This window comes from Varroa jacobsoni, unplaced genomic scaffold (genome assembly GCF_002532875.2).
Source record: "Varroa jacobsoni isolate VJ856 unplaced genomic scaffold, vjacob_1.0 scaffold_1200, whole genome shotgun sequence".
Taxonomy (NCBI): domain Eukaryota; kingdom Metazoa; phylum Arthropoda; class Arachnida; order Mesostigmata; family Varroidae; genus Varroa; species Varroa jacobsoni.
The window spans coordinates 229,879-374,057 of record NW_019214102.1 but is presented as its reverse complement, the minus strand read 5'-3'; the positions used below and the strand labels follow the sequence as shown (position 1 = coordinate 374,057).

At 42.0% G+C, this 144,179-nt stretch overlaps 8 protein-coding genes and 5 long non-coding RNA genes across 22 annotated transcripts in view; 9 read left to right on the top strand and 4 right to left on the bottom strand.

Moving 5' to 3' along the window:
* The first annotated feature begins 8,314 nt into the window (after window positions 1-8,314).
* On the top strand, window positions 8,315-11,163 carry LOC147752517 (uncharacterized). The gene is made up of 3 exons (XR_015313871.1): window positions 8,315-8,482; window positions 8,887-9,074; window positions 9,544-11,163. It is a non-coding gene; the product is annotated as an uncharacterized LOC147752517 (long non-coding RNA).
* Window positions 11,164-11,633: 470 nt separating this feature from the next.
* Window positions 11,634-13,828, top strand: LOC111267572 (uncharacterized). The gene is made up of 2 exons (XR_002684714.2): window positions 11,634-12,412; window positions 13,003-13,828. It is a non-coding gene; the product is annotated as an uncharacterized LOC111267572 (long non-coding RNA).
* A 17,912-nt stretch (window positions 13,829-31,740) lies between these two features.
* Window positions 31,741-47,780, top strand: LOC111267564 (aldehyde dehydrogenase, dimeric NADP-preferring). 4 transcript variants are annotated; one of them, XM_022845842.2, is made up of 3 exons: window positions 31,741-32,013; window positions 38,467-38,605; window positions 39,595-47,780. In XM_022845842.2, the coding sequence occupies exons 2-3, from the start codon at window positions 38,488-38,490 to the stop codon at window positions 41,022-41,024; spliced, it is 1,548 nt and encodes a 515-aa protein (XP_022701577.1). In that variant the 5' UTR covers window positions 31,741-32,013; window positions 38,467-38,487; the 3' UTR covers window positions 41,025-47,780. The 4 variants fall into 4 exon arrangements, with proteins under 4 accessions (XP_022701577.1, XP_022701578.1, XP_022701579.1 ...); XM_022845843.2 differs by having other exon boundaries at window positions 38,438-38,605; XM_022845844.2 differs by lacking the exon at window positions 31,741-32,013 and adding an exon at window positions 33,311-33,358.
* Window positions 33,638-36,781, top strand: LOC111267563 (nardilysin). Its single transcript, XM_022845841.2, has one exon. It carries the CDS (start codon window positions 33,638-33,640, stop codon window positions 36,779-36,781), a length of 3,144 nt encoding a protein of 1,047 aa, XP_022701576.1.
* Window positions 47,781-49,361: 1,581 nt separating the features above from the next.
* Window positions 49,362-52,803, bottom strand: LOC111267558 (tetraspanin-33). The gene is made up of 5 exons (XM_022845838.2): window positions 52,169-52,803; window positions 50,800-50,903; window positions 50,445-50,618; window positions 50,168-50,313; window positions 49,362-49,670 (listed from the first exon to the last, which is right to left on the bottom strand). Exons 1-5 carry the CDS (start codon window positions 52,457-52,459, stop codon window positions 49,426-49,428), a joined length of 960 nt encoding a protein of 319 aa, XP_022701573.1. The 5' UTR covers window positions 52,460-52,803; the 3' UTR covers window positions 49,362-49,425.
* A 15-nt stretch (window positions 52,804-52,818) lies between these two features.
* Window positions 52,819-65,982, top strand: JMJD4 (jumonji domain containing 4). 4 transcript variants are annotated; one of them, XR_015313863.1, is made up of 4 exons: window positions 52,819-58,029; window positions 59,618-62,959; window positions 63,381-63,585; window positions 63,758-65,982. XR_015313863.1 is itself a non-coding variant. In XM_022845836.2 (2 exons), exon 1 carries the CDS (start codon window positions 56,900-56,902, stop codon window positions 58,025-58,027), a length of 1,128 nt encoding a protein of 375 aa, XP_022701571.1. In that variant the 5' UTR covers window positions 52,819-56,899; the 3' UTR covers window positions 58,028-58,029; window positions 65,211-65,982. The 4 variants fall into 4 exon arrangements, 1 of the variants encoding a protein (XP_022701571.1); XR_015313864.1 differs by lacking the exon at window positions 59,618-62,959 and having other exon boundaries at window positions 65,211-65,982; XR_015313862.1 differs by lacking the exon at window positions 59,618-62,959.
* Window positions 65,983-66,084: 102 nt separating this feature from the next.
* LOC111267560 (uncharacterized) lies at window positions 66,085-71,115 on the bottom strand. 3 transcript variants are annotated; one of them, XR_015313868.1, is made up of 5 exons: window positions 71,024-71,115; window positions 70,406-70,587; window positions 69,963-70,129; window positions 67,137-67,300; window positions 66,085-66,730 (listed from the first exon to the last, which is right to left on the bottom strand). It is a non-coding gene; the product is annotated as an uncharacterized LOC111267560 (long non-coding RNA). The 3 variants fall into 3 exon arrangements; XR_015313866.1 differs by having other exon boundaries at window positions 66,085-67,300; XR_002684709.1 differs by lacking the exons at window positions 70,406-70,587; window positions 71,024-71,115 and adding an exon at window positions 70,220-70,399 and having other exon boundaries at window positions 66,085-67,300.
* Window positions 67,789-69,352, top strand: LOC111267559 (cysteine dioxygenase type 1). The gene has a single exon (XM_022845840.2). The coding sequence runs from the start codon at window positions 67,958-67,960 to the stop codon at window positions 68,522-68,524; it is 567 nt and encodes a 188-aa protein (XP_022701575.1). The 5' UTR covers window positions 67,789-67,957; the 3' UTR covers window positions 68,525-69,352.
* An 841-nt stretch (window positions 71,116-71,956) lies between the features above and the next one.
* LOC111267561 (uncharacterized) lies at window positions 71,957-74,088 on the top strand. The gene is made up of 2 exons (XR_002684710.2): window positions 71,957-72,043; window positions 72,493-74,088. It is a non-coding gene; the product is annotated as an uncharacterized LOC111267561 (long non-coding RNA).
* Window positions 74,089-78,356: 4,268 nt separating this feature from the next.
* On the bottom strand, window positions 78,357-80,052 carry LOC111267557 (uncharacterized). The gene is made up of 2 exons (XM_022845837.2): window positions 79,654-80,052; window positions 78,357-79,250 (listed from the first exon to the last, which is right to left on the bottom strand). The coding sequence occupies exons 1-2, from the start codon at window positions 79,929-79,931 to the stop codon at window positions 78,539-78,541; spliced, it is 990 nt and encodes a 329-aa protein (XP_022701572.1). The 5' UTR covers window positions 79,932-80,052; the 3' UTR covers window positions 78,357-78,538.
* Window positions 80,053-80,121: 69 nt separating this feature from the next.
* Window positions 80,122-95,348, bottom strand: LOC111267554 (apolipophorins). The gene is made up of 10 exons (XM_022845830.2): window positions 95,257-95,348; window positions 94,472-94,710; window positions 93,511-93,807; window positions 88,246-89,329; window positions 87,658-87,941; window positions 85,136-87,491; window positions 83,352-84,997; window positions 82,486-83,130; window positions 81,621-82,274; window positions 80,122-81,437 (listed from the first exon to the last, which is right to left on the bottom strand). Exons 1-10 carry the CDS (start codon window positions 95,324-95,326, stop codon window positions 80,412-80,414), a joined length of 8,301 nt encoding a protein of 2,766 aa, XP_022701565.1. The 5' UTR covers window positions 95,327-95,348; the 3' UTR covers window positions 80,122-80,411.
* Window positions 95,349-97,610: 2,262 nt separating this feature from the next.
* On the top strand, window positions 97,611-102,146 carry LOC111267562 (uncharacterized). The gene is made up of 2 exons (XR_002684711.2): window positions 97,611-98,535; window positions 100,549-102,146. It is a non-coding gene; the product is annotated as an uncharacterized LOC111267562 (long non-coding RNA).
* A 28,532-nt stretch (window positions 102,147-130,678) lies between these two features.
* LOC111267555 (uncharacterized) overlaps window positions 130,679-144,179 on the top strand; it is a 76,454-nt gene continuing 62,953 nt past the window's right edge. For both annotated transcript variants that reach the window (XR_002684705.2, XM_022845831.2), the window contains exon 1: window positions 130,679-131,148. Coding sequence is in view for 1 of the 2 variants with exons in the window: in XM_022845831.2 (XP_022701566.1) it covers window positions 131,082-131,148 (67 nt within the window). In the remaining variant the exon portion in view is untranslated. The remainder of the gene's footprint in view (window positions 131,149-144,179) is intronic.

Below are 144,179 nucleotides of genomic sequence, written 5' to 3'. Positions count from 1 at the left end.
CAGTAACAGTACCAATGCTACAGTAGTAGCAGTGGCGGGAGGGCCTTTACAGTTTCTCTCTGAATTCGTTGGTTTCCTTTGTTGCACATACATTTGCTACCCTATGGGTCATATGAATTTCCCCGGCGGCGGATTTCGAAAGGAGAGTTCCGTAGTTGAAGGGAAATGAGCTGCCGGCGAGCTTCGACAGGAGCCAGAGAGCTTCAAATGCAAGTATGGTTCTTTGCAATTCTGTGCTTCGTAAGTGTTGTTGTGCTAGCAGTCTTGTTAGCTCAGGGGGACATGACGATAAATGCTAAGCGATACATGTTGTGGAGCTTTTGGTCAATAACAAACATTGCTCACGCAGCCGTGACATCGCAGAATGCCAAGGGATACAGCAGGCGAGATGGAAGTAGGGGGAATCGTTGATGGCTCCGCTGGGGAGGTGTGTGGTAATATGGGTTATAGAGAGGCATGGCTTGGCAAACGGAGAGGGGGTAACAGGCAGCACCTAGTATTACTTGCACTCGCGAATCTACCTGAGAACGCAGTTGTCTCTTCCAGCGTTCTTAAACATAAGACAGACACAGGGTCTCATGCACTGCCCTACGTCGTGTGTGAAATGAGCATTTTCAAGTATTGCTTCGTTGGTAGAGCGTTCAGTACTAGTTATTTGGGTAGCCAACAGCGCACCAAAAGCCCCCTTATCCAGCCTATCTCTCCTTACCCAGTCGCCTATATTTAGCGAGAATGAAATCCGCAATAGCTTACTGTACAATGAAATAAACTGAGCTTATGAAAACACAAAAACATGACTGTCTATCCATGCTTTTGTACGTGCATTAGTGTATGTAAAATGCAGCATTAAAAGCTTAACGATTTATCCGTCATCATCGTAAGTAAAATTTAGCTTAGGTAGCGACGAGAGCTGTAAATAAGGGTACAACTGATAAAACTACCCTATTTTTTTTTTGCTATAAACAACCTATTTAGAAGAGACGTTGCTGGTGTCATGATTGTACACTGTCGATTGCATATTTGGGACTCGCCTGAACAATGTACACATTGTATAGCTTATCGAAAATGCCCAGGCAGAAAGTGGATTTATAATTGTAGCTAATTTAAGTATAATTACGTGGTTATATTTTAGAGCTATCGAGCTGAGAAGTGGGCAAATGCTTTACATGTTTTCTATGTTCCTCTTGAACACATATGTGCGTCGATCTTCAAATGGTGAGAATAGGACGCGACAGAAGACTGGAAAAACCGTATCTTCATCGTCATTAAATAGCTCCCATTGACGTTATACTTTTTACGGAGTATCGGTGGTACTTAGAGAAGTATGGCGCATTACGATGCCACATTATGTTGTGTCGTTAATGGCTATGTAGTACCGCATCTCTTTGCGTAAATTTACGTAAAGAAAACGTAAGGATCAAGGACCTCGAATTAGTTTATTTTTCTATAATGCGATGTTTGATCGATACGCCACTTAAGTCGCGTCCTAATAGATAGTCTAACGTCGACCTTTGACCTGGCTAGATGTTCGTCGTTGCAGGCTGAGTTGACTGCCTTTAGCTAAACAAAATTAATAATGGTGAGCTATTCTTGTGGTAGTCAAACACTTAATGGAAATTGTACATTCTGCCTGACCAGCTGATATCCTCAGGTTCTCAAAATGAGTATTCGAGTTTTTAGTCGCTACACGGTAGCAATGTTAGAGGGTGAGCCAAAATATCTGAAGATTTGCTACACTAGAAAAGTCAAACCGAAGCTATAGGCCTGTTCATTTATGGGTAATTTTTTAATCGAGAAGGCCTACAAAATCACTTGAAAAAAAGTTCCAAACAATCAGGAACAACGACGTGATTCTACCTAGTTTTCATGATCACTCATCACGAAGATTCAGCATTGTCATCAAACGTTTCAGTTAGCGACAACCATCTATTGCAATGAGGGGCGAAAGATAAGCGGAACCTGAATAAGCTGTTTCTGCTAATATGGGCAGCGCATTTATACGCGCTACGGGTTTCTGAGGGCGGGCGAATGAAAATTACAAATTATCTGCAGTGGATTGCTCTTTGAACACCCAAACTAGCCGTCTGCGTCCGGTATTACTGTAGAAGCACATAGCATAGGCCAACAATAAATTCAGCTGGCTAAGGCTCGAGCGTCGACTCCACTGCAGCAGCGGTTCGATCGAAGTAAACAGGCCTTCTGTTGAAGTTGCAATGATGTCGTCCATCTTCCCATGTGTGTGCCCCTTCGGACTTTGCTAGTGGGTGGTCATAGCGCACGACGTAGTGTTTTGCCTCATGACTGTAGTTATTGTATACTACTCCCTTGTGCCAGCAGCATAGCTTTCGCTGATTGCTAACCTGAACAATAGCTAAACCGGCAGGCTAGAGCCCAGCAAGGTTCAGGCGTTCGCTGACGTCTACGGGGCATTCGAGGGACGATAGTAGAATAAGGCTAGTGTATGGCTAAGGAGTAGGTGCTTCGGCAAGTTGCAGCGTTTGCCGCATTTGGGGGTAGAACTGTCAGAGGTTGTCATAGTGGCAACCAGCGAATAGCAGGGAACAGTGGAGTTGCAACAGGGGTAGAAACGCAAGTGGCGCAAATAGGCGCCCGCCCTTTACGCGAGGGTTCTCTGTTGCTCTCTCTCTCTCTCTTTTAAAAACCTCTTTCTCTCCTCCAGTCCAGACCCTTTTGGGGGTGTCAGAAGTAGTGGCTGCGTCTGCTGGGGTTGTGCGTCTTCTTGGTCCTTTCCTTCTCCCCATCCCCGGCCGTCAGAGCCGCTTCCACCACCCCTTAAAACAGATGGAACTAACGTTGAGGGGGAAAACTCATTCTACTATTCATCTCATTATGCATCAGCACTCTTTCGAGAGAGACCTTCAGCACAGGACGCGACTGCGTTTGTCTTCACCCGCCTTGTCCCCTTTCCGTTTTATCCTACAGATTCCAACCACTCTGCTGTCTCGATATGCATCGAGGTGCGGTGCGAGAAATAGCCTTGATCTGCTTGCCAGGGTGGCTGGGTGCTCGGTTGTCCACCAACCACTGGGCGCACATCATCCCGCATCTGCTGTTTCACAGGGCACTCCTTCCCCCTACAATCTTTCAAGCAGCGCAAGTAGGTCGAATTTTGCCAGCTAGTTACCCAGAGAGACAGATTACTTCAATTTTGCCGATGATCCCCATCATCATTTAACGACAGCAAGCAAGGAAGGAAGGGCGCTGTGTCCGTGGGCGGGGTCTATAATAAAAACAGATATTTCAGCGAAATTTATCATATGTGCTAGAAGTGCACCGTCATTTATGACCAATCAATGACGGTCATGTTTATTCATTATAACCACCATTCACCACCATTACGGCTTCGATTCGGCTCTTGCGGCGCTTCAGGCCCGTCACAAACGCGACTCTGCAAATGTCTTTGTGCTAAAGGCAGGAGTGCGCGAGCCGACATTGTTATGTCGAGACTCTTTGGATCCTCGCTCAATAACGCCTTATACAATAATAATAATAATAATAATAATAATAAATAATGTTCCGTAATAGATTGAAACTTGCGCTGTTCGACAGGCAGAATTGCTCATTGCATAAGATGCCTACATTCTTAGGTAGCCTCTCTACATCAACTGGTTGCTATGAGTCAGTGCACCGTTTTTCCAGAAGACGCGTGGTCCTTTTAGACATGCTAGTTATCCGTAGCCGCACGATCATTTTTAGGACATGCAGATAAACTTTCCTCGTGATGTGTTTGTGTTTCCGGTAGAATGATAGCTTATTAATCGTACATGAAACTCAGAAGGTGTTTTTGAGTCAAAGGTTTGCTTCTAACCACAATAGGCGTATGCCCTAAATCGTCGACATCAACCATTTGTGCGCTTTATTTACGTCAAGGATAAAATACGTCTTCAGAGAAAAACTGAAAAAAAAATCGAACACGACCCGCTGCTTTAATCCTGGGAGACTGAACAACATCAGCAGACAAATCCCTCAGCGTTATTATCATCCTCAGAGATCATCGTTCTGACCCTGACGACATCTTATATGCCACAGAAGTGTTTGTGAACAATGGATGGCATCGTACGCTAATTTACATCAAATCTTTGCACAATTTCTCGCCATTGAAAACATCGAATCGAGACAAAGAAATACTTGTAGACGACAGATATGAGTTTTGAGTCCGCACTGAGTTTCCCTTGTGTTAGATTTTTTGTTATCCTATGCTGAAACCCACTTCCTCTGCATGCATATACCCATCTGATTTGATCTGCGATGACCTAGGAAGTTCATAACCTCGATAGAGGTTCATCCAGCACAAAGAAATTGTATAAATGCTTATATTTGCTCAAATTCCCTTGTGACAAGTTTTGCTGTTTTATTATAGGGACGTTATTTGTGTTTTTTGATATTAGGAATAACAGGTGAACGCATATCCGTTATGATAGCTAGTACTTAAGTATAAACTTATTTAGGTGCCGTACCATATAAGTTGTAAAGTTGATCCCGTACAGTGTCGCTAAGATGCGGCGATATTGACCATAGGCTGTAAAATAAATTAAAAATGATGGATATGCGAAAGAAAATGTATATTACGTAATGTCGGAATAGAAGCAGACGATGAAGGAACCTTGAGGCTATTGTGCTTAGTGAGATTTACGTTTTTTTTTTGAGAAGTTTTGTATTTGTTTAAAAGAAAGTTTTGCATAAAATTATTTTTCAACATAGTATCGTTAACTGAACGACTGTAGTAAGGGTAGTGCTCGGCTAATTTCGTCACGGCGGTAGAGATCAAAATACAAAAATTATACTGTGACTGCATTAAGAGAAGCGAACAGAAGAGAAGTACAGATTGATAATATCATGCGTGGCTCTTATTTCATGTTAGATTTTTTTTAACCTTTCACTTTATTTGCACTGACAATGTTACGCATCTTTTCCTCTTTGAAACGTATATAACTGAAAGATGATAAAAATAGCAACAAAGACCAGCCAAAGTTCCCGTCGCTTATATTGTGGGACGAATATATGCTGTTCTTCGCAGATCGATGGTTTCTAATGTTAAATGGTCAACATAAAAAAGGAACAACTAATTAAACCGATAGCAATGATGAGCTATGTCAAGAGCAGCAAACAACAGCGAGACTTTTCTCAATGGGGAGCGACCAGTGCTTAATTTCGAGATCGATCGATCGATCGATCGATTAGGAAATGGACGCAAAGTATTTTCGTGTTACCCTTGTTAGGATTGACGTCCGTCACTGGCCGTTCGCATCACTGGGTCTAGCCGTACGGTCACAGAGTGTAGCAAATCAGACGCCAATGTCCCTTGAAATACGACTATGTGAAGAGCACCTTTCACGCATCGTTTCTTGTTTAACTGATGGTTATACGCCGACGAGAAAGGTCAAAGATAGCGTGATCGCGAAAATGCCAAACAAATCATTTCGGGTCCCGGTGTTAAGGGCCGCCCTCTTTCCGACACCTCGCAGATATGAATGGTCGCGCTGTGACCACGGTCAGTAGCACATGCTGGGAAGCGATTTCCTTGTCGTGGCAAGATGCTTCTTCAGGCGGTCTCGGCGACAGCGCCCATATGGATATGGCTTCAGCCTACCTCGCCGATGCTTTACAATACCTCGCCATGCAGCTTGCAGCCAATTCCTTTTGGTGGCAATGACTATATCCGTAGGGCATATAAGGCCGCTTTGTAAACATATATGTACATACATACATACATACATATGTGTATAAGCACATTCAGTTTATAAGAAAAAGACCCCCTACGGATGGAGGTAGCAGGTTGGCATTCGTGCGCTTGTCTTCAACCAGAGATATCTCGGACAAACTACAGCCTGTAAATGCGCGTGGAGATTGTGCCGAGTTGTCGAGTAGACTCCATCATGGAGCACACATGATGGGTCCAAGGACTGGTACGACAAGGGCTGGGGACGTTTGTTTTGAGAATAACGAAGAATCTTCCACATATAAGCCTAAAGATGTTTCGAAACCCCCAGTGCCGCTACCACCATCGTCATGGCCATAAGCTCCTCTACCGTCGTCGGTTCTCGCTTGAGCCCGAGATCATCCAAGGACGCTAAGCGCATCGCCGCCGATTCATTACCTTCATCAACAGCCGCCTGGCACGTTAGATGAGGTTGATACGCGACAATGGAAGCAAGCGCGTGAACATAAACTATCCATGCGTGCAGCTGTTGGGTCGTGTATCTATCAGGAGGATGCTATGCGTGTTCTAACCTGATTGTCGTTATTGCTCATTCATGGACTAGAACTAGTCCAATAGAACAAGAGCAAATGAAAAGATTTTCTTGAAAAAAAGAATAAATCTCGTGAATTCTACTGTTAGAGACAAAACGACTGGTACGAATGCATTGCATTCGTATTGGGAGCAAGGTCGAGCTGTATGCACCAGCATATGCCCCTGGCCCACAGGTCATCAAGTTCTCTCTTTACTCCTAGATCGTCCAGCAACGACAAACAATTTCAGTGGACAGCCTGCTCGTACCCTGGCCATGCATGATACGATTATACGGGTAGCAATTGTCTCTGGAATGGATGTATGAACTGTTGTAATTTAATGTAAGCAAGTCTGAAATATTATAAACCCTTCCAGTTGCTCTAAACCTATATGATGTATTACAGGTCTTTAATTGAACATTGCTTCTTTTTTGCAACGATAATTACCTAATTTTCTTTTTCTGAATTATTTATTTAGCTAAGTAGCACACAAAAATCAAACCCAACGGATAATAACAATATGCACTTATCGAAACACATTAAATATAGTGAAAAATACAATTTATCTAGTGATGTTCTAGCTGAATCGATATCCTGCCTGTTTCGTAACATTTGTCTAGCGGTTTCTCCAATCGGAATAATCTAGACCTTTAACTTTTCATTGCTGGAAATGAGCTATTTGCCTGTTTACAACCCGTTGTTCATACGTGTGACGTAAATCTTCATATAGTAATATCTGTAAGTTACTTCTTATTAGTGCTAGTGGCGTATTTACTCCTGCGTTCAATGACTGATCACAAACCATCTTTGCAATGTTCTATGACACCCAACATGAAACTACCTCCACGAGGAAGCTGCGTGTTTCTCTTGCCTAAGCGAATTTCAACCTAATAGCTATCTCACATGTCATTTCCTGTGTTCGAATACCGATCCCGTACAATATGATTTACACAGCGGCAACGCTCACATCGGCATCTACTAGTAGGTTGAAGTGCAAAACTTCAACTAAAGACCGAGTTAGCAGATTGTTCCCCAATGCTGCCGTACCTATCACAAAACATATGCATCCTTACCCCTATTTCCCAATTTCCTCTCACACAAAAGCTAGAAATAAATCAATATGCGATAATATATTAAGTCTGTACAGCAAAGTTGGGCATCGCTCATTCTTATTCCAAACGACGGATTCACTTATGAGTGCAATAGACCTCATCTTATTGTCTCCTGTGGGTACTTCTAACTATTCTCGATGCGTTCACAATATTTTTTCTACGTTTTTTTTTCTCCACTCTAACCACGACCTGCCCCTAATCAGTAGTAGAGTTAAAATCCGGTTTAATTTGCCACCTCACCTAGTCTGGTCCCGCCTTTTCGTTTGTCTCAGGTGACGCGCTCCTGCTAGCCTTCGAAACAAGGAAAGAAAGACAGCAGGGAACCTAAAAACTCAAAAGCGGAAGTTGGACCGGTTTTTCATAGGCGTTGACGCCGTCGAATACTTTTCGAGAACCTAATAACCTTCGCCTCAGAATCGTACCGGAAATAGCTCGTTGGATGTAACTTCGCACGCTGTCTGGCGCTAATACCTTCTGTCCGTCTTCTTCATGTCCTGCAATTTTTTGACAGAAGGTAGAAAGTCAACAGATGTGTTTTGTTAGCTTGGCAGCACTAAATCAGCGCGACGATTATTTCGCTAGCGTCAAGGAAGATACGAAATGCCGTTATAAAGTTCTAAGTTTTTAAGTATCTTTCACAAAGGTAATTTTTTTGTTGTTTTCAATCAATGTAGGCACCATAATGGCCTAAGGTCTTTAGCATTTTTCCACGGTGAATCTTGCGATGAGAGGTCGAGCATTGTACTCGTGCAGTAGGAGTGGTTTAGATCCTCTAATCTCGGTTGCGTACGATAATAATCTCCTCTATCTGTTTGATAGTAGACTGTACCCATAATTAACGAACTAGAACCCATAAAACTGTTACGGATAGCATCTTAGCTATTAGACCACCATAAAGATAACAGAGGCTTTTTCAGCTGTTCCTTTACAATGATGTTTTACCAGTTCAGTTGTATCCACACGCTAATATGACCATCCGTGACTGTCGCAGATGACGAGTTCATTATCAGAAATCACAACTTGTCAAATTGAGAATAGGGCACTGTTGCAGCGTGACAACAAAGAAAAGCAAGCGTTTCTATGCCGATGTTTTTGATCCTCGTTGATCAAATAATGCGGTACCTATTTATTCAATTTTTTTACCTTATTAATTTCCCCAAAATGAACAATCTATTCGTATATACGCCAAACTTGAGTACTGACACCCGTGCACCTTAAAATGGGCTGACTTTTATTCCCAATTCCAACTTTTCGTCACTGTCGCAAGAGGCCCTCGACGAAATTCGTTCGAGTTCAAAATGTTTTCGGAGAACACTATATTGTCCAATGGCTCGCAGTGTCTGTAGCCCTAGAATCTTAACTGAATACAAGGTTTATGTGATGCATCGTAGCCACGGCTGTAGGTTCAAGACGGCATTCATATTGGTAAACCACTCCAACTTTTTTTTATTTTGAATCCCGAGTGCCGACATCCAAGCGAACAGTCCTAAACTTTCGCTTTTTTTTTGGAGCGGCTTTTAAGGAGCACGAGCGCATCCTGAGTGTGAAGAAGAAGTGTTCCGAAGCAGCGTGATCTTCAAATATAAAGTGGGCGTCAAAGGCAGTTAGACGCGTTCGACAGACACTTGCCTCTTACCACAGCTCTTACGTGTTCATGAATAATAGACTCTTCATCTGACGTATAGAGGACGACGGGTAAAAGGGACAAGTGTAATTTTTTGACCTTTCTTTTTTATAAGTGTTTATATAAGTAATTTTTTAGCACTAGACATATTCTAATTGAATACCCTCTCTCTTGAATTTCACACAGAACGACTCAATTCGAAGGTAAAAATATAATTTACAAGTGATTGGATTGGTAGTGCATTTAGCTTTGCTCTTTCGACAGATATCATAGATGAACGCGTAACAGCTTTGAACATGTCCGAAACCATCGAAGTATACGCAAACTTTACCAGAAGCAGTAGCAAATCATCCAAACAATATGTGTTGATAAATCAAAACCTTATCCAATTTTATTCATTCTAGCACATCCATTCAAAGAAACACAGAACCTGTTAATAAGAAAGGCGGAACAGGTCGATTCGTTAATTGTCGAAATCTAAAGGACCACTGTCGATACCATATGGCAAGAGAGTGTCAACAACAAATCTAGACCTTATTTTCATCTGTCGTGCAGGACAAAACCCACCCACGAAGCGGTGATGGATTCAGCTGTTCTAGATCGCCGACAATAAGACGCTGCCGTCGGCGTTCATCTCTATATCGTTCTGCAATGTATATATTATATCTGTAATGAATACTGCGCATCATAATGGATGTTACGCCGTCCCGCCAGCTTTCCATCATTACGCGCTCCCAGATCAGGGTGAGTTGTACCTAATTGTTCCGGTGTCTCGAGCTGAGCACGACCCTTTTAATAAATATTTTTTAATTAGTTGACATTTTAACAGCGCGATGTCTCAGTACTTCATCAATCGATATCACGCAGAGACGACGAAACGATTTATTAAAAATAAATGAAAGTTTTCTTGTTCAGGTAAATAAAGGCTTAGTTGGCCTTTATTCGAGATTCTTCGATCCTATCGAATTAAGAGGCAACGCTTTATTTCGGTTTTCCGCCTTCACTATGCATGTGATTTAGCCATAAATGCCTGCCGAACCTTATATATCCTAAACCTTTTTCTCTAACCTCCTCTTTTTACTGAGATAGAAGGATTTTTCGTATTAAAAAATTATGTCATTCCTTCAATACTTTGCTGCCGATTACTTTCAATTGCGTCCGGTACTTAAGCTGTTGTGAGATTGTTTCCGACGGCTGGCTTTCAGCACGAAAACGTGTTGATATCCAGATTTGAGCCTAGACCAGTTAGGTGTCTACGTGCCTACGGAAAGTTTAGTAGGTGAGCACGTTACCACTGCCTATCAAGGGAACGCGTGTAGCTCCTCTAAATTAATGCGAGCCAACTTTAGTGCAACGCTTGAAGCCGCATCGTGAGCTGATGTACGTCGGCCGAAAAATCCGCCCAAATTCCCGTGCGGACTTCTTGATTAATTAAATCCTTTGAACTGTCTCAATTCAATGCCAAAAAATCAACCCCACCTCAATGCACCCGAATTTCACGCGGGTGTTGGCCGTACGAAGTTTTAGCTATATCCGATCACTTATTCCACATAGCCCACATTGGCTCGATAGTATGACAACAGACATCTTACATGCCAAACTTGGATCTCTTTAGCTTGGTTTTTACTCAGCAAACGTTTTTTGTACGTGTGATTCTGATCGCTTTCCGTTAGCTCTTGCTCCCTCTTGGACTCCCTGGTGCCCGCGTCCAGAAACAGCCATACGAAAAAACAGCCCTGTCCATCGTGCGTTCGAGCGGGTCACTGCAGTTGATGTTGGCACTGGATCCAGGCCTCGTCTTGGCTTGGAATTATCTCATTATGTCCCTAAGAGTATTCGGGTTAGGTGGCAAATTTTGCCAAGAGTGCTGCGGGGCACTGGGGTGGACAGGCGGTAACCGAGCAGAACACTAAGATTAGAGAAATGTTTAGGACACGGGGACGCCACTAAAAACACACCCGCATACGCCGCGATAGCTACCGCTGTCCTCTCGCTTTTTCGTCTCCTTCGTTCGATGTTGCCCCTGTCACACTGTTCCGAGAAAGCTATTGCCACAGCGAGAACTGATTCTGCTCCGACTAAAAACCCCAAAAAGCACGCGATCTACATATACCTTACAGCGTACAGACGCACGTGTTCTGTTTGAGGCCCGCGATGTGAGGTTATACAGGCAGATCGTAGGCCTATAGCCTAGTAGTAGGTAGCCCTTAGACTGCAATACTGTCGGGCAGGCCTCGGCGCATACGAGTGGCGGACGTAGCGGCTCCAGCCATGTAATGTAGCCAGCGTCTACGATTTGTAGGCTGTTGTTGTTGTTGTTGCTGTGTACGGTTGGAAGACTGGCACGGACTAGTGGTGCAGCCTTACATTTTCAGCACCGCACAGTGCGTTGTGGCGCTGTAAGGGGTCATTGTGTCGCTCGTTCCCACTGCCTGCAGCTCTTCGAGGTCCTTTGGTTTCCTCCTTTAATTTAGTGTGGTGGGCCCTTGTCTCGTACCACGAGGCCGCTCAAGGCGCCCCATCCGCCGCCATCACATCACACTGAGATGTCCCGTTTCATGGCGCTAACGAAGCGGAGGCTCCGCCCAGGGGGCGTGGTCTGCCCGCAATGGCCTCCCCCACTCATCGCCGTCACTGGTGTTTAGAGACGGGGACAAGAAGGGTGTAAAAAAGGAACGCTTTTTGCGCCGCCAGCAAAATCGCTCATTCCTATCGGAGATACTCGTCGGGCTGTGGCGCGTTGGACGTCTTCACTGTTCGTGTCCCTAAGCGCGGGCTGTTGGAGTTTCTACGGCGAGGCCTTGCAGGGCCTCATTGCAAACTGGTGCTGGCTGACTCAATGGCTTGTTGCCTGACTGCTGACGGGAAAATGCGAGTGAACTTTTTACTCTGCCGCCCTTTGCGTCACGGACGCTACATGAACAAGTTGCTGCTCAGTTGGTTCAATATCTTGGTCATTCTTTCCCTCTCTCGAAGTCTTCAGACCACGGCGGCGTACGTCCCTGCCGGCGTGTACGTACACACGCTTAGAAGCAGGCCTGTGTTCAACGATGATAGCCGCCAGGACCATTGCGACTGTGGCGGATCGCACAGCGCAGCGGGCGAACAATCGTGATGATGCTGCAGGCAGCAAACTAACTGAGTATTCTAAGCCTTTACGTGAGTAGTCCGTCCGAACGAACGAGCGAGCGTTTACTGAAGACTAGGGCAACGACTAAGCTTTGAAAGCGCTGCTAAATGAACGATTTATCGTCAGTTATGCATGTATTGACTATGTACGATATACTCGATTTAGGCAGGGGGGAGACAGCGGGGCAAACTGGAGACAGTGAAAAAGTCTACTATCTGGATTTAATGCAGGCGATTGTTACAAAACCTAAGGGTACAAGTACGTAACTGTGGAAGCAGCTTTGCTCGAAGAAAGGTATATGTGGACTCGACTCGGACTGGATTCAAACCCGGTTCTAATCGATATTTTAGCGCACATTAACCACGCATCCCCCGTAATGGCGAAGATCGTTCACATGATATACCTATCAATGGAAGTTGTCTAAAGCATTTTGTCGAAAATCAACGGCATACGGCTTAGGGCTATTTTATATAGTTGAAATAGTCTATTGAAAAATCACGTTTTTTCAGTATGTTATGTTTCTCTATATGACATGAGTGCCGTTACGTATTGTGGATTAACTTCTGCACTAAAACTTTATCGTGATGTATGTTCTAGCAGCTTAAGGTTAGATGTGGTACTTTTGTCAATTGGCAAACGGTATGGTTAATATTAGCGAACGGTAACGTTATATACGGCTAGAAATCAACTTAAGAGAAATCAATAAGACCTTTAATTCAAACCTTCTAGGTAAATGCAGAGAGGTTATAATAGTTTGTTCGTAGCCGTACTGTTTAATATACAATAAGCTCATAACTTGATTGAGCCCTTAAACAAAGTTGGTTCTTGGAAACCATGAACATACGCATTTTCGTTAATGACAAATTTTTCGTTGCTGTCTCTAGAAAATTTTCAGCATCGCGGTGGTCGAAGTACTATGTCTTCTGCTATCGGATATAACCGGGTGGGAAGAAGAACCAAGAGTGAATATCCGATGATGACACTACCCTGACATGCTAAGGAAGATCAATTTAGGAAGTTCAATTATACAGCTCCACGGAAAAAACTAAGACTCGACGACAGAAAAGACGAAATCGTCTCTGGCGAGAATGAGACCAGGGATGTACAAACTAACGGTTATTCTTTCAACGCTGAATAATTTTTAAATTTTCCGCATCTTGAAATATTCAATTTTAGACCATTGAATGAAAATGTGTGCAGCGTTTTCAACTATATTTGAGCTAAGGTAGACATTATTGCGACACTCGGAAGATATATTCAAATATATAGTTTGCATTGCCCAAAAGGTCTGTCCGTACTTTGTGAAAGTAACGGCCAAGTTGTTTTTTTTTTTTAATTTATTTATTTTTTTTTTTAGCGTCAATTTTGTCTCTTTTAATTGAGCATTTTTGCTAATATTTCGAAGTTCTTTCGATATTTTCTAATTTACTATTTACTGATTTAGGTGGCCCTCAAAAGTGTTTATTATATATATTATATTTAGGACTAAAGGACTCGGAATACGTCCATGTTACAGCACGAAAAAATGCCGTTAATACAATGTAAAGAAAGAACCCTAAAAGATATGTCCGGCACAGATATGACGTGCTAATTCACGTAAATAGTCTGGAAAATCTCATCTGTTTTTCCATAAGTCAAAACAGCATAACCAATACAGATCAGTATACATTTATAATAATAAAGATAAATACAGCGCACCCTACAAGATAAGAGCATTTCTCTTCGATAACTAAATTGCGTCCAATAGCCTGAATTTAAGGGGAAAGTTGTTTTTTATTAAATATTAAAGAAAAACTTATTTTCGACAACGTCAAGCGGGGCGAAAGGTGGCGTTAAAGACACAAGAGTTGGACACGAAACCTAAAAAAGAGCAATACAAATAGACCACCACATTTACTAAAGAGATATGAACTCAATCCCACGACAATTTACAACTGAACTTGAGTTGAAATGTTGGCCTCTTCGAGACACAACCTCATCAATTCTAATTATATCAAAGTAACTTGAAATCATACACTTATATTACCTGTCGCAGAAATTGTTAGCAGTTATTGCTACACGTTAGTTCCGTACTCACGTTGTAAATCGTAAAACCTCTCGAACACAAAACTTACCTAATATACTACATCTCCAACGTCATCTGAAGTACTAACTTTGAATACACAATGTTCACTACGAGCAATGACTTGTTTATATAAGATAAGGGATGCTCCTTCATCCATTTCATTCAGTCTCTGTTCTAATCGTCCGTCAGAATCGCCGAGTCATTACTAAACGGCGATTATATATAGAGTACGCTATTGGTATCTAGTTCTTCTTTTGAGGAACTAAGTCTATTTAGATAGTCAGTCTGACTAGACGTTGTTTATTCTTCAGTTTAAAATATGATTATGGACTTTTCATTGTAAGATGTGAGGTCTTCCAGCACCAAGCTTTCGAACGGAGAAGACTGGCGCACACTGTCGATACAATATGAGCGAGTGCATGAAATGTATGATCTAAAACTGGGGTGCGAATTTTCAAGACAAGAGACCTTAAAATTCAGGCGACTTATGTTTGTGAAAAAAACTGGTCAGATCCACCCGTATGCCGAGGGACATATGAAACAGTTGGGCTGCATATGCCTCATGAGTTCAACTGTTGCTATTCGGAATAACGTGTGTGTTTATTATTGTTTTTATATTTACTGTGAGATCAACATCTAAAGAAAAGTAGATCCACTCCTAATCTACTAATCGGTGTATTCCCGAGCTGAAAAAGAAGCCCTGAATTCAAAGGAATAAAATTTTTCAAGCAAAAATGGTTTTCTTAGCGTTAATGATAAGTTCAAGCAGCGGCTGCGCGCATGCCAAAGCAAGTTCGTTAGCTTTGACCGAGATGGCCTATTCCATCTACCATATAAAAGTGCGTCAAATCATATAAAAGTCTTGATCTCTTTTTGGTACTGTCATCATGGTTAATCATTGACACAGACCTTGGGCCCCCAGAATGAAACGAGACATAACTGTTCCCGATTTCGAACTTAGGCAACGTCATGTGTGCCTAACCCTAGTAGACGTCTACGTTACCACAACATCATCGTCCGAACTCCTTTTTCAGACTATCACTCGTTGTGTTGCCCGCTTGACCTATTCAAAAACGATTTAGTGCAGTATCCTGAAAATATCTTTGCTTGCAAAAGCAGCTTCAAGAAGACGCTAGATAGCAAACCATTAAAAAAGTGCTCTTAGTAAAAAATTGCAATTCATTAAAAATGCTGGTACACAATGAAAATCTTAGTGTGTAGTTCGCGTAACACAGTTGATAAGGCAGTACGTTCCCATGTGTTTTTCTTGTTGAAGCAGTGAATACTATGCCGGATTTGGGTCTCCTAATGACAACTGGATCGCTTCAACGTACCTGTCAGGCCATCATTCGGATCACCTTGAATCATCGTTCTACTGTTTATGCGAACGGTTGCCGAAGTTCTCGTTACTGTTTGTCGGAAACAAACAATATGTCTCAGTATGCCAAACGAAGATAACTCATTACTTATTGAATAATAGTTAGAAAAGTGCCATTAGAAATGCAAATTTTCGACATTTTCTAATGTTCCAATACTTATCAGCAACAGGTGGAGGCTAAGGCTCATCTACGACCTAGATAGGCGCACTTGCTTAACAATGCTTGGCAAACAATGGCGTGGGTACCTATTTCCACAAACGCTTCTAAAATCCAGAGGCAGTTGGAAACCAGCGTCGTCGACCAGGAACGGTCACCCACAGAGATTCTAGATAGAAATTCACACGGCCTAAAGGTAATATCGCTTTTAGTCAAACAGTATACCCTGATGTCCATGTTGAAACAGATTCAGCTCGCCTAAATACTCTCTCTAATGTTCTAAACACGTTTAGAAAGCCAGAAACAGTAGTTTCGTTTCCCTCCAAGTATTTGGGGAAAACGTAGACTATGTAGTTTAGTTTCTGTAAGAGAAAGCGTGTCCGCTACGATTTCTACAGGCCGTTAAATTGATCACTCAAGTGTTGCACGTCTGCACGCTTAAACGGTACATCAACTTATCCAAAAAACCTACTACATATACGTTATTGCGACTCTCCTTAGATGAATTTCGAGGGCAAATCCAAACGTGGTTGCAAAGAAAAACCAAATGGCCTGTTATTTTCATAAGTTCATAAAGAGAAATTTTCTGCTTTCCTATTAGAAGCATGTCCAAGAAGTAGAGACGTAAGGTAAAAGCTTTTCCTCTTGCAAGACAACTTGTAGCAAATTACAATCGTTCAAACTGTCGAAACAATAATTATCAAGCAAAGATTTTGCTCACAAGTTTCATGGGACGTCAGCCTCAACTAGAACGCTAATATAGATCAAAGTAACAACTGTTTTTCTATAAAAAAATCTGCCTAACTTAAATTATTTTCAGACAGATTCTGTAAGATACAGTATACGCATTAGTTTCTTCTAGTCTTTCAACACATTTAGTGAATTCCAAGGGTCGAACAGGACCATAATCGAAGTCTTTGTCAAAAGTCACAGCCTCACCAACGAGCTACGTCAGACAAATCCATTAGACCTCATTCAATTCTTGTAAATATACCACTTCATCAGTTCATCATGATAAGGTCATCTGTCGATTTAACGTTTTGCTTGGGCCCGACCTTACCTAGAGCAAATTTAACATCTACTTGTCGCTGGATGCCGCGTTTGTCGCATTTATAACGATTTGTCTGTACCAGGTCCTGTTTTAAGGCAAAACGACGTTGTGTCTTTCCGTTTGTATCTTTTAAATATAGATCGATCGATCGACCGACGTATTACCTTGACGTATATATAGCCTTACGAGTTTGGCTTGAAATTAATTCTCTCCACAGCGTAGTAAGTTGCGTAACTTTGAAAGGCTTACGACGTAATCAGTGGCACGTAACGTTCGGTCTGGCAAATAACTGATATCGTGTTACCGAGGTAACTGCAACAAGTTACGCTTGCTTGCGGTTTCCAATTTCTAAGTAAACTAAATATATAGAAACGTTAAATTTTCCAGCTAAAATTAATTTGGCTTGATGTTTCTATACGCAAACATTTCCTACTTCAATGCTCTAAGATGTTTTCGTATAATTTTTTTACCGCTTATGTTACTATTGATCATTGCATCTAAGTTGAAAGTGAGAACAGACGCGTGCTTGACTTCTCTGTCGATGTATGAATCATCAATGGTGTTGTATTCACTCTCTTATATATATTATATATATATATATATATTAGCTATATTCTCATAGATGAACTGTTATTTGTTATTAATATTATTGGGCACAAGGGCATTTTTCTAAGGTTCTGGATCGTGAGAAAACGACTGCAGAGGCACGAATTTTTTATTCCAGCAAAATTTCCTGACCTTTCTTACTTACGCTTCTTTCAAAGTGGTCGTCTCTTTTCCAACACTACCACTACTTCAGATATTACTATTCTTTTCAATATGCTTACTCGCCACCGAATTTCCACCGAATATTTCTCAAGTTTTCTGCCAAACGATACAGACTTACTGGGACAGACTATTGCTTTTCTTTAGCAAAAAAATGTCTTTCCCCCATGTGTTCAGTATTGGCAAGAAAGCCGTAACTAACAGATGTACTATGCCCTCATATTTGTGATCCAGTATTTTGTGTACCTATATCGTCTTGTGTATGTTATTGGCGCGCCTGGAACCAGTGGTCCTTTATCTTACTAAGTCAGGGGGGGGGGGGCAAGGGCGAGAAAAGCCACTATATATATGTTATATGGCTTTGACACGAGTGTCCTTATTCGAACACGCGACTCAGGCCTTGTGAAGCTAATTTCGCTACTGCCTCAGCCATTACTGGAACTTACGTCAGTTAGAGCGCTCGAAGTGGGCCGAAAATTTTACCAGTTTTTCTCCTACCGCTATGTGTTATACCTAAATCTCGCTCAAAATTTCAGTATAGCACTCCTCCACAAACGGAGCCGAGACTACGATGTCGTATCGCCTTATGTTAACGTATCACTCACATCTTGTCCCAGAATAACACAAAATTATACTACCTAAAAGTGGACTTCTAAGCAGGTATAGGAAGCCAAAAAGAAATAGAAGACCTATACTATAGGTATAGGCCATTCATTGGGAAATATACTGTACAAAGTACTATAATATTACAAAAGTATCGTTCATAGTTCATTTGTGACCAACTTGTCGGAAACATTTTGGAATGATATTACAAGTTCAGGGATATACAGGGCGAACGGCGACCAGTTTTGTGAACTATCTGTGTTTACTGGGTACGAAGAAAATACGCTTTATAAAACATACGTAAAATTTGGTGCGGATGATTTTGAGTTAGATTTTACCAAATTTCATGTTTGTCATGTCAAATTACCGCATGTCAGGTAAGACATGCGCTATGCGTCAATGTTCACAGTCGTTTTAAAGGTTCCTTTATTTGCACAATTTTTGGATACGACTATCAGATGAGGATCAAAAAGTTTACGGTATGGCGATTAACGTCTCCCGTTTGCTTTCCGCAAACGTTAATTCCGCCAAAAATTGCAAATAATACGTTTTTTACAAATTAGGCTTCCTAGAAGTTATGGCAAACCTAATTTATCCTCTATAATTTGGATTGTTGATGAACATGTCAATCCTTATGCCTCTAGTAAACACATGGAGCATTCAGGACAATTTATTTCAATTCGATGTAGTTCTGACCTAGCCCCGTATGCACGCAACGACATAAAGCGTTCTTAACGAAAAAAAAAACAATTTCGAGTGGGAACTTTAAGGTGTTCTCAGGCTTAAGGCAAAAAAAAACTTTTGGTCTTAATTACAACTTGCGTAGACTCGAGAGAATAGATGTTTTTTTGAATTAGAACGAAATTAGAATATCAATTTGGGGGCCTCAAGATGAATTTTTATAACGCATCACAAAGTTTAACAATCATGCCATTTGTCTGGATTGATCTGGACAAGATGCAAGAGATTTGGAGCTTTGCTAAGCAGGAAAAACTAAATTAGCAAACCATAAGATTTATGTAACGAGCGTTATAAGCAAGGTTAGTACAGCTTAAGCTTCACAACAACTACATTTGGCAAATTTGGCAGAGAGACTGGGAGAGGCTTTCTCCTCCTTTTGGGGCCTGGATATCTGGCATCTATGATCGATGTAAGCCTCGGCGCTGTGCTGATCATGAGGCAAGAGTGTATTTGTTGAATCAATTACATAGGTCGGAGAGGGGCAAAATGGTGTCGTTCGAGACAACGATGCCATGAGAAAGAAAAAACCTACTGGTACATTCATCAAAGATTTATCTATCATATTGCTGAAATGGGCTCAGTATGACCTATTGATTTTTAAGACAATACCAGAAAATACCTATGTCGTTATCTGACAATCGATAAGGCGTACTAACGATGTGAGCAGCCTTTTCAAGGTCCGCTTGACGCATTGAAGCCTGTACAACCATCATGACTATGCATTACCTTAGGCGACATATTCAGGTTGAATTATGACCTATGATCACAATCATTTATAGTGTAATGTATACGTTAACAGAGTTCTATTGCCGGAATGATGACTATGCCAATGAAGTTAACAGTCTTGTTCAAAAGTGACCACGTCGTTGATCTGGTACAATGAAAGCAACTACAATCTATATTGGCACACATAAAAATATGTACGCGTTCCTACTGAGCGCGAGTTCCTACTATTATGAAACCGCTAAGTTTTTCTCAATTTCTCTGTAACGTTAGCGCCGACAACATACACGTTCAGCATGCAGAGGCCCTAATAGTCCCACCTCGCTCTGCTTTATATGTCACTCTGTTTAGCTGTGTGATATAATTCAACGCAATGATTTACCAAAGAAAAATTACTTTTAAATCGTATTCATTAAACGTGTAAGTGATATGTTCTGTTTCTACACGCCGGAACCTGTCAGAGTGGCAAATCGCTATGCTGGAGACGCAGGGTGACGCTGTCTTGGGTTCCGTGTACATCAGAATCGGGCCCAATTACCGTTCATATATACGTATGCACGTCCACTAGTAAAGCAACAAAAAGTCTTGTGCAATAAAAGCAAAGAATACACATTGTCAAGCGTCTAATCTAAGTTAGTGTTTCTCTCCAAATCATTCTCAAGCAGTAACAAAATTTATCAAGATGAATTGAAATCTACAAGTAATCTGCAGACCGATGGTAAACGAAAGCCCTTTCTCCAAGACCGTTCTATTTCCGAAACGAGTGCTTTAAACTAGCGTAGAGTGCGATGGGGAATGATTCCCAGCCCACTTTTACCTGCGTCGCTGACGAGCTGTTTCCTTCACCCTGCACCCGCTTAGCTAAATTCCATCATGTTAAAAAAGCACCGAAAATATACCTGTTTGGCTAAAGAAGACAAGTCTATCGCTTGGGAAGGTATTTGTCTGTTTGCCGTCAGGCTGGCAATCGGCCCCCAGAACGCTTTTCTGCCATTTCACTCGAGTTAGACAAAGGCTAGCTACCTGCTGTAAAGGAGTTCATAAGATGTTTGTTTATGACTCCACAGGCTATGTGATGTTCTACGTTCTTAGTTTCCCTTTTAAAGCGAATCGCAGACGTCATCTATGGTTAGAGGCGACAAAGCCCCCATAGACGACTACATAGTGACTATAGAAAGCTATTATTGTATTTAAGTCGCTTGTTCTAGGGTGAATAGCGGCTGTGCCTGATTACTATTGCGTTTCATTACCGTGTTTAGGCACCAAGTAGTGTTTCCAGTCCCAAATCGATCCCCTCAACGAGACTCCTTATTAGGTATATTCGTATGTACAAATACGGGATGAGTAAAGATCGCTTAAGGAATATTGTACAGGTATAAAATGAAGACCTTCCAACTATCAAGGAATTTTTGCTCCATCCTGTATATATAAGTATTTTGTTTCTTAGACAAGTGAGCATATATTGCAAAAAGCACAGATACAACGCGCACGGAAGACGGTTTGTTGCATACGAATCACAATCCTCATTAGCTAACATTCTCTTTTTGCTATCTGATATTCTACGCATGTAAAAATGTCTATAGAATCCAGCCCTACTGAAGTACGTTTTTGTACAATCCAATAGGGATTCATAGTTGCTTGCGTTTACTTTTTTACGCTTGAGGTTTAAAGTTCTGTTTCTCACCAATCCGTTGCTTGACTCTGACCTACCCTCTACAAAGGCGCACATCAGCTGCACCCGGAAGCACTTAGTAAAGGTGGCGCTACCGTCGACTGATCTGAAAGTACATCAGAGCTCGCGCACCCCTCACTCTTTTCAAGGCGCCGCCCATCACAAAGGGCGGTCTTTTGAGCTGGTTGCTGACTAGAATTTTGCGAGTCGCTCGCAATGGACATTGCTTTTTAATCGCGGATTGACAAAAGCTGTGTCACCCTAATGCACCGATGCCGGAATTACCAATAGACACCATGCCACAAAGGCTATGCAAGCTCATATGGCAATGTATAGGGTGTTTTTTTCTTTTAGTAATCAAGGCTAATTTAATAATTTCTATGTAATTTATTTCAGCAAGGCAGAGGTCTTTGTATTTGATATATATAACCAAGTGTGAAATAGGTAACATCATTGTATATAAGCGTGGTATTTTTGGTGATCCAGAGAGTTACAAAAAATCTCTGTCTAAATCAACTTAATATAGATCGTAGTGCTGCTGTTTCTAGTTACGTCATTAGTGACAATTTTTTTTGGTCACGCTATCTATTATTAGTTGCGTGATTACTAAACAGTACAAATCTACATACATTTGACTGGCGTCACATGCAAACTTTATGTGATGGAACTACGGTATTGGCTTCTATATAAGCCGTTCTATACGCACGCTGAGAAGATAAATAGATACCGGTGATTATTTAGCGAAGGATTAAAAAATATATACCTTCTGAGACATGTATTCAAAGATTATCTATTTCTTGCTCAAGTTAGCGAACACGTTAGACCGTTAACGCTACCTCTACCATTTATTACAGTTATATATATGCATTAAAAAGCTATAAATAGTCGATGGGCTGATGTTTTCGATCGATTCCATTACGAGATAAGATGCTTTAACACTAATTTCATGCTTTTAAATATATAACACTATATATTTTGTCTGTTTTTTTAGTGAGTAAGTATGAACGTGTTTGGGCAAAGCTCTCACCAGTAAGTATAATAAAAACCAAATCAACTGAATTTTTATCACTCTAATAATTTATATGGTTTGCAATATCGATTGCATTTCGCCCCCCATTACGACGCATACAGCTCCGTCTGTTGTACTTCTATTAGCAGATGTACAAACGATCGTTCTTAATAGTCGGAAATACGGTTTAATAGGACATGCAGGCCGAATTTAATGAGAAAATCCTTCAAATAATTACGGCAATGGCAGGCTTACTAGCAATAGCAGGTCGATATATCGTATCCAGGCTTAGAAAATGACAATTCGGATCCCGCTATAAAATTTTCCAGGAGCTGTTATACGAGAAGATCATGAGGTGTTAAACGTCATATTTCAAGATATAGGCCATGACACTCAAAATATGGATGCTAATATCAGATGATATGTTTATTTTTATTGGTTTATCCTTGAATCCTTCAATGAAATATCCTGGAAGTCTATGACGCTTATGTTTCTTTCATGTATTATCATTTTTGGAAAACTTATGGCAAGACTAAAATTGGCCAGTTCTAGTCTTAGGCACGATGCTCTGGTCTTCTTGTACATTCGTAACTTGTGTACAGTTATTGCTTCAAGGTTCTTCATTTTATTTTGGGTGACAGTTCTCAATATCCTCGTGTAACTTCAGCCAGTCTTTTTTAAATTTGTCCTATAATATAATATACTAATGAACAGTTTGGTTCGGTCGGGTAAAAACCAGTTTATCTTTTATTGCGATAATTCACGCGATGCTTTTTCACTATAGGTATAATATGGAAAAGTTAATAAGGCGAGAATTGCTGTTGGACACATGATATAAACAACAACTTTATCTCTTTTATTATATGAAATAAGTAAAAGTAAGTTTAGAGTTTTTCAAAGAGTGAACTTGTCGCTAAGAATAGAAACTTTTTCAGTTGGTATACAAGGAAGGCAGAATTAGCGTCGTTCATTAGCAGTTATTCGTGCGCAAAGCCAAAACTTATCATGAAGTGTTTGTTTATAACTATCGCGTCACACGTTTATATATATCACGCCTGAACGTAAATTACTGGTGAAATTCTGCATCTTGCTAATCTTTATTTATTTATTTGTTTGTTGTACTTTAAAAAAAATATTTGCCCTTGACCCCTGCACTATCGGACGATACAGGCGCTTTGGACAAGAATAAATTTTTAACCCATGTCCAGTTCTACTTACCTGATAGAATTTTATGCTTTCAGTGTATAGTAATGAGTCAAGCAGTCTACTCCACCCAGCCTGAGTACCTAATTCCATCGATATAGTAGTAGAACGAGACGTAGGTTCACTTTTATTAAATGTAGGAGCTGTTTCCCGACCTCATTTGTGCCTCCGAAGAACCTCTGAGAATAATTGATTACCAACAAGCTAGCTAATTGGGTTGAATAGCTTAATAATTGTTGCAAAAAAAGGCTCAAAGACGGAACTTTTATAATTATCATTGTTATTATACATGAGAATGGTGTTATTTTGTTTTACTTTATTTTGTCGCGTCACATGTGGCTGTTAGAAGCAAAGCACCTTTGTCTAACAAAAAACACTACAAACGCATATTATAGAGTCGGTAGACATTAGTGGAGTAAACCGCTCAGGCACTTTTTTGGGGCACGGCTGAAATGCGCTTCAGCGCGCTCATACCCACTGGGTCTTCCTTTAGCTTAGCGTTGAGCTCTCGACAGAGCAGCGATGCGCATCGTTGGCGCCCGGAATACGCAACCCTCTCTGAAGTTTGCTGAACCGCATGTCAATTTGTGTGTTTAAACCTGTGTCGAGTTCGAAACGTTTTTATTGTTCCTAGAATTCGAAGAACACTCACGAACGTAGTGCCACTCGGCCATTGTCGTTTTTCGTAACAGGGACGGTACAGATTGTAAGAATAAGATCGCTGAAGTGGATGTCGGATTTGCTAAAAACAATGTTGTAATATATGAGTCGCATCTATTTAATATCAATGGGTTAACTATCACTAATAAACATATATTCGAGTGTTTTTATGTCCATTATAATAACTATACTTAGCTCTATGTAAGGTCGTTTCTGAGCATTCATATTGCTCACTTCGTCCAATCGTATTAGGATATATATACCCTCTAACTTTTTCATTTTATTGTAAAGCAAAAAACTATTTCAAGTTTCAATCCCGGGCTCAGAGCAATGACCGCTTGATACGCTGTCTACAAAACCTCTGACCATAATTGCGACATAATCTAGCATATGATCATATAAATCTTACGGCTCTTCCATCGAAGACAAAGTTCCATTCTGTCATTTAGAGCATTTCAATATAGTTAATCCGCACTCTCATCTTCCCCTCTATAGTCGCTTAGATACAGACACTGATGAAAGCAACAACTGATGAAAGTAAAAGGTCTATTTGTATACTAACGAACGCCCACATTTGATATTGATGCTACTAAATACCTCGTCTATAGAGTCGAATGATAGCGTTCAAGACCGCGCGTGCGTGCATAGCGCGTACGCTGTATAAATGGTGCCCGCATGTACACCGCCAGTGTAAACAAACCCCGTGCCTCGCTTGAGACGTAACATTTTCATAGAAAACCCACAAATCCGTTGATTACAGTCCACAAATTAGTATATTTATGCCTGCCGTTACAACGGGTGTTTAAACCCGTTGTCCACTAGTTCCCGGTTTAGATTACCTGTCGTACGTACGTGTACATACGACAGGTACGATTAAATACGAAAAATTATTATTATCGTTGGTTATTTTCGAGAGCTTTTGATGAAATCCAGCCGAACCACACTGTGTGACCGTGCGATTTCCTTATAAATTCTAGATATAAGACCCTCTGTTCCTGTCAGGTCTTTGGAACAGCCATGCAAACAAATTCAGCATGCTTTCGTACCTAATATCAATTATCTATAATAATTTTTTTCCACATTTTCAATTTCGACCACATTATGTCCATAGTAATAATAATAAAAGCCTTACTGCTTGTGCCCTAATATTGGTACAGTTTAAGGATCTAGATCTACTCTCAAAGGCTTCCAACCAGCCAAAGAGCTGCTAGACTAAAAGACAACGATGTTACATCTCCAGTATTGTTAGAGCGTATACGTACAGAAGCGTTCGGTAGACAACCCATATGGCAGACGTAGCAACTGCTCCCATTAAACTCTATTAACTATTATAAAACTAATTACATTTCCACACTCAAGTCTTGTTCCCCACGGCTCCGTTTCCCACAGTGGCTCCCCCCGCGCTTTACATGAATTGGAGCATAAAATACAGCCTACACTTCATACATGAGGTAATACATATATCCACTATAGATAGACTCGGACTATGGCTTGAGTGTCCCGTCCGAAATCCGAACTTGAGTGGCCTGATGAAAAAGTCGATTACTATCCCGCACTTACCGTTGTCAGGCTGGCTTTGATCGATACCTAAAGTGCTCATTTAAAAATTTCAGTTGACAACAAAGTGACGCCTAACGTGCATTACACGATGGATCCTTCTCATCCACCAGCTTAACCGGTATCGAACCCTTGACTCATCAAGCATTAATAGCTCGTAGCAGCTAGAACTCCTCATACCTAAGCTCTGCTCAAATACTTCAGAGACAGCCTGCCTATGTTGCTCCTACCGTCCTTTAATGGACTAGCAGGTCGCCCAACGCGGAAGTGGACCCTGAATTGAGCAAAATTAAAATACCATTTGTAAAAATCTCAGTCGAGCGTAATTCGGTCCGAAGTCAGGCCGAAGCCTATTCGTAGCAATAAACCAATAGACGATAAACACCTATCGATCAATTTTGATTGTCTCAGCTGAACGCGTCGAGAACTTCGAGGGAGATAAGCGAGTGAGTGCCAATAGTCTAAATTAGATATCGAACACGGCTGGATGAACTAAACGCACATGTGTAGCAGATACAAGGAAACCTTTTGTAGGCGAAAATTTCTTTAGCGTAGCCATTGTTAAGCTCGTTGAGTACACGAGCTTGGCAAGTATCTGCGGTACACGAGCTTCGACCGAGTTACCCTTGCTATAGCCTCACAACCACGAGTAACAGATCTTCAGTCATTTCAATGGTGAGCGATCCGAACTATCAATAATTTAACTGTACCTCAAAAAGAACAAGCTCAATGTACAACATGAATCAGTTTGGGTCGTATCCGTAAAACTGTCCTGATCGCCTAACTCGGCAAAGGTATCCCACATAGTCCAATATATGTAGAGACCCATCGCAACGAGGCGATTATTGGCTGCATTAGCCGACAACAGTCACTGGTTGGCGCGAATTTATTCAAGCGTTGAGGTATCCAAGGTTCGATTCCTGACAGAAAATTTAGTGGTGCAAGTGAACTTCCGGTAGTCCCGCCGCCAAAACGTAGGAAAACACATGATAATTTTGAGCTCGGGCAATAAACAGGACTAAGAAATAGTGGTTCAATAACCCACCTGCTATCTTTGTGTGTCCGTTCGTTAAAAGAATCATATCGCTAACTGGTGTGGCTGGCCCTTCAAATGCACCTCTTGTCTTTCACAGAGTCAGAGGCAGGCCTTCCTACCCGTGGCCTTAGTTTACTTCTCTTTCGCAGAAACACTCAGCGATGTAGGCCTAAATCTGGACGACCTAAATACAATGCACGCACTCAGCCGTTTCCGTCGTGCGCCTTTCGCGTATAAATTGTGATGGCTCAAAAGTTGGCGATGCCTTTCGCTTTCGTTAGCTTTTACGATGCCGATGTCGGTATTGGAAAGGCCGTGGCTAGTCATTCGCACTAGCCTAGCTGATAAAGTGTGCTCCCTTGCCCAGTCCCGTTCTAGCCAGTTACACGGTATTGTTTTATTTTTGCCTACTGCTCACCGTCGCTCACTAAAGGCTCACGTATAAACTTGGAGCTCGACATGCTTTCTAAACCAGTCGCTGTCGACAGCTAATAGACTAGGAAATTGCCCACTCACAACTTTCCATTGAGATCTGCTTTTAAAAGCAGAAAAGTGCGAAACCTTGTTATTTTATCGAGTTTTAGCCCCACGGGCAACCCCAATTCGAAGCAAAATTTCACTTGGCGATCCCGAGCCCACAACTCGCGCAATAATGATCGAGCTTGCACGCGCTTCAACGATGGAGATATATCGCGTATTTTCTATACAGGGCATAATCACTATATATGTACACTATTTAAATATACATTTCGTGCACCCTTGTATGAGTAAGCGCTGGTCGCTTTCACTGCCTGGTTCGCTGAAACTGACTTTATATCTGGTCCGTCTTCAATAGACGTTTCTGATACTTCGTAGGTAAGTGGCCATCTCATGCCGATCATCTCTGCGTTATTATTCGCTGGTCTATTTAGCTGAGAGCCATCAAGCTTAAAAACGAATGATTGATTAAGACAGCCTCAAGCATGCCAGCTAGGTAGCTTCTAGTACCCGTGTTGGATTTTATATACAATGTGTTTGATTTGTGCGATTTCTTTAAGCTAGACGACCATTATATCTGCTTATATATCCCTATTTGGCCTTCTATTCGCCCTATCGTAGTGCGATCCTTACTTCATTATGATCCCAGCAGAGCGTGTTTCCCGCTCAAGCTTTTAGCTCAACACGGATTCCCGAAGGCCCTGCAGAAATCCTGTATTCAAATAGGCATCCAACTTCGACTCGAAAGCGGAGAATTCTAGGAGATAACAGATCTTTCACTGTTTAGAAACTCACACAAAAGAACACAAACGCAGGGAGTTTAGTTTTCATGTTGTTCAGTCCCAGCCTCCCGCTGAAGGGGTTTAGGGAGGTGTTAGTGAGCTGAAAGGCTTGTCCTTCTCAACTATAGGTTAACAACAACAGCAGCAACAACAAACAGAATTATGCCGCAGAACATTGCGAACTCGGCGGGGGAGTTAAGGCCCCTAGCGAATCCCTTCTACCATGAATAGCAACGAAAAACGAAGGCTCGGTAAATTATTTACGAAGATAAACAAATTGGACAGTGTGTCTATGTGGACGTGAAGGTTTGTAAGTGCGGTCCTTCCGACGATGAAAGGGAATCACTGACATGGCCATTGTAGATCGTTTCTTTGATGATAAACACAGCCCGCGTACCAACTTGGTTCTGTTCGCGCAGCCGCTGCTTACCTCTCTCGATTGAGTCGGTACGGATTGGGTTTTTCTGAAGAAAAGTATACTCTTGTTAAATCTGATCATGAATGCGGACTGTGTATCGCGTTTATCGGAACGGTTTTTTCCATTGCACAACTAGCTTTTTTCTTAACTTTACGGTACGTACGCTTTGTTTCGAAAGTGGTTCATCCAAAATCTTCGAGCCGAATAGATTCATTTTCTTATACTACTGGTACTACTACGATATGAAATAAAAGGAACATAAAGGAGTCACAAGTGTGTTTTCATTCGGATCACTTCTGGAGTTGTAGACGACATTCGCTCATAGAAAAATGCCTTTTCTAACATAATTACGTCTACAATAGCAAGGAACGCTTTCTAAAGAAAAACAACTTAATTTCGTTATAAAAACAGCTTGACCCGCACGTATTTTCATCCTTGTATATTACGGCTTTTTGTGGTTGCCCGTATCATCAGTGGTTGCTGGATCGGTTTGGAAAATGGGCTCGAGCGCGGAGGATGCTGATGACTGGTGAGTTGGGTATGTACCAGCTCAATGACCCCGGCTTGCGAGAAGAAAAAGTACTCTTGGCTGTTGTGTTCGACAAATAACCGTCCTTCCATTGACGCTCCCGACGCTCCATATCGCCAGTGCTATATACGAATGAGACAAACCAGTTGGCCACCATAGAAAGCGCAGCGCGGCTTATATCCTAGAAGGGGGGAATCGAGAAACAACAAGCATACAGACAAACAACAACGCACACGATTTACCTCGTCGGGGCGGCCTTTCTGCCAATACGCACTATGACGACCTTCTACAGCACATAAGGATGAATTGGATTTTTCAATTTTAGAACGAGAAAATTCATCATGGCACTGCCGCGCGCGTTTTACCATCACCTACGACTAGACTACGAACATCGTCCGCTAGATTATTTGCTCTTGGAAAACCGGTTTTGAGAGAAACTCCATTCGAGCAGGTCGTTTCAAGTCGAAAGCGTCTCCAACCACCATTGTAAGATCTCGTCGTAAGAGCGAATCGGGTTGTTTTCTATGCGTTTAGTTTCTAAAAATTTAGTTGTTTTCTAAACAACTAAATTTTTCATATTTTGTGTTTATCACAATGGGTAGACAGATCTCAACTGAGTCGTGACGTATAAGTCGAAGTTAGGGTAAACACTATTCGTATGAACTTCGTACGCCGGCGAAGTGTCACTTCTATTGTTATAATTGGTGTCCACTTGTAATTTATCTCGTTAATATGTTTTTTTTGGCATTTTGTCTTGTTATGTATTCAGGGTATGGAAAGTAATCTGACAACTGGAGCTTCAGCATCGATTTACGTATTTCTAGTGGTGCAGTGTTTGACACTGCATGATGCTCTACGAAGTAAAGCTCGGCTGAAGCCTCAGTTGGCTACCAAGCCGACTGTGTCTCAAATGGGACACACGGTTTCTCATAGCAGGACTAGTCATTTACCCCTTCCATGTAACCTCGCGAGTCGACCCCTTATATCCCGTGCCTTCGTCAATAAAACCGGTTTCTTCAAAAATCGCCCCACAAACAGGCGAGAGATCGCGGTGCTTCACCATAGAGCCAAATACAGGGCATCGGACCACTATTAGAACCTTTCGTGTTTTAACACAGTACGGCTACATGTTATGTTTCGAATATGATCTACGTCTAGTTATCATTCATTCTGTCGAGTGGACGGGTTTCACCATTGCGATTATAGTTAGGGTTTCCATAGGAGGCGACTTGCAAAGCGTGAGTATAATTGAAAGCTGAGTAAATTGGGGTTAAATAGAAATATTGAGACATGAAAATAGATTAGAGAAAGCACTGAGTAAAAATGTCTCACTATGCCCCCCTTCACATGACCCGCACTTAAGCAGGACTGAATAAATGATACATTACAAGAGTCAACGCTTCAACTTAGGCAATGCTATTCATGCGATCTTTATTGGGAGTAAAAAATAATTGTTTGAATGGCCCATCGAAAAATCAACTATAGCAGCTTGCTTCATAATAGAAACGAAAATTTTTTAAACAAAAACGTTAGCCTATTGAATAGTGTACAGGGAAAAGCATTATATGTAGATGTATAATCTGTGTGAAAAACAAGTATACATCTGACTCTTCCTCTGAGTTGTTTTGAGGATTTCGTGTAAAAAAAAAATGAAAGTACTTCAGCGAAGTATTTTACAGTAAAGTGTCATTCACAGAGGTCATATTTATTTAATGTAATTACTATACGCCGCAATTATATATCTAATTTGGCGTCGAAACAATCAGTTAGTAATTTTCGAAAAAAAAAAATGTTGTTAATCGGGAAATTAATATTTAATAGTAATCACGCGTCAAACGATATTAACAGGTCATAACAGGAGAAAAAACGACATGCAGAAAAATCCCCCCAGCAGAATTAGGCTGCATGCAAGCCAAAGGTCCCAAGCATGCGGAAGTTCAGCATGGTCAAAAAGAGGCGCTTTAGACAACCCGAATGTCAATCGATATTTTCCTATCTAAAAGGTCAACCAAGTTGGTATTAAAAACCAGGTGTATCTAAAACGGTTTCTAGAGCCCCTTTGGTGAAGCTTGAGCTCTTTAAATTGGAAACCTACGAACGACTTTCTGGTTTCCTTCGTAGAAGTTTTCCAGAGAAAACTAAGAGTAACGTAGACCGTTAGCCTCGGTCAAAAAAGCAAGTTTTTCATTTTATTGGCTCGACTAACGCGGACAGACTGGATAATTAGTTTATCTTCGCTTAGGTACGGGAAAATTGCGTGCAGTTTTTTTTTTGTCACGATGAGCTTTGCTCTAGAAGAAACTAGCTATTTTACACCTGAAATAGTTCGTTAAGGCCTTTGAATTCGAATGCCATCCCTTGTATGTATACAGGGTGGGCTAAAAGTATATTGACAGTTAAATTCAACTGTGCAACACATTTGTAACAGAGCCATTACAAGGCCTACCTATAAGACCATGTTTTGATGTCATAAGGTTAATATAAAATGCACTAGGTACAACAAAGACCACTGTGGCTCAAATGGTTTTGTTCAGTAATATCAGTAATATGCAATACTTCGACGTTATTCATGTAACTTATAGATATTCTCATAAAAAAAGCTGAAGAGGAATAGCTGAAAGTATCCACTCGGCAAAAGTCTCTCGTGTAATTGGCCCACCGACCAGTAGATGGCGCCACAGCATCATCAAATCCCGACGCCAGTCGACATGCGTCATATGGCTCTAACCTGCCGCCTCAATGTATTGCTTAACGTCAGCCGCGTAAGACGCTGGATCATTCAACGGTGTCGCGCCTGTGCTGCGGAAGAGCGCAGGAACGAACTGAGCAGAAGCTCCGAATAGTTGCTTCGTTAGCGACGGCGAAGTAACCGACTGCAGAACATGGCAGCAGGCGGCGGTGGGCAGTAGTCATTGAAAGACGATTTGCGTCTAGTGAAGCAGTGTCATGTGATTTTATCGGCAGAGTCCCTGGCAAAAGATCAGTTCTACGGCAAAAAGTCGAAGGACCAGCCAAGCGCGTGGGCTGTTACCGACAACTGCAGAACGGACGACGGAAATACAGAACTGAGTAAGTTAACATGCGAGAGAGGTGATACGATTTCTTGACCCGTATTGCATTCCGAGTGCGTTTGTATAATAGATAAAGACGTATGTTGCAAATGTGGGTGCATATATGATTAGGTTGCGGGATATGCGCGTTGTCCGGTGCACGGAAAACCTAAAGCTTTAGCTTGTCTATTCTTGAAAAGTGCAAATATTTAGTAATTATATATTGGACCTCCTTTGAATCAAAATATTATCTCTATTAATCGAGTTATTTTTATTGCAATTCATTTAGCAGCTGTAGCTCAGGAATATTTGGTTCTCAGAAGAAAAATGGAAGGTTTTAAGATGCGACACACTCGAGATGTACATTTAAGAAATAGAAAAATGTATAGTTACTATGAGAATCTCGTCCACCCTAACAGAGGGCACGCAACTGATTGTATACAACGAGTGCTATCTGGCATATTCTCTATGGCCAATCAAACAGTTATGGGTTAGTCTAGCTATACGGGTTCTTATCTACGTAACCGTTTAGTAACCGTTGCTCCTAAATAAAAGCGCGTGACGCTGTCTGTCCGAGCAGGTCAATACTGAGCGTGAAATTTTGTTGGCTAAACCTATTCTTCGACTTCCAACCTCGAGTACCAGCTGTCGTCTCATTGCGACTACCCCCCGTACATACGACTATCTGATATTTACTATTACGATCAGACATCGTCTTCGAAATTGGTTCCTTTTTAATCCAAACTGATCACCGACATATGTGTCTGGTGTTAGCTTTGGTAAAGCGAGACATAAAGACCTGCTTTACTGATAGGAGCCAGCTACTACTGCTATTAAAACACTAGTGCGGAATCGGGGGTAGAAGGCAATAAACCCTGCCCAGTTGGTTTGGCTTACCGGGTCGATGTTGTACATTTTCCCATTGCCAACAATAAGAAAGGAAACGAGGTTAACGGCTCCGTCAAAATCGTATTTACAATTGTATCACGATCTAACTCCATAACTTACGCTTGCGGATGCAATTATTTTTTTTTAGCCTTTTATAGAATTCGCACTAAATCTACAGATGAAGCTTCAGTTGAAAGACCTTTGGCAAAGGTCAGGTGCTTGGTCTACTTAAATCGTTGAGGTCTTTTATTTCTATATGTTATGCAGCCAATGAGCGACGATCAGCGTAGCACCATAACACCCTCTCATAATTCAGCAGCTCCTTGCACCTTAAGTGGAATGTAACATATACAGAAACTTCAGACAGGCAAAAATCAAATGGAACTCGAAATTAGTATCCATGCACTATTCATTATTGTTGTGCCAGCCTAACAACGAGGCCCATCTCTCACTGTCAAATTGCAGCGGCGGAATAGGTAGGCCGGATCAGCAAAATGGTTTTAAGTTAAATCGCAAAACTTTTGATTTTGACTCCGATAAAATCACGGTACTGAGGTGACGTCTAATCAACGTTAATGCATCTAGCAAAATCGTTTCCTGTTCAAGTCGATTGCTCGCAGGAGCCTTCCATCAGTAACCCTATTGTACACGTTATTTCGATACACATGGTAACACAGGAGTTTGTATTAAAGCTAGTCAGAGAACTTAACGCATAACATCATAAGTGCCCGATTATCTTAAAGAAACATTGCAACATGGAGGATTCGAAGCTCAGTACAAAGCCGAATTTGAAAAGGATGACTGCGAAGGCCACAATTATAAAAAGCGAAAGCGACAGGCGGTCCTATCGTATCATAGAATTAAAAAATGGACTAAGAGTGACACTGATTTCCACTGCGAGAGGAGTTGTCGATGAAGGAAAGAGAAAAAGTGTTAGAGCGACGACAGTTAACGAAGGAGTTAAGTCCCAAACGAATCTGACGTATCTTGACCCAGTTACGTATTACCACGAACCGGGTACCTTCGCGGCTGCCTGTCTGGCCGTCAAATGTGGAACCTTTGATGATTTACCAGATATGGAGGGCACTGCACATTTCGTCGATCATATGATACTTCTAGGCTCGGCAAAATACCCAAAAGAAGACGAGTATTTGCGATTCATATTTAACCATGGAGGCTCGGCAAATGCGTTTGCGGCACGCGAAACAACTTTATTCCAACTGGAAATTATAGAGTCGGCGTTGCCTGAGGGGCTGGACAGGTTAGCAAATCTTTTTATTGAGCCGAAATTTAATAAAGAAGCAATCGAGCGGGAAATAAACGCTTTGGAGAGCGAATTTCAGCTTCGGAAGTCTTCGGACGCTTTCCGATTAGTAGAGCTGTTGTCTCATCTCGTTGGAAAGGATCACCCGATGGGCCTATTTCGATGGGGAAATACTCATACGTTAGTGACAAAGCCTTGCGAAAGGAATGTTGACGTAAGTAATGCACTACGGTCGTTTTTTAAGCGGCATTACCTGCCGGACAGAATGTCGCTGTGTGTTCAGTCGATAAGAACGCTTGACCAATTAGAGAAACTTGTCGAGGAACGTTTTAGTAAGATTCCGAGATCAAGTTCGTCAGATTTTTCTAAAAGTGGGCCTGCAAGAATTCCTGTAGTTCGTCGAGCTCCGTTTAGCCAAAACCCGAATTTTTATAAACTGCATAAAGTTATACCCCTTCAGAAGGAACTTTGTGTCTCATTCTTTTGGGTCTTACCTCCACAGAAAAAGTTTTACAAAGAGAAAGCAATAGAATATTTGACCTATATTATAGGTCACGAATGCAAGGATGGTTTATACGACAACCTAAAAAAAGAGGGCTGGGCGCTTAAACTGTCGGCGGGTGTGGAAAGGGACGGTTTCAAAGATTGTAGCTTCTGCACAATTTTCTCGGTTGAAATTTTATTAACACCAGACGGAGCGCAAAACGTGCAAGGGGTGACACAATACGTTCATCAGTTCTTGCATTTAGTTCGGAAGACTTGTCCTCAGAAACAGCTGTGGGACGAGCTAAGTGCCATGGGGCAGGCTCATTTCCGCTTTTTGTCTTCAGTTGAGCCTCTGGAATATGTGCAAGATATTAGCTTAGCGATGCATAACTTTACGGAACAGCATTACCTTTGTGGGTCTTATCTTTTTCTCAACTACGATCCCGAACATATACAATCTCTCTCAGAGCTGTTGACACCCGAGAAATGCAGCATCATGCTCGTGCACCATGCATTTGGAGATGAGGCAAGCTCCTTCCAGCGGGAGCCCTGGATGGGAGTGCGCTACAACGTTGAAAATTACCCTAGTGACTGGATTCGTCTATGGGTAGATAACCCAGAATTTCAAAAAAGATTTTGCTTTCCTGGTAAGAATCCTCTACTTGTGACGAATTTCGCTATTGTCGAGAGCGACCCTTCTGGTAGAACTATTCCACAGGAACTTGAAACAACAGCCAGAGGCCGACTATGGTACCTTAGAGGCAACCAATACTTTCTGCCTAAGTGTTTTGTTTACGTGAATTTTAAATGTAAGCCAGCTGCATCGCTTGAGAACCTTGTGGGTGCCGAGGTACTCACGCAGTTGCTTTCATATCGATTGACTGAGATAAGTAGTTATACTGAACTGGCTGCTTTGGACGTTCATTTAAGTTTAGAACTTACTTTTAAAGGGTTTAGTCAAGCGTTGTTACAGTTAGTCCGGATTGTGATGGATCAGTTTGCTGAACTTGACTGTTCGGATGAGGTGTTTGAAACAATCAGATTTGGCCTAGCTAAAGATTGTTACAATTCGGTTCTGCAGCATAAATGCTATGCAGAAAGCATCATGGCGACAATTTTGCAGTACGGATTTTGTCCGTTGGCCGACAAATACAAGGTCTTAAAAGCTATAACGAGACAGGAGGCGATGCGACAAGTGCGTGAAATTTGCAATGCTGATATCGAGGCTTACATGCACGGAAACATTACGCCGGCGGAAGCACGTGAACTATTTTCATATATTGAGTCAAAGCTAAAACCACATCAGTGTGAGTTCTTACTTGCGGGGTCTGGCAACAACCCAAACAAAGAGTACAGCTTGAAGAGATTTGCGAATATCACTCAGGAGATCCTTGTACGCGTGTTGGGCGTTAATACCGAGGAGAAATGCTCCCGAATAATGAACTATTATGTAGGAGGCACGCGCGCAGCGCCTACGGACGAGCTTATATTGCAACTATTGATTATTATGATAAAGGCAGACTGCATCCTCATTTTACGGACGTCTTGGCAATTGGGCTACGATCCGGCCTGCGACGCTAAGTGCCACAATGGAATGCTGGGATTTGTTTTATCTATATCGCCCATGGCAGACAAATTTACGCTAAGTTATATTGATCAAAAGCTTGACGAATTCATTGGTTTGATGGTTTTCAAGTTCGAGCGACTTGATCGAGGCGAGTTTGAGATGGCAAAAGACGTCCTGGTGAAGCTCAGACTGTCTCAATGTGATTCGTTAGCGGAGGGCGAAGAGCAGAAATATTGGAGCCAAATTCAAACCCAGCAGTATGTATTCGATGCGGAACAGCAGCAGCGTGAGGCTCGCGCAATTCGAGAGATTCCTTACGATTTGTTTCGGTGTTGGGCCACCAGGTTTCTCTCGTGTATAAGTACGCAGCGTCCAAAAGTGTCAGTGCAGGTTGTTGGTTACGGAAAGGCCGCTCTTGAGGAATGCGTGGGCGGAGAGCAGATATGGAAGGAATACAATGAAAAACCGAACAAAGATGTACCTAACATGGATGATGATATTCCAGAGGTGCGAGTACTCATGCCGAAGGACGCTGGCAACAAAAGATACGTACCGGACCTTAATAAACTCTTCCACCGGTAATGCCCACGCACTACTCATTTGTAGAAAGGTTGATTAGTTCATTACACCTGTTGTGTAGTATAGGGTAGGTCGAACGTTTGTTCCATTTCCCCTTTGTTATCCGGTGTAAAACAGTAAACAAGCGGAGACCAATGGTCTGTCGAGCAAGACGAAACAGCTTTTCGATGACGGAGTTTGGAACAGCATTCTTCTTTGACAACTCACTATCAAAATGGGAAGTTGATTACATAGGCTATTAATGATTACTATTAATGACAAAAGGACAGTATCGAGGCAACTGATGAAAATCAATTCAAAAGGACCAACTCGCTCGCAGGCCAAATCAAAACAGAAGAGGTACGAAGGTGACGAACAAATCGGGATCGCTGTAACGGGCCAACGACACGTCATGCTTAACGATTCATCCTGCCGAGTTGTTCAAGCGGTCCTTAACTAGACATTTGATTCATATTATTTAGGCACAAATCAGACTCATTAGGTTCGATTGAGGCGAAAACAAGAACACTTATAAAAATTTCGGGAGGTATTGAGATGGCTGGCACACCAGTTTTCGGCCCATAATGTAAATGTGTTTTCATATATACATAGGGGCTTAGAACATATTTTGACTTTGGTCTTAGTGAAACTACAGCTTGTGCAAAGTGGATCATATGCCTCGTGCAGGCACACAATCTCGATCTACGGTTAAAGGTTGACCTAGATGTCTCAATAATACACGCATATTGCTCACGAGCTTCAAACGCTTGACAATTCTATGAATGTAGATCCTTCACTCCCTTAAGAGAAATTCATAGGAATGAAAAGTGCGTTCTGCGAGAATGAACAAAAACATATATATTTAATGTGTTTTTGTTCATTCTCGCAGAACGGAAATTTTAAAAGCATCGTTGAACACGAGAGATTACTTGATTCCTGTTCTATAGTTAGAACATTCACTTAGTTCTTATAGAAAGAAGTCGACTCAAAAGTTGTGACTGAGATCATCAATCACCCATGAACCCATCCATGCCTGTGTGAAACCCTACATTTGAACGGAACTAGAATGCAAAGATTTTGTCCGCATTATTTAGAAGGATTTTGAAGACTACAGTAGTATACGATTAAAGTACGTCTATGCGTTAAAATAGGAAGTCCTCCCCCCAAAAATTTGTATATGGGGATCGAGGGCTGCAGTTACCATAAATCCACATGGGTAGTGGCTTTGCTAAACAATTTTTCAGTGTTACAGGCAGTCACAGGACCATGGACATGCTTTTCACCCCCTAAATAATAAATTCCGTCGCTATTTTGCCTTATAGTCTACTGTCCAGTGGGTATCACTCAAAACTGATGTCTTACACTCGTGCCTGTCTTTGAATCACAAAATAATCAATGAATTGCCTGATTTTTCGAGGATTACGCTATCTTATGTAAATACACACGGGGACTTTTCGAACAATGTATAAATTGCTCAACTAACAACTCACAGTTCATTATTAATTTTAGTTGTTTTAGAACTCATCGATATATATACATATATATATACATACGTAACAAATGTGGCCCACCATAAAGCGTCGATATACTCGTTCAGTAAATGTATAAGCTGCTCGTTATATATCATTAGCGTATCATCAAACCAGAAATAACTATGTCTATTATTGAATTTCGTTTTAGTTTTTTTTGCTAAAAATTGTACACTTCAGAGCGACGATTAGGGGCCGAATATGACGGAGAAGCAAGAGGTAAAGCCCTTTTTCCGAATCAGCCAGGACGGTGCCAAGGAAGCAACAGTTAGCCAATATAGCGCCCACATCAAACGGCTACGGAGTACTTTTGCTGCTGGTGGGTATTTTAATAAAAAGAAAAATTGAAAAACTAGAGGACTTAAATTGGGTGTGCGTCGCAAATGTATTAAATCCCCGTTAAATAGGAATGCACCAAAATTAATAATTATTATTACTTTTCAACTGGAACCAAGTGTGTGGTTTTCAACACTTCGTCACTTTCCACATAGGAGTAAATAGCCCTGACAAAATATCCGCAGGGGACATTTTTTTTATTACCTTTTTCGAGGCATGAGCGATATTGAGCAACTCTACACTGGATTTTTAAGACACTTCCTTCTTAATGAAACAATATTATGGTCTGTTTATATATAGCGCGTAGTGAATACACACGGTTCAGAGACGTAATCGCACGGAACAGAGATACTAACACGTTTTTCCTGTAGCTCTAATGGAGCGTGTTACTGTCACAAATGATCGTCAGCTTCCTTGCCCACTGATGAAACCACCTACAACAGCTTCGCTGGCTTAGGGCTTGGAAGAGCTTGATTTACAACGACGTGAAAATTTTCCTCACAATGACAAGTTATAGCTCGATTTTGTCAGTATATAATATGCTTGGAATAAAAAATTGCTTGGAAAGATACCCGATCCATCTCATAGATATAAATTCTAAAGCAACGTCAAAAGCAAACCCAATGACGATTAAAAAATCATATATTGCAAAACTACTTCAAATACCTGGCGTATTCACTAGATATAATTATTATAGGATACATTATTTGCTTTAAATTACTTCAGAGTGCTATATCTGTTTACTCGCAAGATCCGGCGTAAAGAAGTTCTAAACATGTATTAATTATTGCAGCTATATCGTATTTGTTTATCGTTAATGTTAGTATCGCGCTCTGTGCATACGAATATATTAGCGACAGGCATTTCCAAAGATCCATTCAAAACAGAATTCTCTAATCGAGATCTGAGTTGTGTATTTGTTTTTAAGCTATAAACAATCACTTGTTCATGTTTTAACGCTGTATCTTTTAGGTCGCACAAGACCGTTGGCCTGGCGAATTCGACAGCTAGAAGCGCTGAAATCCTTTTTAACTGACAATTACGAAGCACTAATTACCGCGTTATATTGTGACCTTCGCAAAGGCCGTTTGGAGGCGATAATCTTCGAGGTAGATTTCGTTCTAAATGACATCAATGGAGCGCTCATGAACATCGGCATATGGGCACAGCCCGAACCCATCCCCAGGACGCTTATGACCTTAATAGACACAAGTACTCTTCACAGTGAGCCACTTGGATTGGTTCTGTTGTTAGGTGCGTGGAACTACCCTGTTCAAATTACCCTGAGCCCTCTGGTAGGTGCAATCGCTGCAGGTAACTGTGTCGTTATCAAGCCTTCGGAGCAAAGTCCGGCAACGGCTGCCCTTTTGGAACGTCTAAAAAGCTATCTTGATAACGAGGCCTTTCTAATCGTAAACGGCGGAGTTGAAGAAGCCACCGAGTTGCTGAAAGAGCGTTACGACATAATTTTCTACACAGGCTCGGTTAACGTTGGTAAAATCATCTATGCTGCCGCCCAGAAGTATCTGACACCTGTCGTACTCGAGTTGGGTGGTAAAAGCCCGGTGTACATCCACCCCGATGTCGACTTGGGCATAACAACAAGACGAGTACTGTGGGGAAAATTTGTGAATGCAGGCCAAACCTGCGTCGCTCCTGATTATGTCATATGCCATGAACAGATCTACGATCAATTCATTTCAACAGCGAAACGAATAATTCGGGAGTTCTTCGGTGATGACCCGAAGTCATCACCTGATTTTGGTCGTATCGTAACAACCGGCCACGCTGAGCGCCTTGTTCGTTTGATGCGGGGGGCGGATATCGTCGTTGGAGGAATTGCCGACCCTGACAATCGTTATGTGGCGCCGACAATCGTCAAAAACGTTCAAGGTTCGGATCCGCTGATGCAAGAGGAAATCTTTGGACCGATCCTTCCGGTTATGAAGGTCAAAGGACTCGATGACGCTATTCAATTTATTAACTCTCGTGATAAGCCTCTTACGGCATATTTGTTTGCAAGAGACCAGCGAGTCATTTCACTCTTCACCAGCGAAACCTCTTCCGGATCGTTGTGTATCAACGACGTTCTTGTTCATCTATCGAATGAGGGCTTGCCGTTCGGGGGAGTCGGTACCTCGGGCATGGGCCGATACCATGGCAAGTACACCTTTGACTGTTTCTCCAATAAGAAAGCTGTCATGCAGAGAGATTTCTCCTATATTGGTGAGATTGTCGGAAAAAAGCGTTACCCACCGTACACGGAGAAAAACCTTCAACTTTTTAAAATAATTCTGAAACGGCGCGGGCGTCTCCTTGGGCCATTTAGACCCTTTGTCCTGCCATTGTTTTGGGCGACAATCGGTATTCTTTTTTATCGCTATTTGTTGAGGTTTCTCTGATCAGACAGTAACATTAGTATGGTGCAAAATATTACCATGCTACGCTGATATTGTTCGTGCGGCTGTGCTATATCATTCGATTCACCGCAAATAAAAATCAACCTAGGTTATAAAGATATTATAACATGGCAGTATTCACAGAAAAAGACAAAACTGCTAATTTCTTCTATGTCCGAATGTCGTCACAACAGATGACTACCTCGTCTGCTCTGTAGTCCATGTCACAATGATTAAATAATTAGTACAAGTTAAGTTATAAATAGTACTACTTCTTAGCGAAGGAATAATGTACAGGCATGTATCTATAATATCGGTCATTGACAAGGTAACTTGCCAATACAACTCAATGCTTTTCACCTCCTCTGTGCAATATATAGTATACCCCTTATTAACCCAAATCAGGAAAATTCCAGGTACATATGTGGACAGGCATCTTAATAATAACCTATAAGAATTTACGAAGCGAGTATTGTTGTCATAAGGACGCTTACTTGTCAAATAAATATTGGTTTCATAACGTAAAGGCAATAATAAAGTTGTTATGAAGGCCAGTGATAAGCCCCTACATGCACGCTCCTTCTCTGTGTAGAGCGTCTATTGAGTTCAAGCAATTTTGTTCTAAGAAACCCGTTAACGCGCTACATAATGACATCTTTTAAATAGTTAAGCGTTTCAATACTGGATCCTCTACCCCTCTATAGCATTGTGATAACTACTGGTCTAATATCGTTTAGTAAACAAATCACCACTTTGAAGTACAATATCTCGTAGAGGTTTCGGCGAAAATTTTGTCGCCTGAAAACAGAATCAAATCTAGAGTACTGGCGCCGTTATTGATGGAACATTTCGAAAAAAACTTCAGTTATTTTGATAGTATGATGACTTGCTACCGTATTCACGCTGAAAGCAGGTTGGAACAAAGTGTAAGTACAAAGGTAGCATCAGATTCAATTCAGGTACTCGAACACCTCTAAGCAGATGACAAACAAGCTAAAGCCGTACGAAATATACAACATCTTAAGTACACGTCCATAGGAGCAATTTTAAGAACCGAGTCCTTACTGCCTCAGGCAAATAGTTTGAACCGAAGGGCAAACTTCACCTAGCACAACATCGGTGCTAGTGAAAAGGGTGCCTTCACGTTCTATGTAACCTGCTACTTTCTGTTACAGTCCTCAGCGGCTTTTCGTCATCTTTATTCTCTAATTTTTCACCGGTGCCGTCATGGTAGACGAGGGCTTCACTTGCTTTCTTGAAGAAGGACGTTCATTTTACAGAAGTTAACTAGGGCACCCACCCTAGTTCCCCAATTTGAATGTACTTACCCTTCATCTGCATAACCTGGCCTCTTTCCATTGTTACCCATTTTTCTTAGCGAGAAGGAGGCAGGTCCAAGAGCCAGTCGAGCGCTCCGACACCCCGCGTTTCGAAGCCTCGTCGCCTCGTCACCCGTCGGGTTTCTAAGGCCTGACCCAGCGGCTGCTACGGACAGCACATGTTGATTTATCTATTTATTCGCGTTCTTTCTCCTAGGCCCACTACCCCGTTACTACTTAGGACGAATCTACCATATATCCTACTAATAACGCTCGTACCGGTTTGCTATCGTAGTCGTGCTTATTTTACTCCTACACCAACAGCAGTAGTAGAAAGAGCATACTGCGTAAGAGCCCGAGTTAGAGTCCCCTTGAGCCGTTCGTGGCCCACGCCGCGAGGACAAAGGCGGTGTTCACAGCTCCAATTACGCTGCTTCGCTGATTGGACGAAAAGTAACATTTAAAGGGGGTAACCTTTCGGAACCCCCGCTCTCTCTCGCAGTAGGCTGTCACGAGATGCTGAGAAGGCGGGAATCGCATGTATGAGAAGTAGGCCTACAGTAAGTTTGAGGATCTTTTGGCGAGATGCATTTAACAGAAAGAGAAACTGGGAAAAAGCTGCAATAGAAAATGACTTGATACAGAGGCAAATGGCAAACATTTCATATCGCTGCAGTTAGCTTAGTGCCTATACTTCTAATGGTTGTTATCGCTCTTGATGCTACGAATGTTCGGATGAATGGCCAAAACTTTAAAAGTCGAAAACAAGTTTTATATATATAATACTTACATTAAGTGGGTTGTACATAGTACATAGAAAACATGGTATATGTAGTAATAAAGCATGACAATAAAAAAAAATAAGCAAAGTCCTACAGGAAAAATATGTATATACTTTTTTTATTATTACTATATAGACTATTCTTTGTTGTTTATGTGGTACATATAATATACCTAACAACAAATCTAAATACTTTTGCAGTTGTTCCTAGTCGACGAGTTAATGAATTAAAAAAAAAGTAGAAAAAATTCTGTTTTTTTTTTGTTGAGAGACGAGAGGAATTCAGTATTTAATATTTAAATTATTATTTATTTTTTTTTTTATTTCGAACGTTCATTGGAAAGTATCGCTTTCAAATACGTGTCACTTTTACCTAGGTGCGAAGATCATTAGCCACTTTCCTCATATAGAGACAGAATAACCTTTTGCGGAATTACCTTTCAGGCACTCAAATTGTAGTACGGCAACACTGATTCATATCATGCAAAGCCGGCGGCTTGCGCAAGAATGTGTTATACTGCTGATATAAAATATGCCTAAAGTACATGTACCTGGAAGTAGTGGCCTATATTTATACAAGCTTCTGACTAATCATAGGTTGTGTCGGCTCCAAAAGGGAATGTCATCAACTATTTAAAGTGGCAATCAGCAAAAGCTATAACGGTAAACGTCATTGCCTGCCAGAGCCCCTTATCCCGCAATATCTTGGCTAGCTACATTTCTCGATGAATATTTCAAAAGGACGTAATAGAATTCGTTGTAGAATTGTGCGTGGAGAAGCGGTTCGCCCGCATGAGATGTTTTCACTGTGCGACGGCGTCGTCGTCCGACGAGGTCTAGGCAGACCCTCGGTGGCCCCGCAGTCAGAATTTTACGGAATGTTGTATTTTATTGCCCCCTTAACGCGACCGTAGCCGGTAGCGGGTTAGCTGGATAGCTAGCTGTAAGACCATGCATCTCTCGGACCGGGGACTAGCGTACCGTGGTTTTGTTGCGATGCGGCGCGGTTCTCTCTACAACCTGACGGTGTGTAGTGCTTGGTTAAAAGCCCTTCAAACGGTTGCAGGAGCTGTAAGGGGGAAGGCAAAGGGGAAACAGAGAAAAAGAGGCCGTTTTATAGCTTCCGCTCGTGCAAACACCCACAGCCCAACAACCGCGAGCTTCACCGGCTCCCTTGAGCGCGGTTTTTCTTCCTCCCCAGAAACGAGCCCCACAAAAACCCATCGCATATACGAAAACCTTTACTCGTGCGGACTCAGTGGCTATCTTGGGCTACCGCCAGCACGCCTATGATCCACTGACCAACCACCCGGGCTTTAAGGTCCCCACTTTTCTAACAGCAGCCTATTCCACCAAGCCCTTTGGCGCTCATCCTTTGTAGGCGAATACAAAAATGTTGCAGCGAAAATTACTGCTTAGGCGAGCTGTCTCAGTCCGTCTTGGACGTCACCCCCCAAGAGGGCCCTTCTTCGCTGGTCGAGAGGATATTTGAAGCACGCGAGGCGAAAGGGAAGACCTAAACTCGAGGGCTGCTGGGACTGCGAAATGCGAAAGCTTGACGAATAGAACAACGGCATGGATAGATCAGTGCGAGCAGTATATAACAAAGGGATGGTTTGCGATAAGTTACATGCTTGCAGTCGTGGTTTTCCTGCTTGACGCGAATTTGAGGAAACAGCATCACTATGTGTGTGCAGCGAACAACTGCACGTACTCAGTATCTTGTGCTGAATTAGACGACGACGTAAGATACCGAATTTGTGTCATTGATAGCACATGTTGAAAATGGTCTACGGCGCAACTGAGATAGTAATGTCTTCTATTTATTATACAGGATACTCATTGTACTGAACGTATACGAGCCTTTATCTATCGCTTTTACTACCTAAATCGTTGATGTCACATACCAATCAACTTATGATTCGGATATATATATTAAGAGCTGTTCCGCCACACGGTACCTTTTTGTGCAGGCTCTTTTCATCTTGCCGCAGTTCTTCCCATACTGTACACATTCGTATGTAACTCATTTTCAGAAAGCGAAAAATTAGATAAACACAGCGCCTTAGAAAATCATAGAAGAGTATAATCAGCAACAGTGCCTTCTTGGGGCGTCCTACGAGACGACGTATGTTCGAGCCCGTAGTGAGAACATTCCAACGCAATGATAGCGGGCAGCTGCTTATTCTGGTAGAATAGCTGTTAAAATGAGTGCGTCGTAGATTTATGAGATCTCGAAGATTCGTTGGTAAATCCGTGTAGCAAATGCCATCTAGCACTCGCCGTAAAAACGCTTAATTTAATCCTGGCAAGGCTCTTCACGAAACTCTAATGTAAACCGCTACTTTTCCAAAAATTGTTATTGCACTCAGGCTTTCATTATCAGTGAAAACCACCAGATGCTTTGAAAAATGCTTTGCTAATACACTTGGTTTGACCGCGTTGGATCTATCAGAGTCTGGGCCTAGAGCTGGAAGCTTTCTAACCGCACCAATGAGACGGTAAGTTCTTTTAAACTTATCGTCTCACTATAAAATCTTCCAGTCTTAATAAATTTCTAGATTCGCTGCAAATGCATCACCAAAAACGTCTTAGCGGTGCTCGAATCGTACAAAACCCTTGTAACTATCGTATAAAGTCGTGTATCATCGCGATTGATAACTAACTAATTGACTTATGCTAGAAGAAACAAACTTGACACAAACGAAGGCACATAACCATAACAACGAACCTAGACGGCTGCGTGTGCACCTTACAATTAAGGAAATCAATATTTCACGCGGCTACAATGATTATTAACCAGTATTCATTATATTCTTGTAAATAAAACACCCTTGTTTAGCTCATCTTGACAACTGTAAATCAACTCTTCTATGATGGATATTACAGGCCCATACACTAGAAACATTTGCATGGCATTCAGTCGTCTGCTGAGATTCCTCCCGGTTGTTTATAGCAGTTCTGTCGGTAAAATTCCCATCAGTTCGCGCTGTGCTCCGCCCGTCCTCCAAAAAACTTTTGTTATCACGGTGTTGTACCCCACACTTCGTAGGGAATGTACCTGAGGCATGTGTGTACGAGCCCCTACGGGCCGGGCTGATGAACGCGACCACCGTACAACCCGTCCACTGAATTTTTCAGAACTGTTATGATGGGGGTTCCATACCTTCATTAGTGCTCTGGCCTGCTTGCTCTCTATCACAGGCTGAAGTAATGCGCGCGAACTCTTCATTCATCTGAGCTGAACACACTAAATGCTTATGGCTCGAATAGACCCAAATTCTTTTGCCGTTTGCGTCCATACAAATACAGAAATCATTCCGAGTACCGTCGCTGTCTAATTTTTTCTTTCGCAACGTGACCAACTCTAGTTCTAGATACTATCTGCCAGATGCTGTGTGCTTTTAGTCTATTGCTAGCCAATACTGCCGTTTATATGAAGATATTGTTAAAACGCCTTTCTCTTGTCGCTGTAACGGTATCCGAACCCCGAGGACGCTCTTTTTATAATAGCTAATTTCAAAACGAATCGTCACTAAAATAGTCAAACAGGACATATAGAGTCAAATAGTCGAGAGGAAAGATCCACTGTGGAATGATTGTCTAAGGTCGGGATCTGCATTTGTTGCCCATGAGCACCGATTCAATGCTTAGCACAAAAGCACAACCTCTTTTGACCACTTTCAATGCATATGTCAGGAACTACAGTGTGTCGAACTAGCGTCGGCCCTACGATACGGTGACGGGAGGTCGGTGCCTGTAAAAGGTAAGACGGCCTTATGTCGAACAGCGTTTTTCAGCTAAAAAACGAAATTAACCTGTCGTCACTGGGAATTCTGAGTGTTGACTTGTCAAATTATTTCGAGCCCGCCATCCGTTCCTGTTCCAATATTTACGAACGCTACCTCAAAATCTCTTTGTAGATGCCCTTGCACTATTCTCTCCGCTTGTTTCGTGCTGTACCCCCCACCCCGCCCAATGCGCCTTCGGGAGATTTCAGTTAATTCTTGCCGACCTGGTTAGTTTAGTGGTGGTCGGCGAGTCCACGAAACTATGCCATTATTTGGTGGACGGCAAGCTGTGTGAGTGCATGTGACTATGTCAGTCTGTGTACACGGCGGAGTGCACTGCTCTGTCTGCTCTATAGACTTGACCACTCTCACGATGGAAGACACCGCTCACTGTCACAGGGGTGGCGACCGACGGGGGTGCACTTGCCGCGTACAGAGGGGAAAAACGAATGCGAAGTCGGTTCATCGGTGTCTCGCTAGTGTCCACGGATCCAATCCGACCAATGCGGACGTTGAAAGGCCAAACTGCTCCAGAAGCAGAGTTCACATCGGGATTGCCCTATGAGGTTTGTGGCATAGGGAGACACGAAGAAGGCGAAGTTGTGTACACAATGGACCTAGGTGCTTCGAATCAAATAGCGCAAGCACAAATCCAGCGCGTCCCGCTGCGTAAACTCCCCGGCGGTTCAGTTGAACTAGATGGACCGGGCAGGTAGATCGTTACCCCCCACCATGACTGAATGTGCACACCCCACAACTACTACCGAGTTTCGGTGTATATATCAGAGAGCGCCAAGGGTATCTATTTTAACTCTAAAAACGGACCGATATTCTATTAAAAGAGTAAACATTCAATTCGTTAATCATTGACTGGTTTGAAGCTTCAATTTACTGCACTATTTGTTTATAGGCAAATCCTCTAAAATAGCATGGTCTTACGCTTTTAGCCATGGAAACGCTTACTCCTGAAAAACTTACATGCTCTGTTGGAATTTAATCGCGATGCGTCTATTATTTGCGTTTGTGGTATTTATTATATTAATTTGGGTAAGATTTCTAAAAAAGATACCGATGAACACATATGCCCAGTAAGCTTTTACGAGACGAGACAATATAGAAGCAACCTATTCAGCCCTGAGAACGTTGTTCTCCCCTACTTGTACCAGTATCACGTCGCATGGCATCTTCAATCAGCAGCTGCCGTACCTGGACGAGGTTATCTTGTCTATTTGGCTTCATCTATGGTGGAGATCTTATGGGTTTTGCCGTAACGCAGGAGTGATGTTCAGGATGCCTTTTCACGAGCTTCTACGTGATTCGTACGGCTTCATCGTCCATGTCAGTTGTCCAATAAGTCTACGTTTCTTGTTGGACTTTTGCTGTCAAGCGGCTGGAGGAATGACGTGTTCAGAATTTTAGCGGGAGCTTTTCCGAACAGGCAGCGAATGAAGGAAAAGCTTCCGCTGATCTAATTCCGAAATCTGATAGCTATAATTGATTCTTGTATTGTTATTCCAGATGTGTCATCGTAGCCGCACCGTTTATGCCTTCAGAAAATCTCCTCTGTCAAAAAGCACCTAGTTTTGCTAACAATACACCGGTACTGCAATATGTCGATTTGACTGTGTTGGGTTCTCAATCGAGATGCTTTCCCATGCAAGTTTCATGTGAAATGTTGCACGTTCAGTGCTTACGGACTAGCTGACTCCTTAGTTTACGTAGCAATGTGCAGGTAACTTAGTTATTACTTAGATATTAAAGTTACCTGTATTTACTTTTTCACTAAGCTCTGGTCTGGTATGGTTAGGTGCGCCTGAATACGGGTCACTTTTCCTATGCGAGAAGTATCTTTCTAGAATTGGACTGCTGACGCGCACGTAAACGGAACAAGACTTGAAACTGTCAAATAGAAATAAGTTCTTTCCCACAGTACCTAACCTATATATATAGGTTAGGCACTGTGGGAGAAGACAAAAATTCGAGCAACAGTTAGAACCCAATACAAATTCAGTTCTAGAAGAGGGATTCTAGCTGCCAAACTAAGAAATGCCTCTATTAGTTGGTCGAGTTAGAAAGGCGCTACACATTAGCTTTTTTTTAATTTTATCATCCTGTCTGTGTAAAAGGAGTTCCCTTGGTATCCACCTCGCGTATTTAGTTCACCAGCGGCCTGCATAAACGAGTGTTCTACACGGTATAAAGTAAATTTTACTCATCGAAAATTAAATAATGCAACAGCCGGTGGAAGGGCAACTGCAGCTGAGAGCCCTCGATTTAATAGAAAATGATCGAACTTTTTGCGAGTAACTTTCAAATGATGAAGGTGACGGATTCTAGACGCTAGATGCTGCAGCCGAGTACGTCGTGATATGTTTACTACATTCTAATATATTCTAAGTAAAACATTTATGATTACGTCACACTGACGTTGTAGTTAAAATATCATAAGTCGTTTCGTGAATACGTTTTTTTAATGAAGTTTATGTATACGTTTCCAATACTGTGGTGAACGTTTATGACATATATCTGATTAGAATCCCTACCCAAGTGTGGGTCAGCCTGAGGGTTCTTGAACAAGCCCGAGCCGTTGCGGTTAACAGGGCAAAAAACAGCAAAAGAAAAGCGAATATCTTGAGCCACCTTTTCTGTTCAAGCTCGATAAGATACGAGACCTGTTTTAAGCATGGCGCAGGAAAGATTGCCTTGAACACCTCTTCTGCAGTCCGATTCAGGACCATTTCATAGCAGAGGGGTAGATCTAGAGTGGAGAAAGCGGATTGCTATGCGTTAGTCCATAGAAAAGTGACGAATACGGTCCTGAAATAGTTCATCTTTCTGTTAAATGGCCAAAGGGCGATGGGTATATGTATGATGTACCTTTCTATCAAAACGGCCAAGCGGTGCGGGCAATAGCAGGGTTGGGAAGACTATTGCTTATGATGGAAAATACTGTGATTTGACAATCTCTAATTAGCGACGGTTCAACATGTCCATGTTTAAAGTAATTTAAAAAACAGGAAATACTTGACCGTTTTCGGTCAACACACTAAAGAACAGGCACAACAGTAGTAATAGCGACAACCAAAGTAGGACCCCCAGTTACAGCCTGTGGCACGTCTCTTCTATAGCCTTCCCTAAGTTCCGTTACTACACGAAGAGGTATTCTGCTAATAAATTAATTATCGAATAAAGTCGTTAAAAATGACTTCTATTTACGATATTCAAGGTTTAAGACATATTCAAAGCTGATCACACCAAGCAGTCTACAGCACGACTCAGGTATGCGGCAGCGATATATAGACGGATTGTCTTCATTACAGCGGAAAACACTGTTTTTATCCCAATCGCGCCAGCTAAAGACGCCGCAGCAATTATGTTCCTGTTGAAGACGGTCCACGAACCTGTAAATCAGACGCACAATTGACGTTTTCCCGTTTAAAGGTTTTCATTTACTAGAAAAAAAAAAGCTATCCCACCTAACACAGCATTGATGATCGGCAAACATTGGTTTCCTAATCAGTTCGATACGTACTTCTTAAACGAGTCGCTTTCGGTATAGAAACTTATGCCGAATGACGTGGCCAGCTGAAGTATGTCCGCATGAAACGCGAAGACCGACACTGCGGTGATTAACAGAAGGACGCACATGAGAAGGGCCACGACGGCCACACAGTGGCCATAGACGTGCAATGCAAATTCAATTTCTCTGTAACGCGTATATAGACTTGAGTTGTTTCAATCACTTCTAACCGAGCCGTTCGTGGACCACGTACATCTTAACTAAATTATCCCCAGCCGTGACGCTGCCGTAAAATAGGAAAGTTTTTATTCGTATAAGTGTGATGTATGAGGAATATATTGTTTAATGGATAAAAGCTCGCATTTACCTGAACGCTGCTATAAAGCCGAGGGTAGACACAATATGCATGCTGGTCGCACACACATACATTGGAATATGAAGCGCAGCTACTGTCTGAGTTGCTCTGTCTGCCTGTTACCAGACAAACATCATTCACGAACACTTACTTGGAAAATACTTAAATCAGGCTTCGTTACAGGTCCAAATATTGGCCTAGTCGAGAGACATTACTAATCAAGGCGACGTATATCTATTTCAATTAAAGCGTAGGGACTACGTTTTGCTTATTAAGCTGTGGCGTCATCTACGGCAGAGCATGAATCCCTATTGGCCTCGAGGCAGCGACTGAATAACATCCTGTCCTATATGCATGTAAATTCAAAGAGATGTATTGCGAATATGGTCACATATAGTCAAGTGCCTGGTTTTACACGGTCTAGCACTATAAATTAGGACCAAAGCTTTTCCAGCTACTAACTTTAAAGTAGGCCAAGTCTTGGCTGCTTATCTTGTCGAACTCACAGGTGATTTTTTTTTATCACTGCGCCTAACTCGTGCGCAATGATGCCAGAAAACGCTAAAAAATTAGCAAGCATATTACTGACTTATATGTACCTGTGTAAAATTATATATTTCTTTATTTACATTATTGTTCTCACATAAATATACTATACTTCCAGTAAACTAAGGTGGACGGATGCAACTTGGCTGCATTATTTCCGCCAGCTATCAACTCTTCTATCGTCAAGCTTTTAGCGCATCGCTTAGTTGAAAATCCACAGTGCTTAAGGCCGTACGCCATTCGTCATACGCTTTATTCAGATATAAGTTCTCTAACTAACTAACTAACTAACATGTGAGGCTTCAGCTCAACGAGTAGAGGGAAATACGTATAAGAATCACTCACAAACATAAACAATGGTAACAGAAATAGGGGGATTTACCCCCTAGATTTAGTGGTGAATATCTGTTGTTACTGTGTGCTTAATTATTTTCCACGCGAATGCAAAAGAAGCATTGTAATAATTTTTCATGGCTTCGTTTAAAACTCAATATGAATAAACCTCACGTCGACAAACAACTGAAGACCTATCAAATCTTCATAATCTTCGAATTAATTTGTGTCTGCTCGTTCCCTACATCAGTTTGTAAGCTACGTTGCGTTAAATCTGCTTTCACACATGTCCTAAATTGAAAATCATTGCATATTCTTCAAGTGAAACATTGTCAATCTATTTATTAAAGCTAAATTATTAAAAACTAATATTCTCCACACTCGGTTGATTGCAAGCGAAACGGTGAGTCATTTTGATTTAATCGTTCTTTGCAAGATACAGAGAGATTCGTAATTACGATTAACAACAACATTTTGACGATGAAACGAAATAAACACCTACCTGAAGGTTACTATCGTACAAGCCTTGAAAAAATGTTATACGCAGCGCGGTGTAAAAGACGAACCAGGACACACCGGCCCAGAGGGCGTTACCTAAAAGCAAAATCTCCCGATTCGGATGCATTCTACCAATGATCTCGGTAACAGACCATTTTAGAGAGGCCAGCGCCCAGTTACGTAGGTCGGGACAAGTTTCCCTCTCGGGTGGCTTCTCCAAAGTGTATCCAGAGGTATAATAAAAGGCTGTCGACCAGGTTCGTCTAAGCAGGTCACTGATTCTTGCCTGCGTCATATTATCACTGCATTTACTACTGCAAAACTACTGCGGTGGTAACTGAAGTTAAAATATTGAAAAGTGGCTTGGCTTTTCAATATTCACAAACATGATTATCGACCACGTGAGATTTTCGTTTTCGCTGATCACTTAAAGAAAATAATATGCTAAGAGACGAATTTCGTATCCTGGCGGTCAACTATAGCTATGATATCGTAAGGCTAAGCGCGCGCACTTCACGAAACTCTCCGAACCTTTTTCCTAGAGGTGTCAAGAGTGAGGACTTCCTGGCCGACCCTCGGTCGCCCTAGAGAAAACTTTTTGTATGATAGACATAACTTTTACGAATGATCGATACAGCCAATGAGAACTTACCGTCCTCTTACGAAAGGTGTCCCTGTCCACAGAAGCACTTCATATCGAATTTATTGCAGCTTGTTTCCGGGTCTATTGTAAGTTGTGGAGCTATTTTGTTTGGAGCTCTAAATTATTCCCTCTTCGTTTAAAGGCTTCTCATGCGAAGAGATGCTTGCCGAACGCAATGAATTATCCACTTGGCTCTGCTATTTAAGCCTTGCGGGGCACGTTATGTAGCCCGCGGGGGCTTTGCTCCTCTACACCACAATACATTAAAGGCAGCAACTACGTTCCGCTTACATTTTCTACTTTTTTTCTGTCTATTTTTACTCCATGAAACCGATCCAACAAGCTTTAACACTACGACGAAAAACGTATATGTAGCACGAACGGCCTGTTGAAATAGGCCTGCTTAATCATTACGGCGAAGTCGCTTCTCGTGTTTGTATGGTAAAAACTATAATCTACGGCCTTTTGCATTGTATGGCAACGTTAAATTGGTGTTTAGAATCAGCAATATTACGCCCCTGGGAGCCGAATAAGCCTATCTCATACTATAATTTTGACTGTCATTATTATGGTACCTATAAAAACAACTATGTTTAGTATATTATAATAGGAATTTTGCTTTCTGTGTTCATCACTATACTCAATTTGCAGAGGTGCATCAACGAGGCGGCTTATTCAGTGGAATATGGGACCTTCCCCGGGAAAACGCTTTTGTCAGTCCGAGACCGAATACAAATATCATCAATAGGGTTTAGTGTCTCATGAGATATGCTAACACGGTTGACGGTTGTTTTGTCAATAGATCATTGTGATACATTTATTAATTAGTTAGAAACCGTTAAGTAAAAGTATTGCTATACATTCACCGGCAGTGCCTTTGCCGTATGGATGCCTGCCTTAAGCAAAATGGTTTCTTCACAAAGCAATAATAAGTTCCTATTGCTCAGGCTCAGCTAGGATATAAAAAGAATATCTACGAATTTTTGCAACAGCTAACAAATCCTGTCCTCAGCCATCCTGGCCCAACGACTCCAACTCTTCTATTCCGTTACTTTAATAATCTAAAGAGAAGAAACCATTGGTTAGCATTATGTATTCGGCTATTTAATATATTATTAGGTCGTATTTAGGGCTTGTTTAGGCAGGATTTCGCTTGTCGTATACTACAGTACCAAAACAATAGAGTTTATATATATACATATCATCATTAAGACTTGTAGCCTATTGCGCTATTAACAGTGACAAATTGGAGTAGACTGTAATGCTTTGCCACGTGGCGTACTGTTACTATAGTAGTCTCATCATAGTAGCAAGGCCACAGATGTGACTTATTTGGACAACAGCACGTCATTCCATAGAGATAATGACGAAAGTAGGCTAACTAAAATCGTTGACACTCTGTCGCGTTGGCCAGGTATGGGATTTAAATAGATGGCCTAGAGCCGTTCGCGTTCTCGCCAGCTCTCCACGCACGAGGCGATTCCCTTGTTGTCCGGTATCATTGTCATTTATCAGTATGAGCGATCGTCGTCATTCTGCGGCGCCTACTCTATTACTCGACCGATTTTTTTTTCGGCTCCGTAGACCGCATCCGCTGATGCGCGTGCGCACCTCAAAATTTTCCGTAACCGTCGGGTCAAAAAATAGTAGTTTTCGTCGTACCTCCGTTTACGTTAAAATGCTTCACCACAGACCTTGAAGTTGCATTTTGTTCATCCTCGAATCTTGACTATTGTTTTAGCAACTTGGCTTTACCCTAATGTTTTGTTGTCACCCATTGTAGAATCAATACGCCAGTATATTTGGACAACACCTCATTTTGACAAAGCAATAGCGATGGAAACACACATATATTTTTTCATCACTAGATTGCCGTATAACAAATAACATATATAAGTTAACTAGTGGCATATTAGCAATCTATAATGTATATGCCTTACACGATGGGAGACCACACGCCATGCGAACTTAGCGCATAAATACCTATTTCTACAAATCTCGAAGGTTACGAAGGCGGCCCAGATGAAGATCTTGGCGAAAGCAAGTTCAGATAGCGTATATACACGGGAATAAAATCAAGCAAGAACATGTAGAGCCGACTGGCAACTTTTGATAGTCGGTCACAGGGTGGTGTGTTGTGGATATCGATCAAACCGACAAAAGCAAATCGAGTTCGCTGAGTAAAAACCGTTTTTTCTTGTAAATACGTATTTTCAATACGTTATACGTCTCCCGACGGATTTACTTAGACAATCATCAATATATATTAGTCTACTTAAGCGAAAATGGAAATCTGGGTGATTAACCATAGAGCGAAACGATACTCGTAAGTAAACTAATTTATCTCCGATTTCTCTACAAACACAACAGTAAATAACATGAAGGGCTTCATTCGGAACCCCTAAAATGAGCTGGTTAGTGCTTGGCGAAATTTGTTGACATTATAAATTTATGGTTAATATATTTGTGCCCAAAACCTATATTTTTTAAGCACATCTTATTTGACTTAACGTTATGACTTTACCATCGATAATGTTAAAGACTACCAAGAAGCATGCGAGATTATCTTGATTGGCAAGATGGACAATCGCATTTGGATCGACTGGGTCATGAACGTTGTCAAGATCGCATCCTTATATTTGGTGAAACCGACTTTTATCCACACATCTATCTGACATGTACATTATGTACAAACTCCCCCTGGGTAAGACATAAGGCCAATAAAACACCAGATACAACCCAACGGTGCGAGGGCATCCTTGGCGTAACAAGCAAAGTGACTCAAACATTCGTAATCGTGAGCTGGTTCATGTTCTTTCCGACGAAGGAACGGTGCCAGTAGACATGATCACTTCACGTAAGGCAAACTTGTCCGAGCTGCAAGGCGCACGACGAGCCTTCAGAGGACAAAAGCATTAAAATACGTTCGTCTTTGAGAAGGAGACTAAATAAATATTTCGAGCTTTTATTTCTAGCACCATTATTGCGCATTGCTTTTACGAAACATAGTGTGTCTATGCTTGCCTTCGAACCCAGACCACCACGTTCTCTTGAATCTAGTAAAAAAATATTTATTTAGACATATTCCAATAAAATACAACGAGACACCGATTTCAGGTACTCACTGCGAATTAAGAGGCAACTACATGTAACGCTGGAGAATCATGTGAGTTCCATTTGAAGATGTTTGTAGCATGCATATACATACGAGCTACTATTTCGCGGGTAACTTTTTCAATAAAAAGAAATTAATCTTAAATCAAGGAAAAGCTGAGAACTTTGCTTGAGTGCTCATAATCAGACTCTTCAAAAAATATGGATTTATATTGAACAACACATTTTTGGCCTCCTTCTTACTTCACACACGTATATTAGAAGCAAGACAATGATTACAAATACATATGAGACAAACATGCATACAAATATCATTCGTCTTAATAACACCATTAACAAACTAACACGCTATTATCCTCAGCAGCTAAAGGACATCGTGTTGCTTTTATGTCAATTGTTTACTGTGTATTGAAAAAATTAACCGTTTTTTCCATACAAAATAAAAATAAATATGTACAAAGCGTGCTTCCAAGTGGGAGAAGTGTTTCTGCTTTGAAGAACTTGTGAGCTTGATCAGGTATACAAACATATACTTTAATACGTCCATAGGTTCCCATTTACTTAGTTTAATTTTGGTTTACCCCCCTAAGCAGCTCTTTACGCATAGCTGCAGAAATCGTACTACACTGTAACTACTTTATGGAGTACAGGCAAATTAAATCCGGTACTTATTTACACGTTTATTCCAATTTCGCTTAGATCGTATCATTTCATTGTATATTTATCGGTATTCACAGATTAGATGAGTTCTAATTGCGTTGAACATCTCAGAATTATAACCGCGAGAACGATTCCTGACCAATGGCAGACACAGGAATGCGTCCTTAGCCAAAACAAAATCAGCTGGTTGAATCTCGCCGGCTTTCGTTGGTTGTACTGTTGTTCCATGTTATTGCTTTATATTTTACTTTCGGATATTGTCACTTTCGTAGAATCAAGTAGAGTCCTGTACTTTCTTTAAAATGCTCTTCCAGAGTCATGTGTGATACTAAAGACGTTTGCAGGACTCTTGTTCGAGCCGTACTTGTGTATAAGGCAGAGGAGCTTTCAAACGCGCATTTCTGCCAGCTCATGAAACTGAATCAAGCGTGTCTCATATCCAACCTGACAGACCGATGGAAATCTCAGGAATGGCTTGTCCCGGACACCGGCGAAGTAAACGTACCTGTTCTTGAGGAGCTTTTTGGTGACTGCATTGTGCCTGTCGCGGATTGCCAGCGCAGTGAGTATGGCTCACAACTAAAACGAGACATGACTATGAAAGAATACATGCAATATTGGAGGTCGTATCAACGGCCGCGAATCACTGAAGATGCTTGGGGATCGATCGAGCGAGACAATTGCTTGTATCTTAAGGATTGGCACATGCAACGAGACGTTCCACATTATTTGGCCTATGAGATACCTGAATATTTTGCTTCTGATTGGCTGAACGAGTACTGGCGTGAAAAGCGTGAGGGCCACGATGATTACCGGTTTGTGTATATCGGACCTCAAGGCTCATGGACACCACTTCATTGTGACGTGTTCGGCTCGTACTCGTGGTCTGGTAATGTTTGCGGTCAAAAACTCTGGTTATTACTTCCTCCCGGTGAGGAGCAATACTACTGCGATTGCACAGGCAAATTAGCTTGTGATTTGACTGAAATTGATCATCAACACTTCCCAAAAGCGCGAGAACATCAGTCAGAGTTTGGGGGACCGATTCGGATTAGGCAAAATCCGGGCGACGTTATCTTTGTGCCATCCGGATGGCACCATCAAGTGCTCAATGTCACGGATACGATATCCATCAATCATAACTGGTTCAACGCGCACAATTTGCATTTTATATTCGACAGGCTTTGCGCGGCGGAAGCGGAGGTAATGAACGAGTTAAGCTTCTTGCAGGGTGATGAAGATTTCGAGGCCCAAGTGGAGATCGTGTTGAGGGCTCATCATGGCATGAATAGACAGGACTTTAGGGAAATCCTAACATTTATCGCTGAAAAAAGAACGCAACAAGGACTAAACACCGCATCACCGGATTCCATTTTAGATCTGGAGTACAGTAGAGAATATCTGAAGGATGAGCCGCTGACAAAGAGTACCAGATCAACTACGTAATGGTAAGTTGAGGCGCGTCCAGGTATGTACAACATTACAAAAGCGTACATTTCACGGGATGCGTTAAAATTAGAAGGCCTTTGTGTGCCTGCATGTTGTTTTCAGCAAGATATTTAAAAATGTATTCGTTCCCATTGTTGCTTGGAACTATTTGTCTTTGAAAATGGGGTCGAAATCGAATTCTGTAAATGAAGTGGCCTTAATCGAGGCTTTAAGTGTAATTGTTTCTAGATACATGTCACTAATACAAGGGTGTTTTTCGAATTCAAACGATCTCTGGTTTCGCAAAGATGAGCGTACTTAATATACTCTAGGCCGCGTTAGTTCAATGGTGCACTTTAGGCTGCAAGGTAGTTACAGGTCTGCCTCGAGTATAACTAAATAACATTTGAATCATGGGCATGGAGACAACGATTGTAAAGTAGCAGTTTGAGGTCGGAGACGCCCGCTTACTAGAAACCACACGGGCAACCCAAGTATCACCTCGACCAATATTATAACTAAGTAAAGTGGCACTCTAAACCTTCTAACGAAACGCTTTGATATGATATCTAGTTTGAACTCGCCTTAACCGGAACGTGTCCAGCCTTCTTACGCAACTGGTGACTGGAGCTGAACGTATCCTCGATCACAGAAAGCCAGCTCCGTTTCTTATAAAATAATCGGCTACTGCCAGTCCCCTGAGGTTCTTTGAACGGACGCGTTATTCTTGTTGACAGCATGGTTCTAACCATCGCTCCACTGACGAATATCTAAACATTAGGAATAGCGACTCATGTCTTATCTTGGAAAATCACAAAACGATACGTTATCAGTTCAAAGGTTCGATCGGCATATTCCACGCAAACGAGGCTGAGTTTGTTCTCCATTACGGAGAAGGAGGAGCTGAAAACAAACGCTGGCTGGAGGCTATCTTAGCGACAGTAATCCGACAGCATGTATATTTTGGATTCAGTCGAAACATAGGGAGCTCTGCATCTTGTGACAACGTAGAAAGCGTTGTAAGATAAAGATAAGCCGACGGCTAACAACTACGATACACAAATAAAATACATATAAAAAAGTAAATTAAAGCAAACAAATCTTATTTTAAAAACGCTTCTTCGAAGGTATTTCCTGAACAATGGGTACGATAAGTCGCTATGTGGGACCATTTTTGAAAAAAAAAAATTGATCTCATCGAGCTAATTATTTTTCCCTTTGACAATACATCTGTTATAAGATTGGATTGAACAAAGGGTTTGGGCCTTCCGAGTACGGGACTCTTGAGGCTGACAGCGCGATCATTTAGTCTCAGTCGTAGAGGTCCACAGATTTATTCGGTACCCGAATCATAATCCTTCTATAATTAAGCTTGTTTCCTTTTTCCGGTTTAGATATTGAGCAACAGCCGGTCGTGGTGCAGTAAAAAAAACTAAACATTTCTGTTCTTTGTAAATATGCGATTCTAATGTATATTAACAATTTAATTTACACAATAAAATTTAAATAGAAAAAACAATATCAAAACTGTAACTCCGCTAAGTTCGATATCTCGTAATGGAAACCGTTTTGTTCGAATATAATGGTGAACCACTTTACCATTTGCAGCCTTACCCACAGTGACCCTTAAATGTCTACCTAAGGCTTCGCAGGATCAAGAGTACCCGAATGGTGAATAACAGCTCAACTGTTTATTTTTATTCTCGTTAATAAAACATTCGACTTTTAGACCTGAAATATCTCCTGGGAAACGCGAAGTGTCTTGGTCATCACGAGCCCTCATTGTTCTCCATCCACCCAATATTTCTTGCCTGTTTCTGTGACAGCTGCTGTCTGTACTATCTAATTTCGTTGGCCTACTTTTGTTGTCATGGCTCAGCTGTGGCCTCATAAATAGACATAGTGTATTCACAACAGCGCCAAAGGATATTCACTGCAACTATGGTAAATGCGCTATGATAGTCTCATATGCTTCACAAACATCATTGGGCAATGTATCGAAGCAACCGTTCAAGAAGAGTTTCAAATGCTCACACACATATATACACAGGCAGTAAATTGTTTCTTGAAGAACTATACAAGCTCGATTGTGTGTCAGTTCATTTTGTTCCATCGGTGGTATTAAATGCTGCTTGCAAATCATTTTGTTTTTAGCGATGTGTTATAAACTGACTGCTTTAAGTACCCCTTAATAATTGATTATTTTATATAGGAAGTAGCGTTTTCAGTTCCGACAAGCAAGCCACCGCTAAATGGTTACACTCCACGCTTTCGCACTGTATACCTAAGCTACGAAAGCATTTTTACTAATTGGTATCATTCTTCATCATAATTAGTTATAGACTATTTGCTAATTACATCTAGTATTTATGTTCTAAAAACGATGACAATGATAATAAATCAGCTTTTGTAGAAACAGACTCGCTTTCGTAGCAACCGCGTCGCATTAAACTAGTGTTTTCGGTTGTTAAATGAAGAGCTCGTGGTTCGAGTATTCGGGGTAGTCGCCCGTTCCTTAGCTGCAACCCCATAAACATTTGGCTTATCGAGGTTGATGAAAAAAATGCTAAATAACAAGTACATTAGGAACTAGATGACAAACATAATATGTTACACAAAAAAATCAGATACAACCGTTGCAGGAAATACCTTGCCGAACGCTTAAAAACAACTGAAAAAGGATCTTCCCTTTCTTTTAGGGCACTAAACCGATTTCATTGGCATAAAATATAGTCATTAGTTAACTTAATTACCAAACTTCTCTATATCATACAGGAAGCCTTGTTAACGAAGTGCATGACGAAGTACCATAGAAAGCCCTTCACTGGGTAATTGACGCCCTACAGATTTTGATTCTGTGCACCTTTTGTTAAAGGTGGCAGGTGGTGACGTATCCGTATATTCACAACTGAGCAGGAAGCTTTCAGCGAGAAGGTTTTATCGGTAAAAAAAGATAGAGATTGGTCAGCGCTAGATACCAATACAATGATTCCAGACCCGATCCTTTGTTTAAAAAAAAAAAACAATATGATCGTGATATTCATTTCCAAACGCACTTGACAGCTGTTTTTTTATAAGGACCAATCTGTGAGTTGTCGTCTCATCCCAAAGGAGATTTGTTGGTATTGATTCGAGAGGTAGCTGCAATTAACTTATCCGCCTCACCTTTTACTTGTATCTGCTATTATACAAGACAAAACAAAGTTACTGTTGAACTTGATGATAAAATATCCGACACGTTTCTATAGTAATCAATTAGCCTGTTTGAATCAAGGAAGTCATCGACGACTTATGAACTTGAGCACTAACACCGAACCAAGTATGGTTTGTTGTCTTCGAAAACGAGCATTTCCAAGCTTCATTTAAACTTCAACCCATTGATGCACGTCGTTGAAGCTATCCCTATGCATTGTCTTGACTAGAGGATAACAAATGCGTTTCAGTTTACTTCAATGAATGTACGTGCACACCGGTGATGAAAATATATCACCAAAACAACTAATTTATCTAACATCGACTGAAAACAAACGAAAAATTGCCCATGCATCATGCGAGCTTCTGCCGAAACGTCATCGCACTAAAGCTGACGTTGCCCTAAATTTATTCTTTTCCTCTTATTGTTTTAGAATAGTCGTATTATTATAATTAACATTTAATATGGCTCAACACAAAAAAGTACGAGTTTCTGATTCGTTGATGGCAAGTTTCCTTATACGTGTACTAATAGAGCTGCTTGAATATCGTTGCTGACCTTTTATTGATTGAATCCCGTAGTCGAAAGGATAAATTGAACACAATGAAGATTGGAAAAGAAGAATGGCTTGTCAGGATGAACAAATCCCTTTCCTTGTTTCTCCTTTCGCTCGTAGTAGCAAGCGTTAACCAAAGGGTGATGTATAGCTTTCACTTAATATTGAATCCGTTGATCGTAATTAAAGCGCAGCAAGCAAGTCGATGCGCAGGACGTGGTCGGTTTCTCGCGACGCGTCTTCTAGCATGCAATGGAAGCATGCCTTAGCAGAGTTGTCCTTTTGTCAACGAACGTGTCCCTTTTACTAGCCCGCCCCCAGTCTAGTGGTTCTTACCCGTCTGGACAAATAGGTTTGATAATAAATTCATTCAGTATGCATATAGGCCCGTTGAATCTGGAACGAAACGTATCCACTTCCATAGAAACACTCTTAGTTTTATAATATAAATAACACTAGATGTAAAAGTGATAATGAAATACATACCCATGATAGTGGCATATTCACATACTCACATAAAGACTCAATTAAAAATAGAAAACATATATATTAAATATGAGTGAGCAATAGACATGCAGAAACACCCTGCTATGGCCAAATTATGTTGGAAATTACCCTCGGCTGTTCAAGTTGCCAGAAAGTTTTCTTTGAATTAATTTCTACTCTACTCTACTATGAAGATATTTTAATTTTTAATTCCTAAATGCTGTCTGTCTAAAATAATGTGGGAAAGATGAGAAATCAATTACGTATGGGTCTCAAATTAAAAATGCGTGGCTAACGAATATATATTGTGGAGAAAACACTAAGAGTGGTCGACAGTCCGTATTATAAAAAGCCTAATCCATCCACTCTTCACGTGTATGCATGAAAACTAAGATTCTCTTAAAACGCATTTCGTGTAAAAATTTTCTAGGCCAAGTGGATATCTTAATTCGCACGATGCCCTATACCTTAAACGTGGTTATCCCTGTCAGCTGTGTCATGTACCAATTTATAGTAATCGATATGTTTTGTGCTTGACCTCCGTCAGCTGCCAGGGGCTGGCTAATCAGATTGAACATCTCTCCTCCTTTTTGCGGTGGTTTTGCTTAGAACCACTGCTTTACCCTTCGTCCAGTATTTTCATGTTACGTCTTTGGTGGCCTCTTCTTCTTTCGTCGGGGGAGCACCGTCTATCCGGTAGACGTCACGGGCCTATGTGAGTTCGATAAAATACGCGAGTTGGTCTGAATGAGTACTTCTTTCGCTCATCGTTCAGGAGAAGGGTCTAAGAACCTTCTCAGCGACAAAAGCTAGGCCTTTTGTATGTTAGCGATGTGTTAAGTGGAAAAAGGTGAATCCCATGATTACCGGATGTTGTGATATTGGAAAGAAAACTGTTATGCTGGTACCAAACAAAAACTGTGTTATACTCGAGCGTCTTCAAGATATAGCATTTTAAGGTATACTAAAAGGGCTGTAGCTGAGATGTGATGGACTCTAGAGAGCGCTTCCTATTAAATGGTTGCGATAATTGAGTGCAGGTCGATTTCTGAATGTATCTGACGAGTGAGTCAACGGATGCTGTTCGTACTCAACAATTCAAATATCTTTAACCTTTTTTTGGACCTACTGTACAGGACTGCAATAGGAAACAGAGCGCTTGTGGGCATTTTCTGGCTGGTGAGAGACCATGGGGCTTTAGAAAAGCGAGCTTTGTCTGCCGTCTCAAATATGGAAGCTGGAAGAAACGTCCAAAAACAGAGAATATCATTTTCGTGCAACAATGAAAGTGATAGTACCTGAATGAATACTAATACCGATCACTTTCTCACGAGTTGTGAGGTAAAATTTTATATTTATCTACTATAAAAAAAATTGTAGGCTTACTGAGCTTTAGAATTTAGCTTTATACCGTTTGCATAAATCTTATGAAAACTGGCAAAATTGTCTTCTGATTTCTATTAAGAGCAGGGAATATTATATGATTGATAACAAAAGTTCCCTGTTTCTACAGGAAGCTGTGATGGTCATAATCGCCTATGACCTAACGTCACCTAACGTCAGCCGAATCCGTTGTGGTTTCAACTATTAGTGATAAAGCTACCACTGTCACAATCACTAATTGTTGCAGTTTTTTTTCCTAGTAGATTGTTTTATGAAACCTTTTCTCGCCCATGATAGTCGTTAGGCCTTGTCCTGTAGTCTACAAGCAACGCAGATATTTTCTCTGTGACCGATAATAGAGTATATACGCGTATGACATGATGCCCGAACGAAACTACAATCTTCTCTCGAATATCAGCAAAAGACAACTGTTCAAACTGGAAATAAATGCATTGGTTTTTGCATGATTTGACGTTTTATATCAAGCAGATAAAAAAGCACGTTATCTAGTTGATTAGAGAAATTTGTTTATAAAAAAATATTGTAGCTTACTTGAATTCAGGTGGCAAACAGGTCGTAACATGTTGAAACACTGGGATCCTACAGGGGCTGTTTCGCGATAATTACCAGATATCGTACCCGAACGTGCGTTGAGAGATAAGATAGCGTTAATTTTAGTACGGCTTGATATATCCGGTTTGAAGTGAAGATGCTTTTTTGCTCAGCATATGGATGCTGTTTTTTTTTCATGTCTTTTATTACATGCCGTATGATAGAATAACTCAGCAAAAACATATGCCGTTTTTCTACATATATATACATAGGTATATATATGTCAGACACTTCTGTTCTTCTCTATTCTTACAATCACAATAATTACATAACAGACAACATATTGAATTTTAAATGTCTTTATAATGTCCCTTTGTAATAATAGCTTGCATTATAAACAATACTGTTACCAATAATTCGCCGCTTGAACCGTACACATGACAACGAATAGGCAATATTGCCACATGTTTTTTAAGTTCTCAGAATTATCATTTTAAGTATAAAATTAAAGACTTGTTCTCACTAAGAGTATTATCAAACTGGATCCTGCTGGACTTATTTAAGGTTTTTCCAACATACCTAAGAAACATCATATAAACAACCATACAAACATCTATAAGGCTTAATAACAATTATATCATATAATTACAATATTTTTCTTAATTTTTTATTTTAGTCATTTCGTACCTACCTGGTCATTATCTATGGTGATAACTTTTGTCTACGCTAAGACTACTACCGTTGTTGTATGCGTGTTAGTTAAAGGCTGGCACAAAAAAGCACTCACCCAGATTACGCAGTTTTTTGCTGTCAAGAATTTACCATAGAAACTTCCTATTTATCTCTCCTTGATCTTCACTCTAACCCGAGTTGGATAATGCTTATTCCGGCGATATCTGCGTAATTTACTATAATTCATGAGCGATAGCCAACAACGATGAGGTTTCGAGTGTGCGAAGCTTGAACTTTTGAGGAAAAGGTTTATGGAGCAAATAAATATAATTTAATTTTCATTGTCGAATTTTTCGCAGTCCTTTTCAGAATCGCAGGATTCTTCAGTCTTCTGAGGATCATTTTGATTCCTTCTGTGTATGTTGTGATGTCGATATTGTCAATGAGCGACATCTCAGGCTGCCTGTCAATGTAACTGATTGAATATATCGAATTCGACACAAACGGATAGGATCCTTCTGCAAAGTTACATTGGCTGAAACTGGACTGGTTTCTTAAAAATGTGTTGTTTGCTGCTGGTCGCTTTTGACATCACTCGGGCAGCTTGGCTGGTGCTTGGTAAGTGTTAAATGAAAATCTACCTAGACGTCGGCTTTGCGCAATCGCTTGGCCATACGACTTTTGCATTTTTGCTATAAAGAAAAGTCAACGACGGTACAACTAAACGAGGGCAGGTAGCCAGACCGACAAGACACGCAGTCAATCCTAGGTAAGGCTTGCATCGGAAGGAAACAAAGAAAAACCCGACCGTTTATGTAGTCATAGATAAAAAGAAAAGGTTTAACGGCAATCAGCTATATGGAGATAATTTCTGGCGGCATCAGTAACATCGATTCGATAACCGTCACTTCGTCAGATTTCATTGAAATAAGCATATGCGTCTTGATACGAGATAACTATACGTGCATGTCAGGATAAACAGGATTCTAAGTTCTGGTATAAGAACGCTAATTTATAATACTGAAAGTATTTTAGGCGTTTGTCTCATTTAACTCGGTTATTGAGAAGCTTTTGTTAACAAGATGATGGATTTCAAGATACAAGATTAAAATAAAGCACATAATTTTTTTAGTTATTGGCTTATTTTATGCTAAATGTGTTGCAGTGGTTATGTATATAACTTCTTCATAATAACGTCTTCACAACAACAAGCTACATTGAGTTCCATGTGTATATGATTATTCATTTACTCAAGTTTATTTTATCAGACATGAATCAATCTCTAACGTGCCGAACAAATATAGCATTTGTGAGATTCGGCTATGCTACGGCCTGTAAACGAGCAGAATATATGCTGTTAAGGTATATTTGAATTTACACGGTATATGCCCTGACGCAAACTTACTTCCGACGAAAGTTAGATGGGCAGTTATACTGATTCTCCAAATTTAAAGCGTATAGAACTTAAATTTTCAGCTCAAAATTGTTTTCAAACCGAATTCAATACTTGCCGATCAGAGCGATCTTTTAACACTTACGCACAATCGGGCCTGAGGGGTGAAAGCTAAAACCTGCATTATGCTGGTTAGAATAGTTCTTTCAAGTAATGAAGAAAACATGCCTAATTTAGAAAAAATTTAAGAAACTCCCTTAATTATTTAAAAAACAATGGAAAAATTGAAATTTAATCATTTGGTGAGGTCGCATAGATCGAAATACAATTAGTTACATAAAAACAACTAGAGAAAAGGCGTCCTTTCCGGTTGGTTAGCCTTTTTGTCCAATTCTAAAGGGATAAAGTACATTATGATCACCCTCCACTTCGATATTTCGCTCAGTCCCAAAACATTACTGATAGGATTTGCCGAAGCAGCTGAGACTGAAAATTAAATAACCATTGTTAAAGCCACGGTAATGGGGGGATTTTCTTTATCTGTTTAGACTTATGTAATTGGGAACTCTCTTGGTAATCTATCTACACAAGCTAAGTAAGCGAGAATCTTTTATACGGACTATGAGAGAAAGTGCTAGCAAGCCAATGACTATGATATTTGACAGTCCAGTGGTATAGTCTAAATGGCTAAGTACTGAATGCGCTATCAGTGAAATGGTGACCTAACAGAAACCTATTTCCATTCCAAGTACGGAACGGTAGCCCGACCAAATTAAGTCTATCTGCATTGGTCTACGGGTATTACAATAGACGTGTGCAAAAGTCAAAACACGTTCTCTAACACTCGGCGACTCATTTAAGTTAGTTATCTAGTACAGGATATCGTACTCACCATGGTTGCTTGAGTCTCACTTGGTATGCTATGTCCAATGTACATTGTTTGCTAACTGAAGACCTGCGACGCATGGTCATAACTCAGTCAGCCAAGATACAGTGCTTAGAGCTGTGTCAGGAGCGGACGATCCAGTGCCCCTGTCGGGTACATACAGATGGGAACTACAATCGAAACAGCAGGGGCCAGTGAGTCGCCGTTAGACACATCATATCTCAATAAAAAAATGACTAATTCTTCAATTCGAAGCGAGTCATGTACCGCTGTAAAAATCGTTGAAAGTAAATGTCTGGCATTATATATATATATAGAAAATCACTTTCTCTTGCAGCCCACATCAAATGGGGATACATCTTTTTAGAGTTTTGTAAACGCAGTTTATGAGCAGGTTATAATCTTCATTAGCACGAGCAGGTGTTGGACACTTTGAAAAATGCCACTATTCATCAGAAGATGAATCATTGGTCTCGACATCCAAGCGATCATACTAAGCGTCTTCCGCGATTAATTTTTGGGTTCGTTATTTTCTAAGAGAAAAAACTCGGCGATATAGAAACAGTGAGGAAAGCCGACGACCCTCTCTGGCACTCTTGCCTTATTGTCGCGCAATCTCCTTTCCCTTTGACCCCAGTTTGAATAAAAAGCTAGATGCGCAGACTGTGAGCCAACATAGAACACTTTAATTTTTGTGAACGCGAAAAAGCAGGCCGCTAGTAATCGGACCCAATAGTTAATCCCACAAAAGCAAGTTAGTTATACTTCAACTGTTCAAGGTTTTCTTCGCCGTTGTTGTTAAGGTAGATTTCATATTCATTCGGACCATGAAGAACCTAACGCTGCAAAAGCTCATCGTGGAGCTCTATAAAGTGTTTGAAAGCGATTCAGTCAATATTGAGCAAGTAAAGCAGCTGATGTCCAGTTACCAGGGTGACCCGGCCGAGTGGAGCAAATATGCCAAATACGAACCTGGCAAGTACACCCGCAATCTCGTCAATGAGGGTAACGGCAAATTCAACCTAATGATCCTTTGCTGGAGCGGTTCGGTAAAGAGCTCCATTCACGACCATGCCGATGCTCACTGTTTTATGCGTTTGTTGGCGGGTGACCTCACGGAGGTGCGCTACGACTGGCCTCACGGTAAAGCAATGCAACTTCGTGATGAATCCACGATGTTGCCCGGCGACGTGTGCTACATCAACAACGAGATAGGTCTGCACCGCGTCGAGAACCGCGCTCCGGAAATCGCTGTTTCCTTACATCTTTATAGCCCTCCGTTTAGCACGTGCTATATGTTCGACGAAAACACCGGTAAGAAGGTAATTTCGAAGGTCACCTTCTGGAGCCGTTACGGAGAGCGCACGCCTATCATTCAGACTCGTGAGCCCTAGAAGTTTCCTTTGAGCTCAATTATCTCTTATCCGAGCGATGTCATTAGCAGTAACGGATAACCGGACAGCGTTTACTTATACATATATAACATATATATATATATATATAATATAACAAGTATATATACAAATCTGCACTAACAAGCATCAGTCCCACCCAGTATGAAAGTTTTAAGCATTTGCTTGTGGAACTACAAAAAGATGTCCGGCCATTTACTGCCGATCTGCTTGCCCTCCTGCTTGCTCGTACAACGCGGGATCTTTCATCGCAAGCGTCTAAGGTGCTATGCAGTGCACCCCAACGTCTCTGCAGTAGCAGCAAGATGTTCCTGCTAATCAACCTCGTCACTGGAGGCCTATAAGGTTCACTGTAAATGTATCATATCTCACATTGACCTTTACAAAAGCTTTCGTGTATGTCCGAGGCCGGAATGGTACCGGTTCATAAATACAGTCAAATGTCATCTGTATGAACGCTCCTCGAGGTAGTGTCCCGCTGAAACTGAATACTTAAATGCCATCTATCCTGACGAAAGACAGTAGTCCCGTAAATCGACATAAAGCGCTTTGTATTATTTAAGCATAGGTTTGCATTGAATTCTCCAGTGTATATGTATATATATATATATATATATACATACATATACACAGATTTGAATCCATTCTCTCTGAGGATGCGCTAAAGGCCAGAGAAAGCCGTAGATTTCAGTTCTATTTACGGAACATACCCTTGATTTCTACTTGGCGAATGGTTCTATTTTCAAACTAGGTAATTGTAAATAAAGCGAAGTAACGACAATAATAATAAACACTATGACTATGACTCTAGACGCGTATGTTCATTTAGGCTGATTAACTTATAGGCTGAAGTTTGTCAGACACGTTCTGGCACTAGTAGTCAAACAAAAGGGAACTAGCGACGGACTGCGTATAAAGCATTCATGAAGCTATAGAAGTTACGAATATTTAACTCGTGTCGCACTGCACAACACGATTCTGCTTCACTGATGCCTATCGAACATATAATTATACTTCACGACTTGTTTGCCCCTTTTGGTCATTCAGAGTGATGCACTGTGTGCTAATTGGCTTTATTATGCAGTTCAATGCGACAGCCAAAGCGAGTAATATATAAAATGCCCAATACGAAATGAGTAATAAGTGTTTATTATTGAATTAACCTTTGATGATGCTATTTAGTATGTCTTAAATACAGGACTATATTCAGCTTCTTTGAATGGATAAATTTGTTTTGTCACCAAAGGCAAATAAAAAAAATTGTGCTTTGCATAAGCAACTAGTGCTATCAAACACGGGGATACATGTTTATTGCCTTTAGATAGACAGAAAACATCGGTAAAGCGGCGCAGCAACTACGGAGCCGTGAACGGCTTTAGAACGAGATATTCAGGCGTTGGATCGGTTATTTGTCACTCACAGGCAATATCCTTATAGCGCGTCTCTGTGACAGCGTAATGAGCAGCATGTTTGTCTGCCAAACTTAAAACCGCGTGGTGTTCTGGATTCAAGTTCTCGGAATCGAAGTAAACACACTTGGCTTCGTGGAGAGAGCTAGCCGTCTGAACTAACGCCTCGAGTAGCGCGCTTAAAACACAAACAAAGCATTAAACCATTACTTAGTCGGTCAAAATGAACACGAGCATCACATAACTTTACAATCTATCAGTCACATACATCGACGATTTATCGAACTTCTCACAACAGTCGTGTCCTTCTTCTCTTAGGCTGATCGCCCGATTCACTGTCAGAACTTTCTCAATAGACTCTTCTATATAATTCCTACACGTCTCGTGAGTATGTGCAAGCTACAGACAGAACGTCCACATCTAACGAATCTCGGCAGGATTGAACAATAGTCACCTTACGCCACTTTTGATTATCCTTGCCATCTGTTCGTTTGGCCCTCGTCTTGTTTGATCTAGGTGAATCAGCCGACAACTTCCCAGCAAAAATGATACCAGATTGGAATCTCACTTTCCAATTTCGTGTTGTTCCCCTGCGATCCAGAGATGATAGCAAATGACCACGGTGACATTACCCCACTGTGTATGTTGAGATTGGGGAAAAGTTGGTGACGGAAAAACCTTTAGCAAATAGGCGGCTACTGAAGCAACAAGCATCTAATCAGTGGCTAGCTAGGAAGAAAGCGTCACTTGATACGAAGAAGCTCTTTATTGACTTTTTTTCATATCTGACGTGCGGAGACGCATCCTGTTGTTTCAGGCCACGATGCGTTATGTACGGGCATATAATATTAGAGTATATTTTCTATTACCAAATATGCTTGCCATATATATATACATGTATAATGATTATTGTTAATCGATGGGAATCGTTTGAGCTATTTCGGGGCTATCGTTCAGTCCTTATACGAAGACACCCTAAAAAAATGAACCGGTTAAACATTTTGGTGAGGAAACCCGCGCTACTACCCGTTGGATGTTTCTTAATTTGATCAGAGAATCAAATGCCTTTTACCGATTACTAAAACAGTTCAGTAGAATACGACCAGGTCGTAAACAGTTACCCATACAATCACAGTCAAATTATTCATCGTTGCCAAGTACTTTTATGCAATGCGTCGGCATATCACTAAAACGTCGTCTTTCTACAAGCTCGTCAGCCCTAGTTGTTATGAAGGTTGTGTGTACCTAATCTTTTATGTCCCACTTAACGTTGAGTGGCGAGACAGTCGTGAGACACTTGCTTGTTGATAACACGTAAGTCATCGTTAGAGCGGTGATGTTATCTATTGGAAACCGGTGACGCCGGCAACAGTGATACCGCCAGAATAAATATACTCGAGGAGACCTAGATGTTCCGCCATGGTAAACATAACACAGGTGTCACGCTAGACTTCACGGTTCCGCAAAGATTTCCTCGATTTCGGGTAACCCTCCACCGTTTTTACTATAGCAAAACGAACAAGTGCGCAAAGCGCGATACGTGCACTCGAAGCCACAGCCTACAGGGAAAAATGAACAAAGGTCAGCACTGAAATACTGATCGACATGCGTCCATTTATTTGACTGTATCTGATTTCTCACGGAACTAAACAAAAAGGCATTTGTGGCTATTTATGTTGTTGAAAACTTTTAGAATCTATATAGGTACACAAGCCAGTATTGGCTCTGTTGCCGCTAACATCGACTGACACAGTTATCGGCGTATTTACTAAGTGATGCTGATACATTTAATGCCTTATCGCACCGCAGTACTGATACGGAGAACATGAGATACATAACCGTTTCTGAAGACATTGTGTAAATACTCTGTCTGGTGATACAACTTTGATTAAACAACTTATATGAACTTATAAACAGTTGTTTATTGTAGATTTTGCAAGGTGCTAAGGAAGCTAGCAGCGTGCAATGTTCACTATGTTCTTATTGGCATAGTGGGGGGTACCCGATCATTCCTGAGGATGCTTAGGTACAGTGAGTCATTCTGCAACTTCGGTCAGGCGATTTCAGGTGATATAGCGAAGCGGCTAAACAGGTGAGAAGTTTACACTTCTATCTATTTCGCAGAACAACAAAGATACGCATTGATTCCCAGTATTCTTTGTCATGGACAAAACATTTTAAACAGAAAAAACTTTACTTGCTCTCGTTTCGGCCTACTGAACATGTGATAGAGAATCGGTCTGGATAGTTCATATGTACTAAAAAGAACTCCTAGCCAAGCTCTTTTATTGTTAGCCTCGTGTTGATATCAAAATAATTCCGTCATGGACGGGAAAAGAAGAGGTATATTGATAGGGCTAATGATATTCTAATGGAAAATTCACCAAAAAAATATACTACTTGTGGTAGATAGTGTTTTATAGCTAGTGCTTTCTGGACCATAAATATCTGCAAGAATTAATAACAGCCCTGAAGTCGTATTATTCAAATCATGTCTAAATCGAAAGCAGCGACCGGCACTAGTGTTAAGCGTTTTTTCAGACGGTCGGCTCCCAGGACGAAAGGAAGTGCGTCTACGTCTAGATACGTAGGGATACGATAGATCTACGTATCCCTAAAATTTGCACGCGAACGCGTTAATTGCTAGGTTATTACAGAGGTACGCGTTTGAACTAATGGTATCCCTTTGACATCACAGAATATTATAACGCTTTCATTGAACCTCTATAGTAGCACTTACAAGAGCATTACTCTAAGCCATTCGAGATTATAAAACAAAGCAAAATTGACTTCGAACTCTTAAGCATACAATTCTTAGTATTTACGGCCTATTCAAGGACCAAGCTTTGATTAATGTCTTCGAATGGTCGCCTTTGAGTCGGATTTTTAACTGCATAAAATATATAATATTTTTTTTGGATATAATAAGAGGCAATATTTAGTTATCCTTAGAGATAAAACTGTTTCCACTTACTGCGGCCTAAAGAAGGTAGCAGAAATAGCGTGAAATTATTAATCATGATCTCGGCGAATTTCGGCGAAAAAATTCAAAAACTATTATCTGAAATTGAAATTTTAACGTGGAGAACAAATGTACCTAAATAAGGAGCATAAGGAGAAGAATGAACTTATATTTTACAACAGATAAAGAGTAGCTAAAAACAGAGAAAAAAAAATATCATTCTCAGATCCCATAATGGAGCTCGAAACTCTATTGTTCACGTCGAGATATCGTAATTACAGCTTTTTAATTGGTAAAAACACCACAAGTATTTGCAACTAAAAATGAAAAAAAAATTATCTTTTGAGTTTAATTTGATCGAAAATTGATAGAAAAACTTTTTTCAATGGCAAATATTTTCCATTACAACGTATTGTTTTAAACTTGAACTGACCATGAAACGTTGCTTTTGTTCAATTCCAGATCCGAGACAAATATTTTTACAGATATTAATTACTTGTTTAAAACCTTCGATAATTATGTGCGTGCCTATCTCCGAACTGCTGTAAATGAGAAAGAAGCGAAGATATCAATCGGTTTATGCCCAAAAAGTATAGTAACGTAGGGTCGAGGAAAACCAACTAATGAATATGTTGACAGTTGGCTATGGTGGCTAATACCCAAGGTCATACTAGAGCGCCCTTGCACGTTTCGCGTTTTTTTTTCGACTGCCGCAAAGGTGGGTCGATTTTTATCTCATGCTTTTGCCTAGATGCGAACCACGTTTTTTTTTTTTAATTACCGACTGAGCGGAGTAACTCGTATTGAAGAAAAGCTTGGCTAAGCAGCAAGTTGTACAAAGGTGCTCCTTAGGTGCATAAATAAAAAGGCATTTAGGACGCATAGCTGTTTTGTCAGGTCTAAAAAAAGAAGACATTATATGGCTTACAAGTTCACTTACACTTTATCACAAACTCGTAAAGGAAGTATAATTATAAAGTAATATACGTCGCATTATAAAATGTTAATTAAAAAAAATTAATTATTATGCGTATGGGCCTGAGTCCAAAGGCTACACTGAATTATGATTAAGTAGGACTAAAATATTTTAATCGATCAAGAGTAACACTAAAACTGCTTAAATTCAACTATATGCCTCAACCAATAAACATAAATATATTATTGCATTTGAGCAATTTTGAGTGTTTTCTCAAGAAATTTTAGCTTTAATAGAGCGTAGTTCAAGGTAGTATTTAAGATCTAGTTCAACTGTGTGATGGGGATTGCAGAACAACATTCGTTTACTGTGAAATTAACAACTTAACCACTAGCAAGTCGGTAGGCAGGTGATAATCCAGGTGAAATTTAAAATTGTAATGTAAATGGTGCGATTACAGGAACATATAGGGAAAATTAATTTACAATAAAAACTAAGCTGAATGTTGGTTTATACAGGGACACATTTTCCGACAGAGAGTTAGGCAGGAAACAGAATCCAAGATAGAAGACTGAGGGTAGAATCTCATGAAAAGATTGGTGCATCTTTAAGTCCTTTGCTTCACCTCCCAAACACGATATTATATAGAAATAAATATAAATAAGCATTTCACCACATTTGGATGGTCCGGAAGGTTCTCAACCTTCGCCTCATCTCACTCTGCTACAATTACTCGAACTGTTCGCTCATTAACATGATTATGCTTTTTGTCAAATCTTGGCGCAATACACCTATTTAAAAAAAGCACTTTTTATCTGCGTTGTCTCGGGAAAACTCGTTCTCTAAATGTATTTCGATTGTTCGTGGATTTCTGGATTTCTTCGTGGAAGATTCCGACTATCATAGTTTAATACAGACCCTTCACCAAAAAAAAAAAAACTAAAGTAACTCGAAAAAAAAAGCAAATAATAAAAACTAGATTTTTGTCTCTACAGGTTGGAAATAAAAAAAAGACAATCCATGAAACTGTATGGAATTGTCAGCTAAGACAAATCTACCTGGTCCTACCAATGATAGGTCCGGCACGTAAATTTATTTCGTAAAGCAATAATGCTATTCTAAGAACTCACTTTGAGAACATCCTTATATACATGTCGACCACAATATTAATATTCCTACCATATATTGATCTTTACGATTTTCTTCGTTTTGCATTGATGTATCTTCAATATCAGCAGATATTTGTAGAGCAGCATCAGCTGCGTTTCCCACAAGTAATTCGGTTCTAGCACAAGCGCGTTAAGTTTACAAGGAAACACAAAATGGTCATAATTTTCCACATATATGTCGCTTTCGCCGTAGCATTTTTGTCCAGCTCTATATACATATTTTACTCGAATTAAGCTCAGAAGAAGCCACGTTGTTTGTAATGACGACAGAACTAATATAGGACATAATTATAGTCTCCTTAACAAATGACCCAACAATTACAACTATTGTCGGCTGTATTGAGTTTACTTTTTCGCATAGCTTAACTTAAGTATCCAAGTCATATGGCGTACTTGCAAATTATTTAGATTCGTGAAAAGTTCCATTTATTATACGTTAGTGCTATAGTTCGTTATTAAGAATTATGTATTACATTGTATCACGCCTTCGAAGTATTTGATTGGAGAGAATTACGCGTTTATACAGATGCAATACAGCAGACAATGAATTCAACAACCTTTGTTCAGCGATCAGTTGTTGTTAGTAAGCCATGCCATCACCATCACTCTTTATCTACTTGAAGCATGTACTTCAACGCGAACAGCACACCTCTATTGATAATCATGCTCTTTATAATAGACTCGTGACATTTCGAGCAGATATCTATCGACTAAGCGTACTCTAATCAGCCGAAATAATTTATACTTATTTTTCTGCACACTATATTCAGAGAGTTTGCTCAACTACTATAGCGGATTCCTCAACTGTGTATCTATTTGTCTACCTAGCGAGTGGTAATATAAACGACACTGTATTCGCAGATACATTGTTAAGAGGTATCATCTGCGTGACGCTATAAAGCTACCGCAGAGATACTTAGGGCTTTAAAAGCAATCGAGGAAATCTTATATGCGTTTATAGCACTGTGTCCTCCCTCCTAGGACTCATCTGATGCTTCTCTGGTCTCAGAAAAACAGTGGTTATCGGCTTGGTGCTTTTTGGTCTAACAGAATGGCCTGCAGTTTCCTGTGGCTAACTAGCTCGACAGGACCTGTGCGGAAACGAATCATACACTCGGATCGACTTGCACTGTTAAACTGGCTGGCAATTTCGGTGCACCGAAGATAGGAAATCGGAATAGTTGTATTGCCCGTACTTAGATAAAGACGACGAAATATATAAAAAGAAAAGTTAATAAGCTAGACAATAGCAACCGAGTTGAAATAGCTAATTCGAGAAGATAAAAGATAATGCTGAGTATACACTTGGTATCGATATTTGCAATGATGGCTGTAGAAGTCAGATAAATTTTGCTAGAAACCTTGTCAATCCAGATATTCGCGCAGATTACTGTCTAGTGTAGGCGTATGCAACCCTCTTGATAAGCAGACAAACTTTTGTGTCTGATTATGGCGTGACTAATTACAAGACTGTACAATCTGGGTGTTAGCCCTTACGTACTACTGATGAGTTGACGAAATTTAAATCCTTTACATTTAAATCCTGCAACGTCAGGATGTCGAAAAGATGCAATTCAGATGTCCTTGGGGTCGCTAATCGGTGCGCTAACACATGTTATATATATATATATATAAGCAAATGATGTGAAATTACATGGAGTCGCGAATAAGTCAAAGAAGGGGACCTATTTATCTCAGTTCTCTATAATTTGACAAGGTCTTTAGATCTTAAACCCTAAATTAAACTCTAAATATAAACCGTAGTACTACTATTTTATTCATAGTTACGTCGAATATGATTACCTTGTACAACCACTTCGTAAGTCGAAAAGGAAACGATATTATGAAGCCAGAGGTTACTAGAATCCTATTTAGGTTAAATGGGAATAAATAAGCAACATTGTCGCAAGAGCACCTCGGTGACAAGTAAGCTAAATACAACCTTATTGACTTGAAGCATCGATATGGAAAAAATAAGTATATAAATATGTAATGTGGATACGTCCACTATCATTTAAATGATCTTGATTTCGATTGACACACAGGATTTACGAAAAAAAAAAACTTACACAACCGACCGCTATTATTGAACAGATAACTCAGATGATATACTTTGTCCTTCTGCCGCGATGGAGATAACTTTTATCGCAGGTGCGTTAGAGAGAATTCTATCTTAGTAATCTGGGCTAAATGAAACCACATCACCGCTAAGTAACAGAACGTCATTCTCTAATTCAGTTAGACTAGCAGAACCTTAAACATTCTCAATAGGTTCACTTGTTATCTCAGTACTCAAGACGCTAATAGAGGCGATGGCTCGACTGAGTCGAAATAAACCGGCGCTTTATTATCTGGCCCGATTTTCAGGATGGTTTACCAGTCGACGATGGCACTTATTTCTTGGGTAAATTTCATCTTTCCTTATTCGAGGGGGGGTTCTTCAAAAGGTTTGTTGTGATCATCGAGCTTTTTAACTTCGCTACATACCATAGAAAACAATAATAATTTCAAATGGAAGAAAAAAATCATACTGGTATTTGTTTTCTTCCAGCGTGTACCTATTGTAAAACAGTTCGAGGAAAGCCAAGTTGTTCATTTCGCAGTATAGTAATAAGCATTCTGACAGGGTTGTATCAATTTGAAACGGTATTTCCGAAGAGGATTCAAATAGTTTAGACAAATAACGGTCAGCTTTAGAGATCAACTTCAAATGAAACTAATCTAGACCGTACACAATATATTGAATAGAGTTCGCCCCGAATTCATCACAAGAGCATATATATATATATGTACGTGTACGTGCGTGTGAATACATGAAGTGGTTCGTGCACATCAGTCGTTACGCGCAGTACTAATATATCATGCCTTACCTAGTATTGCATTAGGAAATAAATAATCCGCGGCACAAAAAATATACCATGGTTTATCGTTCATTTTGTACCAGTCTTCTTCTAACGTCTCGCCATAGCTGTAGCTTGAGCGGGCGATGGGGCTCTTCTAGTGCAGCGTTTTTCTCACGCCGATTTTTCTATAAATGATGCTAGGGGACGTCATGAAAGCATATTAACATAACTTCCTCTTTAGCTAAGATAAAAAGATTTTTTACTTGGCATATTGTGCTGCCATCGATGACACGCATACTCCACAAGGTGTGCCCTTTTTTAGGGCAAAGTGATAGACTGTTATCCAAAAGTAATTTTTAATTTATTGCTAACTTAGGTTAGCAGTGTAGAAATAGTGCATAGATGCCATGTCTAAGGAGTTGCTTTGTCGTCCGTGTTTTGATCCAGCTGCCTCTGTCGGCTTCACTGGCGAAACGGCAAAGTTGTTGACTCCTTCTGAATGAAGTAGAATCACCTCAGAGAAAATATGACTGCTTTCTTTTTATTTCAAATTTAGCAGCGAACATGTCTATATTCATTTTATAAGCAAATCTATTTCTTATTTCAGTATTATATAATCTAATCGACAGAATCTGACCATAATATTGGATTGGTCACAATAGTGGTGGGATCCGCTGGCAGGCGACAACTTGAACTACTAATCAATATCCTCGTAGTCGTTATCCAGCGCACTACCGGTTCCCCTATATGGCTTGCATGGTCTACATGTGGTCATTGTGCTCCAATTTTCGACGGGAATGCATTCACACTTCAGACAGCGTTCCTCAAACGTCACGTCCTGGGCTATACGTCGGGAAAGAACGGTTCGCCATGCTCGAACTGTACTTCGACGCGGCGTTAGAAAATAACTTCCCCGAGATTCTTGGGCCAACGATGCGCATCGATCCTTTGGAGGACGCAACTGACTTCGAAGTTCTGGATTACCCTCGGACTCTCTCCGGTATGCATCTCTCGAGCTGAAAACAGTTGAACTATCTATGCCCAATATATCGAGGTGTTTTCGGGCGCTACCGCGCACCCGAATGTCGGTTTTGGAAATTAGGTGCAGAATGATTCCATTATCGAGCAGAGCTGCCCGTAAGTCCACAGAATCTGGAGCGGTCTCGTCAACGATTTCGCATGGGGCGCAGGTTAGCGCCGTAATAATTTTCGTTGCCGTTGGCCTGAATCTATACCCAATAATCGCTTGGCGGATGGCAAGGTAGATATCAGCTTCGTTCGTAGTACTAAAATTCATGCCTTGGAAGGCTAGTGGCAAATCTTTCGCAGGGAAAAATGTTTGACCATTTGCGGTTTGTGTGAAAGGCTCATCGATGTTTGTTGAGCGGCCGAACGACACGACGCCATACCTGTAATATGTTAGTTAATGTTTCAAGGTCACAACATTTGGAACGGGGGAACAAGCCCGAATATAAATGTAAAATATACAGGGTGAGATAAAAGTCTCTTGATTATTTGAAAAAAAAGTAATTTGACAGTTAAAGAGTCTTTTTGAAATATATGCTCTCATAAGTCCACTCTTTATTGCAACGATGTGCATATCTCCTGCGACTTTGACAGATGTAATATGGGGATTCTTCAGTTGTCAAGTGACCTTTACCCCCCCCCCCCTGTATAAACATACAACCCACAACTTTTTCTTGGTAAAGAGCTACTTCAGACAACCCACTACACATAGACTGTGATATTCATGCACCTCCAATATCGCCTAGCAGTCTCTACCTAATAGCGAGTAATGTTTGCAATATGTACCTATTCTGTCTGATGTCCCTATTGGCGAGTTCCCTTTCGAGGCTTTTGACGAGGGCGGGGACGTGGCCGGCAACGTAGGAATTGCACCGATTCTCCTGGACCACGAACACAATATCAGCGGAATCGCCAGTCTCAAGGTCCACAATTGAACTGCTCCCTACCTCGAACTCTCCATGTTCACCGGCAGCTACCGGGAGCTCGCACGTGACTGCAAGCGGTCCCGCATCACTTCGGGAGGTTACTATACAACGTGGTACCCGTTCTTTTTTGATAGCCATATAGGATATACCAAACTAGAAATAATATATTTCTCATTCCCTCAATTAAATTGTTTATCTCAATCCAGCATTAACCTAGCTGGATTGAAGCGAGTTAGACAAATATTCCACGGCTTCGGTAAATTCGACTTTGTAGTCTAAGCAATTACCACTAAATTGCGCTACTCCGGAAAACAACACACAAATTAAGTACAAAAACGAAATTTTTATTGACATGTTTGTTTGACTTCGGTCATGCCTGCTGCTTTTTCTTCTTCCTCTTCTATTGACACTTAAGAAATATAAACACATGTTGGAGAGATGCTGCCTCTGAGTACTGCAATAGTACCGTCTGCATTCAATATTTACTAGTTACTTAGCTTGTTGTTGCCGTGTAAGCCCCGTTGGTTTCGCTGCAGCGTTGGCTTGGCCGGTTTTTGTCAGCGTCAAACCTACAGCGTGTTGCATTGGGCAGTGAGAGATGAAACTTGAAACTGGTGTTTACTTACGACACTCGTTGGGCAGACGGGTGCCCAGGTAGCCGGGAAGATCCCCGTATCGCTCGACGTCGAGCAGGTATGCGTGCGCCACTCGGCAGACGGCCTCAACCTTGTGGGTGGCCGCATACGCAACTCTCATGCAGAGATCGTAATACTGGTCAGCACTGCGTAGTAGGAAGCCGAACGACATAGGCGAGTAGTCGCTCTTGAACATATTGTCACAAAGCTCGGTAGACTCAACGTCTTCGGAGCGCTCACGGAACAGCAGCGTCTTTGAACCACAACCCTGGGCTGTCTCCCAGCTCCTCAGGAAGTGTTGCTCATTTTCGATCTGGTCGCCAGATGGCGACGTGAAATCGTCCTCTGGTTCACGGTTGTAGTTACCAAGAAGGCCGGCCGTTTTGCCGAAGTACCAGACGCGGAGGTCAAGTGTGGCGGTCTTACGTGACAGGAATACAGTGAACCGGAGCGTGCGGGCATCCTTGATGACAATTTTGTCGAAGATTCGCGACACGAAGATATCACCAAATCGGTAAAATGGCAGGTCTATGGGTTGGCCGTTAACGGTTACTGTCTGTTGGGCAGTGTTGACCTCGAAGAACTGCTTGTCGATCTGGACAACGTATGCAAGTTCATTTCCGGTTTTCATAACGACACTGAAGTTGCCATCGACGAAGTCACGCGCCAGCAAATACGAGCATTCACCAGCTGCCGAATAGTGTTTGCCGTCAAATGTAATAAAGTGCTTGCCATCGATGACAGTTGCGTGGCCGTCGTAGATTCGGGTCAGTGAGTTCGTGATCATGTCGACAGCGGACTCTTTCTTCTCATCACGGGCAGGCCTAACACCGTATGCCCAGTACTGGAGAATCTGGCTGGCATCTACAGGCACGTCAACGTCAGCCACGAAGCGCCCAGCCTTGCGGTCGAATTCGATAATCGGCGCGTGCGTCTTCCAGCTCTCTACACGAGGCTGGATAATGTACGTGCTAATGGCCTCACGGGGTAGCATGTGACCAACAGAGCTCTGGAAATATGTAGATTAAAACAAATACACTTCAGGTGAGACCTTATTACCAAAATGATCTTAGAAACAGCAACTTTTTTTGTGTTTCCATAACGAAGCATATGATTTCAAAATGGAGCTGATATTGGAATTTGAAGTGCGGAATTCAGGGATATTATATGATAGTTACAAACGTGTACCTACAGAATCGTACAGCTCTGCCCAGGTATCAGCGATTTGTTTGATGTCCGGAAGCTCGAGGAAAGTATCCCTAGCTTTGACGAACAGATGGTAGACTTGATTCAGTGCGGAGTTGACAGCGTTGCAAGCTCCCTCGTACACACTTCGGGCAGCCCGAACGACAGCGGTCTGCTCAGCCCAGTCCATAAACATTTCGACGCGGTTGGCAAGGTACATCACGAAATTCACTTTCTCGTCCTCGACCGATCGTCGGCTCCTCTTTGGAAAGACTTGCTCTAGTTTCTGACCAACGATCTCATCCAGCTTCGGGCAGCACTTCCTAAGCACAGTTCGTAGTTTCTCTATGATTTCAAGAATCTTCTCACGGTTAGCCTCGAGATGCTGCTTTAGTCTCTGGCCAACGGTCGTATTGTTGATGAGGTGGCTTAGACAGTTCTGAATATCAACGAAGATATGCGTCACCTTGTTAATAAGGTACTGGCCCATGTCCTCGAAAATTTTTCTCAGTTTGAAACAAAAAGCATCTTTACGCATCTTAAACTCTTCTTTCATATCCTCAAGCGCATAGCTGTGTGCGCGCGACGCGGCCATGTCCTTTGCTTGTTGGGCAACTTGTTGAATATACTCCGGTGGGAAGAAGACTCGGCTGTGGAAGGCCTACATAAAGCAAAGATCCGATTTGTTTAAGACTACTGTTGACAAGAGCGTGCAGGTGACACAGCAGTTATCTACCCACTTATGAGTTATCTAAAAATCTTAAAAGACGACATTATTGATAATCTTTTTCAATAAGCAATAATTAGGTAAATTATTTAGGATTACAGGTGATCCTATTTCAAAGCTCAAATAAGCTTATGAAGTTACTTACAGTTTCACTGGTTCTGGTGTGCTCAATGCCAAGGTCGGTTGTCTTTTTGCCCTCAGGGAAGCTGCTGAGCATGATCTTGTAACGTCCCTTCTCTCTGCGGCCTCCGTCAATTTCAATCTCACGCTTTTCGGTGCCAGCAGCGTCAAAAATAATGCCCCTCATGTACGCCTTTTGAAGATTGTACGAAATCTTGCCCTTGGTCTCCACGCCGTTCTTGAGGTGAACAATCTCAGCTTCCTTGTCCCCGTCGTCATTAAGGATTTTAGCTTGGCCTGTAATTTTAAAGTTTTCCTGATATGGCGATTGGAAGTCGATGTAACCCTTAAGGTCCTCACCAAGGTAGGCCTTCATATGGCCAACGCGCTCTTCTTTCTTTGCGGTGATATAGCGCCAGTAGTAACCAGCAAATACAGGTTTTTGCAGATCCTGGCTTCTATATAGCGTTATGTGCAGGTCGAAATCATCCTTATCCTGTTTGTAGATATGGAGGTGAAGCGATCGGTTGCGTGGAGTCTCATCATTGAGCCGACGCTCATAGTGAAGGAAGATAGTCTCCTCGGGAGCATACCACTGAAATTCGCTCTCGACACGAATAATCGAGTTGGGATCTTCGTTTTGAAGAACCTTAGACTTCAGCTCAATCGGCTACAAAACAATGGCAAAAATGTTAAACCTTAGCAAAATACGAGGACACCCACCAAAGCTCAGCGAAGACAAGTCAAGTAAGCTTCTGCTAAGTTTAGTATAGGGCTCTATTGCACGTCTGTATATACATATATATTGTTCTTTTTTTTTGATAAAGTACTCATCGAAATATATTATGTTATACAAAACGCAATTCATTTAGCCAATACCCAAATACACACCGTTCGCATTTTGGGGTGGCTGAGCTTAGCATTGCTAGTATAGCCACCTTTGTCATTGTACTCCCGGCGGTAGTGAAGATCGAATTTCTCGTCATTCTTGGCATCGAAGGCAGCGGTGTACCTGATATCAATCAGTTTGTCGGTCTGCTCCCTACGTCGGGTGGCGAGAAGTTCGCGTTCAATCACGAATCCTCGGAGAGATTGCTCGCTAATGGCAGGCGTAGAGTGATCACAGTTATACTCGACGCCAAGCTTACACTGGTTGATAGCTCCGACTAGGCGCAGCTTAGCCTTGTGAGTGTGGTGTGGGATAATGGTCTTGAAATCAACCTCAAACGTTACATCGGGTTTCCGGTGGATTTTGATGTTCAACTCGTTATTGCGGAAGAGGTCAATGTCGAGGTTACGCTTAACCGTGATCCCGACACAGTTGGCATCGAGTGGAGTACGACACACGTTGACGGAAGTGATCTTAAATCCGTCGACCTGCTGAGTCTCTGCATCAGCCTTTAATTCGTGATCGTTTCTTTTGATGTTAAGCTTGTAAGTGAGATGATTATCGCCTGCCAACGTGTTCCTCTCGAAGTCTAGTTCTAACTCCCCGCGCGGCCCGCTCGATTTCGCCAAGAACGTAATCTTGTCACCAGTGTCAGCGTATTCGGAGTGGGATGTCATATAATCCGCGCTGCCGTCCTTAGTGATGCTCATGTCGCTAACAAACTTCTTCTCATCTCCAGTACGCTTTAGAGTGACGATGTACGATGGGGTCCATTTTGAACTGAACTTCAAAGTTCCGCTGCGCTCATAATAGCTTGTGCCGGCGATCTTAAGGTCCAGTTCGAGAACCTTGTCACTTTCGGTTTCGATGGTCAATTCAACGTCAACATTGTTGAAATCGGTCAAATCATACTTCAGGTGCGCCTTGCCCTCTTTCAGCTCGTCGTTGTCGGTCTTAATCAAAATCTGGAGGTCTGCGAGGCGCGGTTTAGGTCGGGTTCCAGTGATTGCGAGGTTATAGTTACGGCCGCTTCCTGCGAGGAAGTTTACGGCAATATCAACCTTGCCGTCAATAATTGTTCCCTTAACGATCAGTTCTTGGGAGGCAAAATTCTCATAGGGAAGTTTAAGAGTAACTTTCAGATCAATAATGCCCTTACTGTAGTCAGTTTTGCGGTCTGCGACCAACTGGTACAGTTTACCATCGCGGTCCAACTCGATCGTGAGGACATTGCTCGCAAGGTCGCGCGTGACCTGCAGCTTGCGGTTAATGACGCCAGTGACTATAAGGTAAAAATTGCGCTGAGCCTCAGTGAATTCATGCCCGATTTTGCCGTCAATAACCGCCTTGCCTCCACGAGAGAATATAAGATAGCCTTCACCTTTAGGTTGAGTGTGAACGTGACCAATGACTAGCTGATGAGTCTCAATCTTGGGGCCACTAAGCTGGAACTCGGCACGATTAGGCCCTTTGATGAAGCCCTTCGCATACACGCCGTTATAGCTGAAGTTGATAAAGTAAGCAATATCAATCTTAAGGTCAGTTTTGACTCCGTCTTCACGGTCGGTGTTGAGAACAATACTCAGCTTTTTGTCGGGATTAGCCACAGCGTCCCACAGCAAGGTAACACTTAGCTTATGCGTCTTCTCTGAAAAGAAAGTTATATAAAGTACGGAACAATAGCGCATATTATTATTATTTAATCGATTGGTAATTTACGCTTATATGTAGAACTAATTGATTTCAAAATGGAGTAAGCATGCCGTACAAATGTGTTTCTACTTACTTCCAGGGGAATCCTTGTGGACTACCAGGCTGATGGGGCGGGTGTAGACAATTTTGGACATGATGTCGAGCTTAGCATCGACAGCTTTGCCTTTTACGACACGATTGTAGTTGATTTTAATCTTCTGTCCGATGAAGTTGAATGCCAATGACTGATCTTCTTGCTTAACTTCGAAAACAATGTACTCTTTGCCATCGATCATAGTTTCGGTCTGTAAGGTTAGATCTCGGGCAATTCGGATCAAGTGGCGGTGTTGGATAGGCTTCATTCCGGGAGCACGAAGCTGCAACGAAAGCTCGTGGTTTCCGTTGGACATGATCTCGGTGGTGTAATTAAGCGTGAGCTTTTTACCTTCGTTGCCCCACTCGATATCAGTACCACCTTTGTACTTGCCCTTGGCGATTTCCTCCGAATTGTCGTTGAAAACTAGACGCGTCTGAGGAGCAACTAGAGATACGCGGATGTTTGTCTTTGGTGTTTGGCGGTCGAAGAGGAAGTCGAACTTCACTAAGGTCTCACCGTGCGACATCACGAACAGTTCTGAGGTGATGCGAGGGTTTTGCTGTAGGTCGAATTTGTTATTGTACTTTGCTTCCCAATTAAAACCGAATGCCGGAGAGTAGGCTTGAGCGAAAAGCTGTACCGTGCTAGTGAGCCCGAATCCAAAGTCACCTTTTTTCTTGACGTCGAAGTTGAGTTTCAGCGTCTTACTCTCATCGCGGAACTGATCGCCCCACCAGACCTGCATCTTGTGTCTGCGACTTTCTCTACCGCGGAGCACATCAAACGTGGCCTTATTGTTGTAATCAGGATGGCAGGTGGAGGTCCAGGTGGAGACACCATTATAGTGGTATCCGCGCTCAGTATCAGCCCCCTTGATCTTCAGTTCGTATGAGGCTTTCTCCGTTCTCTTGCCCTCAAGAGTGTACTCAAGGTTGAATGCGCCATGAATATGATCTCCATTGTTGACGAAAATCATTTTTGTAGACGCATCTACACCCTTCACCGCCAGACTACCTTCTGCTATATATCCAGGATTGGTTTTTCCAATTTCGGCTTTAATGCGAAGTGGCTTATCGAGGGGATAGTTGCTTGTGATCTCTATGGAGTTAGAGACTTGAGCAAAATCTAGAGTTGCCGGTTCGCTAAGATATGGGCACTTCGCCACTAAGTGGAGACCTCCAGGATCTTTGAAGGAGGCCACGAGTGAGTACACATCGATTTTATTAGTCTGCTTGTCCTTAACAGTTGCGACAAAGCGAGGATTTCCAACCCCGTTCATTCCAGGATAAGCGGCTTCGATGCGGACATGTCTTTTAGGGCACTGAGCGATCATCTGTAAGCCAGTTTCATCAGCTGGCATCTTTTGGATGAGAAACTCGCGCTTACGGTCAACGGCAGACCCAGGAGTGTCGAAAGTGACCGAGAACTTATCTGAGGTCTTGATTATCTTGAACTCTATGCCCTCCATCATCTTGTCAGTCTTCTCAATGGTGACAGCCAAATCGAATGGTTTGACAAATCCGCGTCGTGCGATATACCAAGGCTTGGGAACCTTTCCAGCCATGCAAACCTTCATTCCAATGACCTCGGGTAGCTGAATGGTGCAGCCATTAAGCGTGCGAGTTGTACCAGGCTCAACGAGGCTTTCATAATCGCCATGAATTACGAAGACTTCAGAGCGTGCATTTAAAAGTTCAATTTTATCACGAGGAGTGTTAAAGCGGAACCTGAATTCACTGTCAGACCTAACAATCAGTACGTCAATGACGGATGAAGTATGAACGGTGGAAGCAAAACGGGCTCCGTGACGGAATACGCCGGCATCGAGGGTCAGTGAAGCGTCGATTTCAACAACAGCACTGGGTTCAAGGGTTGCCTTCATCTCCTTGTTGTCAGTTGACACTGGGGCAGAAGCCTTAATGACGACATTGGAAACAGCGCGCAGGTCTGCGGCAAGGCCTACACCAGAGATGGTGGCACCGGTCACACGGTTATCGACAAGGATGACATTTTTAGCCACATCAATTTCACCTTTGAGCACAATTTCGTTTAGAAGGTTCGAAGGGTGGTAGCTAGCAATGTTGATGGCAGAAGTTAGCATAGATGTGGCAAAATCCTTCATCGACTCAAACTCAATAAAGTCAATTTCATTGCCATATACATTAATGTAGAAGGCCATCTTCTGTCCGGACTTTTTCACCTTGAAGTCATTGTCGAACAGCTTGACGTTAGTGTCTTCAGCGGTGGCTCGCCTCAGGCGAGACAGTTCAGACGTGATCGTTTTGCCGAGTTCGGTACGTGGGCCCATCAACTGCTCCAAAGTATCCTCAAGACCCTCAACACGACCTCCAAGCTGAAAAAATCAAGGAATTTTCCATAGTTATATGCATGTATATACTTGCTGCGTAATATAATTCAACTATAGTAAGCCTATCTCGAAACCTAATATCACTTTATGTCAGCACGCAAGTCGAAAGCCAATTCTATGATCTCATTTCTTTTTTTAACACGCAAATTACCTCAAGGAGGTTGAACGAGTTCGAGAAGATGTCAACAGTAAGGTTCAATACGGCGGAACGTGGAAGGAAAGATTTTGGCGAGAAGATAATTGATGTATCGGCAGTTGCTCCAACATTGACGAAATCGTAGAATTTCGAGAACTCGTAATGCTGTGAGAACATAGTAGGATCTTTCGAGAACTTTGACGAGATCGGGAACGAAGCAATGAGCTGTTTCAAGGCAGCTTTGAGTGGACACTCCGAATCAAGCACGTTCTTCATGTGCGAGTAAACGAAGGAGCCGACTGCAATAGGACAAAAAGGAACATTTAATCAGTTAACGGTGGAAATAAAATGGGTGCTAGGACGATCTTTACAACTGGACATCTTATAAAGGACTAAGATTATGTTTTATTAAAAATCTAAGATCATCAGTGTATAATACCAACTACAGATAATTGGTGATAGTTGGTGATTTTATTATTTATTCATTTTAAATACATTTTCCTAGCGAACCAACACGTTAGTTCTTGTTTTTACCTAGAATGAACTAATGAATATTTACTGATTTATTTTCATTTTTACTCGCTAAACGGTTGCCTCATTTACCTTGCTGGGTCTTCTCGCTTTCATAGACTTTGACAATCTTGCTCATCACGTCAAAGTCAGCGCACCGTATGGCGTTCAGGTAGGCGGCAATTCTCACCTCAGAATCTTCAGCTTGATCCGAGTAGATGGTCACCATTTTATTGGTTAGTTCGGCTTTACACACTTTACGGAACGCTCCGAGGGTGTAAAGACGTACATCGGTGGCGTCCTTTTGCATGCATGCCATAATGGAGTCGGCATGTTCACCGATAAATCCCAAATTGCCGATAGCCTTTAGTGCAGCGACTACGTAGGCACGGTCAGCTGAGCAGCCGGACTGAAGTTTGTGAACGAGAGTGGTAAGCAAATGATGGATAGCTGGTGTGCGCTCACAGTCTTCGCCGTGAAGTTTGCAGAAGGTGTTGGCCATGGCAGCGACCGGGAGGAAGACACGTTTGGCCTTTGCGGTATCCGCCTTCCGGACGACTGGCACGAACGCCTCAATCATGTCCTCGGTAGGAGCAATAAGGTAGGCCAACGAAGCTAACCATTTCTGTTCGTGTTCTGGTTTTTCGCCGTTCTCAATGAATTGCGCCATCATTCGGACAGCTCCGGGAGTTCCCGCCATGCCGAGAACGTCAAGGAAAGCTTTCTTCAACCTATCCGTATCACATGCTTTGGAGTTAAGCATCTGGTAGACGCCAAGGATCTTTTCGAACGACGTGCTACGCATCGACTTGATGAGATCCTGGAATAGTTTGCCGGTCTCGGGGCGGACGTCTCCGCGCATAGCTTCGCAATAGCGGTTGACAGTCAGCACGAGAGAATCAGCTGAGTGCTCCTGAGCATAACGGTGGTCAAAAGTAAGAGACGACTTTCGGAAATCTTTGGACTGCACTTTGTGAGCTCCGTTCTCTTCGCGAAGCAGACTAATTGAAGATTCAGCAGAAACCGTCGAGATGACACCAGGTTTCGTTGATGATTGTTGGTCAAGGTACAATTTTTCTTTCTGTTGGCACTCGGCCTTGTTGAGTACGCCATTTTCCTTGCTAATGAATTGGTGGCAGATGTAAGTGCCGGACGACAACGGAATCGTACGGATATCCTGCAATAATAAGAACACGATTCAATCAAAGTAAATTAAATGTATATTGGGAAGTTTGTCATAAAAATTTTCCGATACAGTGTTCATATGAAGCATACAGTTAGTGTATTCTTGCTGTTGCATAAGACACTATATTATATTTAATTATATAAGTTTATGACTACGCCTTATTACGCTGAAAAAAAGTATTATACATTGTTGTTAAGTTAACCATACCAGAGAGTACTTATTGTTTTGCCATGGTCATAATGAAGACGTTCACATATTTAATTACGGCCGCATGAATAAACTACGCGCAGATATTTAAGTAGGTGCACTACATTCTGCATAATAACCTTTTGTTATCGAGCTGAAAATAGTGTGTGACTAGAGGACGAAGGCTGAAGCATTTTTCGGGCCGTTCACCTAATAGCGACTGCCAGTGCGTCACACTGTCCGATAAGCACCCCCATTGCACCTCCGCTCTCGTTTCTTACTGATTGACCGCTCACATCAATCATTTATTTAAACGACGTCTAAACCGCGCCGACAACAATAGACGTGAAATAAGCATTCTCGACACGTTTGTAGTATGCCTACTTTTATAGGTACGACACTTTAAACCGGCACCAATTCGGTCTCTGCTGTCGTCTTGACGCCTTGTCTGGCCTTTAGAATGTTGGACATGCGCCCGCGTTCTGATAGGAGGATAACGGCTGCCGGCGTTGGTTCATTGCAACGCTCAAGCACGTATATGTGGCGCTACTTTAATCGGCAGTAAGGACAAACAAACGGTGGGGAGTTGATACTTAACAAGACGAGAATCTGAGAAAGGGGAAATTTGTAGTATCTACGGTATCATGTCGCATGTCGTGTAGCAGCAAGCGATTGACTGATTGTTGCGATTTCGATTATCTCCTTCTTGATGCGGGTGCCTCACGGTCCAAGAGTCGGGTTACCGAATCTTCGTCTGAAAGCAACGCTGCTATAGTGACCAATCCCTCAGCGGTATCCTTGAGTTGAGGATCGTTACGGAACTGCTGGAGCCTTTTGCCGTCACGTGGACCCGACGGTATCCAGTATCTCGTTTCCTCTCCGAAATCGACAATATTTCTAGCTTTGTACAAGTGCCAGTTGGCGGCTGTTATAGCTGATGTCCAGCGATATTGGCTTGGAAGGTAGCCATTTGGCAAACCGCGAGTGCGACACTGCCGTCATATGACAGCTGAACTATCACTATTTTGGACTTGCGTTGAGTTTCCGTGTTTGTTTTACATTTCATCAATTGGCACGCGCCAAATTAACATTCAACGATTTGTGCAAGTATTAGCCATGATTAGGAAGAGTGGTGACCTTCATCATGCTTACAACATTTAACGCCATGTCGACATTGTGTTAGAGAAAGTATTGACAAAAGTAATAGCAGTCACTTTTTGTTAATCATTGCACGCCGCAGATTGTGTCCACAAGCTCAGCGAAAGGCTTGTGAGAAAAAAAGTACATTGTATACAGAAATTTCTCCGCCTAATGTTGCGTGTCGCACCTGAACATTCAGTTGCTATACGCATATACGTAAGCTAAAAATGGAATGGTGTAGTATAAGACAGCCTATAATGATATTGTCACAGCTCGCGATTTATTCGTGATTGGCTGTCCAATTAAGCCGCCAATATATCGGAAGCACAGCGAGCGCCCCAGAATCGCCAGTCGGGAGCTCTAACACACAACATAGTGTTTCGTGCTGCAGCGTTCCTGCAGTGGGCCTTCCTGCTTGTATGCCAGCGGCACGAAGTGACAGCCAGTGCCACTTGTTTCTTTTTTGGTACCGAAGCCCTCGCATTTGGTATGGTATGCGCTGACTAAAGGAATCAGGCGGTCGCCTGTTCGCTCCTTTTGTGTCCTACCGCGATAACACCGAAACAGCAGTTCTTGTCGTCAAGGACACTCTCGACTTCGCATGAAGTTTCTTTCTTCTTTTTCTTCGTTTCTCGCTTTCTTGGGTGACATTGCTGCCTCCCGACCAATACATCCCACATTTTGACACTAGCAGCGGTCTGGCGTTCCCGCTCTTTGCATGATCTACTCCCGTACCGGTTGAAATCAGCCGCCGGGTACGCCAGCTCAGGAAGATACAGTTCAGATGCCGCTGCTGCCACCGCTGCAGAGGCACGAGAAACGCGGGAAAAAGCAGCCATCGGCAAGCGTAAAAAGTGAAATCAGTTGAACTGACTTCAGTCGGATTCTCGTCTGTGGTCGCCGGGCAGCGATGACTCTATGCCAATGGTAGCAGCAGCGACGACTACGACAAAAAAACGACGACGTACAAGGAGCAATAGGGCGAGCGAGAGAAATAGAGGGAGTGCGGGGCAGAGAGTTTCTCAGACGTAGCAGACAGACCGTAGCGGCGTAGAGCGCAAAAAAAAGAGAAAAACGAAGGAGAGAGTGTGCGTGTGGCACCGGCTAAAGTACGACGAAATCAATGGAAGAGGTCGTCGTGGCTGGCTGTGAGATATGGAGAGTGAAGCGCGAGCATTCGGAGGTTCAACACCCTCAACCTCCCGCCTAATCCCCATAGCGCCCAGCTTCGCCAGCGAGAAAAAGGATGTCCTCTAAAAAAGTCATTCATGCGTTTGTGCAAATGGCGTACTTCCGGTCGCCTGTCCGCTTGGTTGCTTTACTCTTCTCTGTTTCGTCCATTTCTTTACTGCGTCGCCTCGCCATCACCCCACGTACCCCCCGGGCTCGTACCCGAGCATCCGGTCGCTGCCTTTCTAAATTCTCTGTCTCTCTCGATTTGAGTCATGCTGCTCACCACTGCGTACCGCTCGCTTGAGCGTTCGGTTCTTTAGTTTCGTCAGTCGCTCGTTCATTCAGTCAGTCAGTACAACAGCGGCGGATTGTACATGTGACAACTTTTTCTTTTCTGATCTTCATTCCCGCGAGCGATATTGATCGAGGCGTTGTCAACTGCTACGAGGCGCAGAGTCTGGCTAAACATCCATGTCCCGGCCGACTTTGAGGACTGCTTGTCGCTCTAAGTTGTACGTCTGTCGGTTCCGGATTACGTTTAGCGACGTGTTTAGTTTTTGAGATTTTGTTTAAAGAGAAGCTACTGCTTCTATTAAACAATGACATGCTGAACTTACCGTTCCATACGTTTAGATACATCTATGTCACACTGGATTAAGTGGCAATCCAGCTATAGGCAAGGGAGCCTATAATTACCACGTAGTACTATTATTGTTTCTTGTGAAAGTTGCATATTTTCCAGGTACATAAATTTGATAGATAAAACGTGTCTTGTCTTCTCTATGCAAACTGTGTTGTTTTGCGCTGACTCGATTATCTCTAGCTTACGCCGTGATTCAAGGCTTTGGTGAAGATAAATATTAGGCAAACTTATGGCTCGAACGTACTAACAAACAACTCAGTCTTCTAATCGCTATCAAACCCCGCTGTACGTATCGTATCGTATCATATAGTCGATGGCTGTTTGCGTTACTAGAGGCTCCTGACGTCCGAAAATTTGCTAACTGTCTATAATTGTTGAGCCGTGTACATCTCCCAGGTCACTGAGGGTGAGATTGAGTGCTTCGTAAGAAGCAACAGTAAATGTGCTAAGGAAGATCGAAGACGTCTATCTATTCTCATATTGAGTGTTGGCACAAATACGCTCGGAACGATAATCCGTTAATGGCTATCACGATCTACGTGAGGGGCAATCACGATCTACTATTTGTGCATCGGGTCATTGAATAAACAAGCTGTTCGCTGCAGCTGAAACTTCGCCAGAGTAAGATAGAATCGATAAATCGGAGCAAAAAAACAGCGAAAAGTGATTTTTTGACCCCCAACAGTATATGTTCCAGCGTATATCATCTTAGCTTAGAGATTCATACCAGTGTACCAGGCGAAATAATCATTCGATAGTATCATATAATACGACTATGCTGTATTATGCTCAGTAGAATGTTGAACGTTGTTGAATGAAAACCATTGAAGTTTTTAAATACGGGTTGTTTTCGAATGGCAGTGACAAATAGCTGACTGCATAGTCGCCACCATCTGGACCAGCTACCTATGAGCTTCTAGTGGTACTGCTGGAAATAGCTGAGCTGATCAAGCTTATTTAATGCTTTACACGACGGCAGAAAGCTCATTTGGTACTATAGCTGATCTGTCTTGTATTCTATAGCACTTACCGAAGTCGGCGCGTTGTAAGGGGTAAAGAAGACGGCGCGATCGCTCTGGAAGCGTCCCTGGCAGGACAGAAGTTTTTTCGTTTTGGTGACTTTGGCAAACGAGTCCTCGCTTGGTTGTGCCGTGTAGGAAGTTTCGCATTCACCTAAAATATCACGCTCACTAACTTCGGCTGACGCTTCTCGTGCATCTAGGGGCGCCTGCAGCATGGATACAGCGGCTCGTTTGATGTTGACAGCCCACGCTGGCTCGGAAGGGTCGTATTTGATGCCAGTGACGATGCCATTGTCCATGTAAACCTACAGTGTAAGGAACAGATAAGCAATCATAGAGTCGCGTCCGATAATTATGCACCATTGAGATTGGTTTAATGTTTGAGCCGATAAATATCGCTAAATTTCGATAACTTAGGTGAAGTTAAGACAACAAACAACTGTTGTTGTTGTTGGTCGCCTAATTCAATATACTTATGAGAAAATGTGTTGCCGTTTTCATTGCGCACTAACGATACTTACTTAACTGAATGTCGTATTTATTTAATTCAGTGTTGAGAAGGTCGCTCAAAATTAGCGGGCAAAACCTTAGAAATCGATTTTCAGAAAAATGTCTGCCGATGGACTATTTACCACACCAGTGGGCGTATGCTTAAACGAAAACTAACTTGCGCATAACTTTTCAGCAGTATTGCAATATAGTTTATGTGGGAACTTTGACAAGTTGCCAAGCCCATTTCAGCTAGCGTTAAGGACTAACCCTTTACCAAAGAGACGAAAAGTGTTCTCTGCCCTAATTTTATATATATATATATATATATATATCGGTTCTGTTTAGACATTTGATATAATCCGGCTCTATCAAAGAACTTTCATACTCTAAACTTGCTTAATTCCTTCAACGAATCTGATAAAGTCCATCAGTTTTAAATATAGAGCTTTGACATTTTTGCTAAAGGAATCTACGTACCTCTATCGGATGCCTCTCAAGGGTCTCGACGAATTTCTGGTGCGGGGAAACAACCGATCGCATTCGTACGCCAAGCACACATGGAGCTGGTACCGAGACGATCACCTCAGAGGAGAAGCTAACTTCCTGGTTTACATCGTCATTCTCAATTTTGTTCAAGCCATTATACATGTAAACAAAAGTCTTGCCCACGGGCAGACTGTTCATGCATTGGTTCGGCTCCCTTGGTAGAACAGGACCTGTGAATGTTAAAATCGGAATAATGTAATAAGGCAGAATTCACAAAAGCACTTAGTAAAAACAATTAATAACTAGACGTTAAGTCAGCGAAAGCCACGTGCAAGATAAACAGGTACGACAAGAACAGGAAAAATACAGAGACGAAACTGCACGAAGACACAAAAATGATCAGAGGCACCGATCGCCTCCTCATCCTGAATTTTGCAAATTGTACAAATTAGTCACAATGGCGCGCATTGCCTCTTCAAATCCGTAAGGCGAGCGATAAATAGGTCGGTATACCTTAATTGGTTGATTGCGCACACATAATCACTATATATTATCAACTTTTGGAGGCAGATCAGGCAGCAGAGATCACACAGCAGCAAAACCCCTTCTTCGTTCACGATGGATCCCTATTACTATACCATGATGGCAAACTCTGTAGTAAGGCCAGTGTGTGACGACAGCCTCGGTTCGGCAGACAACTGTTCAAAACTACGTTTTTCTATTTCTCTTGAAGTCCAAGTTCTGCTGATTTTCTCCTCAGATTGTTGTTGACTTACCGCAAAGTCCGAAGCCGAAGACGAGCACCAGGCCGCTCAAGCCCCCAATTATTATGCTTGGAGGTCCCATTGTGGTCACACACAATAGGTGTTCAACTCGGCGCGCGCCTTATGTACGCAGCTCCTCCTCGGCCTCCTCTCCAATGTCGAGCTGCGTATCGCTACCGACTCGTCGATTGCGTCAATTGCTGCTGCTACCGTTGTCGCCGTCAACGCTGCTGCCCGCGACGAGGACTCCTCTTGCAGCCCGGACGCCCGCCCGCCCGCTCAGCGTACTCCATCGTTTTCGTCTCTCTCCATAGCTACCGCCATGACCAGCGGTCATACCATATGCATCAAAGGCAAGAGCAAACAGCTAAGCGTCACCCGCGTAACGCTCCCCCTTTTGCTGAAATAGCTAGCGGAGGTAGATAGCAGGGTAGGCTCTTGACTAGTTGGATGGCCGTTGGCTTTCGGGTGTGGGTGAAGCTCCGCGCCGCTGAAACGCGGCAGACCATTGCACTTCTTACGCAGCGATCGGCGGGGACGCTACGAGTGAACGTGGTCAATGACTGGAGTTGACAGATCGCAGAGGTGGTCTTAGTGTCATACCGGCTGCTACTGTTGCTGGCCAGATACGACGGTGTTACCGCTGGTTCAGCTAGCTAGCGTACGTTTCTATCTTCTCAACAAGTATATGGTCCTTCATTGCATCGAAATTATGATTGCCTTGCCTCTTGTTAAGGCAATATTGACGCATTTGTAACGATTACAGTGGTAGTAGCATCATCAGGTATAGATAGGGGCACCACGGTCAGCGGGAGATGTCGGCCGCAAAAAAGATCTGTTCGAGAAGCGTCTAGAAGTGGTGCTCATAATTGGTGGTAGCGCTGTATTTAGCCGACCACGTCGAATGACCGAACGTTAACGCGCTGATCGTGCGGCTTTTGGTGATCTGAGACTAGCCGACAATGGGGTTAGGAGGTGGGAAAACAAAAGGAGAACAAACAGTATCTCGCATGGAATGACCAAGAACAAAGTAGCACGGTGGAATATTATTATTAATGCATGTGCAGCGGATTCCAAGTTGATCCTCGACGTCGCTAAAACGCCGATCGGGTTTTTGGGGGAAGTGGAAGAGGAGCTAGGTGCCTGTGTTGTATGATTGCGACAAAAATTATGGTCACTGCTAGAGAGGCGAATTGCGAAGGCCACAGCGACCGAAAAAAGGAAACTCAATTCCGCATGTAGCGTTTACTGTCTATCACTTGACGATTTTCTCTGCTGTGACAACGAGTAGATAGATTATCGGATCGAGTTACTTTCAGAGATGAAAGGCCTTAAACACAAACATGAATAGTAGGCCAACTATAATTAATGCACAGGTATTTCACCTTAGCGGTTCGGAAGGATGAATAAATAGCAAGCCGCGGCACACAACGACATCTTTATTGTAAAGCAAACATTTCCCAGCTGCTGTAACATTCCTAGGCTCCTGATACGACATACGAAAACTGCACCCTTACGCCGAGTCTGTGAAGTAGCCGTTCGCCGACTCAGCTGCTTGCCTTAGTTCAAATAGCTACAATATCTGACAGTATCCAAAACGTGCGGAAGAGAAACAAACACAATGTCGACGTGTATAACTATAAAGCGATACGACTCATTTGATTGAATCACACAGTACCGTAACAACAGGCGGCAGTTTGTTCTACGTGGTACCCGTTAACGAATAGCCATCTCATAGCACGCTCTTAAACCGAATGTTCCCGAAAGAAGCTGGCCAGCAATATTAGTTGATTCGTAGGCAGAAGAAATCAAGAATGATCTCGATTGCACCAGATTAGTTTGTGCGACGTACAACAAAGCATCGTAGCGTACCGCCGGCAAAAAGTACTAGCGACTGACTACACGTCCAAATAACCTGCGCCAAACAGACCGCATCGGCGCAAGATCCGCTGTTCACGATAATCAATGAAATACTAAAAAATAGGTGGGGGCAAAAAGTGAAGGAAAAACGTTTCGACGGTAAGCAACACGATGTCAAAGGGAGCACTTTTGATCTTCACCGATATTTGAGCGGTAAATTCGAAATTTTCCTTTCCTCGCTTAAAGCTTTAGTGCCATTGATGGGAAAACGACAGTGACGTACGTGTGTACATATATGGACGAATTCGTACAAATACCTATTTGCCTGCGTCACCGCGATGAGCCACTACGCGTCATAGGCCAAACTCCAACATTTGTCGATCTTACAAATGAGGAAAATCACTTTTGTCTGAAAGTAACGATAAATGTTTTATCAACAGGATGTTAAATGGTTGCCTGTAAGAAGCCGATTGCATCAATAATCAAGAGTGACCTTGAGAATCAAAACTAAAGATTTGTCACCGTTTTCAAAATAATTTGGTTCACCAACTCACCATTAGACGAGAACTGAGCGGTGTGGAAAGTATTTAACAGATTTACCAAAATTAGCCTATATAGAGATAGCCAAACATCGCATAAAATTCTGCTAAAAGCTATCTAAAAGTAATTTTCATCGTAAAGATAAGGTCAGCAACATCCTGAATAATTGTTATTGATATATATCTATGTATATACGAACGCTTTATCAAGCTTGACTTGCAATGGTTAAAAACGAAAAGGTACAGGAGGACTTTGTGCTCAGCTTCGAGCTATCTTGATTGTATTGCATTACGGTGGGACCCTTTTGAGTGCACTGCGTAGCATTTCTGTTATTTGATAGAACCACCAGTAAGGAGACAGGAAGCCCTCGCATTTACGATTAGAGGATGGCTAAAGAATTCGGTATAGAAAAATTTACAACAAAAGTTATCCGAGGCCGTTTGTCCAGACAAGGGGCTATCGTTAAGGTGAATTACATACATCCTCAGTGAACCGTTCTTCATTTTTGTTGTTAAACACTCCTGCGTAAAAGAGAAGAGTGTACTGCGTCTAAGGCGCAGGCCCTCCTGAATTTCCGGTTCCGTTTAATACAACAATGAATAACCCCTGTTGCTAGATAAAGGCTATAAAAAACAAAGAAAAAAAACTACTTAACGACATAGAGCCACAGTTAGCAATCGAAAAAGGTTAGCTTCGATTGTCTTCGTGGCGCTAGCGTAGCTATTTTAAGCATCTCTCCTATAATGATAGAAGTGGAACAATGGAACAAGAAATGAAGAAGAACAAAGAGGCATATTTATTACTAGTCCGGAAAATTTTATGACCTATCAAGGAGGTCGTCTACCAGTATTCCGAGTCAACCGTCTCACGGCTAGCTGCTCTTATCATGAGGTATGTAAGTGCATCTCTTCCGATACATTTGTAATATTCTGTTTTATCGATGTTATCGGTGGTCGTATCTAATTAATATACCCTATGTATCTGAAGGTATGAATTAGGAAATGAACCTAGACGATATTAGAAAGTCGCCGAGGTTGGTGCACCTTTAATGCATGGACTATTAGAGTCCGTAATACCTTTATCGATTTTTCTATTGCAAGAGATATCGACGACATCAATAACGTACAAGGACTGCTCACGCGGTCAACAAGCGTTGCTTATGTCTACTATATAACAAGCTTGTAAGTACGTAGATCGACGAAGACCGAAAAATGATCGTGTACTACCGAGGTCGACATTAAAAGTTTGTTATTGTTGTTACGGTTGCCAGTGATTCGATAACGATAGGTCGTTGTTATAGGCATTCTTGATTAGGCCAATAACCTTGTCAGTTTACACTGTGCGGTTGTGTAGATCCCCCGCGTATGTGCATGTGTAGATTTCTTTTCAAGCAAACGATATCTGGCAGGTCAAACTCGTCCTACTCAACAGCACATTGCTTTCTGCCCCTCTGAAAGGTCGTACTCGCGGTCGTCGCAGCGTACGTCTCTGTGGGCGTGTGTGCGTGTAGGGTCAATTTCTATAGTGGACTCCTCCCCACCATTGCCCCCTTGATGGCTCCGAGGTCTTGCCATCTCCGCACTAGCCCCCTTCAGCATCGGTCCCATCGCCACCACACGCAGGTTCAAGCTGCTGTGGTTTACAGTCATGTTCTCTTCAGCGGCAGTCTGTTCGTTCGACCTGGCTGTTCCGTTTTTCTCGGGCTACTGGTTACAATCATGCATATACACATAGACGATACTCGAACTGCCCGTCGTTTATGTCCTAGCACATTAGAAACCTTTCCGCACGATACTCTTTTCACAGTTCTTTCGTTGTATCCATTTAATGATAAGATCCCTTCCACAACTATGGAGTCCACAACGACAGCGACAGCAGCAGCATTAACAGCGGCGGAAGTCGTACGAGTAGCGTGTGGTTCATTTTTTTACTCTTTCTTCCGATCTCATTTTCGGCCTCTTTCCGCCGTTTCTGTTCGGCGCCAGCGGAATCATCTATTCAACTGTTTGCTTTGCTACAAAACACTAAGCATATAATAAGAACCTTTTGCATTAAATTATTTTACGCGGCTGATGTTAGCGCTAGACATTATCCTAGCTAGCGCCCACGGCTGCCCCTCAATTTAGAGAATTATTATTTTTAGCTGTCCGTCAACCGCTGACCGATCAGTCTGTTCACTTCGGTAAAGCGCGCGAGGCCCTGCAGAGGACCGCTATCGCAGTTGTTGTTATCGTCGTCACTTCAGCATTCAGTTGCTGCTATTGCTCTTCATGGTGTTACTATTGCCTACATTGAGGCAGTGTTATGTCCTCCCCAAGTCTGAATCTCACGGGTAGCGTTTTAGCCGCCGCGATGGTCGCTATAATGAGCGAAAATGCCGTCTGGCCTGCGTTCATTGCTGTTGTCGTCGTCGTTGCACGAGTCGTTTCTATCCCTGTTGCATTTATGCGAAGTGTGGCGTATAAGGGGCAAGAGTTTGGGGGCTAACAGGTTCAAAACAGGTTGGTGCTGGTGCAACATGGGACAATGTGCAAGAGTGAATCTTCGGATAAAGAGAGCGTCGCCGCAGACGTAAGCGGCAGTGATACTAATAGTAGAAGTAGCAACCTGTGAGCGACAGAGGGTGAAATAAAAGAATGAGACATATGTTTAGTCTAAACGATAGACACAGTCAGCGACACAACAAAGAGCAGACAGCCTTAGGAACGGCTAAAGGGGAAAGACCCTCAGGAATGAATGAATGAATGAATGGATGGATGGATGGATGGATACCGCTGCAGCTGCCTTGTTGTAGAAAAGGTGTGGGATAAGAAAGCATGGGGCACTACGGGCCCCGCGACAAGTACAGGGCCCCACGTACAGGTAAGCAACAATAGCAGTCAGCTCGCTTTTTCTCTCTTTCAGACATTGGTCTTTTGGTGCACCCTTTTAAGCCCCCGTCCGCTGCTTCGGTTGCCGCTACCACTGTCGCTGCGGCCGCTGGCGCCGCGAGGTGTTGTTGAATATTTCATCAAGGCGACTCCACCCGAGCAAAGGCAACAGCCATGACCCCTTTTCGTCAACAAGGGCCCCCTAGGCCTATAAAGACCCCTGTTCGACTGGCCAGCCTCGCTACATGTCAGAGAACTACATCCCAACAAGCGACCAGTGCAACTCCCTTCTTCGAAGGTTGCACAGACCTGTCGAGTCTCAGTCGGTCAAAACTCGGCCAAAGGCAGAGGCCCATCCAAGTCGAAACGCAAGGTGCTCAGTTTATCGATAGGGAAAACACAATACCTAACGTAGCTCTGGATCCCGCGCCTCTGGTAGCTCGTCAACCCCGACTGCTCCGTCGCTCGTTCGGTTACAAGAGCCGCAAGACCAATCTTCACCCGCCGTCTAAGCACTCGACCGCACTACAGAAAGCATGCTTCTTACCCACTGGCCGAGAGGACGACGATCTCGTTCGCTGATCCGAGATTATCATTATGACCAGCAAGCTAGGCATCGAGTGACCTTAGAGGAATAGCAATTGTATTATCTTCAGCGGAGACGCATGGCCATCAGTAAATCGGTCCTCGTTTTGCCGCCTCCGAAGATGAGCGGTTTTCCTGATCAGCGTCGTTTTACGCCCGGAACCGCCGTCAGGCATCACATCAGATCGGTCGATGATCTACTACTATTACAGCAGCGAGGATCTTTGACCGGCTTCTATGCCGGTGCGAGAGCTGATCAGATTGTGGGAAACTGGACAAATGGCAGATTACCTTTAACAGAGTCACAATTACCTGCTCGACCTTCCCTAACTCATAGGATCATTCTGAACTAGTGTCTTCTACCTTTTCGTGCTCGTACTAAAACGAAACGTTTTAACTTTTGCGCACTTCGGATTCGTACCGCGTCTATTACCTTTTATTTCTGGTGCTGAGAAATATCTTGCTTTGGTAATAATCCTATTGTAGGCCAGTAAAATACGCGTTACGTTGAGATGTGTGGTTGTCTCACGAGATCCCATGAAAAGGATCCAAGTCTGACTGATCCAATCTGACTAGTTAGTCAGATTTATAATAACATTAAAAACTATTAAGAATAACGTAGGAATCATTTGTCGCCGTTATTTAGGTTTTACAATTATAAGCTCGGTTAACCCTGAGACTAAATTATTTACGAATGATTTCTAAATATCTGTTTTAGAATTCCGTCTGCACCTTAGAACATCTGTGTACCTTATCCTATTTAAATAATTTAAAATGCAGGATAAAATCTGCTATTTTGCGAATTTTCAAGATTTCTCTAAGGGTTTGTTACGTCAAGATATAATACCCAGTCCTTGTGCCAGCCCAGCCTGCGCCCCCCTTTATCGTGACAATGTACCTGGAAAAAAGGACTAAATCGAAGTGTTGCGTTCGATATGGCGGTTAAATATTACGTTAGACTGGCAGGCACTAAACTTAGGAACAGATTAGGCAGAACTAATGAACTGGAAATGTGGAGACAAAAAAAAATGCTGTCTTAATTGTAAATCAACGGAGTTTTTATTTGATAATTCGGAGCTCTCTTTTCAAAAATGGGTGTAGCTGTTTCGAAGCTGTGCCGTCATAGCGATGAATTATTCCACGTATCCGACTGGAACGAAGATTGACCTTTGGGTGGGTCAGTGTCCAAACGTCATTTTTTAAGGGCAACGCCGATAGTTTAACCGAATTTCTACAAATAATCGTTTCACTCGTATCTTTTTGCAATATTATTTCTGTTAGCACACAGGTCGGAGTAATGCTATCGGCTGCAAAGTCTGAGATAGTTGACACATTGTCGATATACTTCTACCAAATATAGCAGAATATTATATAGAGCTATTGAATGCCTGCTGTGGCATAAACCAATTTTTTGCTTCCCTATTTATTGGTCAACTAGTACGTTTGGAGTGTATCACTTCAAACTATTTATTGTAAACTATAACTGTAGTTGTGTACGTGCGTGCGTGCGTACGTGCGTGCGTGCGTGCGTACGTGCGTGCGTGCGTGCGCCGATGCCTTTATTTTGTTGTCGTCTAATACAATGGTAGAGACAAAATTCAGCCGTGCGCGAATCCCTGAACAAACGCAAAACATCCGTTCAGCCTTGTACACGAAGCTTATAGGCGCCACTGTGACCCATTAACGTTGGTTGTTGCCAATCACCCGCGTCCGTCATCATCCACGATTTGCCAACAGCTATTATGATATTGGATAGATTGCAGGAGAAACGATCTAATTTAGTATTCAAGTTATCAATTGAAGCTTGTACTTTGTGCAGTCTTTAATTGTGATTGTCTTGACCGCAGAAGCAGCTCAGTAAGCTTTTTTGAAAAACTATGAGATCTAACCATGTCGACGTTAACACATAGTAACTGTAACTGCTTTTGGAACTTATTTATACGTAGTGGTAAGGGCTCACGGATACGGGGCGCGGTGCTAAATGCACGCAAACTCTAGATAAACTGAGTACTGCTCAGCAGCTACGACCTGATAGAAAGTTTCGGCACGAGATTTAGCAGTGAGATAGCCGCTTCGTTTTTTTAAAGAACAACGTCCTCTCAATCTCAAGTTGACCCAATGATGAGACAATGCTTTCTACTGATGGACGTAAACCAGTCGTCGACGCTCTCGATATCTATAACTACATAGGACATTGATCCTTAACGATATGCCAAATGAAATCTCTTGATTGATGATTTATCGTACCATTGTTCGATTTTGATTCATCTCAGACTTTAACACTTTGCCGTTCTGAATGTAACGGTCACGTCACTATACCATATTTACGATACATTACCCGATATTACGGGCGGATTAAGAATGATACTGTAGAAAAAGTTAGTACTTCGAAAGTGTATTACTAGGGAATATTACTACCAGAGACTCCACATATTAATAAGCTCCGGTTGCGGATATCGCGTTGGCGTGCCAAAATTCACCCATGTACTCTCTCATGCACGAACGGCAGTAACGGTAAAAAGTGAACCAAAAAAGAATATTGCAAAAATAACGAAGTTAACCTAAATAAGTAAATGCTTTGAGGTTTTCCCGGGGTCGCAAGCAAAGCTTAGCGGCAGTTGTCCTCCGGATGTCTCATGATGGCGTAACGGCAATATTTTAGCCCACTAAATATCGAGTCTAGGTTCGAAAGCTGGCGTAAACATTCTTTGTTTTGTGCTTGGACCACACCTTTTTGTCCATAACGATTGTCAAAAACTAACCTAACGCTAAATTGGCAATGTTCTGACACACTGTGAGAAGCAAAACATTTTCCAATGGGCACCTAATGCGTTGGCATCGAACTAGTGTCCCAATGAAAATCCAAATGAACGCTGGATAAACAATATGCCACTTCACGTTCATCGATAGCCAAATAGGCGCCATCTAGGCCAATGAATAAACCAGTGTAGCAAAAAAGCCGACCGGCAGAAGGCAGAAGCTGTGCGGAACCATGATGTATCCACTACACAGAGGTAGTGCTCCATTCAGTTTGGACCTGATTTATCGGCCAATAATTCGCGGCCGACCGTCAATGCCAATAGGCAGATACTAAATAAGAATAATGGCTTTGAGCCGATTGACGACCTTGATGTGCCAATATTGTTGTACAGATTCGCATCATGCTCCTATCATATCATGATCAGACATTTCAGACGCTAATCTGAGAGGCGATGTACCTTTTCATCAGATCGGATGAACCGTGTATATAGCAAATAGTCCATTCTCGATGGGGTATTCCCTATTCTGTATATAGTATAATATTTAGACGGGCGGCAAAAACAATTCGAGTGAGATGCGACATCACTACTGTGAGCTGGGTACATGATCTGTAGGTCGAATAGAATAAAAAAAAAAAACGTTTTAAACACAACGTCGTGTTGACTGGGCTGTACAACACTATTGACTCGCAGGAAATATCGAAAACAAAAGGGCACATTTATCGCAATCATATATTAACCTATCTTTTGGATCTACAAGATCATGTCTCGGTAAAACACATGCAATTGGCTATTGTTTCAGGTTATTTCAGTGTACGGCAGACTGAGGCTAACGGCGGTCTTTTCGTTTTTCCATCTGATCAGAATATTAATAAATGAATTTTTTTTTACAGTAGGTAACCATATACGTGCTTTAGCGTGCTGTATCGGTAAGTATCAAATCTCATCCGTGCTCGAAGGTCTTTAGGGGATTAGATGTTTCCAGCTCATTCAGCTCAATGACCGACAGCGCATCTAGAAGCATCGATAGGCCAAGTTGTTGAACTGTGGTTGTGGCCCACCAGACTTTTCTAAGGGGTTCTCCAGGGTTGGCTAACGAAGTGCTCCCGTGTGACGTCCACTTGCGGCTAAATAAGCCTGGCCGGCTCTCGTGGACAAGATAACGCTGACGCAAGTAGCATTCTCCAGTTAAAGTAAAGATGCGATGCCACGCTAAGCTTACGTCACGAAAGTATAAGAATGCCCACGAAAGCAATGAACAAAGCAAGAGGATCCTCTTTCAGCTTCGATCGCTTCAAGTGATTCACGAAGATCGTCTAGTCCCATCGCTATTTGCAGGGGCCCAAGGAACAGTCTACGAGATGCACCGAGCTAGACTATCGCGGGGGGAAGTTTTAAAGAGACGCAAAATAAAAATCAGGTTCAAATAAATTGTCACTCGTGGTTTATTAAATGCTAAATAGGTATCTCTCATTGCATCTTTGTGGCTTAGTCGCGTCCTATCTCTTATCAAACATACTGCTTATCGCGCATGTTCTATACGGATAGCGCAATTACACAGGGGGCTTTGATAAAAGTCACAGACAAAGCCAATGTCTTTATACCATAGTGAATCACCTGAATTGTGCATGAAGGAAAACCGCATTAGGTATATGCGTCCTACGGCTCATAATCATACTAAAAATATTTCCGTCGCGATTACTAAACAAAGACTAGGCGTAGAGCAAATAAATCGCGTTTCTGCCGATATAAATGCGTCGTCACTACAATTGGCGCTCAAGAGAGGAAAACGCCAAGGAACGCCAGGCGTTCAAGCCAAGGAACGCGTTAATTCGAAGATGGACGAAATTGCCAACCGAGCTGAAATATGCTTAACTGAAACGTTTGATAGAGAGTGTGGGGGAAGTCGTGTTGCCATGCGATTACTTCTAAACGACGAATTTACGAGTCCTAAACTCTCAAAGCCTGCACGGTGGATTAGGTCGTTGGACCGATGAAACACTAGTGGGCGTCTCATAAGCTGAGCGCGTAAACGCTTGCTCAAACTTGCTTCTGGACTACTGCCAGGCCCAGCACGATACTATTACGAGTCGTTTGTTAGCGGCACGGCGACGCGGGATAAGTTTAAAGCCCGCCTATTCAAGTGGTCTTTAAGGAAGCACCACCTCACGCGGCAGAATACTACGCCTGTGTCTGCAGGGCTGACGAGGACCTGTATACGCTTACGCTGAAAAACGATTTCTATTCGAGCGGGCTGCATTTTTCAATTCGGTAACTTGCTACAGGGCGTCAAGGAAAACCACAACGTTATATATATATATAAGCAAAGCTTGGGCACGATGATCGGATGCACCGATGGCTAGCTGGGAACGGACCTTCGACGGGAGAACCATTGGACTAACTGATGTGCTGTAATACAAAGTCGTTTTAAAAGGAGGCATTCAAACGTGAGCAGCGGGAGTTTTCGACGCATTGTCGTGACACGTGACAAACAATTCTTTGCAAATGCTAAGCTTCAGATGGTGCAGTGGAGATCTTACAGTTGGGAGCCTCAGAGCGGCGAATGTCCGAAGAACGCAACAAAAGCTTCCTTGGAAGAAAGTCTTGGACGTGATATAGCAGGTGTTCCTGGGTACGTACTCGTTAACAAGCTCCTTTGTTGAATTAAAACAAACACAGCGCCACTGCCAATCGCACAAGCCCAAGCTGGAGCTGTGATCATGTCGTGCCACTCTGTGAAAACGAATGGAATATCGGCGCCTGCGTATATGTAGATAAGTCAGGGGGATGCGATCTTGGTGGGAAGGTTGCAAACTTCAAAGCCTAGAACGCCAAATGCGCGTTACTTAGCCCAAGAAGCGGGTGACTTTGGGTCGTATGTTCGGAAACGTACGTGGATAGCACGGCGGAGTGTAACGGTGTGCATATCGCTATTTAAACCCAAGCAATAAACATATACACACTTCTGTATAAAATATATATACACATATATTCGAAAATGGCAGGTTTTACCAGACCAATCAGATATAGCCGTAGAAGTCCGGATTTTATCGTAATATGCCGATTCTGAACTAGTTCCAGTAGAGATCAATCAAGAAGCAGGCTGGAATCCACTGCAAAACTAATTTTATAAGATTGTCTCAACGTTGCAAACGATTTTTCATAGGATCACTGCTTTGCTCAAGACACATGAGGAACTGATACTGTGTATTCACCGCGAAGTTTAAAATAAGTCTGATACAGAAATAGCTTTTTCTTATTTTGCGTTGATGATGCATTTTTTGATCGAACAAAGATTGTACTAGAGGAAAAAAAGACCTTGTTGTTATAATAGTTTACACTGGAGCTTCCCATAGGCTTCTTCCCATACCCTAATAAGACACCGTGTTTAGTTCTCTTAACTTGGCATTTTTTGTATTATCGGTAAAATATTTGCTAATTGGAACTAAATATATTGTGTATAAGTCTCTATCTTGTTTAGCCGAGGATATTTTCCACGCGGTGTCAGTGCTAGAGGTAAACCGTATCATAATGAAACTACTCGTAATTCAGCTGATACATATATCTCTAACATCGATACGACCATTGTTAAAATCCTTCAATCTGAACTTCGCTCGCTCACGTCTAGAAGAAGTTGGCAACCGCTTTTGCTGAACACAAGTGGAAACAAAGGGCCAGTTGCCCACTTATTCTATGAGTATGTTCGGCCGTCCACGTATTTATAGCCGAGTACGAGCCATCGCTCTGCATACCTTATCATTTTCCTTCATCTTACCGTTTTATCGTCGCTCAACGTTACAAAAAACGATTGCGACCGTCCCTGTTGCATAGGATCTATGGCACAGTATGGTTTGTTTGCTTCGACCTAATATAACCAAGATTACAACTACTCTACGGGCAAGGCATCGCGCAGTTGTTGTGATACATTGGCGATCGACAAAGTAAAGATGAGCGGGGGAGCCTGCCTGCCTGCCTGCCTGCCGGCGTCAGGCGTGGTATAGCGAGATACGTGTAATGAGAAAAAGAGAGAATTGCTGGATGCTACCGTATCAAGAAAAATGAAAGCTGCTAGTTTAGAGCCGAAAAGCGGGGGACAAGAAATGGCAAAAGATTTCCGACTAAGGCCCGGAAGAGAAGTTGGACAACAAGGCCGACCCTTGCCTCGTGGCCAGTATTGCCTCATCGAGTTGACGAGGTGTCAGATGGCATTAGTTGTGCGTGACAAAGCAAACACGCAGATGAACACAGGTAAAAGTTGATACACGTCAATGCAGAGTACCGTACAAGGTACCATTGCTACAGCGTTATCCATAGCCAAGTTGACGGATGGTAAACAACATTCTATTTGTTATATTTGTACTATTCTACGATACGATTGAAACAAGATCCAATTAGAGCATCTGGCTGCATCGTCATTAGCTTTTCATCTGATAGCACAAGTGATGGTGGTAGTGGTGGCGGCGCTGGTGGTGACAAACGGTGCCGGCCGGCAAATTTTAACGTCCAGCAAGAAAAACAGCAGTAACAGTAGTTGTTTGGTACGGGTCAGTCACGCGGAAAAAATCCAGCCCAGTTCAGGTTGCCGTAAGAAGGAAAAATGTCATGCGTAAATACGCCGCCTTCCTTCCACTCAGTCCGTTCTCTGTTCATGGAAAGATTACGTGCGAAAGTTGGTTGCATGGGATAGGGGTGCAGTAACGCTGAAGCGGCCTGAACAGGCGAAAGAAACGAGGGCAACGACTTCATAATCAATATCATAGCAGTAACTACACAAACACGTAGCATGTGTAGACTTAAAGCTTGCCACTAATCACATGAAGCCCGCTATCGTCGCATAGACGCGTATATAATATGTACACATTGTAAATTAGGGATAGCTAGCAGCAGCTGGAACGTGCCTACAGCAAATTTGCATCGGTCTATCCATCGAAACATTGACCGAAGGGGGTCAACGACCTATGACAGTTGCCAATCGAGTAGACAAAAAAAAACACCTGGAAACTTTCAAGGTAGGAGCGGGACCCTTTATCGGTTTTCGTCATTTGTTTGCAAATCAGCAACTTCTCTAATGTAGATCTTTGCTTAAAAGAAAAGGTTGATCTGGCAACTGCTACTAAGACACACAAGTCATAATACAGAGCCAAGTTATAAATGGCTCTAACAGTATTATTCATATGACGTATCGCCATTGGTCGTACGCAAGGTGAAATAAATATTATTTCATTTATGAATTCTAATATTGATTTATCGAATGGCTTTTACGTGAAGTAGATAATGATAATAGGCATGATGGCGTTTTTTCTAGCCGTTTCTCACTTTAGGCGAGCAATTATTACCTTTTTTCAGTCCTTAGGTAAGGTGTGTCTAGCTAGCCTCACGCAACAGCAAAGAGTTTTTAGCTCTACGCGAAACTCTTACGAGGACCACCATAGGTGCCTACACCATAGCTGGAATTACTGGAACGTTACAGCTAACGTTGAATAGGGTCTATGGAAAGATGCAATCATCTGGGATAATCTCGGATCCCCTGACGCAACAGTATCCCTCTACAAGGCCAGAAATCACTGCTATGCGTTTTCCAAAAGCTCCTCCATCAAATGGTCCAGCAAAGGCTATATGGTAGACCTAGATCCCGTCAACTAAGCATAAACGCCAGACAATTTCGGTAGATAAATAATAAATTACAAAAAAAAAAAGAAAAGAAAAAAGTTTCTTGGGCTGATCCAACAACTTAATTAAAAAAAAATAATCGATGTTTAATGGCGTTCGCGCCAAATAATGCATTATTATTATTATAATAATGTATCCAGCTAAAAATGCACTACCTCACACAGCCCCAGTCAATTATTGTTATCTACCCCCAAAGGGAAGATAAAGCTCCGTAATCAGTGCGCTCCCTATCCACAATGTGCAGCAATTGATAGTACGTTCCAACTGTTCAAATAGCTGGGTTTTTTCATTTCGACCATCTTAGCGCCATAGCCATACAGGCCGATTACATAGATGAAACGTTTAGCTAACAAAAGGGGATGCTTATGTAACAGGCACATCTATTAGTACATCTCTCCCTCTATAGCAATGTTCAATCTGTCTATTGACGCGTTGTTGTTATCATGCACGATTGAAGCACGCATCAGAATCTTACACAGTTTCATTCTACTGCTATTTGTATGGGCTGATTTATACTACACGTAAGAACGCACGACTAAATTACTCAATGGTGTATTCCCGTCTGTTCTTATCTTTACCATAGTTGTTTTCCTATTACGAAGTCGCAATTATGTATTTCCTGCCCTATCGCATATATCATCAATAGCTGAAACGCTTTTAGTGAACAACTGAGCTTAATCGATGGCGCGATCATACGCAAGGCATCAGAGTAAAACAATCTTCGCGGGAAGAATCTATGGAAGGGCCACTCAACAACCGCGCGATGGTACACAACCGTTGGAGGTGAAGATGTAGAATGTAGATTTGTCATGCTGACTTGGTCGGGACCTCTAGTCAAGACAGAAACAGGCTCCTTGTTTTTGCTAATCTGCCAATATTTGATCTTCTTTTGGAACTTTCACGAATTACCTTGCCGGGGTTATCTTCAGAAGAGCGACGTTGTTAGCTGTTGGTATCGACCTGCCAATATGGCTAGACTAACGATTCACAATAGTTCAGAACTTCTTAACTTTCCTTTTTAAGCACCCATCGTTTCATGAATCCGATACCACGTCATTGCTAACTTAGCCTGCCGGCTCATTTACCACTCACTTTTATTAAAATGTTCTTTGGCACTGAAAACTGAACTATATGCAAGTCGTACGTGGGCTTATTTTTTCTTATAATACTTAGATTCCCCTTTTGAATAACCGACGACTTGTGAATAGGCCACAATTTGTTGTTTGATTTGTACATTGATTAATATTGCGCTAACCTATCCTGATGAAATTAAACGACCATCTAAATAATTTTCGTTCGTCGATCTATAATACTAATCCATGCATTCAGGTTCTGTTTAGATACGTAAGGCAGAATAACCGTATCGAAGCAATGCCGCGCCAACGTACGTCCGACTCTTGCTGACGTGAGAACGAAGCAGGATTGAGTCAAACTGCGAGGCATCGTTAATCGCCGGTGTCGCATATGCATCATTCGTTCATGAAACACCCACTAGAAGGCAGGTAGGGCAATCGGGTCCGAAACCGCTGGCATTTCACAAAAAAATCGTCCCAAGATCGATTCGTTTCTAGCTCAGTTCCTCAAATATGAGCATCGTAGATACAAATTGATGTATGTTTAGCTGTCGAAGGAGGTCGACTTTCGGAAGATTTCACAAATTGATGAGCTTACAGCCAGTAGTGATAGTAGTAAAGGATCTTTATCATACTCATCGGTCGAATGACCCCTGGGCGGCAGGTAATCTGCAGGATAGAAGTTCATCATCTATAACATTGGTCCGATTAAAGTAAGGTCTATTCAATCCATACGATCGATTTGAGTGGACTACAATACACTTGGTTGTGGAATAATGTTCCAAATGCCCTATGAGCAACACAAGCGTTTTCAATCGTGTTTGCATATCGATCAACAATTATGCTTGTTATCGTGTTATAGAAATACCCCCCGGACATCGCGTACTGACGTGACAGAGTTAATTCTTTTGCAACCATTCGTCTCGGAGATCCGCCTACAAATATCTTTTTACCTATCTAATTGGGACGTTAGTTTGTTACACAAACGGCTAAATTTGTCATCGCAGAAGACGGAACCTGTACTACAAATCCTTTTTTTTTTACAAGATAACGAGAAGTCGTTCGCATTTATTCAACCTAAAGAAGAGAATGATTCAGCTTGCCCACAATTTTCCATATTCGTTTAAATTCAATAATTTGCAAGCATGTTCATAGCAGCTTACAGGCGCCCAGGATTCTTAATTCAACCCATTTTCATGCACTGACGTTTAATAATGTGCCAGTCGAAGTCAACAGCTGTGTCGCTGGCTGTTCGGGCCACAACAAAAGACTTACTATAACACAAAGCTATGCGGCGCACGAACGATGACCAGTAGATGGTCAACACCGCTAATGATTAGCCTGTTGATGATCTTCTTCAATGACGTTATTGCTTGAAGAGGTTTACGGGGTCAAGAGGTCAAGGAGCCTATTCGCTCAAATGTCCCGCCCAAGTTTAGTCGCCATGCTCATCAACGCTGGCCGGCTTCACAGGTGCGGCCTTCGCGCTTTCTTACATCGCTTAACTACCCTAGTCAATTATCTCAAGCAAAGACTGCTCTGATCGCAGGATACGCAGGTCGCGTTGCCGTTAGGATCGGCTTTCATTTCAGTGTCAAAAACGCATAGCAGCACTAACATATTATGAGTACTACTCATAGATGGTTGACGATGCCCATCCAACAAGCGCTTCCAGAAATCAAGGATTCGTAGTTGACAACACTTTATCGAGAGTAGTGAGCTGCAGATAAAACCCAAAACAGGAGATCAATTCGACAGCTTAGAAAGTCCTTAGAAGGAGCACACGTAGGTCCTGTTACCGATGCTCAAGTACTGTACTGTATTGAGCTACTAGGTCCACTAGGCGCTACTGCTTGCAAAAAATTGTGGATTTAGTTAACGAATTGGCTTCAGGCTGAATGCTGGCCTTCTTTATGGGATCGAAAAAATATCACGCTCACATACGTAGGGTGAGACTCATCTTGTTAGGCCTCCGTGTCCTAACCTAAGGTGTAAAAAAGCGTTTTATTGTGGGTGCACCTCATAACTGTTTGGTAGCTTAGGCCAATGTTAAGCACAAAAACACGGATTAGTATTAGCTTAATATGTGCTTTTTCCCCAATCCATTTATATCGTATCCTTGCAATGTTGTCGACTATATTTACATGCAGATAGATGATCTATGCAGGCTAGTAGTGCATAACGGGCAGGTACACGACGCAGCAAAAAACAATTCGGGAGTTTCCGTAACAGGAACGAAGCCGCTGCTCCAGCAGATATTGCCGATTGACGCCTTACCGATATGAAATTTGATTAGAAGTGCTCTTAATAAAATGGTGACAATCCTAGCCAAAAGCGGTTGTTACAATCTATTCGGTTCTGTGCTCTACTAAGCACTCATAGCGGTAGTCACTTTTGGCAGCTTGTCACGTTATAAGGTTAGAATGATTCGTTTCTTCCCTATTTTACGGAAGATATCCGAGCGAAGCCGGTATCGTTTTGTTCCAATAGATCGTGCTGCCAAGACGGGCAACGTCGCTAATGCTTTTCTGGGAAGTGGAGTAGTTCACTCAGTTATTTATCAGCGGGTAGCGCCTTCCAGAGGTAGATCATAACGGTGCTCTGAATTGGTGCCTAGCATCGTCGCGAACGGCCGCCCAGGTAGGGTCGTCTACGTGGGGTTGCCCAAAGTCGAACAAGCTCTCTCTGTTTATGGATTTGACACGGTGCCTCACGTGTTGACGACAATAAAGAAACCGCCACGATGAATCTGCTAAAGAGGTAAAATGGAAACAGCAAACCATTGGGTTATGTAGCGCATGGAAATCACCATAAAATGGCCCAGATCGAAATTTGCTAACCTACTAATGATCGGTTCTACTCGACTATCTTATTTTATATAATATACGGGGAGTGTATTGTGTGAATGAGCAAGCATTTGTAAACATGGAAGCACTAAAGATGCCAGCGTGCCGAGTTCAGTAGGGTCCCTGAACTTATCAAGTTCTACTACCGCTGAGTAATTTAGGTGCGAGTGCCAATTTCAGCCAAGTATGCTGCGGAGGCGGTTTGCATTGAGTTGTCTCCGACCTCATAATATTAGCCTAGGACTAGGTCTATCGTAGTCAACTCAGAACACATTTTTAGCTCTTATTATACAATCGTTACGGTGCTTATTGCACCGTATTGATTGTATAATAAGTGCACGGATTGATATAGCACAATTAATTCGAGGTATTTATCGTTTTCTAGGACAAGCGAACGGATGCCCTACATGTACAATGTATCCTTGCCAAGACCTACACATCTTATCTTGACCCGGTGTTGAATGCTATAGAAAGAGACTTAAGAAAAATTCTCAGAGACGTGCGGTCTGAACAGGCCACAGTTGAACTCGAATTTTTTCAGTCACTTGGAACCATTAGACGATTACCGTTTGTTTTCATCGTCAACTTGGTTGCTGTGAGGGTTAGTGCTCGTGTCCGTATTGTCTACATATGCTGACATCTGGTGGATAATGCCAATGGCAAAAAATCTCTACCTTATGTTACGTACCTATGCTACCAGTCGAAGCACGTGTGCAATAGAACCGCAAAAGCCGCCTTGTAAGCTCTAGTGTATCCGGCAGGCCTTTATGTAATGGTCTTATGTTTCAGCGTACCGTTGTCACTCAAATCGGGTTCAAAGCACCTTTTGCTTTTAAGTACTCGGGGCTCGGACTTACCAAGTGTGAATTTTTTTTGCAGCTAGAAATACTCCTGCATTCATAACGCGAACATGTAGACGTTAATCTAAATGCTTTTGTTTCGCTCTAAGCGATGTAATCTGTGATCGTTCGAACCTCATAGGTGCATGCAGTCTAATTAATGCAGGGGGTTCAGAACACATGACCCAATATAAAAGCTATACACAAAAGATGCCACAGCGCGCTCAATTCAAAGTGTGGTTAGTCTCAGGGGTGAGTTCTGCCAGCCAACTGTTTGTGTCGAAACAAAAAAAACACTTTCTTGTTTGACCAGCTATCAAAACCTGGGATATGCGCAAAACATCACGAACAGAGATGACTATCGGATTATTAGCAAAACACCGACGCAGGTGCGAGCACATGGGCGATGCCTCGTACTTCTGCCATACCTTTTTTAATGACTGCCTTTTGGTACAAGTAATAAACTAGATACTGAGGGGCGTTCATCGCCGAGCAATCAGACGATCGGCTCGATAAGCTACGGAAATCATGCAGTTCAATTACTCCTCCAGAACGCATTGTTGTTTTCATCAAACTCACCGACAGAGGGTTTGCCGTAGACTCAACAAATCCAAAATCCTATTCCAATTCTCATCCATTCGACGCCTTTCCAGTTTCGTGCTATTTCACGGAGGGAGCCTTCCGGTGTTGCCCTTGTCGACATTACAACAAAAAAGTTGTAGCTGTATTCCCGCGTTAAACCAAACTTGAAGTTCTCAGAGCTCTGTTCAGCGCTAGCAATCCCGCCTACGCCCTGATCAACAATTCGTAATTTTCTCATGAATTCAATCATCACCAGCGAATCGATTGCCGCCCGCTAAACTAACCGCGGCGTACGGTCGTACGATCAAACTTAGAACTTAGGGAAGAGCGAACTCCTATAGAGCTCGCTCTTCCCCTGACAGTCGTACAGCGTGGCCGCTATGTATTCACCAGATTAAACGACGTGTTGGCCGTACATTTCTATTCACGTCTCATGGACACGTTGTACTTTTTTGACATTCTTAATATAGAACTTACGACAATGGTGGCTGGTTATGTAAGTACATGTACTTGCATGCTCGGTGTGCAGACTGCAACTAACTTGAGAAAGTCTTTTGAAAACGTGAACTTACCACAACACTAACAATACAAACTATAATGAGGGTAAGAAGAAGAATAGCATAACTAAATTGGTAAAAAGAAGTTTATCATTTAAATATTTTTCTTAAATATAGGGAAATAGTAGATAATGTTCCCCCTAAAACCTTAGAATATAATGAGCCTTTATGTTGTGTTATATTACTCTCATACATTTCTTTGGCCAAGCAATACGGATACGTTTGTACCACAGTATAAAGCATTTCGTGATTGTAGTTTTCTATTCCACGTCAAACTTTGTACATATATATATATAAAATTAGGGTAGCTCATATATATATATATATATATGAGCTATCCTAATTTCTTTAATAAAAGAATCTTAAAAAATGGAGATTTCTGATCGATACTAACTGTTTATATGCGAAGCTTGCGCAGGCGGACCACAAACTTCAATTTTTCTATTCCGAAAATGGTTAAAACTTTCAATACACTTTCGTTAGAACTCGTGTACGAAGGTTTGCCGTGCAAAAAAATCCGAGTGAGCTTTTTGCCGATTTTGAGTGATACATATTTTCTGGATCCCTCGTACTGTTTGGAGTGCTTACATTGTCAGTTTGCCCCGGTATTCCAACAGAATGCCTTGCAGAAATTTTCAACCTACGCCCTCAAAAGTTAATTAAAAAAACAGCAAAGCTAGACGATCGTAAGGCTTCCGGTCCAAAAGGGTTAGGTTCTTTCTCATTTCAATATCTAGAAAAGCGAGATATGCCAAGACCAGCCAAACATGGTCGCCATTAAAACCAGCTAAATTTATAGTAACGCCCTCAAATAGAGGATATTTTTTAGTTAAAACACTACGCCTTTGCTACAAAAAAAAGACTAGTGCAAAACAATAGCAAACTACAGCCGCAGTGATTCACAAAAACAGTGTTTTCGTCGAATCGTGCCATCTACTAGACTGATATGGGAAATATCGACGACAAAGCTTTTCGACGAATCAATAACAGGCAGACGCGCATCGAAGGTCTCTAACTAAAACTTTGCTTTGTTGTATGTACAGCCTTGCATCACCAAGCACACCTAATAATATCTGTTTTTTCCTCCTTTAAATTTTGTCCTTAAAGTCGTCTTTCCTTGGCGACGTCCCTAAAAAGAACAGAAATCCACCTCTGGATCGGTCCAGTTCAGGGGGAAGTTAGATAAAATTAGGTGCATCTACACTAAGATAGATAGATGATTCACTGTATTGCAAAGAAATGATTCAACAATGAATCAGTTAAAATTAAAACGCCTTTAGAACTCTGGATTCGCGTATCGTCGTTTGACGTTGCGAAGTATGTAAGAGCTATATATTGCCCAAGCTGGAGAAAGTGCGTGACTTACGTACGCGCTAAGGGCCTAGAATCTTTAGGATAGACTGAAGGTTATTTGAACATTCGTTATTTCTGAGTCCGGCAGCATTTCTCTATAATGGACTACGCCCTGCTTCGTCACTGAGGATATCTCGACATAACTACGGGCAGACCCCGAACGCGTTATAATCTAATTTGAGTCTCATATCCGTAGATATCTAGATCTGATTGTAAACCAATATCCTATATATCATATATGAGGCAATAATTAACCTTAACGCTCTTGAGCTAACCAGGACGATAAGGGATAAGACAGCAGATATATACGTAAGTATTACGGAAAAAAAGGGTGAGGACACTTTGAGGGTAAGGAAAAAAAAAAAAAAAAGGTTTTTTCGCCTATATTCAACCAGCGTGTCTAGTGATGCAGGTTCAGTCTAGCTGCCTTTAGCCAAGATAGTTCCTGTTGAACGCACTTGTAGAATACGGTAACGAACTATAACGGAAGGCTGACCATTCGTAAGATATTCAATACCGAGTGCGTTCTAAATTTATAATGTCGGCCGGCTCATCCGTATTCATGAAAAGCATTACACCGAACTCGTTATCTTCGCGTTATCAACACGATTACGCAAACTGAGATGGCCCTTTAACTTTGGACATATATAGAACGAATCGAAATTAAGCTGATAATGTATATTTTAACACAGATGGAAAGAGGGCATGTGTTGAAAATGGAATAAAACATGCTCTTTTTAATAGGAATTCTTCATGGCGCCCAACAAACCGACGTCCTACTGCATACATTGTTAAAATAAACATTACCAATGTACTGTATAGTTTCCCGCATTAAGTGACAGCGTCGGGGACCAGGAACGATAAAGTCTCTGGCCTATCACATGCCAATCGATGCAGGTAATGAAAAAAATTCTATACTCCTTTTCATACACTCTAGTATTGTGTATTAATTTTTGTTTTTTCCACGCCTAGTCTAGTCGTAAATTTTGACTGACTGAGATTCTAGCAATTTCAACACTGACAAACCAAACCAGACACGGGTCCCTCCTGTTTCTTTTTGACAAGCAGTGCATGCCGAGAGGTAACGATTTTCTACGCTACAAAACGAAGAGCTGGCAAGCATAGAGTGTCTCTAAACGTTTCAAGCTGACCATCGGGTCTTCCGCCCGATCGACCCGCTTGTTCCCTACCTCATATGCTTGAATAAGTAGATAATCACTTTTCGTATATGTTCAACGCAAGTAATCTTGACTGAAACGCACCGACATCATTAAGTATAACACACAACTTTAAGTTGATACAAACTGCTCCCACTTATCAGATATGCGTACACAGATGTAATGCTCTCCAACAATCGAATATATGGGCCAATTGAATTCTATACATGATCGCATACTTCAAATATAAGCTAGAAACGTATACGCGTTGTGTTGAAATTACACGAATTTCGTATTTTCACTCCAGCCGGGCCGTACAAATGGCTAACCAGTTGCCGAGAAATATCTGATAATATATAGGTAACAACTGAAATATGTCGTTGAATGAATGAGCAAGAAAACATCAGCGATAAATGAAACACAGCGTACGTTGGTGTTTTCGTGACCTATCACTCAATGCCCTTAACCACCATGGGCTAAATTCTCGAGTAGGCCATCAAGGGTATGACCGCAAAAATGAGCGATAATTCAAATATAACTCCACTCCGTTGTATTTAGAAAGATGCAGAAGTCTGGAAAAATATTTGTCTTTGTCGAAAATTATAGATTATGACATTTCTAAAGCACTCGTGGATTAATTTCCCAGCTTCCTACTGGGAAAGGGGCTTTTTTGGAGTCAGAATACTACTATATATATAACGAGTACAGACACGTCAGACTTACCCCAAAGCGTGAATTTAGCTCTCCTGACGCAATTAGAAGATACTGATGAAAGTTCTATGTTAGTTTAGCGACTGCTTAGGTTTAAAGCCCGATTTACTTAACTGAAATGTATATATTGACCGCTACAAAAAGGTCTCTTTCAAAAAAAGAAAACTCTCTTAGAAAGACGGACGCATTCTACCGTATAGTAAAAAGCGGACAATTTCATTTTGTACTTTCGCTTCGTTTACGGAAAATGTTTTTGGACCTTGTTGCAAACAAAAGCCATTCTTTCTATTTGATTTTATTCTCAACTTATTTCTGTAGGACCAGAAATCCGGCGGCTACGGTAATTGAGACAGCGTTTACTTCTCCGTGTCCCTATTTGCTCGGCGATGTTCGAATCGTTACGGTAGACCTGCGTCTCAGCTTTGGGATCGCTATCACTGAATCTTCAACCGCAGCTGGTGCTCGGCGAAATCTTTAAGAAAACTAAATAAAAATAGCACAGCTCTACGGAGAAGTGAGCTGGTGCAGTTCATGAACAGAACGCTAGCCAACAATCTGGTAATTGTTGAATTTTAACTATGCGTCACAGTATCTAGAAGGTCAAAAAAAAACAATGGTTATCGCTTGATCTAAGTCACGCCCAGCTGCAGATGTTTTTCCAAATAATGTTAGCTACGACTACATGATAACAGTCTGTCGTTAAGGTTCTCGCGGCCGTGAACTGAATTTGAACGTTCCTGAACGACCCCCGCGCGCCTCTGCGACGCATGCCCGTGTACGTTCCTGTCACTCTGTGGCCCCAATAGAAACAGTGTTGTATCTGTTAGGATGCGGGACCTGAGCGTCTACCTATCAAGCTCATGTGTTCTTTGCATCGTCGGAATAAACTCAGGGAGAGGTACAGCCAAGATAACATCCAGTTTGCTACCGGTTGTAATACTTTAAACACTTTAGTGCATAAGTGCAGTACTATATCCGTTCCAACAAAGTGAACAAATTTCGATAAACTGCCGTCTGTTTTTACGTTTAATCTCACTTTCTGTGTTGGAATAACGCACTGTAACACAAAAAAAGGATAATTATCTAGAGTTCGTGTGGTCAAGTGGAGCTCAAGGAAACATATAGACTGCGTTGTTTTTCCGTTCGGCCGATTCATGCAATGCCTGCGTAGATCTGACGGCCACCTGTCCACTTCAACGTAATCATCGACATTATTTTCGAGTTTCTCGACAGGAGTACAATTAGTTTATTCTAGTCGGCCAACAAACTCCGGTTTCACGTATTTGGAGCCATTAATCAATTGGAGAGACCAAATGGAGTAGTGGACATGTGTATGAAGGGAACGGATGGTCTCCAAGAAGAAACGTGGAGAGCCGCGTCTGCTGACGTGATGGCTTATCCTAGGAAATGAGGAAATATCCATAAAAGAAGGCGCGCTAGCCACTGTGGATATGATCTCGGCGAGGAGCAAAGGCGCGAAAGGACCGGTTCCACATCTAAGAACCTACGGAATGAGACTCATTTCTGATAAATTATTGCAGCTCATACTGCACCACTGAGATTCGTCGCGGCGGCAAATTTGAATGTTCTGGATTAATGCTTCGAGTGTTTTGCGAACGATAAGCGTCGCTTTGATATTCGCAACTTCGATCTTAATTATCGCAAATAGCCACTACGTCGAAGGCATCCTCGTTTATCATCGGTTGACGATCGATTTCAAGAGGCAAAATTCAGAAAGGGTTGCATTTAGATTCGACCGCGTGGAGAAACAGTGACAGATATATAACCATCCATTATATCAGTTCTAAAACTATAGACCGACCTAAGCGCCAACTAAGTTTTAACCAGGACTTGATTTGAATAAAGGTACGCGAACTTCTCGGTCTTGTGACAAAGCCAACCTTTAGCGTTTCCGAGGTCAACGCGACAAGCTTAGCCATTTATGGAAACAAATGTTTCAAGTGTCGTTACTTCCATCGTTAAGATCCTCTTGCACGATCACTTTTACCTACTTTGTTCCGCTCTTATTCTGATATTATATTAATGTCGAACATTCATCACAAAAATGATCAAGTTCAGTGAGTGAAACTAATGTTCGGTTGTTCTTTGTGTCTAATTAGAACTACAAATAGCGTTTTCCCGGTTGAAACTATGTGTAGTCAAGCAGGATGTTTTGCTAGCAGCCAAATTCAGGTTAGGTTAAAACAGACCATCTGTGCAATAAACTTAATAACTTAAGTTTAACCGTCTACGTTTTCGCTCACCGGTTAACGAACGAACAATATGGGTGGGGTTTACGGAGCTCAGCTTAGCACCGGATGCTAGACGAACAGCGCCACAGCACCCCTAAGAAAGGTCTCGAAGAGTCGAGAACACCTACGAGGGTGACGGAAACAGGATTCGTCCGAGATAGTAATTTCATCATATCTATACAGCTATAATTTTATTCTTAAGCGGCCTTTTTCAAAAAGTTATTAAAGTTACTAAAATTTATTAAACGATGTACAACATTTTCCTTTCACTACCTCTGATGTTACCCTCGTTTATTATACGCTGCTTCTAAACCACTGAGTAAATTCGCGATTTAGCTCCTGACGATCAACTGAATTTTTCCTAATCTTTGCTTTAGTCGCTATTTATATCGCTATTTATCCTGGAAATCTAAGGATAAACGTATACAAATAACGATTTGGTAGGTGACTTCCAATAGGGCATACTTTTGCGTTTTTAACATTTGCAAAAGAAACTGTAGATACCATGACAAACATTGCCAATTTTAGACAAACTCCTTTTTAGTAGAAAGCACTTAGTTGTACTAGGAATCTTCTGGAGAGCTCACTTTTTGCTGCTGCTGAGAAGATCGTCTCAAAAATACTCTGTTATCCATTTACAAAGGGATGTATCAAGAGGCGAGCAAAGTTCGCAGAGCGTCTGCTATCTTCCTGTAGAATAAACACCGTTGTAGTGACAATTGATTTTAAAAAAAAAGAGAAGATCTAACGAGAGTTGACGGTCTGGTCGATTACTTTTCCAGTGCAATATCTTGACGTTCCTCCGTACCTGTTACCAACTATATGGCCGAAAACTACTAGAGGTGTTGCGTTAACTCAATTTTGAAATACAGCTCCACTTTGATGAATCTCGTTCTTGCACGCAGCAGTGGCGGTATTCGGGCACAAGCATAGATTTCTATTTTTGACAGAGATATTCAATAGTTGTAGAGTACGATTACACGGTTAAGTTGTCAGCGCCCTCGCACCCATGAAAAGCTGGCGCTTAAACCCAGTAACTTGAACGATTTCGTCGAAATTTTAGAATGTTAGTTTGAGCAACAGTTTAATTAGACGATCAAAACTAGTTACCACAGATACACACTGTAATATTGAGCTGCAAAAGCTAGACATAAGTAAAGCATGTAAAAAGGCGACTCTTGTTACTTTACCTCGTTGTGCCATTACCCATGAAAAGCAAAGTTCACTTCGTTACCTGCATTCATATGCCTGCTGGCGGATGAAACTTATCGATACGAGTTCAGCACGCTAGACAGCAGTTCTACTTTCGAAATGGTATTAGGGTTACTCCATTATTAACGATGTGTAAAGGATTGTTAATAATTTTGTCTGCTAGCCAAGCTACCCAGCGCGCTCATTTTTGAATGTCTGGACTCCATGTTAATGTACTACTTGAGGCCGATTGATACGAATCGGAGATAAGACTATTAGCAATTCGCTATACAATGACACATTTAAGTGTCTGAGCTCAGCGGCTGCCACTGGGGCGAAGCGGAGGTTGGTTGCCGGTGGGTAGGCTGAAAGTCACGACATCGGCTTCTACGATTCGTGACGACTGCCTTTTTTGTCTATATATAATTTTACACTATGGCTTTGAATACGTGTATGCCATCTTTCGCGCACAGCATGTCCTGTTAATTATAGTTGAAAGTAATAAAAAAGAAAAACGCAAAACTTGGCCAACTGTGACGACTGTATATTGCAAAGCAGTCTATGCGCAATTTTAAATTTGGCGCGTTTAGAAAGGGCTCTAGCAATCGAGCAGCTCCCTGTAACTTGTATCATTTGTAGTGTACGGTCGACGACCCCTGAAGAACCTCAAGTTAGCTGTTTTAAGTTATCTTTGAACTTCTATATCAGATATCAAGCCCTATATTGTTCCAAGAGTGGCTCTTGTAGTAAATGGAATATCGGACCTCTCTGTCTCCTTCATTTTGAATTAGCGGTTTTTCAACTACTTTTCTTCTAATTCGTCGCTATTTAACTGAGTACATTTTTACACTTTAGCCCCTCTATTTTTTTCCGTTATTAATTAGCCACTAGTCTTTGTTCGTTTCTCTTTAGATTCTACATGTTATTAGTATCACTCTGTATTTTCTTTCGTTTAATTGGGATACGAAACGTATACCATTAATAAATGTAAGCGCTACCTGTGGAACGAAGCCTAAAAACACGCGGTTATTCCATGGCTACACCAAGCTTAGCGGTTGTCAGACGACGTCGACATGTCACACGAAAACGAAAACAGTACGTGGCTGTATGAAGACGAAAATTCCTCGCGAAGCATAGCTTCATCTGATGGATAAATCTGGTGGATGGTAGCAGTACAATCTGGTTCGATAAAAAGGTTACACGCAAAAGTTACGAGGAACAATTTTATACAATGAATTTACACGCGTTGCGTTGTCAATCTGTATGAATAAAGGAAGTTAATTATAATTCATGCGTAGAGAGTAACAGAGAGACAACTGTAACGTTATTTTTAGTAAACGCAACGACCTTAAACCAACGCATAAAGAAGGACTTAACTAAGAAATATATGTTTGGTGCTTTCTTCGCAAAGTGTATTCCTTCTAATTATTTCATGCGCTTACTCAAAGCACGTGCTGCCATCTTTCCGTTAGCGTAATCCTGCCACACGTTATACCACGTCTGCCAGTGCGAGATCTCTTTGCGGTTTATTCTGGCCTGTTCCAGCCACTGAGTGATAATTTCAAACATGATTGTAATCGCCCCCCAGTGATAGTTACGAGCGCTCCGCCGTCACTGTCGCATGTGCGGTCCCGGCTACGTTCGCAACAAAAAGGAGTTGACGGTGCTTCTAACAGAACAAAAATTACGGCTAGAAAAAATGAGAAGTATCGGGGGGGGGGGGGGCACGAGAAGCCATGGATGAACAGCGGTAGAATGCAGCGGAGCCTATGCGCGGATGTGACGTTGCGTGTGACTGCATTAAGCCACCTTCAAAGGCGCTGGTTGCCGATATCGAGATCTGTAATCATCCGTGTACGCTTTATCTCTACCACAATCCCTTGATCTATTACCGACCTCTTCAATTGTTTTTCAATTGTTGTGCTATTCGTTTTATACAGGAGGCCGGTTCCGTGCGCTGAGTGGATAAACCTTGCATGCACAACATCTGGCCTTACCTTACACGGCTATTATTATTGAATAAGTATCCACAGGAGAACGTAGCTGAAAAATTGGCCTTGTACGTTAGGGTAATAAACATTATAAATAAACACTTCCTTCGCACTTTGCACAGATTTATATTTGGAACTCACCCGCGCTTGATCTTGCTTGTTTCCTCTTAGGGTTTTCATTATTTTTACCGTAACTAAAGAATGAAGCCATTTGATTCCAACTCATTTTAGGACGCTGCCTTTGCAAAACATTCAATAAATCTATGTCGATAAGAGCACATCAAGCTCATCGTGTCGCTGCTACATCTCATTGCCTTAGAAACAGCCCGGATATGAGAGAATGAACTAATTACATTCACTCACACATACATATATAACATGTATGCATCAAAAGCATACATATGCTTTTCATGCACACATGTTATAAGTACAAGACAATGGCACGGTCATAGAAGCTTGTATGGAAATAGGTCCTGCCCGCTATATATCTCTATCATGTATGGGCCAATATGTGAAGGGGAATGCGTTTACATTGTAGAATGTCTGTATTGAACGTAGAACAATTGTCGATGCAACACCCCAATTGCTAACCGAGAACGGAGCGGACGGCGAACGAAGATCAAACCCCAAGATTCCCCAAACTGTTGAGCAGTGTTTTAGACATTCGTGCAGTTAGGTTTTAAGATCGGAATTTTTTTACTGTGGACTAAGCTGCTTCGAAGTTGAACAGCATCGAGGTTTGTTTCGAATTGTATGTCTCTTACGACTATTTAACAGGAGATAGGTATACCACGAGACAGAAACTATCTACCCATATCATGGAATTGTCTCCTCTTATCGACTTAGTCAATTGGAGGATTCCTGAAAAATTGGCATGGCATTTGGTCAAATGATCAAAATCAGATAAATCGTACCTGTTTGGCTTGAATGTCGACGATAGGTCTTGCAGCTTGAAGTTTTCTGGCCTGCTGCGAGCGTTTTTCTAATGTTTCTAACGTTCTAGTTCATTTAGTACAGACGAATTTTCTGCCTATTGACTGTTTTCTGCTCTTTTTAAGTTGTGGAAACATCGATCCCGGATTCTTGTCGATTACCTTGACACAGCCAATAGTATGAGCCTCGAATTAGTGTAACACATAGTGTAAAAAGAAAGCTTAAGAATATTCTAGTATGGGGATTAAGTCGGCGTCGGTTCAATTTATAGCAAACTAAAATGAATAAATAAGTTACAAATGACCCTAATGATACGCACTGATATTTACCGATAGTTGGCAAGAGCTCTCTTCAGTAGCTCCTTAATTATTACCTTTTTCTTATATAGACAGAATATGATATAAAAGTTGCAGTAAAAAATACACGCTTTCTTTTTTTTGTAATAAAACGATAATAAAACTAAAAAACCATAAAATAGTTCGTTCACTATTTCAGGCGATATTACGAGCATAAAAGTATTAAAGCAATCAGCAGTAGAACATGGCGGCTTCAAGTGATGACTCAGTTATCGTACGACCAAAACCCACTAAGTAGTTAGGCGAGTTTTTAAAAAAGGAACGTTTTTTTCTGCTGCAGAGCGACAATTAGTCCGGCTTGCCCGGAAAAATAGAAATTAATAGTTTATCTAAAAAAGAGTATCATTGGCACATATAATGTATTCTAAAAGGAGGCAGCGCCATTGAGTTCACCTAACAGCTTTTTCGCACAGTTGAAATGTCGTTCCTTGAAATTTATTATGTAAGACTTGCTCCAATTTGTTCTGTCTTCAACCTGCTTTTGATTTACCAGCTAGGTCGAAGAAACAGTGCCACCAAGATTAATACTTTGAAAAGGAACGTACGCTTATTTCCAAATATATTTGTTTTCATATTCATTTCATGGTGCATTTAGTTAAATGATGGTTATGGATGCTTTTATTCTGAGAAATGCAGCCAAGATATTTAGTATAACACTCGACCATTTTTCCCCGCCTTCGTCATTTAAGTCTATGCACTGAAAAAGGTATGAAGTGTCTGAAGAGGAACGTAAATTCAATTCCCGCTTTTCTATCCTAGCTGCACTAACCGATAATAACCGCCCACTTCAGCTTAGTAATCCCGTTCCCCTCCCTGATTCCTCCTCACACTGCAACTTCTCTTGGCAACCATATTAATCGTTTTCTACCCAAATGTCTCCAGATAATCTGCACTTTCTTTTACCCCAGGTCTTTTGTGCTATTTCCAAAAAGAAAATTTAAGTTACAAATTCCTATTTGTCTTTCACGTTGCCTACTGTCTTGACCTGTGGGGGGCAGGCCATAGCTACGAACTAAAACAACAAGTCCCAGTTCTACAAAACGACGCCCTACGTGCCAACTCCGGAACTCTCCGTACCTTTTCTGCCGCTCTTACCATTCACTTCATACTGTTCCCATTATTTCTCAACTCTTTAAACTTTACCTCCACCTCTCAGCTTACCTGTCAGACCACCTGAGGCCTCTTCTGCACCAGCATACTCAGTATAGTTAGTCGGACAACCCCCTAAGTTCTTGCAGGTCGCTTACTCTTCTCGCACCTGATCTCCAGTACTCAGTGCTACGCCAAAGCCCCGTTTGCCAGCTCTGCCAGTTTTCTGCAGTTCAACAGTTTTCTGCCCGATTTAAAAAAAAATAGTACGTCATTTCGCTTATTTAAAAATTTGGTTATTGACCATCTCTTTCATGGGTCCTTTAGACAGTTTCTCCCCTGATTCTTCATTTTAGCTCCTCCCTCCACCACACCTTAAACCGTATGTCCAATTTAAATAATTTGTTGTGTTCTTCCCCTAATAGTGCGATGGTTATTATTTACACTGACATTGCTATTATTCTAATTATCTTTATTCGTCATCATATACACCCCATCAAGCCCCTAAAACTTCACTAGTCATCAAGACATACTTTTCTTGGACACTCATAGATAGCGATGCGATAACTCGACCTTCTAACGTGCTGTACCAACGTCATAAATAAATTACGTTAGGTTTTGAGGCACAAGTAGTAACAGAGGACGTCTCGTTTTTAAGCGAGTCACCTACTTTTACGTGGTGTTGCGTCTAAAATGACACATTAAACATATTGAACCGGAAAATGTGGTGCTAGTAAAGACTGAACTTCGAGCCAGTATTGAAATGCATCCATGTATAAAAACCTTATCCGAAACGGAAGAATATGAAGCGACGCTTAGTTCATAATTTCAATAATAATTAGAATATCCATAAACACCAACAAAGGGGAGATGGATAGGGCTACTCGTTAGTTGAAAGCAGGAAGGGTGAATCCTCTATAAACAACAAGTCACTCGAACTATTCTATCAGTTCTATTTTGGCTATTGACTAAAATCGGGTACGTTGCCATGCATATCGGGCCGCCGATTTTCCAGCTCACTGATGTTATCGTTGACTGGTTATGCAGGAGACTACAGCGTTCGACGCTTTGCTACATAAAGCACTATAGAATACGACGATTGTTACATAAAGCATTTGACTACTGGGATATTATCTAGCGAATAATTAAACTAGCTATCATTATCATAACCACTTATTTTCTGGCTATAGAGTCGATAAGGCCCAGATTTAAGCCACGCGAAAGTTACTATAATGTATCCTATACGTATTTATCACCTCTACGGGTCAGAGCTAATTACTGAATAGAAGTTGATACAGGCAAGGCCAGTGACAAATTCAGAACTTATCGCTTATTACAAAACATCTGAAAATGAGTTTGTCAAGAGTGCTTTAAAGGAGACCGATCGTGCTTGATTGCAACGTTTCGATGGTTATAGTATCTCAAACTTCGACCATGGAGATGTAAGATAAAAGTAAGTTATTGGGTCGGGAAAACAAAAATCAAACAACCACTTCGATCTGTACTAATCAAAGATTAATGTAAATTAAGTTAGGAAAACTCATGCTTGGATCGATGAAACGTACATCAGTTCTATGGGATGCATAAATATCCCATACGTTATACGTATCAGGGCGTGGCTGTTAAACTAACATATTTTGCCGGTCTCAAGCTAAAACGTATGCCTTCATTGAATTGTTGACAGCTTTCCCTCGGGGGTTAAACAACTTCAAAATATATGTATACACATATACTTTGAAGTTGTTTAACAAAAACGAAACAAAAGTACCTCCTTATTTGATCACTTCCGTACGCTTCATGTACAGCATAAATGTAATAGGGTAACAAAGCGTCTCATCAATATCTCAGAAAAAATTGATTCATAATGTTATTAAATGCTTTACTTTATTTAACTAATATTATAATAACGTAATTACAATAATAATAGACAAAAGGGCAACATACTGTTTAAGATATATACATATATATGTACGCAGTATATCTTAGAAACAAAAATTGTATATATATACATACATGTGGATACTAATTATTATGCACCGCCGATTCTCAAAATAGTCTTAATTTACCGGTTTAGCATGAGCTGTGGTTCGATGCTATACCATAGCTTTTTGTGTTGTAGGCCTTATTTCGAAAAAGTTACAGGCCAGCTGAAACCTACCGGCAATCACAGCAAAACACAACACTCTAAATTACCTTATTTATTTGATTTCTGGTTGACTTCGCGGCATGATGCCGATATCTGCATTTTCTTATGCTAGTGGTGATATGATTTTAGAATAGACAATATATGTTTTTCAAGTATTACAATGGTTAATACATTACCGAGGTAAAACTTTGTTGCTACTAGCGGTGCTCCTCTTCTGCTCCACGATTCTCATCCACAGTGTAGATCATATTATAAGGCCTAAAGTGAGCCTGATTTCATCAGCTAGCAAGTGATGTCCTACATATGAATATTGCGGATTTATATTTTGGGTATTTTCTTGGCTTGATTGGCTCACCGTGCCTCGTGATTGCAATCAGTCATTTCTTTAGGCCATTTTTAATCGAGGCTCGTTTCGTAAGGGCATTTTCATTGTCGGATTAATTTGGACAATATCACTGCGCGATCCCTTCATAAACACCGCACAGCCTGTATCTACGTGGACAAATTAATCACATTTCGATCATTGTCCTTTCTGACCGCTCCAATAAGCAACACCTTTAATTAGTCCAGCCCGCTTTTGACATCTAAACGTTTACAGCCACCCCGACGGTCCAAGACCAGGTGAAAGAGAGATTAAAATATAATTGTTCAACTGTATATGCATTGTCTGCTTAGCTGCATCAAATAATTGCTGCCACTTGAGGCTGATGTATCATCTCACTTTTGCCTCCATCACATAGACTTACTTCAGTGTGCTCTTCATGGTTTCCCGCGTTCGCATTTGTTTTGGCATGCGGCCCCCGTCTTTAGTTAGCCAGCTTACCCGGTGAGCCCGGCGTGTTCATTGCTGCTTGATCCCTATTCAACATCGCCGAACCCCTATCGGAAATGGCTACCCGGACGCAGCTGGTTTGCTTTGACTACTACGCCCTCCATAGTGAAGACGCGCGTCGAGCAAGAAACGATTTTTCCATTTCTATCATTCTGTCTTGGCCAGACCTAGCCGCTGGGGAGGACAATCGGCCAAAAAAAAGCAGATGGTTAGTTAAGATGGTTTGAGAGAACGGGGGAATGAAGGGAATTTCTGTGCGAAGCGGGAGTGGTAGTGGGGCCAATCCGGGAAACTTCGATGTTTAGTTGGGTCAACTGACTGGTAGATGCAATTGGGCGCCTAGGTCAAAAGAATGGACAGCAAAAGGGACCCGTGGGCCATCATTTGAGCCCGTAGTAGCCGTGGATGACTCGATGTCTTTTGGGCTTTGTTTGCCTCGGTGAGTTGCTACTGCATGGAGAAGACGCCGGGGTCTTTTGCGTGTCGCACACTTAGCTCTTCGTACTCGTCAGATGAACAGGGGGGGGGGGGGGGGCGCTCACTTACTTACTGTTGTAAAGGTTTCCTGTATATGTGCCTGGTGGGAGACTTTTGGGTAGGGGGCACTTTCGGGAGATGTGCTGTATGCGGTGAAAGAACTATAATATACGTAACGAGTGTTGGCTACTGCTGCTAGTAGTAACAGTACGCAGCGAAGGAATCAGGGGCTGTAGAAGGGATAGCGAAAGGTTATGTTCACTCAGAGTATGAGGTCGGTAAAGCGGCCTGCTCAGTAAGCTTGAAGCCTGCTGCTGTTGCCATTCCCTCGCCTATTCGGGGCAAGTTGAGTTCTCTCCCTCGTCGACCCTTCCCCTGGCGGGCATCCGCCATGCCGAGAGCCATTGCGCACCACCTTTTCGGCGGCAGCAACGAGCCACTGCTGCTTCCACTCATATCAACCACGGAATACCCCCCGTCAGAGGCCATACACTGAGTGAGTGCTGAGAGAGATGGGGCACGCACAGAGGAATTGGTGACCCAACAAACCTCTTGGCAAACTACCACCATTGGCCATCAAGCGAGTCAGCTTGAACGAACAACCTTCTGGAGTTTCTGGTTCGCCCCAGGAAGCGTAAAAAACCTATACCGAACGGCTTGTTTAAAAACTATAACGGTTACCGTTTTCGTATACAACAGAGTTGCAGTTTTTTTTGTTACTCGGCCAGCAGTCTGTTATTGGAAATGTTCGGTGCGCACCTAGCCGATACGCTGAATCGGCATAAAGTTAGTTGGCACAGTTAGCCAAGGGCAGAAATGCTGACCCCCATGTGATTAGGCATATTAGAAAACAACGTAATAGTCAATGGCCTCATAAACTCTCAGGTTCTTGAAGGAACACACTCATTACTCAGGATCAATTCAGTTAATAAGTTCTGCAGGTTAATCATAAGTTCAAGCGTTGTCGTGCCGCCATGTCGGCAGCAGCTCAATTTGGATGACGTGAAATCGGAACGACTTTTCTGTGCGACCATATCCTCAGACCGAGAAATAGCGACAGCAAATACAGAACAACAAGTGCCGATCATAATAGTGAAGTTTACACATAACCCAGCCTTTAAGTGAGAGTAAAAATTTCAAGGACTTGTTCCTCTTGCTTAATGGTACGATGTCTGCGAAGATTACAACATTCGGGCCCCTTTGGGACCTCAGGGTAACTTTCCTACTCCTATTCGGTAAGTACTTCTTAATTAAAGTCACAATTTTGGGGACTATTTGGCTATGTTGGGTAATTCTAGAGCCACGTAGCCCTTTAGGAAAGTTATTAGTCCTTAATTATAGATGGTCACTGGACACACATTAAGGCACTCCTACCATATTGCCCAGTCCATCTAAAGCCTCAGACTGCATCGGTTTGTTTGTAGATATCTAATATGTCTAATAATCTAAAAATTGATCGAGCAAATGTACATTTTCTATTACATAAAAAAGCATATTCATCATCGTTTGACTCCCGTATGGCCAATTCTATCATTCACGTCAATTAAGTATTTACGGCTCGATTCGGCCCTGTGCTAGATCTTCGAGTCCACAGAAAGGGCATTCCTCGCATCTTTCTAGCTTTATCATCACTTTTTTCAAGCTTTCCTTTCCAGATGAAGACTTTTTGTTCGTTCCCTAATAAATCTAATTGTTATGCACACGAGTCAATCAATGATTTTGTGTCGATTGATAACAGCAGACAAATGGAACAACACATTTTTAGGAGAAAATAAGTTCCCCGCTGATTGTACACACGCAGGTCTTGCTACTGAGCTCTTCTGAATAAGTTACTTTTATAAAAGCCTTGAAACCCGCAAATGCTCCTGTTAGGTTTCGTTTGACCTATTCGTTCCTCTCCTAGGAAGTTAGGTACTGTTTTAATTAACCCGTATTATTTTAAAGGTACTGTTCGTAATGTACTTTTCCAACAGCGAGTTCCTATTAATCAATAGCACCGACGCTCCTTGCCAAAAGACTCGCTTTAGACGATTATAATGAAAAGTCAAACAAAGTCTGAAAACGAACTTAAATGGGAGGTAAATGATTACACATCTTTTTTCATAATTTTTCAAACTATTTCTACGCTAAACAGTTACTTAGGGATCTTGTCCTGGCCCTGGCCTGAGTAGACATTAAATGAATAATTCGTTCGATTCGCGTACGTTCTAACAAGTAACTTCATCTGCTACAATTGTAACAAGTTTAACTAGTCAAGTTTAACTAATTATCCTTAACTTGCGCAATATTTCTTCTACGACTGATTAACGTTTTAGTTCAGCGATCGTTTCAGCTGTTATACCGTCAATTTGAGGGGAAACGTGCGGTTTAATCAAGTACGTATCCGTCTGAGGACGAACGAAACGTCCGTGGACTATGCACATGGAGCTCTCGATGGTCGATGAGTTGATGATTACGAGGCCATCAAATTGCCCAACCGGCCAAAACAGCGCGTGTCAGATTATTGGACAAAGAGAAAAATGACACTTTGAGGACGTCATAATTCACCCACGCGCACTCAAGATACATCTACAATAGAATGACCAATCTCATGAATACATGGTTAAACGTACGAGGTCGAATTTAGGTGGAACTATTCCCCTTTGAAGAGTACCATTTCAACGATTTGGTGAGAGTCCTACTGAACAATTCAACCACCTGTTGGAACTAACAGAGGAGGTTGGGAAGGAGGCCCCGGGGTGTGACGCCCATTGCACTTCCTTTACAATGTGATTAGCTTTATCAATGAAGACCATAGTTATACGCGGAGGGAAACAACGAAGTATTCATACATTCTGTGCCAAGGGTCATGCCCTTGGCAGGGTGTTGGCTATATATTGTTGACGTGGAGAAATACATTGGGCAGCACCGTGTTATTGCTGACTGCAGTGCTAACATAATGATGACTTGGCCTTTATCTTCGTGTACTTTTTGGTTCGTTTATTTAGAAATAGCGACTCGAGAAACGTATAGACAGCCCAAGCGATTCATTGAAGTTGTAAAATTTCAAACGCTACGCAACAGAAGCACACGGTGATGATTTAAAGTTCACACAAAGAGCCGTAGTATTTCGAATTTGGCCTTCCTCTTCACAGCTGTTACACTGTGAGTAGGCCTATCGATTTCTCCTTGTATCTGAACGCGTGCGAGACATACCTACATGGCGTTTATTAAAATTAGGATTGCTCACCGCCCTTTTGTATGGCTGGAAAACCTATAAGTTTACAATTGTTTTGGCACGAATTAGTCCGGCGAGCCTCGGGCGGATTGTTCAACCACACTGTGCGGCGTACGAGTTATCATTAGTAAAACTCCCGCGTACGAAGGATCCCCAGGGTTGTATGGGTGGATATCAAGATGCACCCTATAGTATCCAGTAGGATATTTCGTTCCGTAGGTAAAGCCATTACAATGCGTGGTGTGCTACGCAGCGCTATGGGAGTGACATGTAAACGATAGGGAATATATCATTACGATGGCAGCTATGTATGTTTATGTGTATAAGCTCTCGACAAGCCGAAAACATGTAATTCAGCTCTTAATAATTAAAACTGATATTTTGAGACAAACACGGATTAGAAACGAATTTAATTCTACAAGCCGGGTAGTACCAAATAAATGAGGTCATGACGACATAACAAGTCACGTATAGAGATTTAATCCAAATAATAAAGGCAACCTGTTTTTACACTGCGAGCGAAGTGCGTAAACAAAGATGGTACCAAGGAAAATCGAATTTGTCCCTCGTATATTCATCGGCAATGGAGGGGTTTGTGGTTCATATTATTTTAGTGGGGATACGAGCGCAAGATATGCTGGGCAATATCGTGACGTGTGTGACAGTATTGATCGTCCAACTGCAACAGTAAGAGAGTCCTAATGTGCTTGTTTAGCTTTTGGCAAAGTTTACATTTTTGTAATGGGTCTGCTATAAAATCAGTTGTGCTGTGTAGTTGAAAAACCATTTGGTGATTTACCTTCTGCCATCTATCATTTAGCCCATTAGGTTACCTATGTGGGGTTCCTCAAAGAAGCTTACGCTTCACTTGGTTCGTGGTTTCCAAATTACCCGCTCTTAAACCTAGAATACGTTTATACAATGGCACAAACAAAACATAAACGAACAAAATATATGTAAACAAAAAATAAAACATTTTAATTCTAACGATGGCTGGTTGTTTTCATCGCTTTTCATATTGTCTGTTCATATCTTAAGACTTTACCAAACGCCTTCGGTTGAGAGTGAGCCATTTGTTTCCGAAGATGTAGGTAAGAACTATATAACAAGTATCTATCATTAAAAATATTACATCTGTTCCCTGCGAATTGTCACGGGTTCCACTTAGCGACACAGACATCTCACGCAAAATCCGAAACTATCAAATGTTCATCTGTCGATTTGTTAACCCATTTGAGTCCACATCGAATCTGCCTCCCGGACTGCCCTAGACGTCCTTTGTCGTTATAAACTCAGCTATCCTATTGATTTAATTATCCCTCAAAGCCATCGGGATCGTTCCTCCAACCCACTCGCTGCGTTTAACTCTCTAGGAAGATATAAGATAAGTTCGCCTTAAGACCGGCCCACCTAGGACCCAGTTCCATCCAGACCCACCTTTAACGGACGATTGAGACTAACAGCGAGTTTTAACACGGACTTAGAAGGTAGATCCAGCTGCAGTAGAAGTAGCAGCTCTCGCCCTGGCCTGTTTTAGCTGTAGGACGACAGCTGGTTGTTTTTTTCATTGCCCATTAAGGCCCAACCGACAGGCGATAGTATGGTTCATCAAAACCTTCTGTCGCACAACTAACGCTAAGCAGTTCCACTAAAATCCCTTGATTTTTCTCTTTCTCGTTCACTCTTCCAACCTTTCCAAAACACTAGTGACCTGAACGCACCCGAGTTCGCCTCGCCGTTATCGAGTTTTCACTGCACCTGTTTCGGTATAGCTCTACAGACGACCTCGACCTAATGGCGGCACGCGCTAAGCAACTAGGGATCTTCTCGGGCACGTAAAATTCGTCCGGGATTTGCTGCTGCGATCCATTTGCTGTTCAAACAGTTAACTGTGTCTATGGAGGCAACGCAAAACACTACCGGGTGGCGAATCAGATCTATTGCTATTTATCTTTCTTAGCTTCTACATGTCACCATTGTTGATGCTCTAGCGATGTTCTGCGAGGTCGTAGGCGTCTTAAATGCTGTGGCGGGATTCATGATGTGATGATACACTGACGGAAATTCTGGTCACCGGGGCCCATCACAGCGGTCCACCCGTTTAATTGCACCGTCAGACGACAGCACGGTCCATCTATCAACAATGACATTGGCTGCTCCCATTGAATCCCATTGTAGTTTCGTCGCATCGTCGTACTAATCCAGGATGCTAACAGGTCAGCTTCTGGTGCTTAGAAGAAGCGGAATAAGATTTGCCGTAAATTACGTTCTGTTCCTTTTCGATTTCCTATTACGTATGATCATAGTGAACGAATAACACGAGATACAGTATAAGTAGCTTGTGAATTTCGAGTCCGCCTTTGTGAGATCTGAGGGATTGAAGAAAAGCATTGGCTCAAATGTTTGTGGCTTGTCAGAAGCTCAAAAGCATAATCGACTAAGGAGCGGTTATATGCTAATCGTTGCGTGGCCAACTCGATTTAAGAAGATCTAGTGGTCTATCGTAGGATTAGAGTTAGAATTCAACGTAAATTCCAGTTAATGTTTTATTCAGAAGCCCGAAGCACCATATTAGCGGATTTATTTATTTATTTATTTTTTTTGGTGATGGTATGCTGCTTTGGAAAAGTGTTTTATAATCTGCTCGCGTTAGGGTTCATTATCTGCGGAGCGGCCCAATAGGCCAAAAGCGTTTGTTGTTGACGATTGCAAAGTTAAGATTGTAATTGAAAACAGTTAAACCAATAAGCACTACTGTATGATTGACGTCGCTATCCGGCGCGTGATGGCGTACGCGTTCCTATTGTTCCGTAGAAAATTGCGGGAGATAAAGTCATGCCATTGTTATAATTGCTGTTATTACTATTAGTCAGAATAGATGTCAAGCTGAGACTACATGCGCCATTTAAACTGGGTGCCCTGGAAGTTATAGGATGTTAAGACCTATCAACAACGTCCGATCGCAGTAGCGTTCAAATTTCTAAGAAACATATTAGTGGATGTGTTTTTTCAATAAAATGACATTGAGTAAGTTGAAACGTTGATTTGGAGATGCTCAGTCAACATCAGTTATGTACTCGCGATGGCTTGGTGGGTAACGATTTTGCCTGCTAATCTTAGAAACGTGTTGTGGGCTGGGTTCGAATCGGGCATAGAAACACTTCGTTTCGTGCTGGGAAGGAGCCGTCTAATGGAATGCCTGACGTTCTTACCGGACCTAAAACACAGAGGCTGTACCTTACCACCTCAATATGTAACGATACATTGGAGCTGGAGGCCGTAAAGGATTCTTCGGGCTAAACGGGTAGTCCGCGTCGTGGCATACTTTTGTATCTCAGCGCACTCCTGCTCTTATGCCAACCAATGCCAGATAACAGAGCTTTCAAAGAACTATGTCTATATCTGCTGACGTTTTCTATGTAAGTGCTCGCCACAACCATCGGCTGCATTAACCAGGTCGCTAGTCATTATAACAGTGAAAAGTTTTATAAGTATGATCAGCTAAGTACTTCATTTATATTCAGATACGCAGACCCTTAGCTACAACTAGCCTGTGACTTCTATGATGGCCTGCCATGATATCTTACAAGTGTTTAGCTAAAATTAGCTTATTTCTTGCACTCTGGTCTCCACCAAAGTCAGACATGTATTACTATTTAGGCACAGACGAGTCCAACACGTCTACCGGCCACTAGACCTCTATGCACACACACACATACACGCAAACATTTACAGATATATACGCGAAGTCGCGTAACGCTTAATTATTTCGAAATCATTCCATATAGATTCACTTGTTATTAAAGTCGAGCTTTAATCAAAACCTTGTTTTCTGTTTTTAATGTTTGGCTTGGGTACAGCAGCTGCTACTGCCAAATCGCTGAAGCTGTTATTGCTGAAACGCTGAAACATTACAGTCACTGATGCAAATCGCAAATCTGATTATCTGTATAGTCAGCCTCGTCGAATCGGTGTGGCAAGCGGCACTCGTCTGTCGACGGGAGCGACGAAGGTGTGCTCTCGTTAGTCCTTAGCCCTGATACCCCCTGGTTGTCCGTCCACCCCTTAAACTCAAGGCACGCTCTTAGGGGTTGCATAGAGATGCGTTGGCAGACGGGCTGACATGTGGCTCGAAACACTTCGGTTTCCAGTGGCACGTTAGAGCATATATAAAGAGCTTTTAGGGATTCACGGCTGCAGATCCACACGGTTTCGCCGTCGGCGCCATTTCAGAGCTTTCCGGGGGCACGATGCATTCAGAATATGACGACCGCCATTCAACTGGCATGATATTATACGTTTGTCTGTCGTCTGTTCAGTACACTTTGAGGCCTGAATAGTTTTTGCGCCACGGAGAGTGTCCACGAGACCAGTCCAGTTCAGTCGCTGGGCAAAAACATCGCTTTCGAGGGCAAACCCCGTAACATGGCGATGCGGCATAGGCGTGTCGGGCTGTTAACGTCCTTTCCATTTGACTTTACTGGTTGGCTCTTTCGGGAGAGTGTGTAGACTATCGTTAGAATCAGTCTAAACATGGTCATTTTGCTGCCGCTTCGTGACTGTGTGAGGTGTGGTTCGCTGCTGCTATATAAGGCACAGTGGCGTATGGGCAGAGATTTCATACTACACGAATTTTGGCCGAAGTCCTTTTCCGAAAAAAACGGAAACAGTTTTATTGTATTTCACCTAAAACTCAACGCAACGGCCGACGTCAATGCACTCATATATCATTGACACGCCGTGTAGAATGAATTCGCACCACGCACATCGACGCTGATGTGTCAGACAGCCAGCCAGCCAGCCAGCCAAACGTGTGGTTCTCATAGGGTCAGACCAACGTTCGCGTCTGACTAGCGACCAGGTGATATAAAGACGGAGTAATTGGTTACGCAGTTACGAACTCATCCTGATTTGATTCAAGCACGTATATGGTCTATCCTATGTTCTCTATTGCACTCCTGTACGGGTTGCTGGATATCCTACTATTGTTTATGCCAACTTGCTTATGCCGAGAGGTACTTGTCGGTGAAATCAAGGATCATTGTTTACCGGCGGTTATAACAATTCGTGTGTACAGCCTATGTTAAATGGCGTAGTAAACGATGCATCTGAAGTGGACAGAACGCGATGAGAAGTTACGCCGCTGCGAAATAATGACGGACCAGAACGTGTCCAATAGTACGAGCTAGTCTAGTTAAAAAAAAATACACGAAAATTTTACGAATACTAGTTTTGAATCACTTTTTTGCAGGCTATCAATTGTGCCAAATTGGGCTTTATGGCGAACAGATGGCCGTCGACAATTTGCTTCGGTGATTGTTTGGCAATAGAAAAACTTTAAAACATAAACGAGGATTCTGAGCGAGCGCGCCGGTATCCGATCAACGCTGTGACGAGCAGTTCGGTCGTCCATCGACGTACACAATCTTTAAACAACAGGACGACACCATTCATAGGATAGTATTAGGGCTATATGCTAGATTCAACAACAAATGTAAGATCGATGCCTTCTAAACCAGAACGCAAGAAGAAGGCATGGATGTGTGCGTAATAAATATATGTTTCAAACTTGACATCCAGCACTGCTCTAAAGCACTGCCTGTAAATAGTGGAAATCTAACCAATTTATTCATATGTGCCGTTTATCGAAAATTCAAATTTTAATTGATTGTTCTTACTTCATGGCTACAGCCACCGATCATAGCCTTACGCTTCACAGCACTAGCTCCCTTCACTTTCTGATACTATCTTATGCAGACTCACCGAAGCTCAGATCTCCTACGACCATCCTTAAGTCCCTTCCGACCCTAAGCGAGAATCAACGACCGAGGGCAGTCGACAAAAACGTACTTAATACCTCCACCACAAAACGATGCTGGCATGCCTCTCTCCCGCTCTCTCCCCCTCTCCCTCTCTCTCTCTCTCTCAGCGTTATCAGTCTGCCTACCCAAAATTGTTAACAATCGTCAATATGATGATTGTTGTACGTAATGCACACATTTCATTTACAAAAGCTGCTCGTATGAGACAGTTAGTTCCGTATTACGTTCCGTTAGCGTTGTTCCTGTCTGTTATTCGGTCTTCGAGACTGGCTAGGAGGAATGAACAGGCGGGAGTTAGCAGCAGCAGCAGGACACGTGGGATCGCGACGTTTTTTGTATGCCACGCGGACAGTGATAAGCAACGAGGCATTCTTGTAGCATGCTGCAAAGGAAGACGACTCGCATGCGTCAATTATGAATTGTGGAATTCTCGTTGCCACTGTTACCACGGGCAGCTGCAGGGGGCATTGGTGTCTCGTCGACCGATGGTCGACGCTTGTAGCTGCGTTCGGGACCCGGGCCGACCTGACTAATTCATTTGGCAACAGTGTGACAACGACGTTTTAGAAAGACGAGACTCCATGCTGGTTCTTCTGGCTGCTTTCTCAACACGAGGTTATCTGAGTTGTAGTACTATCTAAGCTACAGAACGATCATAGTCACTCGTGTGCCGAGTGGAGTCTGATAATCATGTAAAAAGGCTTACTCAAGTCCAACTAATGCTACAGGCAGGAGCTACGATTGAAAACGTTTGCAGTAATCAGTGATATAATTTCCGATGTTTCAAATGCATCGATATAGGGGCACTTAGCCGTACTTTTCAAAACATCGACGGCAAAAGATTGCTGTTTGATACTAATAAATATATATTATATCGTCCAACCCACGTGCTGGGGTAAGTCTTAAGTCAGTTTGCTTATATTTTCTATTATAAAAAAGCTTGTAAAAGCTGTTCTTTTCAATAGAAATTAATCGTGTGAAGTACTCTAGTCGACTGGCGAATTGCCCTTTCGCCAGTTTTACCCTTTGGGCCTTGATGTTGGAGAGGACTATACTGCAACTGAAATCATCCTCAGACGAATGGAGTCTCAGCGTTTGGCCAAGCGAGTGCAGGATCTGATCACAGATATATAGAATATCCAGAACCTGAGGAATTGCTATTAGATTAATTATATTGATTCCCCTACGACGATGACGATTTATGCGTATTACACAACTTGTCAATAAGCAAAAAAAGAAGGGCATATTTAAACGATGAACGGAAATAGAAGAAGTATAATTTCGCGTTAATTATCTTCGCCGTGGGCAATCAGATGATGTGTTGAAGAAAAAGGGCAGGTTTAGTCATTGTGACGCCTAGATTCTCAGTGATCGTTTGCACCTTAGCGTAAATTAGTTGTAAATCGGTCGCAATGCAGTACTGACAATTCGACTCTACTTCTCAGATGCAGCACATCCACGCGTAAGTCGTCTCTGCAACAACGATTATTGTTTGTTGTACGTTTGTCTGCACAAACAGCACAGGCCAGCCCACAGTTTATGGACGATAGTTTAGCGAAACGCACGAACGTTCAAGGCAAAATGTTGGTTTCACTAAAAATTCTCCAACTTCTGACTCTCGTTATCCTGATTTAAGCCAATCCGTACAAAGGAAGCGAATCCTAGTGGAAGCGGTTCAAAAAGCATTCCGTTAGTTTCCCCAATGGCCGCCCGTCTGTACATCCTTCTTTTTATGTGACATAGTCGACTTTGTCAACCTGCTTGCGATTTACAGATACGGAGCGGCAGATCATCAATGGTGACCCAGGTCACCTCACTCTGATACGAACACAAGCAAAATCTATTCAAATAATATAGGCGATAAATCAACTGAGACGTCAGGAAACAAAAGCAAGCAAGAAAACAAAAAGGCACAGATTACAGTGGCAATAATTTACTTAATAATAGAATAACTATCAACTAGTTCGAGCTCCTTTAATTACTAAACTAAATAGAGGATAAATATTCTACGAGCCTACAAAATATGGCACTTACGCTTAACTTAGGAGTAAACGTCTAGGTAACAAGCGTCGTCCATTAAAATATATACTTCACAGCTTTGATTACGTCCTATTACCGAATATCGTATAATATAAACATCGTATTGAACAGTCTTTCGTACGGCGTAACATGTGCAACAGACGGTACATATCGCGCGTCTGCTGGTCACACATTTCCTCCCATGTGTGCGCGGTGTGTAGCACTGCTATCATCCCACATTTACATGGCCACCTAACAATAGCATTTGTAACAAGCAATAAAGTTATTGAATATAACGCCGTGTCAGTGAGACGCTACTTCCTAAACGTCCCCGGCATACACACATGTAGACACAGACATTTACACTATACTACACACAGAGGGCCTTGCCCAAGGCTGCCCCTCGCTTGCAGAACGAACTTAATGATTATTGTTAGATGTGTAAATTATCGCAGCTTCATTCTGTTTCTACGAAAGATCACTACGGAATCAAAATCACCCTATTCACTATTTATCTTCTGGCTACTTAGTGGCCAACGATTAATGGACCGATTGCGAATCGGTGGCCTAGCTAGTCAACGAATCGATTGTCTCGCCGAAACGTTTATCTTCAATTTCTTTCTGCTTGTATTGTTGATGCATATATGCTAGGTAGTGTGTCCGTGCAGCCCGTACGGATGTGTATCGTAAGATGTGACAGACTAGTGGATAGTTCAAATGGAGGGAGTGTAATTTTACCGTAAAAAGGCGACAACTACCCCACTCTCGACTGGCCTGTCCCACCTCTTTCAACCCAGATCTGGAGGCAAATTCATTGCCAAGCTGCGATAGAGCTTCCGCGGCGTGGGACGTTGGGTCCCTTGAAGACGCGCTTGGCTGAACAGTGGCTGAGATACCGGCATAAAAGAACGATGGGTAGTGGACGCGAAACTTTGGCGATGCGGCAATGTAGCCCCAATCCTGTCCAGTGTTCACCAGCTCAGCTATTTTACAGTGGAAGCAAAAAGTAAAACTGGATGGGAGGCGACCCGCGAATAGCGAAGGGCAAACCAACATCGTAGCCTAGTAAGCGTCGGTGTTGCTGCAGAGTCCGGTCGGAAGGCCGAAGGGTCAGGGTCGACTGCAGGTTCGACTGGGCGATGCTGGTCTAGGCTAGACCTAGGTACAAAGCCAACTGGACAGTTGCGCTGCTGCTACGGCTCTTGTGGTTATTGCTGCTTGGAATCGGTTTCTGTTTCAAAATTACTTCTTGCCCACGTGCCATCACTATACAATACTGGTAGATACTCACGCTGCCGCATTTGTATATATGTAGAGGCGAGTGCTACTGAGCCTGAGATACTGGCATGCCATCAGTGGGCCACCGCAGTGATATCACTTTTCCTCTTGTATTCCTTTGCCTAGTCGCTCGTCGCCTCTTGCCGATAAGTTTATCTTGCATGTATTCTGTTTCCACGTGAAATTTGGCAAACAGACATGCATACGAGTTCTCATACGCGATGATTATTATGGCTATATGTTATCTACGGGCAGGACATATATCACACAAAGGAATAGCGGCTACACGAGATACATACGAAAAGTAGATTAGTCTAGTTTTAATGAACGTACCTTAGGCACCTAATGATTTCAACGGAAATATAGATCATGTATTGCGCATGTATGCCCAAGCTCATTTCTAGAATCGATTTTGGAAAAATAGCGTTTATCTAGGCTAAACGGACAAATTCGTTAGCAGAAGGAAAGTGATTATGAAATACAAATTTCTTATAAAAACAGGTGAGTGCACAATTGTAAGAATCTTGGCCATTGCCACTTTTTTACCGTTTTTTTTTTACCAGAAATTTACCATTACAAGCTGTCGGGGTGGCAAGATTTGTAATATAATTTAAGCTACTATACATTCAATTTGTGTATCTACCTGATAAAGGTAGAGGAAGAAATAAATAATGATTTGTTAGATTTCGAAGCAGTAGACGGCAATCCATCGGTCGGTTGGATCCTGTCTGTCAAAATCACGCACTTTAAGTCTATATTGCGTTCTTTTAAACATCGTTAAGCGTGTCACCGGCTCCTCAAGAGTTCAGTAAAGAAAATCGTTGATGCCTATCGGAATAGTTAGCAAGGTCCAAACGTCCACTTTGACCCCTGAAGTCCTGTCGATACAACATGGGTCGGGGTTGAAATAGCGATCAGGAAGAGTGGAAAATATTCTACACGTAGAAAATTTTACTAACGATCCCTTCTATCTATATGCAGTTGAACCTTCCCAATTAAGTAGTATAAAAAATTAAATTAAAGTATCTATTTTTCTGTTAGTCGACGATTTAAAATTTATATGGACATTCTTGTCCATCCTCGTTTTCCTCGTCGTCCAGGAATAAACATCCTCGTTTTACATTTCTTTGAACTGAGGAACGATTGGTTTGAAAATAAGCTTTGGTATCTCTTTATATCTATAGTATTCATGCAACCTTTGAAAACTAAAGCATTGGAAAGCTACGGAAATTTTTTAACACTTACCCCCCAATTTGGTCCCCAGTTCACATAAGGATTCAGGTGAGACATAGAAAAGTGTGGTTCCTGAAAACAAATTACTGCTTAACTTCGAAAATAGATGAGCGACGAGAGAAAATGCGGTTTTGCAGTCAGGACCAATTGGCCGATTATGGCCGAGTAAGCTTTATTTACGTCCGCTTAAAAACGTCAACACGATCGTACTCCACACAGTTAACTTATTCACACTGTTTTTCCGTAGAATCCGTCCAATTCAATTCTCAAACAGGCACAACCAATTCTTAGGCAAAATTCAATTCACGAAAATATGTATCGTAGCTCTAGGTAATAGACGGTTATTGTGAACGATAAAGTCATCTGGTTCATAATAGATATATGTGAAATAAATAAAGTGAATTGATTTTTTCCGTTACTAGACGTATACCGACCGCTAAGTAACCCCCTCTCTTTTTTTTTTTCGTTTTTTTTATTTAAGCCCCGATTATTGAGTCGGAAAAGACCTGGAACTAAAAATGTAGAACGTTTAACAAACTTCGACTTATCTATTGTTAGTTTCAATTGCATTAGACTTTAATCATACATTCGATATTTCGTTTGTATATGAAGCTGCTTGTTTCATCGTCGGGTCAGAGTTTTCGCTGAACCGAAGACAAGTTAAACAACAAGTCAGAAAGCCTTGTTTTTTACACCT

Excerpts from the sequence above, each read along its gene's own strand:
- LOC111267563 (XM_022845841.2), top strand. The coding sequence starts at position 33,638 with ATGGAGGATTCGAAGCTCAGTACAAAGCCGAATTTGAAAAGGATGACT.
- LOC111267564 (XM_022845842.2), top strand. The coding sequence starts at position 38,488 with ATGACGGAGAAGCAAGAGGTAAAGCCCTTTTTCCGAATCAGCCAGGAC. Across the intron at positions 38,606-39,594 it reads ACGGAGTACTTTTGCTGCTG|GTCGCACAAGACCGTTGGCC; the intron begins GTGGGTATTTTA and ends TGTATCTTTTAG.
- LOC111267558 (XM_022845838.2), bottom strand. The coding sequence starts at position 52,459 with ATGACGCAGGCAAGAATCAGTGACCTGCTTAGACGAACCTGGTCGACA. Across the intron at positions 50,619-50,799 it reads GGCTTTATAGCAGCGTTCAG|AGAAATTGAATTTGCATTGC; the intron begins GTAAATGCGAGC and ends TACGCGTTACAG. Across the intron at positions 50,314-50,444 it reads GAAAGCGACTCGTTTAAGAA|GTTCGTGGACCGTCTTCAAC; the intron begins GTACGTATCGAA and ends TCTGATTTACAG.
- JMJD4 (XM_022845836.2), top strand. The coding sequence starts at position 56,900 with ATGTGTGATACTAAAGACGTTTGCAGGACTCTTGTTCGAGCCGTACTT.
- LOC111267559 (XM_022845840.2), top strand. The coding sequence starts at position 67,958 with ATGAAGAACCTAACGCTGCAAAAGCTCATCGTGGAGCTCTATAAAGTG.
- LOC111267557 (XM_022845837.2), bottom strand. The coding sequence starts at position 79,931 with ATGGCTATCAAAAAAGAACGGGTACCACGTTGTATAGTAACCTCCCGA. Across the intron at positions 79,251-79,653 it reads AGGGACATCAGACAGAATAG|GTATGGCGTCGTGTCGTTCG; the intron begins GTACATATTGCA and ends AACATATTACAG.
- LOC111267554 (XM_022845830.2), bottom strand. The coding sequence starts at position 95,326 with ATGGGACCTCCAAGCATAATAATTGGGGGCTTGAGCGGCCTGGTGCTC. Across the intron at positions 83,131-83,351 it reads GCCACCCCAAAATGCGAACG|CCGATTGAGCTGAAGTCTAA; the intron begins GTGTGTATTTGG and ends ATTGTTTTGTAG. Across the intron at positions 81,438-81,620 it reads GGGCAGAGCTGTACGATTCT|AGCTCTGTTGGTCACATGCT; the intron begins GTAGGTACACGT and ends ACATATTTCCAG.